The following is a 144,179-nucleotide window of genomic DNA, read 5'->3' as shown; positions in this document are numbered from 1 at the left end:
GAAGGCTAGAATCATATGTTAAGCATCAGGCCCCACAGTGCCTAGCCCAGGACTAGACAAGAATAGGGTACTCAATAAATGCAGAGGTTGCTGAATACAAGAGAACAAAGATGTTCATTCCATCCAAAAGACATTTATTAAGTCCATCTTCTCCAAAAAAAAAATGATAAGTACTATTTTTTTTTTACTGTTTCAGTGTTCCCTATGATATTCCTTTATAACACCCTTGTGAGGAAGGTAATTCACCCAAAGTCACATGGAGGCTTTCAACTAGGGTAGGCAATGAGCTTTGCCCAAACCTATCCATCACTGACAGAATTTACATTTTTTCAGGAATATAGAAAAAGGAAAAGAAACCAAACCAAACAAAAAGCAAGCCTTTAGTTACTGAGAATAATTACTTAAAATAGGAAGCTTATATAGGAACTCTTTCCTGATCACCCAAGCAACAGATAGCCCCAGGGTCTTCCCCCAGGGGGTTTTCTCACTCCTCTCAAACAAGCTTTTTCTGAGGTTTCTACTCAATTTAGCTGAATTTGTCTTAAGTAGTGAACTTGAAGACTCGGAGAGTGTTTTAGAGAGCTAATTGAAAATATCAACATGGCTAGTTACATTATTAAGTAGAAGCGAGACATCATTTTCAGATCACCAAGTTCTAAAATGATTATGCTCCACTTGAGCCACAATATTTAGATATTAGTCCTGGAACTATAGCTTAATTGTTACATGGCCTTGCACAAATAACTTCAGGTCTCTGCAGTTCACTTTCTCTACCTGTAAAACTGGAATAACCATCTCAGGCAGGGAGATTGTTAAGGAGCAAATGAGATCATGAAGGTGAATGAACTCATCAGCTAAAAGGAGTTTAACTATCAGCTCAACACCGATGACTCAAATCTGCACATCCAGCCATCAAGTCCTCTCTGGAGTACTAGACTCACGTTCCCTACTGCCTGCTGGACAGCTCCCTGTCATTGTCCCAAAGGCATGTCCAAATTTGAACTCATTAAAAGTTTCCCTTTTAAAAATGCTCCTCTCTTTTTAATTTCCTTATTTCTCATTTTTTAAAAAAAAGCAATCTCCTTCTAACAAGCTATTAGAACTAAACTAATGGGATTAAGACATTTCCCTCTCACCCTCAGTAACCAAATTGCTTCTAAGCAATAACAGGAGTCGATAAACCAATCCAGGGGAAAGTGTCATATGATCCCTCTCCATCTGAATATCCTCCAACATGTGAGCACCCCCAAAGTACACGTGGCCAAAGGCCCCAGAAGAAGGAGAGAAAATGAATGCTCCTTCTCCAGGAAAAGAGCAAAGTTGGGCAAACCTTCTGTTCATTCCAGTTTCACAACTTAATTATGACTGCTTGAAAGGAATGGTGGGAAAAGCTAAGGTAGAGGGTAGGGAGTTCCATCTAGTTAAGTTCACTGACACCTCATTAGGGACTTTGAAAAACATTCTGCTTTTAGGCAATTTGGCTTCTATCTTGCTTTTTTCCTTTCCTTTCCCAACCTCCATTTATTTCTCTTGACACAAGAAGGAAAACAGGATCTCTGGTAGTTTTTCTCTGTGTCAGCTTCTACTCCTGTCTTCCCACTTCAAGCGTGCCCTTTCACAAGCTGCAATCCCAGGGTCCGAAGATATCTAAAATTGGGCCAGGATTGTCCTTGGCTAAGGGTGCCAGAGACTAATCTGAATCAGGCTGGACTCGACCCCTGAAGTCCTAAGTCTGACAAGACTCATACAGCGGGGGGGACCTCCCCTTCCCATGTGCTTCCCATGCTCCATCCTGAATTAGGATTGGCTGAGAGTGGGGCTTCCCCATCGCCCAGCTTCACCGACAGATGCCATCCTGGCTTAAAGTTAGGACCTCTTTGGCCGAGTCAGACCAAAAAAAAAAAAAAGGCAGAGCCAGGAAAACATCATTCCCATCCGATGCTTCCTTGTGATAATTCTTCATATAAAGTGAATCAATAGTCACGATTTCACTCACCTCCCAACTTGAGTCCGGCCTTCATCATTCATGAAATGAGACCAGGTTTTTCTGCGTCAGTCCCCTCCTAGATTTTAGCTTTGACCTCTAGACTGGCAACTGGCTGCTTGCCTTCAACCCATCACAGGACACTGTGCACAGTCCCTACATTTCTCCGCAGCCTCGGCAAGAGCCCCTTCCTCTCTTCAGCTGCTAATGGCACAGCAGAGGGTGGCTTGGGCTGGGTGGCCTCTGACTTCCCTTCCAGTTCTAAGACCCCAGAACCTTTCACAACCTCACATCCTGTAGCAGTTTATACAAGTCCTTCATAAAAGCCAGATAGACCATGTTTCCTGAGAAGCAGGAGGCTGTGACTTCTAATACCCACTTTATTACTTCCAGCTACAGAAGCTTGTAAAGCTCACTTGGCTGCTTCCAGGGTGGGTTTTCTCATCTGTAAAACAAGGATCAAAGATAAATGATTTATTCAAAATGACATGGCCGGTAAATGGAAGTGTAATCCATCAACAAATACTAAGTATTTATTCTGAGTCAAGCAGAGTGCTAAGTCATGGGGATACAAGAGATGCAAAAGCAGTGCCTGTCCTTGGGATGCTTTCATTCAAATCAAGACAACAATAAAATTATATATACACACACACACACACACACACATATGTGGACATATAGATACACATATGTGTTTACATGTATACATATGTGTATATACAGGTATGTGTATGCATGCATATATACATGTATGCCTATGTGTGTATGTAGGTATGTGTGTATATATGTATGTGTACACATATACATATATTGTATGTACAGATATATATGTGTATACATATATGTGCATATATAGATATGTGTATATGTTCATGTATGCATGTGTGTATGGATATATGTATACATGTATGTATATAGTTATATGTGTATATATGTATGTGTACATACATATATGTATACCTATATTGTATATACTGATATATATGTATGTGCATGTATGCATATGTGCATATATAGATGTGTGTGTGCATATGTACATATATGTATGCATACATGTGTATGGATATACGTGTGTGTATATATCTACACACACACAATAGATAGGAAGTACATGCAAAGAGCAAGGAGGCAGAGCAGTCCTGTAAAAGCTTCCTGAAGAAGATAATCATTTAGCCACTGTGTGCAGGCCCTGGGCTGTGCTCTATAAATGTAAAGCAAAAATAAAATAGCCCCTGCCTACTCAGGATTTACCATCCAGCCCCTGAACACACCGTTACAAGCAGGACAAAACAAAACCTTGCTCAAACTTCCCAGAAGCCCTTTTGTGGGGAGACTAGTGGAGAAGGATGAGGAGAAGGCTCCCTCCTCTCCCAGCTCCTGGGTTTGTATTTGTTCTCCCCCAAGGCAGATGGGGGAAGATAATGTAATTCACCCACAGGCTGCTCCTTCTGTTTTACCAATCAGCTCAGGGACAGAGTTAGCTAATTGGTCTGTAGCAAAGATCTCCAAATAAACAAGTTGGATTCTAAACTCAGAGCATCGTACTTTCAAGAATGTTCTCCCACATGGCCGACTTGGCAAAAGCGGCTCCCGTTTAATGACTAGTTAATGACTAGAAGATGACGGCAGGAGTGTCAAGAGCTGGGCTTTAATGTTGTAAGTATAGACAAGATCAGTGGATTTAGGGTCAGAAGACTAGGGTTAGAATCCTGCTGATGCTACTTCTGGGACCTTCCACTGAGGACGCTCTTCACAAATGCAGATCAACTTGAAGCTTATAGTTTTAGGATAGACTAAGACAGAGACAAGTTAAGTGACTTGCCTAAGGTCACATAGTCAGCATGGGTCACAGCCACGATTTGATCCTGAGAAATCTCTGCACTGAGGCTCTCCTACTTCCTTACTCCAGACAATCATTTTGGGAAGGATTCCAACTATATTTTATTTCACCCCACATCCTTTCACCTCCTTCCTCCCCATTTTATACTATGACCACTACTACTATTATTATTAGCAATTACAGCAATAGTAATGTTTCCTGAGAAATTCTAAGTTCTTACTATATGCCAAACACTGTGTTGAGAGCTCTAGTTACTTTTTACAATTGATCCTCACAATAATCCTGGGAGGGAGATGCTATAATAATTTCCATTTTGCAGATGAGGAAACTAAGGCAAATACAGGTAAAATGACTTGCTCAGGGTCACATAAATATCTAAGGCTGAATTTGAATTCAGGTCTTCATGATTTTAGACTCAGAACTCTATTCCCAGCTCAATCTAAGATAAAATGATTTGCCCAAGATTACCCAGGAAATAGGGAGGAGAGCTGGTATCCAAACCAGGGCTCTATGCCCTTTCCATTACTCCATGTTGGATGAAAGAAATGGCTCCGAGGTCCTTACCAATTCAGCAAATTAACCATTAATCAATTGTTTCTCATGTTTCTAAAGCCTGAGTAACAACTCATAGGCCACCTGTGACACGCTTTGATGTGTGATGCAGGCCAGATGAAGAATTAACTTCCAGTAAAGTTCATCAGCCAGTGGAGAAGTCAGAATCAGAGCTGTGAAAAGTCCTAATGACATCACCAAGTCACCTGGAGGTCCCTCCCACCAGCTGCCTCTCAAGGCCATCAGAACTCCCCAGAATTGGGGGTGTCTCTCATCCAGAACCCAACATAGCCATTTGGACCATCTCACGGAGGCATGGAATGGCGGAAGGAGGCAGCCAATCCGCCATTTTCAAAGGGGAAGCCTGGGAAATGGATTCCCCCATTTCAGGAAGCTGAAGATCATTATTCAGAGAGCCATGAGCCCACTGAAAAGTGCTTTTGGTAGGTTAATCCATTACACAGCTTGACAGATTGACGGAGAGGGTGTAGGAAAATGGTCCGTGAGGGATGTGGAGGGATTAGAAGCAAAGCAAAGTGAAATCAAAGCAGCCATGGGAAAGGGATTCACCTGATCAGTTCTTCATGGGCAGCACATGGAGGGAGGCAGATAGGGATTCCCAGCGGTGATTGGCTCCTCTTTTTATACTGTTCCATTCCACCTCTCCCCACCTCTCCTCTTCAATAACCCTTTAGGAGACAGAGGGAAGGGTCTCTGGTTTCTCATAGGATGTCCTCAAAAAGACACAAGAAGATCAGTTTGCCCCTATGGAACTTGAGGCTGTTAGATGGTACCAGCCCTGAAGTCAGGAGATATCTGCCCTGAGACACTTAACACTTGCTAGTTGTGTGACTCTGGGCAAGTCACTTAATTCCAATTACCTCACCAGAAAAATAAAGATTAAAAAAAAAGAAAGAACCCCAAACTGTTGGCCTTTGGGAATTACTTTTAAACTATGTCTATTCTCTGGCAATCTGCTGTTAGCCATTGTGATAACTTCCCAGATTTCTAACAGTGACCCCAGTCCTCCAGGACCCCCAAAATCCTCGTTCTGACTTTCAACTATGTGATTACTTCTATAACCATGTTTGGTTTGCTAGAGCAAACCATGTTAGTTAGCACTGTGGGTAAATTAAAAGTGAATAGGTTCTGAGCAAGAACTTAAGAAATCTTTTTTGGAGGAAGGTACACATATTTAACTTTGGGATCTTGTAGATGCTTAGAGACTTATGATGCTCTTTGTTCTGGGTTTTGGCTTCTGGAAATGGTAAGATTATCCAAATCCTATTAACATTTATTAAATGGTGACTTTTGTAGGGATACTGTGCTACATGCAGCCAATGGCAAGGTGAAAAACAGCCCAGACTCTGTTCTCCAGAAGTTTATAGTCTAGTACATGTCCCTCAGATAGAAAGTGGAGCACAGCAAAGAGGGGTCCCAAGAAGACTGGGTATATAAAGAGGAAGGGAAGATTCTCTTCTGGGAGGACTTTAAGAAAAGGGAGCTCCTGAGGGGGTCTGGGTTCCAATTAACAGCAAAGAGCAAAGTGAATCCCTGTGAAAGGCCAGCTTGGACCGGGAAGGGGAGAACTGGCCCCTGATGGGAGAGGGGATGTCCGGCCCAGGAGAATCTAACACAGAACCAAAGCAAAGCAGCCCTACCTTGGGGCTCCTGACTGCCAAGGGGGAGGGAAGGGGGAATCAGACAAGATGAATATTTGATTTTGCAAAAAAAGAACCCGCTGCTACTCAACGCTTGGGGTAATTGATTCAGAAGCAGGTCATCCGGAACTAAAGATTGCCTGGTAAGAGTGCCTAGAACAGTAGGACTCAGGTAATCTTCCCGATCACTGCCATCCATGCGTGAGAAAGCTGCCCCAGGGAAGGCTGGGGTCACTCCTCAGCCACCTTCCCTGTTGACCTGAAACACTTTTTTTTTTAAGTGAGTCCCAGGATTTTTCTAGCACGTGTTTCTAGGGTCCCGGAGCTTCCATCCAGACCTGTCTTAATAGTACCCAGGTCGGCTGCACTCTAGGGTACCAGGGAAAGGGGGATGCTGGAGAGGATTTGGCTGTCAGGGCTCCATTAGTCACAGCCAGGGCAGGAGGCCTGAGGTGGGCCGGCCATATTTGACAACTCCTACCATCAGATGGTAATGAAGGAAACACCAGACCGAGCTTTCCCATCCAGGGTCCCTCACTTCCTATCCATGTGCCAGTGTAAAAATCACTCTAAGTACCCCCCCAGCTCCGAGAGTCTCTGCTCCGAGGCTCCTCCCATCTCAGAAGGACTTTCCCAGTTCTCTGTCAATAATTCCATGATCAAGGCACTCTCCAAACATTAATGATGATGATTTTAAAGATGATTATTTTTTAAAGACTTCAAGAATCAATATATAAGACAGGATCCTCCATTTACAAAGCAGGAAGAAAAAGAAAAACAGCCACCTGAGAATACCTCTGGCGTGACCCAGCACAGCACTAGGATGAGAAGCAGAGGCCGGAGGCGGGAGGCCAGTCCTGCCCGTGTGACCCGGGACAAGGCCCCACCTTCCCTGGGCCCCGTTGCTTTACCTGTGAAATGAGATGTGTGGAACAGACACCCTCCAAGTCCCAGCTAGGAACCCAATAATGAGTCCTCCTGGGCATCCCTGATTCCGTTTGGTGATGACAGGTCACAGGGACCTCATTACGTCCCAAAGGAGTCTGCAACCTAGCAGCCTTTCAAATTGTTCAATTCTTCTAAAATTACATGGAAATCCACCTGCTTGACACTTGTACCCTCTGATTTACTGAATCTGAATATCAGATTTTTTAGATACCGTCCCTTTATGCAGGATGATGGACGGCAAAATATAATAGAAAAAGACTGGACAAGAAGGCCGGAAGGCCTACACTCAAGCCTTCTCTCTCCAATGTTCTATCCATGACCACGAGCAAGTCCCAGAGCTCCCAGGTTATGTCTTCAAAAGTGCGAGTTGCAATTTGCCAATCAGCATCACTGGAGGGACTTTACACACCAAGACTTCCCTACCACCATGGGATTACAAGTGCAGACCTCCCCCCCAAACAGTCACATACTTCCTCTCTTTCTTTCTCTCTCTCTCTCTTTCTCTCTCTCTCTCTCTCTCTCTCTCTCTCTCTCTCTCTCTCTCTCTCACACACACACACACACACATACATTATATATATATATATATATATATATATATATATATATAACTGTACACACACACACACACACACACACACACCTAAGGAATAAGGTAAAGAGCTCTGATTTCCTCCAGAAGAGTTTGTTTTGATTCTTCACCTGTGTGAGCTTCCTAACTTCTCTGGGCCTTTGATTCCTCATCTAAGACTGAGATTTAATTACTCTAAAATTCCTTCCATCTCCAAATATGATGTTCTTCTTTTAATGTTTTTTTTTAAACAGAATAGAGAGAGTACTTAGCCCAGAGAAGGCACCTTATAAGTACTTAGTGATTTGAGCTGAAAGAAAAACCATGTAAATCAGAATCCTTTTGTCTTCTTCATTGGAATAGTTTGGGAAGCGAGGAATCCAAATGGACAACAAGTGTACTGAGGTCCACCTCCCAGGACAAATAAAACTTTAAAACCAGTGCAGCAGTACGATCGGACCACAAGATCCAAGTGGTTCCAAAACCATGTAGGAGGTGTTGCCATTTCTAATTTGGGCAAACTAATCTGCATAAATTTATAAATATATTGTTTGTTGCTACAATCAGGCAAGAAGAGGAGTTGATCTGTGGGGCAAGAATGAAGCAGCAGCTGCCAACACTTTGAGATTGCCGGGTTGCCATGAATAGAATTCAGTTCAATTTAACTGTCAAGGGCCCTCTCTTTTTCTAAGCCCGCCATTGCTTAAGCACGTACTGTAGACAGGCTGCCAGCAAGAAATGAGGATGAGACTCCATTATCAAGAATAGCAAGGCTACAAGAAGTCTCCTTTCTGGGATGTTTCTCTTTGTGCATTTATGTTTCTATACATCACCCTTGTATGTATTCTTTTTCTCATCTCTTCTTTTTTATTCTTTTATTTTCTTTTTTCTTCTTTTTTTCTTTTTCTTCATTTCTATTCTCTTTTTTCTCTTTATTTTTTATTTTATTCTTTTTATTCTTTATTTTTATTTTCAAAACAATGTATAGTTTTCAACATTCACCCTTGTCTTGTATGATAAAGTCTGGCCCTTTGGGCTATACTGGGCACATAATACCCACAAACACCTGTACAATAATCACTCTCTCTTACAAGACCAATGTTTGGCAGCTAGGTGGATCAATGGATGTAGCACCTAGCATGGAGTCTCTTCTTCATGAGTTCAAATCCAGCCTCAGACATTTCCTACCAGTGTGACCCTGGCCAAGTCACTTAACCCTGTTTGCCCCAGTTTCCTCATCTGTAAAATGAACTGGAAAAGGAAATAGTGAACCACCCTAGTATCTCTGTCAAGGAAACCCCAACTGGAATCACAGAAAGTTGGACACCACTGAAAAACGACTGAGCACACGAACAAGATCACTGTATCCCACAGAAAACGTTCTGCTCATTTCCTCCTTCTCTCAGACGACAGGTTTCAGGGCCTTTGAAGTCCATGAAAATCAGGCTTTGACATTGTTACTGTAAATAAATGACTTTATAGATGAGGCTGGTTTTTAGGCACATGTGTTAGTTCCTGCAGCCTCTCAGGGATGGATTGTTAGCACAAAAATTACTGTAGCCCCATCAGATCTAAGGGCTGATAAATAGCCTCTGCTGATTGGAGAAGAAGTAAAGAAACTGTGACACAGGAAAGTAACTGGATATCACTTGAACTAAAGTTACCGCATATCCCTCGAACTATACAATCACTGTGCCCTAAGAAATTAGGCAAGAGATGGATTCAGAAGAGCCTGGGAGGACAAGCATGGTGGGAGGTGGAACCAGAATGACTATGGCAAGCAATATGGAGTAGAAACCTGGTTTCATTTGCTGACCTTTTTTCTTCTTATTCTTTGCTCCGAAAAATGTTTACGTTTATCAATATCTAAGGTCATATAATAAACAGGGAATTTTCAAGAATGCATTGTACCATAAAAATGGTAACATGTAAATGTAAATAGTAAATATAAAAGATTAAGGGAAGCACAGGAAGACTTATGTGAAGAGATGCAAAATAAAGTAAGGAGAACCAGGAAAGTGATCTATACAATGTACCTTCTTCATGAAGCCTTTCCAGATCCATCCCAACTGCTGGAATCTCCCCCGGCAAACTGCCATGTATTAATTGGGTCTAGCTGTGGATATTTATGTAGAAACATGGATTTAGAGCTGGAAGGGACCTTTGAGACCATCAAGTACAAGAGTCTTAGTTTAGACATAAGGAAACTAAAACTCAGATTAGAAAAACCATTTAGCTAGAGTCACTCAAATAGTGTCAGTGTCTGCCTGTCTCTCTCTTCTCTTCTCTTGTTCTCTCTTTCTCTCTTCTCTTCTTTCTGTCTCTGTGTACGTGTCTCTCTCTGTCTCTGTCTCTGTCTCTCTCTCTGTCTCTCTCTCTCTCTGTTTCTCTCTCTTTCTCTCATATACACACACACCAAATTTATTAAAATAGTCAATTTCTGAGATAAGATTTAAACCCACAAACAAATGTAAATGGACTGAGAACAGGAATCGATTCAGGTCTATGTCTATCTCCAGAACTTATCAGGGTGCCTGGTATATGGAAGGCATTAAATTAATGCTTGTTGATTTTAACAATGTAAATAAAAATATACAAATAAACAAAAGGAAATGGATTCTGTGTAAGAATAAAAAACATAACTGGGTTTGAAGAAAGGTGCCTCCTTGAACCATTGAAGAGATCATTGCATAAGATTAGAAAGAAAACAATAAATTGGGGAAATATTTTTACATTTAAGGGTTCTGATAAAGGCTCATTTCTAAAATATAGAGAAAATTGACTCAAATTTACAAGGATTCAAGCCATTTTCTAATTGATCAAGGGTCAAAGGATGTGAACAGACAGTTTTTAGATAAAGAAATTGAAATCATTTCTAGTCATATGAAAAGATGCTCCAAATCACTATTGATCAGAGAAATGCAAAGTAAGACAACTCTGAGATACCACTACGCATCTCTTAGATTGGCTAAGGTGACAAGAAATGATAATGACCAATGTTGGAGGGGATGTGGGAAAACTGGGACACTGATACATTGTTGGTGAAACTGTGAACTGATCCAACCATTATGGAGAACAGTTTGGAACTATGCCCAAAGGGTTATCACACTGTGCAGACCCTTTAATCCAGCAGTGTTTCTATTGGGTCTATATCCCAAAGAGATCTTAAAGGAGGGAAAGGGACCCACATGTGCAAAAATGTTTGTGCAGCCCTTTTTGTAGTGGCAAAAAACTGGAAACTGAGTGTTTGCCCATCAGCTGGGGAATGGCTGAATAAATTATGAATGTTGTGGAATATTATTGTTCTGTAAAAAACGACCAGCAGGATGATTTCAGAGAGGCGTGGAAAGATTTACAGGAACTGATGCTGAGGGAAGTGAGCAGGACCAGAAGATCATTGTACACAGCAACAACAAGATTATACAATGATCAATTCTGATGGACGTGGCTCTTTTCAACAATGAGGTGATTCAGGCCAGTTTCAATATCATGATGAAGAGAGCCATCTGGGGACTGAGGAAACTGAGTGTGGATCATAACACGGCAGTCTCACTCTTTTTGTTTTTGTTTGTTTGCATTTTATTTTTTCCCATTTATTTTTCCTTTTAGATCTGATTTTTTTGTGTGCAGCAAGATAATGGTATAAATATGTATACATATATTGAATTTAACATATTTTAACATGTTTAACATAAAAAATAAAAAATCTTCTGTTTTCAAAAAAAAGAAAAAAGAAAAACTTATTGCAGATGCGGGAAGTCTATGGCTTTGTGATATTGAATAGTGACAAAGACATTGCATTAGGTTTATCAAACTGGGTTATTGTTTTTTTTAATTATTATTATTATTATTGTTTGTCCCTTCCTCTTTTTAATTCCTTGTTACCAGTTGGGTAGCTTTAATGCAAATAAAGCAAGTTATTATCCCATATAAAAACACAAAGTATAATTTTAAAATAGAAAAATAAATTTATTAATAATTATAAAATAATATAAATTAAGAAATAGATAAATTAACTATCTTAAAGCTAGAAGGACCCAGAAAGATCATCAATTTCATGTCTTCATTTTTTTTTCTTAGATAAGAAAAGTGATGTGCTCAAGATCATTCAAAGAGTTAGTGATTAAACTGGGTTTCAGACATGAGCCTCGCCAAATCCAAGGTTCCTTCTCCTATAGCACCCTAAGAGATTATGTGACTTATCCAAGGACTCACACAACTGTTTCAAGATTCAAGGACAAGAGAGGCTGGTACCCTGGTCTCCTGAAGTCCAACACCCTTCAGTGATAGCTGCCTCCGTCTTGGGCTTGTGAGCATGTGAGCCTCGCAGTAGTTTCCCAACACCAGTTGCCAGACAACTCTTCATGGAGAGACATTTGGGCATGCACTCCACACACACACACTCACATCCCCATCATCACCCACTCCTCTTTCCCTACACTGGTGGGTTTCTAATCCAAGGTGTCACTAAAAAAAGAGTTACAGCTTCAGGCAAGAGAAGTCTCCATGCTGAGTGCCGGGCCCTCCCTGGTTTCAGGCCCAATGTGCCACAAAAGGCCTTTTGGAGGCTGAGCTTATGACAGATGCATAAATCAATACCAGGGCATTTCACAGGAGTGAGGAATTATGGGATGGAGGAGGGCAAGCCTCTCAGGGAAGACTGCACACAGCTGACTGAGCTAGGGCAGAGGGAAATTACAGGAGAGATTCCTGACCAAATTTGGACTCATTGAAAAATAAAGAGAGAGAGAGAGAGAGAGAGAGAGAGAGAGAGAGAGAGAGAGAGAGAACGAGAGACAGAGAGAAAGAGAAAGCGAGACAGAAAGAGAAAGAAAAAGAGAGACAGGGACACAGAGAGAAAAACAGAGAGACAGAGAAAGAGAGACAGAGACAGAGAGATAAAGAGAAAAACAGAGAGAAAGAAAAAGGGAGACAGAGAGAGAGAAAGGAAAAAGTGAGAGAGCGAGAGAGAGAGAGAGAGAGAGAGAGAGAGAGAGACAGAGAGAGAGATAAAGACACAGAGAGAGAGCATACAATAAGTATGCAGAGCACAGATCCAGATCAGCTTCATTCATCCACTCCCATATTCATTCATAAAATGAGAGACTGTCAGAATTGGAAAGCACATCAGAGGCTCCTTGTGGCTCAGGGGGAAATGTGACCAGGTCCCATCATCACTAGATCGCCATTTCTGGGACAGGAATTCTAAAGCTCTCATTCTGAGCCTTCCTCATCCCCCTAGTTGCTCATGTCCATTTTATCCCACTTACAGCTTTTTTCTCCATAATTGGTTAACTAGTTCTTCCTCATTAGATTGTAAGCTCTTTGAGAGCAGGAACTATCTTTCACCCTTTGTGTATCCCCAGAATTTAGCATCCTACCTGACACATAAAAGCACTTATTAAATGCTTTCCTTGTCTTTCCTCAATTTCCTCAGGTGTTACTTCCTTGCTTCCACTCCACACACACAAAAGCCTTGTATTTATTTTGCATACATTTGCATATAAAAATCTACATGTCTGCTACATGAGAACTTACAATTCTAGAAATGACTCCACTTTTGTATTTTTATTTCTACCTCCAAATACAGAGCTTGGTACATAGCAAGTGATTAATAAATGCTCACACCAATCGATTTTAACTTTGACCCTTGTTTCTCTTTTTCTGAGTCCTTATCATTCCTCCAGCACATATTATGGGTACACTCCAAAGCATTTCTTAAATGCCTAACACGTGTGTGCATATGTGTACGTTGTGTGTAGTGTGCATGTATGTGTGTGAATTACATACATACATATAGACATGTATGTACACCTACAAAGTTTAACACAGTGACTGGCACATAGTAGGTTTTAAATTCAGATTTCCCTTATTCCAAGTCAGGATTTATTAGAATAATAGTCTCCACTTCAATCCCCTCCTTCCTCTGCAAAGTTCATCATTTATATCACTGTTAATGCTACTCTCCTCTGCCTTTAACTTTTCCATGGCTCCCTAATACCTATAAGTTCAAGCTTCTATGTCTAGTATTCAAGGCCATCTTCAATCTTGAGTGACCTTACATTTTCAGTCTTAATTCTAAATGTGTCCCCAGAGAAATTCTTTTGGCAAATATCCCCCCAGATTTTCTCCAAGCTTTTGCTCCCATCATTCCCTATGCCTGGAATTTAATTTAACCCTATTTTTCAGGTGGAATTCTACCTATCCTTTGGAAGGAACTGAATGGCCACTTCCTCCCAGAAGCCTTCACAGATTGCCCCCATCCAGACTCCCACGAGGAATGACATTCCCCCTTTGGACTTCATATAGTGCTTTTATATTACAAATATCTTATTTATCTTGTAACAATTATTATAAGCCATGCAGAAATGGAAATGAATCTCATTTAGAATTCAATAGAGAGGCAAGTACATAGTGAGCTACATATAAATTTTAATGAAAAGAAATAAAGATTGTCATCAGGGAATGAACAAGACCTTTTTGTCACATGATAAAGGCAAAGGATGATGGGGAAAAATAAATACTTATTAAGTGTCCACTATGCATCGCACTATGCTAAGGATGTGACAAATATTATTTCATTTGAACTTAATAACAACCAATTTCCAGAGTTGTTGTGATTATCCTCATTTTAGAATCAAGGAAACTGAGGCAAATAGAGATTAAATGTCTTACCCAGAGTCACAAAGCCACTAAGTACTTAGCTTTGGATTTGAACTCAGGTCTTCCTTACTTTAGGCTCAGAAATCTGTCCACTGCACAACTAGTGAACAAGTGGAAAGAGCTAATGCTCTACTGGAAGTTATAAGATATCAAGAGAAATTGAGGAAAGTCTCCAGCCTGTAGGGTAGCAGAGCTCTAATTATGTCACTCCCTTGTTTAAAAAGCTTTACTAGCTCCCTATTACCTCTAGGGCAAGATTCTCAACATTTTTTGTGTCCATTATATGTTTGACACTCTGGTGAAGGCTATGGACATTTTCCCAAAATTATATTTTAAATTAAATTTAATAAATTAATTTAATATTATGTAACAATATTATAAAATAATAATAAATACATTTAAATTAAATACAGAAAATTATCAAGAAAACCAGTTATGTTGAAATACAGTTATCAACTTTTTAAAAATTACAAGTTTATAAGCCCCAAGTTAAGAATCTATATTTTTAGGAGTAAATAGAAAACAAACTCCTGTTTAGTATTGACGGCCCTTTATAATCTGCCTTTAGTCTAATTTTTTTTTTTCAGACAGATCCTACTTTATTCCCCTTCATTTACTTGGCTTTCCAAACTGAGTTGCTATTTTCCATACATGCTAATTCATTTTCTACCTCCAATTCTTTCACAGTATTGGGGACTATAAGAATTAATTAACAGGGGCAGCTAGTTGATGCAGTAGATGGAACACCAGCCCTGCAGTCAGGAGGACCTGAGTTCAAATTTGACCTCAGACACTTAACACTTCCTAGCTATTTGACCCTGTTTAACCCCAATTGCCTCAGGGGGAATAAAAGTTGATTAACAGCCAAAATGATGAGATAGAATCCCAAGTCCCAGCCAGGACTTAAAGAAATGACCCAAAAACTATCATAATCATCAATAGGCAACAGATGAAAGGAAAAAAAAAGTCTAACAGGAGAAAGTAAAAAGTGTGAATGAGAAGATATTGGCTCTATCTACCTTTTTAAGGACCAAAAGAAGTTCCAAAAGAAGGAATGCTCTTTCTATAATATTATTATATTATATTACATTATTATTATTATACTATAATATTATTAGAATAGTATTATATGTTATTATAATATTATTATAAATTATTATTATATTATATAATAATATATTAGAGTATCATAATAATAATAATTATTATTATTATTATAACTAATTTTAAAGTTTACAAAGTATTTCTTCTACATTTGGTCTTCACAGCAACTCTTAAATAAACGCTTCCCTTCTCTGAATCTGTCCAGTAACAGATGCGATGATACATTGTCTTGACTTCTTTTATCTAAATGTTTCCCGTTTTCTGATTTTTGCTTCAAAAACAAAGACCACCGGTCACGTCTATGTTTCAGTTGGGTCAGAGAGTCAAGCGTCTAAATGAATGGTGTAATTTTTTTCTAACTGGGGGCTCTAAGCTATTGTGACTATAATAACTTCTCTTCTGATGGAAACTCTGTAAAATAGAAAATGAAACTGTGGGACTGGAGGCTATTTCATTGCCGCAAGGCTAAAAAAAGTGATCTAATTATTGGAACAGGATGTTATTGACTAAAGCCACAGAAAATGAGAGGGTAGTGACAGAAGAAAAGATAATACCATAAATGATCCCCCAAGGATAAGATCAGAAAGACTTCGAAGTAATTCCATTTTCCATAAGGGAAGAGAGAAGAGAAAGAATTGAGTCCCAGCCCCAGACTCCCCACTAGTGATGGCCGTCAGTGTGAGAAGAAATGGTAAGACAAGGGCCAAGAGGACAGAAAAAATTTAGACAAGAGTTCCATAGGAAGGACTGGCTTGGGTGGGTTATGATCTGTCTACGTTTACTCATGCTTGGCTCTCGGTGACCCCATTTGGGGGACTTTCTTGGCAGAGGTACTGGAAGAGTTTGCTCTTTCCTTCTCCAGGTCCATTTAACAGATGAGAAACTGAGGTAAATAGTTAAGTGACTTGCCCAGGATCACACAGCCAATGTCTGAGGCTGGATCTCTGACTCCAGGCTCGATCTGATGCAGGCACCCAAACCACTGACAGAACAAACCCTTGTTAGTGCTTGAGCTTGGATAAAGCTGATCCCTCCCACCCCCTCCACCCAAACACAACTTCCTTTCAGGAAGGAACCATGACTTGGCCCAATCGTCTCCCTCCTCTGCTCCCTCACATGGGGTTCTGCCTGCAGCAGACACTTGATAAATACCATTTTGATGAATGATTCTTACCAAACTCCCATCCCCCCTCGCCTGTCCCTCCCTGCCCTCTTCTGTCCCTTTGTCCCTGATTCCGACAGGAAAACTTATAAGCAAAAAAACATCATTCAGAGGCAGAGACATTAAACTACTGCTCTGGAGACAGTTTTCATGGAACAGTGAGCTAAGCATATGATTTTTAAAAGAGGGTTTTCCAGATGAACTGCTAATTCCATTTTTAATTTCTCCGTGGTTCCCAGGGGACTGAATGATAGTAGGCTTTTTTGTTTCTACAGGATACCGAATTCCTCCATCTCCAGTCTAGGAGAAGGGAGATCTGCCATTAACACTCCAGTCCCATTCCCTGTTCAGCCTGTGGAAGGAAAATCGGACAGAGGGAGGAGACCGGATGGACTTGGACTGGGACCTCAGCTCTTTCTTTACTCTTCTCACTAAGGAAGCGAGTATCCTATGTCCCTAAGACACAGTGAATATAGAATCAAAGAATATTGCTAGATTAAAATAAAACCTTGACACCCCCAACACCATTAAGTCAAGAAGACAATTGATTCCCAGAATGCAGTGCTGAATTCCCCAAGATCACCCCGGTTAGCAGGAAAACTGAGGCTGGCAGCCACTCCCCTGATTCCTAACTCAGGTCTCTTTGCACTAATCACCCTCCACCCCCCACTCACCTCCTTACTGGTTCTTAAGACTTCCCCTTTTAGAATCAAGCTGACACAAATTTCATTCAATTCTTTTCCTACTCCAGTTCCCCTTCCCTATATGATCGAATTTCCCACCATCTAGGTCTTCATTCACACTAAAGACTGACATCTTGCCAAAATGCCCTCCTCCCCCAATGTTCTCCTTTCAAAATAAAACCTTCCATTGATTTTCATTCTGTGTTCATGGAGACAGTGTATTTTTGAAAGGCAAACATGGTTTCATGGAGGAGAGCTTTGGAGTTGGAGCCAGAAGTCCTGGGTTTTAATCTGAGCTCCATTTCTCATGAGTTCTGAACACTGGTCAGGTCCATTAGGTTCTCTGTCCCTCAGCTGTTGTCTCTGTAAAACAGTCAGATCAGCCTGGTGAGCTAGGCAATTTAAATAAAGCATGGCGCCCAAAATCAGGAAGGCCCTGGAACCCAATCCTGCCTCATGAGACACAATGAGCTGTGAGATCCTGGCTTATTCCCTTAACCTCTCTGTGTCTCAGTTTCCCATGAGTCCAATCATGACCTTTCCTTTTCTAAATCCATGATCCCACGATTTCTAAGGTCCTCTCCCTACTTCTAAATTTCTATCAATCTCAGCACAGAGATATCTGGTAACGCTACTGACCCAAAGAGTCAGCAGGCAAGGAGAGAGGGAGAGACAGAGAAAAACCCCTTTGTCTGAGGCTAGGTTAATGGACACCATGAAAGAGCATCCCAGCTCCTTTTTCGCCTCTTTCAAGACCAAAAAAAATTTTCTTTGATGACCCATTTCAAAGCAGTTTCCAGTAATGTCAGGGAATCCTAGTGTCCTGGGGCCCTTTTTCACACACACACACACACAGAGAAAAAGAGAGAGAGAGAGAGAGAGAGAGAGAGAGAGAGAGAGAGAGAGAGAGAGAGAAAGAGAGAAAGAGAGAGAGAGAGAGATATCCTGCCTCTGTCCCCTGGAGCACAGGAGGCTTCTGACCGTGTGTGACTAAATGGCTTTTGAACCCAAAGGCTGATGACAAAAGGCGTCAGTCCCGACAGGAAAGAAGCGGGCTTCGAGCCGCCCCCTCCATGAGGAAGGCCATCGGGGACGACACAATCTCCCTCGGGAGTTGGGGCTAAGCCTCCAAAAGAAGCCGACTTGTCCAAGCCTGTGACTGCCCTGATGCTAAATAACCCATGAAGCAGGAAGCATTCACTCTGTGCCGGAGCTGGGCTGACCACTGATGCCGGCCAAAGGCCGCTTCTTGTGCAGGAAGCTGCATCTCTCCTCTTAGGGCCTTTGCACTAGCTGTTTCCCCTGACAAGGATGCCCTCCCCTGCTCCCTCCACCTCAGGGAGCCTCTGGCTTCTGGTGCGATTCAGCTCAAACCCCACCTTTTCCAGGAGCTGTTTGCAGGTCTCCCCGAGCACTTACCTTTGCTGCTAAGGTGACCTCCCATCTACTCTGTATCTCCCATGAGCCACACACACACGTGTACATGTAATAGTCACACGTGTGTGCATGTGGAATCTGTGTACACACATGTGTCACATCTGCTCGGGGGATATGTGTGTGCATGTACATATTTAATCTTCCTCATGAGTGTTCAAGGACAGCAGCAGTTATTATTGTGATCGTGCCTTTCTTTGCAGCTAGCGCATGGAGTACAATGCAATAAACACGATATCGATAAATGATAAACACGTATCGACGCTCCTTGATTGAGAGATCTGCCCGAGAGCCAAGACCAAAAAGACAAGTCCCCTGCCTCCAGGCAGAGCCTTGCTCCCAGCAACTATAAACACCCTCAGGTTTCTCCTCTCCTGGCCTGTGGCTGGAATGGCCTCCCTCACCCCACTCTGCTTAATGAAAACCTTGCTTATAGTTACCAATCAAAAGCCCAATTCCTCCAACAGGTCCACATTGTTGACCAGAATAATCCCTAACACGTCAACAGTGCCTTTTGTGAAACATTTTACATACATTCTCCCCTGGCTCCCAACAACCATCCTGGTTGGGAATTACTAACATCCATGACAATATGACAACACTAACAACCGTCCCACCAGTTATTAATTACCAGTTTGATGACTTTTAAGAAGCAGCAGCTGAGATTCAGAGAGATTAAGTCACTCTCCCAGAATCACAGAGCTAGCTCTGAAGTTTCCTAAGCAGGATCTGAACTCAGATCTTGCAGCCTCTCTTTCTCTTTTAGCCTTTCTGTGCCTCAGTTTCCCCATGAGTACATTCATGACCTCTAAACTCCCTTCTTCTTCTAAATCTATACTTCTACAAGGTCCCCGCTCCACTTCTAAATTTCTATCAATCCCAAAACGGAGAGATCCCATAACACCCAGACCTTGCAAGCTCCAGCTCTAATACCCAAGCTGCCTCTGCCCTTTGTGGATGATGGCTCATCCCTTTGGGACTTCACTTCTTGTTTTTAACCTCTTACCATTAATTTTGTCTATCGGAGTTACCTGGCTCTGATCCATATCCCCACATTAACTCATAAGCTCAATGAGGACAGGAATACGCCTTAGCTCCTCTCCAGAACTCCACCAGGATTTGGTACAGGACTCCGTGGGTCCTTGAGAAAGATTTCCCGAATTATTGGCAACATCAGCCCATTCTCACTGAGCACAAGAGTTCTCACCCTCTTCCAGAGAAGCCCCAGAGGCTTTCTGCCATCCCAGCATGCCTCCTCTGCAGATATGACTCCCGGTATCTAGTTTAATTTTCTTTCTATAATTAGCACCAGAAAAAAAAGGAAAAAAAAAAGAAAAACTGTGAAGAGCAAGAGAAATGCTGCTATCCTGACATCCCATAAACAGAAGAAAAACAATAATGAAGGAGAAGGGGGAAAGCCGCGTGGCAGGCAAGAATTATGATGGGAGACTGGGACCTTTTGCACTCAGTAAATTCAGGAAGAATAAGCTGGGCTGCAGCAGGAGCCCCGCTCTGATTGGCTGCACGGCCCAGCCACCCCTCTCCGTGTTTATTGCTGGAACAGACAGCTTTTATGTCTAAGGCCATGGAAGTCAGCTCAGATGGGGCAGCTTCTGGGAGGTGAAGGAGGAGGAGGAGGGTCCCTGCCCGCTGCTGCCACCGAGAAAAGGCCCAGTTCTTCCTCCCACCAGACTATTTTCTACTGTGATTTCGGAAGCTCTGGACCATGTGTGGGTGGCAGAATTCCAGAATCTTTGATCTCTCCCTATTTCTCTAGACTTTTTCTTTTGTTACAGTCAATTTTTAGTCATGTTCAACTTTTCATGACCCTATTGGGGATTTTCTTGGCAAAGATACTATTTCCTTTCCTAGCTCATTTTACAGATGAGGAAACTGAGGCAAACAGGGTCTTACCCAGGGTCTCACAGTTCATAAGTGTCTGAGATGGGATTTGAACTGAGGAAGAGGAGTCTTCCTGAGCTCGGGGCTGCAAGTACAATGGCTTCCTGAAGGGAGCAGGTGCTCTCTTGATCTCTCCCTTCCTTTTCCTTCCTTCTCCTTTCACCCTTTCCTTCCTTCTCCCTTCCCCCTTTCCTTCTTTCTCCTTTCACCTTTTCCTTCCTTCTCCCTTCACCTTTTCTTTCCTTCTCCCTTCACCCCTTCCTTCCTTCTCCCTTCACCTTTTCTTTCCTTCTCCCTTCACCCCTTCCTTCCTTCTCCCTTCACCTTTTCTTTCCTTCTCCCTTCACCCCTTCCTTCCTTCTCCCTTCACCCTTTCCTTCCTTCTTCCTTCCCCCTTTCCTTCTTTCTCCCTTCACCTCTTCCTTCCTTCTCCTTTCACCTCTTCCTTCCTTTTCCCATTCCTCCTCTCTCTCTCTATCCAATCTCTGTGAGATTTTCTCTTGGGTTCCAATCCTGGCTCTGCCATCTACTTTGGGTATGTCATTGAGTTGGTCACTTGAACTTCCTGGGCCTCAGTTTCCTTTGCAATAGAATAAGGAATTCGATTTTGCCAAGCTCTAAGGTTCCTTCTGCTTCCTCTAGGCTCTCTCAGTGCCCTTCAAGTCAATTCAAATGGACACTTTTGCTTCAAGATTTCTCCTGAGAGGGGGCCCCCCATTCCACTTTAGGACAGCTCTCATTATGAGGGAGTGTATTCCCGACACGGAGCCCAAATCAGTTTCTTTGTAATTCTTCTCCCTTATTCTTGAAGTTTTCTTCTTTCCTCCAGGTGACATCTTAAAATACTTGACGACAGATCAAATTCTCCCCCAGCATTCCTCAGTCTTTTACTTCTCCAAGTTAAACAACACAATTCCTTTAACTAAACCTTATGTGACAGGGTCACCAGCCCCTTTCACCACTCTGGCTGTTCTATGGAGTCATTCCACTTTTTTTTTTTTTTTTTTACTGAAGCAATTGGGGTTAAGTGACTTGCCCAGGGTCACATAGCTAGGAAGTGTTAGGTGTCTGAGGTCAGATCTGAACTCATGTCCTCCTGACTTCAGCCACCTAGCTCCCCTTGTCATTCCATTTTTTAAATTTTTTTCTGAAAATTTTTTTTGTGTATATGTCCCTTATTGTACTGGATTGTCAGCTTCATGAGGATAGGAGCTACATAGAAAATCCAGAAGTCCCTCCCTCATCATACACATGAGAGAACTGCAGCAATTAAGTTACTTTCGAAACTAAGGCCACATGATGTCAAACTGAAACAGGAATTAAATCTAAGTCTTCCATGATCATCACAGATCTAGAAGAACCTCAGAGGTCATCGTCTAACCTGTTCATTTTCTAGACAATATAACAGACACTCAAATATAAAATTCCTTGTCCAGAGTCACAAAACTAATTCTGACAGAATTTGAACCTTGGATTTTGGATTTCAAGTCCCATAATCAATCCATCAGGCAATTTTCATCATCCTAGACCTAAAAAGGACCTCAGAGACATTCTGTTCAAATTTCTTCATTTAATAAAGTAGTGAGATTTAGATCCAGTGACTTTCCAAAATCATACAGATGGTATCAAGAGACAAGATTTGAATGCAGGAACACTGACTCTGGAAATGGTCTTATCTTCTCTTTGCACAGATTCCAGGACCCAGCACTCTGCTTATTAATAAAGGCTGGATTTTCCATTTAGGAGGAGGGCTGGAGAAGCACATTTTCTGATCTGCTTATAGAACAGTTAGCTGAGACGTGGAAGTTGGGAAGAGATGCTGGCAGAAGGAGGTCATTGAATGTCTACCCTTGGATTTTGCTGCTGTGGCTAACACTCCCTGAATACTAAACTGGATCCATTCAGGTCCTCGTCTCCCGTAGTCAATGGGATTCATATTCAGCCCCTCGTCCTTCTGCTTTATGGAACACAGACAATTCCCTGAGGGCTTCCAGCCTAGGTAGAGCATCAAGGCAGGAACATATGGTGCTGAAACCATGGGACACACACTCCCACGTGTGGGCTCTTTCACACACGCAAACGCACACAACCATATGGGAATTGGGGATCTGGACCAGGAGGTGGAAAAAATGGAAAGAATAGTGGATCTAGGTGTGACATTTAGTAATTGAGTGACCTTAGCCATCATTTCCCAGCATCCTCAAGTGTTAACCAGGAACACTAATACTGAACTACCTACCCCAAAGGGTAGTTGTTTCTCAATACTTTCTCAACTATAAAGTAGTCTAGAAACGTGAGCTGTGACAACTCCTCTTATGGAGATCACTAAGAACCAGACTGGAAAGAGGGTTGGATCTGGAATCAAGCAGACCAGAGGCTCAACTTCTGCCTTAGACAATTATCAGCTCTGTGACCTTGACCTCTCTAGTCTTCAGTTTCCTCATTAGTAAAAAGGCAACTAACAATAGCATTGCCCTCATAGTATGAGGATGAAATGAGGCAAAATATGTTCTTTGCAAACCTAAAAGTGCTAGGGAGATGTTGACTATCGGTGTTATCATCATTATTATTATTACTATCCCCAAAGTCTTATACTCTGAAGACCACAACTTGGAGATTAACATACACAATGTTCCTCCCTCATGACCCTTCCCCTTGTGGAATGCATAACTTCCATAAGGTCCCCTATTTCTTATGTAAAGTCCTTTACACTGTTTTCAGGCTACTGTGCCAGACTTAGGATATATCCCAGCTTTTTCAACTAGTAAATCACTACCCAATGTGGAGCCTTGTAATTGAATTGGAGGTTTGATTATCAGTAAATGTTTAATTTTATATCTATTCTATATGCCTATATACCTAGGGTCCTGTTAAAAATTTCTCAGGCCAAAAGGGGTCCCAAGTAGAAAAAGTTCTCAGAATATCTGGTATATATCATTGTCCCTCATACCCCTGACATTACATCTAAAATGATGCATTTGCTTTTCCTTCTCCATAACATTCTATGGCCCATCTCTGAATATGTGGACCAGTGTGTCCCTTACCCAGAATGCCCTCCCACCTCCATGTCAGAGAATCCCTAACTTTCTTCAAAGAACAACTCCACTGATGTCTCCTACCAAAGGCCTTTCCTCACCACTCCCACCAGTAACTCTACAAAATTACATTGAAATGTTTGGTAGATGCTTAGGGTTTTCTTTCCCATGCACATGTGGTTACTTTTAATTGAATGTGAGGGAGGAAGGAAGGAAGGAAGGAAGGAAGGAAGGAAGGAAGGAAGGAAGGAAGGAAGGAAGGAAGGAAGGAAGGAAGAAAGAAAGAGAAAGAAAGAGAAAGAAAGAAAGAGAGAAAGAAAGAAAGAAAGAAAGAAAGAAAGAAAGAAAGAAAGAAAGAAAGAAAGAAAGAAAAGAAAAGAAAGAAAGAAAAAAGAAAGAAGAAAAAGAAAGATTGCTTCCTTTTGCCTTCATATACCTTTGCAGACAGCATAGTTCCTGGCACACAATAAGCTGCTTAATCAATATTTCTTGACTCAAGTTGAATTCAGTTCTTGAGTTAATCCCAGAATAAGGAAGAGTAAGAGAACATCTAGCTGCCCTTGATGAATTCAACTCATCTAGCCAAGATGCACAATAACTGAATCTGGAAAGACCTAGCAGATCTCATGGCTGAACCACTGTCAATGATACTTAAAAGATCTTAGAAAACAGGAAAGGTCCAAAAAGATTGAAAATGAGTGAATCCTGTTTCAGTTTTCAAAAAAGGAAAGAACACCATCTGCAGACTGTGGGACAGTGAGCTTGATTCAATTCTTGGGTGAATTCGAGAACCAATCATTAAAGAGATGGTGAGACACATTTAGAAAGAGATTACAAAGAGCCAGATGGCTTCATTGGGAAGAGGCCATGCCAGACCAATCACTTCAATGCTTTTCTGACCAAACTAGTAGACAAGAGAGATGCTGTGGATATAGTTAATCTAGATAGTAAAGCTTTTGATAAAGTATCTCAACTTATTCTTGCAGAGCAGATGAAAGGATATGGCTTGGACAATAATACACTCAGATTTGGAATCGATTGAATGGCTGGACTCAGGGTGGAGGTTGGCAAACTATTGAACTTAGAAAATATTCTTAGATCACGGAACATGCAAAACTAAGTGAGGAATCAGATTGACCCACAGATTGTAGTTTGCCAAAATCTGGGGTGAATTTAACCAAATGCATTTCAATAAAAATAAAGGTCAAGGCTTCTACTTGGGACCAAAAGTTCAGCTCTGCAAGTAAAAGATGGGAAAAAAAGAGACAAATAACTGGTGTTCTGAAAAATTGGGGGTTCGGGTGACTTTAAGGGCAATGTGAGTCAGTGATTTGTAGTAGGCAAAAATAAAAAAAATTAATATAAGTTTGGGCTACATTAAGAGAGATTTTGTTAGGGCAGCTAGGTGGCACAGTGGATAGAGCACCAGCCCTGAAGTCAGGAGGAGTTCAAATCCGGCCTCAGACACTTAACACTTTATAGCTGTGTGACCCTGGGCAAGTCACTTAACCCCAATTGCCTCAGGAAAAAAAAGAGAGAGATTGCTTCTGATAATAGGGAGGTAAGGTTCGCAACTTGCATCCTGTCCTCATGTGACTTGATCAGAGGTGTGGTGTTCAGTTCCATATGCCATGAATTAAGGACATTGGCAATCTAGAGAGTGCCCAAAGGAAAGCAACTAAGATAGTGAAGAGCCTGGAGTTTATCACATATGAGGATGGAATAAAAGAACTGGGCATGTTTAACCAAGATGAGAGAAAGTAAGAGGATTTGATTTTTAAAAAATCATGTGATTGAATGATTGATATGGAAGAGAGACAAGATTTGTCTGGTTTGATCCCCAAAAGGCAGAAATACAAGCAAAAGAGAAAATTGTAAACAAGCAAATTTAGATTTGATATCACAAAAATTCCTAATCATTAGAGTTGTTCAAAAGTAGAATGAGCTGCCTTAAGAACTGATTTGCCCCTTTTTGGAAGTCTTTAAGCAGGCTAGATAATCACTTGTTGGATATAATTGTGTGTGTGTGTGTGTGTGTGTGTGTGTGTGTGTATTTAAAAAGTGATCTTCTATGCTAATTCTGTAAATCTGGATTCTCATAATGTTTTTCAATCCAAATTTCTTCCTCTATTATTCTTTTCTCAAGCTTTTATTCATAACTATACTTCCATTCTTAAAAAAAAAAAGATGAATTTATTTTAGGAGGTGAAAAACCAACTAAAGCAACCCAAGTAAAAGAAGTGATTTCCCAATAGTAGACACAAAATGATCACGGATATCATTTGTAATTAGATTGTAAGCTCCTCCAGAACAAGGATTGTCTTTTATCTTTCTTTATATTCTCAATGCTAACAGTGCATGGCACACAGTAGGTGCTTAACAAATGCTGATTGACTAACCCAGGAAAAAGGCCAAATTCTCAATGGGAGGATCATTCCATGACTAGTCATGTGGGCAGAGAGACAGGAAAGTCAGTTCAGCTCACATACTTGGCTCATCTACCTATGGGCTGAGGATTCAGAGGGAAGAAATTCCAGAGCATACTCAAGCAGCCGGCTCCCAATCACACGTCCAAAAGCTACATCCAAATGAGAAGAACATAACCATTAAGTAAGTGTTCCCTACATCCACACTGGGAATCTGGGGAGCGCTTTCCCATTCCCTAATTCACAATCAACTTTCTCCCTGAGGTTCAGTACTTTACCAAAAACAATGTAGTGATGAGCTTCCATCAGAGAGAGAGAGCTGAGATAAATGGCAATGGAGATCCAAAAGGGGTTTTCCCATGAGCCTCTTTCTCTAGAGCAAGGAATTTAGATTCTTACAAAATACAGGGATGTCAATGCAAAAGAAATCCAAAAAAAGCGTGGGTGGGGAACCAGTGATAAAATATGGATCATCATGGGGTAGAACTAAATATTTTGCAAGGGACTATCCCATTGGATTTGTGAAATATCTCTTCCCAACAAATCCCAGGGTCTCTAATGTTCCCAATAAAGTTTATGGGACAAAGCAAGATTCTCCCCAAAGGCATCAGTTACAAACACTTCAGCTCCAAAACACAAGACTTCCTAGAAGACTTGAATAACAGAATTTCAGAATGTATGAATAGCATAGTGCCTGGCTCGTTTTAGGTACTCAATAAATGTACTCAATAAAAGATAGGATTTGAACCCAGATCTTTTGCTTTCAAAGGCAATGTTTACATTATATCATACTGCAAAAAAACAATGCCTGTGTTTCCCCAAATTTTAACAGTATGTGGATAAAACTGCAAAGGAACAAGTCATTCCATGTCCATTTGACCTTTTTTTTAATCTGCTCAGGATAAACCCAGCGTCTAGACTGTGAATGTTAGCACAGCAAGGAATGGAGGATAACTGAGCTGGGGAGATAGAACAGCAGCCATCCTAAGATAGGGCAACAGTATCCTCCACTCCTAGGGCTGCCACTACATAATGACAGGGAGAAGACAGGCTTTCTCCAATGGTTGATAAGATCAACACTCATAAGGATCAAAAATCCTCAGGGGCAAAACCTTAAAGCAATGGGGAAAAAAAGAGAAGAGATGGCTAAGATCTCCATATAACAGACAAGCCTAGCTGGAGCACGTGAATGTCAAATATTGTAACAATGGCCTTTCACTTGCTTAAAGTACAGAGATTGTTGTCACCATTGGGTTATTAGCCATCATATCCCATGAAAGATTAAAATCTCAAATTCTCTGGGCTAATTAGAAGGAAAAAAATACAATCCATTCAACCTGGAGCAGTAATGTGGGCAAATGATTACACTCTCATTCATTTGCCTTTTCTTGTCGACTTTAACTCCATTGTCTATAGTCTAGGGTATTCATGTTCCTACATTAAAAAAAGATTCCCCTTTTCAAATAGAATAGAGCTGTCATCATTGTGAGTGCCTTGCACTTGGCATTAACCCTCCTTTTCAGGAACATTGCTACATCCTTTCCTTTTTCCTAAATGGCCCAGGATGCTTTTGTAAAACTGAGAAACTCCCCGTCTCTGAAGTCCTCGAAAGAGCACAGATCTGGGATTCAAAGCTCCATGAGTTTGCTTTTAAAAAATGCCTCAAAAAGGTTTCTAGACTTGTGTAGCTGGAAGCAAGCTTGCAATGTAGGATGTTAGAACAAAGAATATCAGATACAAGGAGAAAAAAGAACAAAGTAATATCATGATAAACAATGGATTCCATGTTAATATAATATGTAAAATATTTTAAATAATGTCACCTGTTTATCTATAGAAATGTATAAATGCAATTGGACCAGCCAGATCGTTCAAATGCCAAATATATGTTTGCCAAAAAGATTATTTTATGGAGAACTCACACAGAGCAAGCCCTCACATGGTGGTGAGAAGAAGCAATACAAAGACACTCTCAAAATCTCTCTCTTAAGAACTGGAATCGATTGTATGACATGGGAGATGCTGGCACAGGACCACCCAGCTTGGCGTGCCCTCATCAGACAAGGTGCTGTGCTCTATGAGCAAAGCAGAATTGAATTAGCTCAGAAGAAACATGGGATGCCCAAAGTTAGAGAATCTATCCCAAATGTTCATAGGGTCCATTTGTGCCTCACCTGTAGCAGAGCATTCTGAGGTCATCTAGGTCTAATCAGCCACACTTGGACACACTAACTTGACTCTAACATAGGGATGTCCTTTTGGTCCTCTTTGGGAATGAAGAACAACAAACTAAGAATCCATATGTAATACATACTGATATATAGAGATATAATATTATTGTAATAATTTTTTATTAAGCTCTTACTGTGCTACCTACTAGACATACAAGCATAAACAAGCAAGACAATGCCATTTTTCTAGGAACTTATACTCTAAATAAATTTGGGTTATTATAAATTACCTCATAATTAGAGTTATCTAAAGGCAAGATAGACTGCCTTGGCAGATGACAATAATTAATAATAATAATAATAATAATACAAAGTTGAATTTATATTATTCACTAAGGCTAACAGAGTCCCTTCCCCACTACAAGCTGAGGAGGGAGACTTCTCACTGAAGATGAACCCTTGTTAGGATGTTGTAGATGATTTCTTTTTCAGTGTAACAAATCTCATGACACAAAGGAAGATGATTTAAAAAACTGAGAATTCAGTTTTTTAGATAGTCCTTCCCCTGAAAAGCTCTGGAAAGTAATCTCTGGAAAATAGAAACCTGTCTCATGTTCTTCTCTAGCCCTGTTACTTCTCTTCTGCCTTTCCTGGGCTCTCTCACATACACAGGCACAGAAAAAAGGTCCCATTGATCAGAAAAAAAAAAACTTTTCCAGGTCCCCCAACAAAGGCTTCTCTGGAAATCCATCCCTTTATTTTCTTGCTTCTGTCTTGCCTACATCCCATCATGTAAACACGTATAAACACTTAGGACTTCTGCTTGGGAATGGCCTTGGCTGGCTTCCCCGACTCTGTGCCTTCCTAAGTGGCTGTCGGCACTGTGAGAGCAGGCTCGATGGATAAGATTATCATGTTGTGTACCCTGAGCCTTCAAAGTCCATGCAAAGTTCAGCACCAGGGGAATGACAGCGCCCTAAACAGTCATCCACGGCCCTGTGGGTCTCCACCCTGCTCCTGGAGCTTCCTTTAGGGGTTACAAAGGCCCCAGGGGCTAAGAGATTTTTTTTCGGTCAGACATACTGCAGTAGCCCTAGTAGCAGCCCTTGGTTATCCCAAGGATGGAGCCAGAAACAGAAAATGAGGATGATTATCTGCCCTCACACTAGTGTCATCTATAAACATGATTTGATCCTAGAACTTTGAAGTCATTTCTAGCACTAAATCATCCTATGTATGCACATAAATATATGTGTTAAGACATTCATTTTAATTCTATTTCATTCTGTTACTATGGAATTAATATTGAATTTGGAATAAGATTTAGCTTCAAAACCCAGCTTAGGAAATTAGATAGCACAGAAGAGAGAATATTGAAGACAATTAAAGGTTTTGAGTTTTAATCCTGCTTCAGACATTTCCTAGCTGTATGACCTTGAGCAAGTTATTTCCCTCTCTGATTCTCAGTTTCTTCACCTGTTAAATGAAGATATTCTACCTACTTTTCAGGTTTGTTGTGAGAAAAAAGTAAGATAAATATATCTAAAGTGTACTGCAAATCTCAAAGTGCTTTATCAAGGCTAGCTATTGTTATTGCTGTTTTTATAAACAGCTGACATTTATATAACCAGATACAATATTATTATTATTATTTGTTATATATAATATATTGTTTAATTATTCATTATAATTATTAATAAATTAATAATAGCTAATTTTTGCATTTATATAACCAGATACATATACAAATAGACATTTATATAACTGGAAACAATATTATTAGTAATTGTTTATTAATTATAAATAATAATTATTAATTATTAATAAAATAATAATTATAAATAATAATATTTAGCTAGATCTGGCTACCTCCAATTATGATGGCTAATGGGGAGAAATTCTTAGCATCTAGAAAACTACTCTCTCAAAGAAGATAGCTTTTACTACATAAGTCAGTAGACAGGAACTCAAAAAGGTTACATATGGAATGAATTTAGAAGACAGAATGATGGAATTAAAGAGATTTTAGAACATATATTAAAATGTGAGTTCTGTATAATCTAGGAAGTGACCTAGAACATAGACTGGCAGAACCTAAACATATATGTTTGTGCTGGAAGTTTTTTTTTTGGGTGTAGAATGTTAGAATCAAAAATACACAATATTAGCACTCAAAGAGACCTGGGAGATCACCTAGCTTAATCCCTTCACTTTACAGAGAGGGAAAGTCAGTCAGAAAGACCCAAAAGGAAAATGACTCAGAGATAACAGACCTATAGCCATACCCTTCCGGTAGAGAGAGAGAGAGAGAGCATCCTGCTATCTCCAGGATTTTTAATGGCTTTCACCCACAACAGAATGGAGTGTTTTGCACCAGCTGCCTCTACTTCTTTCTACCTACTGCTTGCAGGCTGCCTTCAACAAGGAGAGCATCCTTGATGCTCTCAGCAGCAGGGGCTGTTTTGCTGCCCCTAAAGCTCAGTGACTCGGTTACTTAGTGCAACACCCCTCGCCTCCTTAACTTTCTCCCCCAAGTTTCACCACAATTCCCTGACGAGTTCCAAGCCAGGCGACTTCTAGTCCAGTGACAGTCATTGCCATGCACGTGTTTTGAACGTGTGACTAGAGGCTAAAATATTGGGACCCGTGCCAGGCAAGGAGACTATTTGAAATGCTCAAGGCGCAACACATCTATCCTTTGCCTGGTTCCGGGGGATGCAGGCAAATCGAAGTGAGAACACATTACTGCTGATGACAGGGGCCTTGTTGCTTGCTGAAACACCATAAGAAGTGTCAGAGCAGCCTGGAGGAGGTACATCAGAATCTATTTGTTCATTATTAGTTGCTGAAAGCGACAGGCAGCCCTGACTTAGGGATTCATTAATGTCATTTGTTTTATGGAATGAAAATGGGACTCTCTAAAGATGTTGTTATAGAATTTCAAAGAGCTGTTTAGAAATATTTTTCTTCCTGTTGCCATTGAAAGGAAAGTCAGATAAACTCTGTATCTATTCTTTCAATACAATAGAAGAGTGAGGAGGGGAATACATCATCAAATCCTTCAAATGTTAAATCATTCAATGGAGCCACAAAGGTAATAGGAGACTGAGGCAAAACAACAGCTGGGGATGGGGGGATGGAGCCTCAGATGGGGTAGCCAGATTCTTGTCCTGGGTTGACCATTGCCTGGCTACGTGACCTTGAAGAGATCCCTTTTAAAACCCTTGTTCAAGTTTCTTCCTTGGCAAAATAAAGGGAAGTGTTGTGGTATAGTTGATAGAGCAATGAATTGAAAGACACAAGACCAGTTCAAAACCTAGCTCTGTCACTATGTCATATTGGGTCAGTCATTTCACTTCTCTCAAACTCAGTTTCCTCAACTCTAAAATGAGGGCTTTGGAAGAGTTGACCTAGAAAGGCTCCTTTAGATTCTGAACCTAGATATGATAAATCTTCAGAAATAGAAGTAAGCCTAGAACACCGAACAGAGAGGTGGAACCAAGATGGTAGATCAACAGAAATGAAAACTGAGCTTTTCTCTGCATAAAGAGGAAGACTGAATCCTGAGCAAGAAATTCAAGAACAAACATAATAGTGAACTATATTTCCAGCTCAGGTAGACCAAAAGAGACAGGTCTGTGGACACTGGACTCAAAGGCTGGTGGGAGGTATGCTACATGGAGACTTAGAAAACACAGAGACTGGAAGAGGACCAAACTGTGTGCAAGAATAAAACAGGGTCCAGGAGACTTCGGCCTTGTGCAGCATTAGAAAATTGATACAGACTGGCAGCTCTGTCATTACTCAGGCCCAGGTCTCAGATCCAGAGAGGACTTAAGAGAGTCACTTCGAATCTAAGAAATCTTTGACTCTACTTTCAAAATGCATGATAGTGACGTCCAAAATCACCAGACAGTAGTTGTCTTATATAGTCTCAAACCTAGGTCAGGAACTTGCAGAGCTCCCACATAGGAGGGAAGTCATCTTTCATTTAGATCACAACACTTTGGAAACATTAAATGTTTGAAGATCTTTAGCCTGAGATGCTTATAATGTAACATTCAATGCCCCCAAGACAGCAGCAGAAGGGCCCAAGAGCAGAAAAAAAAGTTCAAATGAGACAAGCCCAACCAGAAGAACATCAAGTCCATCCCTAACATAAAATCCAAAGTCAGGAATAAGGCTAGAAGAATTAGAAAATAAAAAGAATAACACCATAAAAAGAATTAGCACCTTGGAAAATGAGGTACAAATCTTTATTCTATGGATGGAAGGGAAAGGAAATCTCTGAAAATTGTTCAGTCATGTTTAACTCTTTGTGTCTGACCCTTCACTTCTCCATTTGGGGTATTATTGACAAAGATACTAGAGTGGTTTGACATTTCCCTCTCTGGTTCATTTCATAGAAGAGAAAATTGAGGTAAACAGGATTAAATGATTTGCCCAGGGTCATAAAACTAGTCCAGATTTGAATTCAGGAAAAATGAGTCTTCCTGACTCCAGGCTTGTAGAGAGCCAGGATTCTAGGTCTTGAATCTTACTGTAACTTGGCTCACCAAAACTCCCTTTTCTGATTAAAATAACAGAGACATACTTGTTAATGTGTGATTAGAAATCTAGTTACTGAAGCAAAATGTAAAACTACTATGCAATGGATCAAAGGCTCACCTTTGATCTTAGGACAGGAAAAACAGTCCACAATGGAGACTAAAGACATTTGGGAGAAAAGTACTTGAGGACACTGATATGATAAGTTTACTCTGATGTGTATCTCAACTATTTATATCTCTGTCTAAGTAACCAACACTTAGGTGCTTAACCATTTATATCTCACTAGATCCTGCTTTTTAGAAAAGGTATTGGGACATCAAAGAGTGTATTTTGTATCAAGCCTATAAACATTGGAAGTATATATGTCCCTTTGATCAATAAAATTTGAAGAGTTCTTTTCAAATTCTCTCCACCTGCCTCCTGCATTCTATACCCTTGATTCACTACTGGAGCTGGATTCCAACACAGGCCCAGCATTTGTATCATCTAGTTATTCCCTGAAAATTGGAATTAACTAATAGAAGCCAATGACGCCATGAGGCAACAAGAACCCTGAAAAAAGAAGTGCATGATATCGCATTATAAAAACCTATATGGAAAACAAATTGAGGAGAGATAATATATGAATCACTGGATTACTTAAAGGAAATGACCAAAACAAAAAGAACTCTACAACCTTATTTCAAGGAGCGGAAATGAAAATAGCTCAAATATCTTAGAACCAGAGAACAAAGTAGAACTAGAAAGAATCACCATCTAAAAGCAAAACCAAATGCAAACTTCCAAGAATATCATTGTCAAAATCCAAAACTTCCAAGTGAGGAAAAAAATACTACATGTAGCCAGAAAGATAAAGGGAATAAATATTTATTAAACAACTCCTATGTGTCAGGTATTTTGATAAGTGATTTACAAATATTAATTCATTTGAATTCAAATACGAAGCAGCTACACTCGGAATTGCATATTATTTAGCAGCACCTACTAAAAAGAAGTAAAGAGATTAAAATAAGATATTCTGGAAAAGAAAAGATCTAGGCTTATATCCCATAAAAACTTGAGAACAATTCTTTAGGAGGAATATAGTTCTTTGATGAAATGGAGAACTTTTAACTATTCCTGTTGAAAGACCAGTTATATAAAAACTATAAAGTGCACATATAGCAGTCAAAAGAAATATTTTAAATGTAAAAATAATTATAAACTAAAAAAAGTTAATTTTTTTACATTCACACACATTTCATTCAACACAGAAACAAAAGGAGAAAACTAAACGAAAGGGAAGTTAGAATAAAGGAGGAATTAGTCTTAAGCAAAATAATTCCTAAATAAAATAAAAAACAAGGAGATAAAGTCTTAGAGAAGAGGAAACAAATGTTCAATTACCATGATGACTGTGAATGCATACAGGATGAATTCCCCCACAAAATGGAAGAGAAGAGCAGAATACAATAGAAATAACAATATGTTGTTTACAAGAAACATACTTGAAGCAGAAAGAGGGTGAAAATAAGAGACTGAAGTAAATTCTATTATCTTTCTGTTGAAGGGAAAAAGAAAGTGATGTAATGATAATCTCAGACAATTCAATAGAAAAAAAATGACAATTAAAAAAGATAAACAGGGAAGCTACATTTGACCAAAAGATATAATATACAATAAATATCCATATTAAATGTATGTGCACTATACTTTTTGATCCAGTAATGTTATTAGTGGGCTTATATCCCAAAGAGATACTAAAGAAGGGAAAGGGACCTGCATGTGCCAAAATGTTTGTGGCAGCCCTGTTTGTGGTGGCTAGAAACTGGAAAATGAATGGATGTCCATCACTTGGAGAATGGTTGGGTAAATTGTGTTATATGAATGTTATGGAATATTATTGTTCTGTAAGAAATGACCAGCAGGATGAATACAGAGAGGCCCGGAGAGACTTACATGAACTGATGCTGAGTGAAATGAGCAGAACCAGATCATTATATAAAAACAACAATACTCTATGAGGATGTATTCTGATGGAAGTGGATATCTTCAACAAAGAGAATATCTAACTCAGTTCCAATTGATCAATGATGGATAGAAGCAGCTACATCCAGAAAAGGAACACTGGGAAATGAGTATGAACTGTTTGCATTTTTGTTTTTCTTCCTGGGTTATTTTTACCTTCTGAATCCAATTCTTCCTGTGCAACAAGAGAACTGTTTGGTTCTGTACACATATATTGTATCTAGAATATACTATAATATATTTAACATGTATAAGATTGCCTGCCATCTAGGGAAGGGGGTGGAGGGAGGGAAGGGAAAAGTTGGAACAGAAGTGAGTATAAGGGACAATGTAAAAAATTACCCATGCATATGTACTGTCAATAAAAAGTTATAATAAAAAATAAATAAAATTTATATACATTAGATGATATGCCCTCAAAATACTTAAAGGAAAAATTGAATGAGTTAAATAAAATTACAATCCTGGGGATCTCAGTTCGCTCTCTCAAATTGTGACATATCTAACACAACAAAAATAAGCAAAAGTTTAGGACCTGAATAGAATTTTAGAAAATCCAGATATAATATACCCCTGGAAATTTTCAAATGGGAATAGAAAGAAACATGCATATTCTCAGATGTACATGGCATCTTCACAAAAATTGACCATGAACATTGGTAAAAACAAACAAACAAACAAAAAACCTTGCAAGTAAATGCAAAAAAATAGAAATATTTAGGAATATTTAATGCCACAAAATTATATTCAATATACTCACTGAATTATTTAAATTAATCCCAATATCACATAAGATGTTTGAAAAAATAAAAAGTGGTCCTATTAGATTTCTTTTATGCTACAAAAATGATCTTGATGCCTAAACCAATCAGAATAAAAAGCAGAAAAACTATAAATTAACATTCCTAATGAATATTGATGAAAAAAATTAAACAAAGACTTATTAAGAAGATGATAGTAACATATAAGATTTATATGAGAAATGTTAGAACTAGTTAAATATTAGGGAAATGATCTTAATTAACCACATTTGTAAAAACAATAAAAACTATATGATTATATGAATAGACTCAGGAAAAGCTTTCAACAAGATACAACATCCATTCCTGATTTAAAAAACAACAATTAGAAAATCTAGAAATAGACTGATAATGATAAATGGTCAAAGGATATGAATAGGCAGTTTTCAGAAGAAAGCCAAGCTATCAATAGTCATATTCAAAAAATTCTCTAAATCACTAATAATTAGGGAAGTACAAATTAATATAAAGCTGACATTATAAATCATTCTCATCAGATTGACTGAGCTGACCAAAAAAGGAAAATGACAAATGCTAGGAGGTGTATGGCAAAACAAGCACATTAAGGCATTGTGGATCTGTGAGTTGGTCCAATCATTCTGAAAAGTACTTTAGCATTATGTCCAAAAAGTTATTAAATTGCTCATACCCTATGAACCAGTGATATCATTACAAGGTCTATAACTCAAAAACATTAAAGAATAAAAAGAAGAGCCATATGTACAAAAAATATTTAACAGTTCTATAGAATATGACAAAGAACTGGAAACTGAAAGGATAGTCATTAATTAGGGAATGGCTGAAAAAGTTATCATATATGAATGTGAAGGAATATCATGGTGCCATAAGGAATCATAAAGTGATGGTTTTAGAAAAAATCTAGGAAGATTTTCTGAATTGATATAAAGTAAGGTGCCAAAACTAAGAGAACAATTTATACAGCAAAACAATATAGTGAAGACAAACAACTTTTAAGATTTGGGAACTCTGCTACAATAACTATCATTTCAGGGAACTCATAATGATGTATCATGAGTCCTCATAGAGCAATGATGGTTTCAGAGTGCAGATTGGGACATATTTTGGACAGAGCCAATGAAAGTGTATGTTTTACTTCACTCTATATATTTGTTTTTGTTTTTCTTGTTTTTTTAGTGTAGGAGGATAAGTGGGAACGAGAAAAGATGGATCTTCATTTGAAAATAAATTGATTGTTTTCAAAATGAACATCAAACATCTAGGGACTTTACAACATGGAATGCCATTTCCAGCATAAACCTTAAAATGAAAAATGTTAGGATGGAAAATGTCAGAGATGGAAAGAACATTAGAACATATGATCTTAGACTTGTCTCCAAGGTCCATTTCTACTTCTGCAATTCAATGGCTTCATAAAATAAATGCATATTCTAAAAGCAGAACCGCAGATACAATTTAAAAGTTAAACACATATTTCTGTGTAGCCAGAAGTGAAAAGTCCTTTAATTATTTCCAGTTAAATTCTTGCCCTTTCTGCAAAGTGGACTTGGATGAAATTGAAAGCTTCAAAGAAACTGTGTCAGCAAGAATAATAATAATAATAATAATAAAAACAGAACAGAGAATGAAGCTGCAATATTTCCAAAAGAAACAGACCTGGAGGAATAAAATTACCATGAGTGAGCCCTTTGACACAAATATGGACAATAATGGAATGTGATTTTTTATCTTGGTCCGTTTTCAAAACCTACTTTAAATTTGAAGCCCTTTTCATAGATTTTTTTCATCACTCCAAGACTGTATTCCTTTCTCAAATACCCATCAGGACATGGGAATGGTAGATGCTAGAAAACGATACTAGCAGGTCACTAGCTCTGGAAAGGTTCAAGAGTCAGTCCAAAACAGACTTTGTGGTTGCCTTCCAAAGCAATTAGTGTAGATAAGAATATATAGAGAGATTGATCACCACTGTGGTCCCAAGGGAATGAATTCTAAAGATCTATCAGTTCACAAATACTGCATACTGACTCATAGCCAGTTTGTGATTTCTTGGTAGGATCAGGATCTAAAATGTAAATCACCAATGCCTTAATTAGTGACATAATGATGAAATGCTGACATGATGATGAAAATGATCAATTCAGTAATGTATTGTCCTTTTATGGTATTTCCCTTTCTTATGGAGTAGTTTGATGATGAAATCCTTTAGTATCAAGGGGGAAAAAATTAAACCAACTGGTAAAGAATATAAGATAATTGCCTCTTCCACAAATAAATGGTTTGATGCCTAAAAGGAATAAAAAAAGAAACTTGGCTTAATAAAAAAAATTGATTTTTTTTAAAAAATCCATGTGTAAAAAAACACAGTTGGATGGAATTTGAGTAGTTTAGTATAAAAAATGAACTGTACTATTACTATCAAGTCTCCAATGACCTTGTAAAGGAGATAAAGGTTTATATTTATGTATGAATATTTTGATAGTTTTAAAGGGCTAAGAAAGAACATTTGTTTATTAAAAAGTAATAAAATTCTAGTGTGAATAAACATTTGCAAAGACACCAAATTATGTAGAAGAATATTTTAAGAACTGATTAATGGTTGGAACTTTAGGATATTATGATAACCCAGCTCATTTGCACATAGTATTTTAAGAGTTAGAAGGGTAAAACTTTTTCACGTCGAAATCATATAGCAGTCTATAGACAAAAGAATGACTAAATAAGGGCTGTTATTTCATGGGGAAAATGTGATGAATTTGTTATCTCATGAGTGAAAGGTGAAACAATAAATATGTGGAGGCCCTGAATCAAGTCAGACTGAAGCAACTGCAGCAAAGAAATCAAGGGACAGACAGGACAGTAGGGACTCATCAGTGGATTGAAATGAAGCTTTTTTGGAGTAGTTTGAAGAAAGAAGCAGCAAAACCAGTCAGCTGACAAGAAGATTTTGGCTGCTAGTTTCTGGCTCCCAGAAAAAAATAATTCTGATTATCACTAGAAAATAGCTCCATCTCCAGTTAATGACCTTCAGTGCCACCTAGAGCTTAAGAGGTGAAGTGTTTCAGTATTTCATTTTATTTTTGTTGACCTTTTTGGTTTGAAAAAGATAAAAAGGAGAAAGACAGGTTTTGCAGATGCTTTGCTGCTGCAAAAGAAGAGATGCTGAGATCTCATTAGATAACGTGAAGTTCTGATTAGTAATGTGCTGACTTGTATGGTTTGTTTTGTCCAGAGAGTTATACTAATCTGTGCTACTGTAAACTGGTTATTCCAATTTGATTATATGGTGACTGGACTAGTAGCTAAATCCTAGAGAGAAATCGTTTGATAATTTTTTTTGCAATTCCATAGATTAAAGGGAATTTCTAGACAATTCAATAGTGCCAGATTTCTCCAATGCTTTCTAAGTTTGAATTGAAAGTTTCTGTGAATATTTTGGTGGTTCAAGAAAAGAAAAGGATTTGTATAGCTAGAAAACAACAAGGATGTAGAATAGCACTCAGCAGAGAAGTGATTTTGTTCAGCTAAAATGTTCACGAATGGACCAAGGACATCAAAACTGGCAATTCAAAGTTGTGAAGAGCCCCAAGATTATGGGTTTCTTCCTCACATGCTTTCCTGATGGTTTCTTCTAAGTGTCTGCCCACTCTCTTAAACAAAAACTGAATGCATTTATTGGAAAGTATTGGGTTTGTATGTATTGATTATTCCTGCATTTACTTTAATATGTGAGTCTCTACAATGTTATTTTGCCTGAGTGCTAAGTAAATTATTATTTTTAAGTTCTGAATGACTTCATTGTGTCTGGTTTATATTCAAGGAAGTTAGAGTTTGAATTAAAGTGAGTAAGAAATGTTATTCCCACACCAAGGAGTTATCCCCTAAGGAATAAAGAGTGTGAATGTATCCATGTGATAACGGTCCTACTCTGGGAATCTGGACAAGGTGATGTAAAAGAGGGCTGGATTGAGAACGCAAACCCAAGGAATGAGTAGGTGAGAGCGATGATGTGTAGGGTCCATCAAAAGGGACATCCTACCCAAATGTGTAACAAAGTGATCATTGTTCTCCCCACAAGGGAAAACCATGTCAGAGCCATCAGTAGAATATAATCTCCTTGATGTCCAGAACTATTTATGTGATTTTTGTATCTTTGATATGTCAAAAATAGAATTGTTAAATCACAGCATCAGAACTTGAGTCTTTGGATGTCATCTATTCCAACTCCTTCATTCTACAAATGAAAAACACTGACTCTAAGGAATATGGAATAATTTGTCCAAGACCACAAAGTTATTATAACTATAAAATCTTGAGTTTAGACTTTGACAGGATCTCAGGGTTCATCTACTACAACCTCCTTATTTTTACAGATGAAGAAACTAAAGACTAGAAAAATATGTGACTGGTACTGGATAATACAAGTAGTGAGATCCTGACATCTTAAATTTAGAACTGAAAGGAAAATTAAAGGCTACTTAATTCAACTTCATTTTATAAATGCGGAAACTAAGCCTCAAAGATTCCCCAGGAAGAAATGTTTCCATTATTACACAGATGGGAAGTTGTAGTGATGGAATTTGGATCAAGGTCCTTTCATTAATAATTCATTTCACTTTTCAAAATTTTGAACATTTCCCCCTTCTGTTTGTTCCTGAGAAATATTTGTCTGTCAGACCATGTTGTAGCCAACCAGAGGTCTTGTTTAAAAAGCAGCAAAAGGTCTGTTATTAACAACTCCATGGAAAGGGAATTACACCTCCACCTTTGACAACATCATTTTAGTCCTTCCTTATTCTTTTAGCTGTCCCTGCAACAGAAGTTGTGAACCATGACAGAAGGGCAGACTTGACCTGGTTCTTGAAGGATAAGTAGGATTGGGATCATTTGGGAGGAAAGAAGACACATATCATTCAGGAAAAGGAAATAAAGGCATAGATGTTACATAATATAAATTATATCCAGAGAACAACAATTAGACCACTTTGGCTGGAGCAGAATTTCTGTTTAAAATGAATAAGAAATGAGCTTGGAGAAATAGGTGGAGTTTATGAATTTGTCCAAAGGTTAGATCAAATACTTCATGCTGCCCCTCATTAAAAATTAAATGGAGTTATAGAAGCCATGAATCTGAAGAACTAAAATGACCTGGGGAAGAGGTTGATGGGAGAGAACAGGCTGCCATATGAAAACTGACTATAAAAATTGAGATTCTTCAATGTACAAAGACAATAATGGAGAGACTGTCGTGTTTCAGACTATTATGCATGGGTTCTTAACCTTGGGTTTTAACTATTTTGATAACTGCATTTCTATATAATTAACCTTCATTATATTATGTATTTTAAAACATTCCTTTGAGAAGGGACCAAAAAGCTTCACAAACCTGCCAAAGGGGTCCACTACACAAAAAAAAGGTTAAGAATTCCTGCTATTGAGTCATGGAGAGAAGATTTTAAATATTTATTCATCCATTGATTTGACAAGCATTTTAGTCTTTTATTGATATCTTTGTTTTTATATCACTTGGAACTCTCCCTGCTACACAGGAATTAAGCATACAAATACAAAAAAGGCAGCTTAGTGGCTTTGTGGATAGTGAACTGATCTTGAAATCAGGAAAAACTGGTTAGAATCCTATCTGTTTGATCCTGGGAAAGTCCTATAAAAGTCCTTGAGACACTACCCCCCCACACCCCATGTTTAGAAGTGCTTACACTAATATTTCTAATAATAAAATGAACCAGCAAAGAAGAAAGAACCCAAGTCATATTATAGGACTCAACTTTGGTTTCATAGTATATAAAATGGGAATAATAATACCTACCTTGCAGGGGTATTATGAGGTTCAAATAAATGAGCAAATTAAAGCATTTTGTAAATCTTAAAATGCTATATGAATGTTAGCTATATTATTAAAAATGAAACATTCTCCCCTGTCAAAGAGATTATATATTATAAGGAAGGAAGAAGAGATACATAAATAAGTCACAAAAAATATGCACAAAATATGTAAAAAAAAATTCTGGGAGGAGGGCAATAGCAAGCTGGTTGGAATATAAGAAAATCAGAATAAGAACAAGCTAATAAGCACTTACAATACATTAAGTATTAATAATTACTATGTGCTAGGCACTAGGTTAAGTGCTAGAGTCCAAAGACCAAAAAACAATCAATTCCTTCAAATATCCCTCAAATGAGAAAGATGATCTTCAAACTGTACAAAGTTTGCACAAACTGGAGATGCTCATTGAGAGGAAGGACTGCTATTAAAGGGCAAAGGCTTTTAGAGGAAGGTGGGATTTGGCTCACATAGGAGATAGAATGTGAGCTGAGACTTCAAGGAGTCTATGTAGTAGAAATGAGAGGTGAGTTTCAGACACGACTGACATTGTGTACAAAGGCATGAAGATGGGAAATGCAGTGTCTTATGTGGGGAACAGCAAGCTGGCCAGCTTAGCTAAAAAATAAAATGCAAATAAGCCTACTAATATGCCCCTTTTCCGAAAAAGGATAACAAACAGCTTCAGAAAATCTGAGAAGGCAATCCTCCATCCTGCTAGCCTATTCAATATTCTCTCTAAGTGGTTAGAGAATGAATCCCAAGAAACCAGTAGTTTTCACAGCAGGTAATCAGGTGAACTGAATGTTCAGGAGCTTTTAGAAAAGGCCATGTTTTCTCAGGCTGGTCAGGCTTTGTTCACTGACATTTGGAAATAAGTCAAAGTTGTCCTTTGTTATTATGGGTAACTTGTCTCATAAAACAAGTGCATGCCTTTCCATCTGACTGAGTGCATCTTCAGAAGTAAGTATCCTCTCTGGTAATTGATTCTGAAATCTCACATATGGTAGCTGTGGTTTGAGAATGATGAGGCAGAAGGAATGTCCATCAGAGATGATGGGCAAAGAGTAACCTCAAAGAACTGAATCTTGGGTAGAATTTCAGGAAGATGGTGGAGTAGGTCATTAAATTTCAAGCTCTACAGATTCCCCCTCCCATAAACAGAACAAATTTGTACCTCAGGATGAACATTCACTGGTAAAAAAAAAAATCTAGATGACTTGGAGAAGAACAGGAGTCCTCCTCGTATAACCCAAGAAGTTCCCAAGAAAGACCCCCCCAGACTGGTAATTAACTGGTGTAAAGTGCACATATCTCCAGACTACACCAGAAACACTAAGTAGGGAGTCCTGGGGCCAACTGGGTTTGGCTGGAGTCCTGGACAGAGAAAGCCCTAGATGAAAATTTACTGGCATACCCAGTGAGAGCAGGACTCCATGTCAGAGGGGAGAGCTGAAGTGAAGCTTGAGGCATTACCCCCCACCCCATGTTTAGAAGTGCTTATACTAATATTTCTAATAATAAAATGAACCAGCAAAGAAGAAAGAACCCAAACATAGAAACTTACTATGGGAAAAGAGAAGACTGGGGCTCCTCTTCAAAGGAGGACAATGAAGTAAAATAGCTTCTTCTTCCCCAAAGAGTAATGTTAAATGACTCCCTGTCCAGAGAGAATTTATAGAACAACTAAAAAAAGACTTTAAAAATCAAATGAGAAATACTGAGGAAAAACATTTTTAAAAACCCAAAAAGATCATGGGAAAAAATTTAAACAACTAGAAAGATATAGAATCTTAAAGAAAAAAATAGTTTTTTTAAAAAATAGAAAATATTTATTTGAAAATTAGAATTGGATAAGGGGAAGACAGTGAAGCTAAAAGAGACCAAGAAATAAAAAAAAAATACATAAAGAATGAAAAAAATTGAACAGAATGTGAAACATCTTATAAGAAAAACAATAGACCTTATACCAATCAGACTCCCAAAAAACTATTTTAATGACCTAGAAAAAATAACAACAAAGTTCATATGGAAAAACAAAAGGTCAAGAATTTCAAGGGAATTAATGAAAAAAAAAATCAAATGATGGTGGCTTAGCTGTACCAGATCTAAAATTATATTATAGAGCAGCAGTTATCAAAACTATTTGGTATTGGCTAAGGAATAGATTAGTTGATCAGTGGAATAGATTAGGTTCAAGGGATAAAACAGTCAACAAATATAGCAACTTACTCTTTGACAAACCCAAAGATCCCAGCTTTTGGGATAAGAACTTACTGTTTGATAAAAATTGCTGGGAAAATTGGAAACTAATATGGCAGAAACTAGGCATTGATCCATACTTAACGCCGTACACCAAGATAAGGTCAAAATGGGTTCATGACCTAGGCATAAAGAATGAAATTATTAATAAATTAGAGGAACATAGGATAGTTTACCTCTCAGACCTGTGGAAGGGGAAGGTCTTTATGACCAAAGCAGAACTAGAGATCATTACTGATCACAAAATAGAAAATTTCGATTATACCAAACTGAAAAGTTTTTGTACAAACAAAACTAATGCAGACAAGATTAGAAGGGAAGCAATAAACTGGGAAAATATTTTTACAGTCAAAGGTTCTGATAAAGGCCTCATTTCCAAAATATATAGAGAATTAACTCTAATTTATAAAAAATCAAGCCATTCTCCAATTGAAAATGGTCAAAGGATATGAACAGACAATTCTCAGATGAAGAAATTGAAACTATTTCTAGTCATATGAAAAGATGCTCCAAGTCATTATTAATCAGAGAAATGCAAATTAAGACAATTCTAAGATACCACTACACACCTGTCAGATTGGCTAAGACGACAGGAAAAATAATGATGATTGTTGAGGGATGCGGGAAAACTGGGACATTGATGCATTGTTGGTGGAGCTGTGAACGAATCCAACCATTTTGGAGAATAGTTTGGAACTATGCTCAAAAAGTTATCAAACTGTGCATACCCTTTGATCCAGTAGTGTTACTACTGGGATTATATCCCAAAGAGATTATAAAGAAGGGAAAGGGACCTGTATGTGCACGAATGTTTGTGGCAGCCCTTTTTGTAGTGGCTAAAAACTGGAAACTGAATGGATGTCCATCAGTTGGAGAATGGTTGAATAAATTGTGGTATATGAAAATTATGGAATATTACTGTTCTGTAAGAAATGACCAACAGGATGATTTCAGAAAGGCCTGGAGAGACTTACACGAACTGATGCTGAGTGAAATGAGCAGGACCAGGAGATCATTATATACTTCAACAACAATACTAGATGATGACCAGTTCTGATGGATCAGGCCATCCTCAGCAACGAGATCAACCAAATCATTTCTAATGGAGCATTAATGAACTGAACTAGCTATGCCCATAAAAAGAATTCTGGGAGATGACTAAAAACCATTACATTGAATTCCCAATCCCTATATTTATGCACACCTGCATTTTTGATTTCCTTCACAAGCTAATTGTACAATATTTCAGAGTCTGATTCTTTTTGTACAGCAAAATAACGTTTTGGTCAGGTATACTTATTGTGTATCTAATTTATATTTTAATATATTTAACATCTACTGGTCATCCTGCCATCTAGGGGAGGGGTTGGGGGGGGGGGTAAGAGGTGAAAAATTGGAACAAGAGGTTTGGCAATTGTTAATGCTGTAAAGTTACCCATGTATATATCCTGTAAATAAAAGGCTATTAAATAAAAAAAAAAAGAAAAACAATAGACCTGAGAATAGACCAAAAAAAGAGAATATAAAAATAATTGGTCTACCTGAAAGCTATAATCAAAAAAAAGAACCATGACACAATAATCCAAGAAAATTGTCCTGAAGTAATAGAGCATGAGGGGAAATTAGAAATAGAAAAAAATCCACCATTCACCATGTCAAAGAGATCCTTTGTAGAAAACACATGGGAATATTATTGCCAAATTTGAAAAATCCCAGATCAAAGAGAAAATTTTGTGAAAAACAAGAAAAAACAATTCAAGTATGCTTGAGCTATAATTAGAATTGTACAGGACTTAGTAGCAGTCACAATAAAAGACCACAGATGCTAAAATCATATATACTGGCAATCAAAACTAGGCCAATTATCCATAATATTTAACATATAAGAAAGAAATTTAACACATAGGAGCCAATATCAAAGATCAATTTCAAGGAACTTAATGTGGACAAATTGTTTTTTACATGGAAATGTACATTATATGTTTAAGATTGACATCAGCAATTGAGTAGCTCAAATGAAAGATTGGGGTAGAATTGAGTATGATATGACTCTAAAAAGCAAAACTGTCTAGGAGAAGGAAAAATACTAATTGTGATATACAAATGAAGTGCAGTGGAAGAATATATACAGAGGTATTAAAGAGGGTAAGGGGGCTCATAGTTTTGAAAATCTACTCACATCAGAAATGAGGTAAATATGCAATACTACATATATACCATGAAAGGTATGGCCTTCTCCAAAATTTATTTAAAAAAAATAAGGGGGAAGAGAGAAGCAAAGAGTAAGGGAAGAAAACAAGGGAGGGATCCATGGGGGGCAGGTGGGAATTAAATTAAGTAATATCAAGGCAAGTTAAGGAATAGAATTAAAGCAGAAGAATTATCAGGGATGGGAAAGAATAAGATATACACAAACACTACAAGAATCAGGAGCAGAATTTATTAGGGGAAAAAAGCATGACTGGTAATTATTGATATTAAACAAAGTCAAACTTAAAGATTCAATCAAGAGATTAGATGTCAGCCATATTAATATTGTTTTAGATGCATGTTTACATATGGGTAAATGCATGTGCATATAAATGTCTGAGTATATGTAGATATGATACATGTTCTATGCTCATATAGAGGTATATGTATGTGTATGTGGGTTTGTGATCAGTGTGAATGTGTATATGTGTGTATGTGAGTTGAGGATGTGTGGGGGTGTATGTATATATCTATATATGTATTTATAAATCTATCTGTGCTTAACTCTAGCCTGCTTGGGGAAGGTGAAAAGGGAAGAAAAGAATAAAGTAAAAAAAAATTGCACAGCAGAGAACAAAAGAACAGCCTACATGGAAGCAAAGAAAAAATGAACACTCATTAATATAGTTTATTCTACTATTATATATCCTCTCTTGAACTGGTAACTTATTGTTATATATTTTGAATTCTCCCTGATGTTCTGCCAGGAACATGACAATGTTCTATTTTGCTTTACTTTCCTTTTCTGCTTTTCTTTTTTCTATTCTGTTCTTTTTAAATTAAAAAAATAAATTTAAAAGAAGAACTGAATCTATCCATTTAATTGCATGGCCAAGTTAAGCCAAGCACTGGTCTTTCTACTAGCGTAAATCATTCCAGGTCTCCATGGGTTGTTTTATTTGCATTCTAGACCTAGAGACATATATTTCCTTTACCAAACAATATTTCTCCCCAACATGTCTATGCCCATTCTTCTCCCAACTACCAGTTAATAGCTTCTTAATGGTTAGAAGATGTGCCCAAAAGGTAGACCAGTATTACACATATGCCTGAAGCCCCTACAGAACTGGGCAGATTGACTCATCTAGGAGGAATCATAGAGCTGGACCTTTGAAGTCACCTAGTCCAACCCCCTCTTTGCATAGATAAGGAAACTGAGTCTCATAAAGGCAAAGTGATTTGTTCACATTTCCAAAGTACATGGATTTGAATCCAGTTTTTCTGATTCAAAATCCAGAACTCTTTCCACTGTTTCTTAGATAGGTAGAACATTGGTTTTAATTGATGTTTCTTTCTTCATCCATTCATTCATTCACTCAATGAGCATTTTTAAATTATCTAATGGATATCAAGCATTATATTAGGTGCTACACTTGCCAGTTTTCTTGAATCTTAACAAAGTGCGCAGGGGAAAAACAAAGAAACTTCCCCTTGTCCATTTCTATTGTTCCAAGAGACCATAATGACCAGTATACTGGTGGACCCAATCAAACTCATGGTTCCCCATTGAAATCACAAGAGAACACGAAGATCTTTGTTTCTGGCCTCCTGTGCTGCAGCCCGTTGGCCTTGGGTTTGCAGTGAGAAACACAGAGAAGCTGGAGCTGGGGCCATCTTCCCTCCTTATTATTGCCCAAACTATAGGGATGCAGTAATCATTGCAGAGCTTCCTGGAGAGCTCCCGGCCTTCAAAAAGCCTTCCGGTCGTCGGCCTGGGCTCCTGCATCAGAGAACCTTCAATATGTTCACAATTGTCTGCAGTGCTCCTGCCAGGAGGTCTTCTCTCAGGACAGTTCTTGGGGCCAAGACCAAGCCCCCTATTAGAAGTTGAGGTCTGCGGTGAATTGTTTCTCTCTGCCAAGGCCTTGGGCAACGTGGCTAAATGCTGTTGACACCACAGGTGTCTGGAAACTGAGATCAAATCAGCTGTTTTACTTCCCAGGCCAGCAGCTTTGACGAGACGCTACCTTGCAAGGCTAATGAGCCTGGCACAGATGAGAGACAGGAACTGAAGGGGAGTTCACGTGGGGGAAGCAGGAAGCCCAGACATCTACAACTAATAATGATAACTCACATTTTTAGAGCATTTAAAGGTTGGCAAAGGGCTTTTCTCTCAGTTCTATGAGGAATGGAAGTCCACTACTTCTAAGTTATTATCCCCTGGCTCTTTTATATATATTATATTATATTATATTATATTATATTATATTATATTATATTATATTATATTACATTATATTACATTATATTACATTATATTACATTATATTATATTATATTATATTCTGAGTGTCTAAAGGACTTGAGATCACCAGAAGAGCCTGTGTGTAGACAAGCCAGAGCAAGCATGAAGAAAGCAGGGGAAAATACATTCCCGTGGGAAAGACTGCAGGACAATAGAAATCCTATTTAAATCAGCCATTGTTCTAAGAGGATTCAAATCACAACTGGGTCACTGGGTCTCCATCTCCAAACCTTCATCTGTCTAATGGCCTTGTACTTACATCTCCAGCATTGCCCTCCTGCTCAACTCTAAACCATGTCCACTTTTTCCTTTGTCTTCTCCATCTCCCCTTGGGGATGAGACCCATTTAAAAGTGCATGGTCCTGATCTCCCCTTGAATAAACAAGGACTGTGCAATAGGCTTTATCTGAGCCAGACTAGTAGAGAAGAATGATTAGATTCTCCAGCACTATCTTCTATTGTTAATCAAATTAAAGCCCTGCTCACTGTTAATCAGGTGCCATCTAATGGAATACAGTAGTTCTTTGCAAACCTCCAAGTGCTGTATCAGTGTTAACTATTATTACTAACATAGCAGGATCATAGATTTCCAGCTGGAAGGGACTTTGAAGCATCAAGTCTGATCTCCTTGACTCAAAATTGAAAAAAGTGGGGTCCACAAAGTTTCGTGAATTGCCCAGGCTCACCCAGCAAATAAATATGAAGCAGGATTTAAAGTCGGGTCCTCCTGAACCCAAGTCCAGTGTTCTATTCATGATGCCATCTGGCTGTCTGGTAAATGATTTCCAAGAGAAGAACAGTTAAGGTGATGGAGGCAGTTTATCCTGGGAGAGAGAGGAGTCACATAAGGGAGGAACAGAGCTAATTTAAAGTGTTAAATGATTTTTGCTTGAAAGAAAAGTTGGACTTGTTTTGTGGGATGAGTAGGGATGAAATAGAATCAATGCGTGACAGTCACACATCAGCTTACCATAGGGAAGAAATTCAAAAATTTTAGATCTACTTCCTTGACATCTCTCAAGTATCTGATATTCTGCTCTCATATTATATGTATCCCACCTCAACTTGAAATCAGTTTGTACCTGGGTCACTACAATAGGCTCCTAAATAATGTATAGCAAATAGCTCCTAAAGTCTGGATCTGACACTGTTACCCCATTTTCCTGAAGCTCCAGTGGCTGCCTTTTGCCTACAAAATAAAATACAAACTCCTTGGATTGGAATCTAAGGCCTTCCAACCTAACTCTAGCCTGTCTTCCCATAAGCTTCCAACATACATGCTATATTATAGCTAAAATGATCACTTTGCCACTAACTGAACAAAAGCTTCCATCTCTGCTGTGACTTGGTACAGGTTCTCTCCCATCCCTACAGTATCCAACCCCCTGGCCTTTACTTTTTGCCCCCTTCCTGTTTCAGCTGAAGTATTCCCCTCCTTCAAGAAATCTTTCCTGCTTCCCTGACTGGTTAGCTCCCTCAACCAAAGCCATCTAATGTTTTGTTTTGTTTTAGAAATTGTGCATTTATTTCCTATAAACATGTATCCTAACCAAACCCAAGCTCTCTGAAGGCAAGGCCGGTTTCATTCTTTCTTTATATGCCTAGTGTCTAGCACACAGTAAGTGCTTAATAAATTTTTGCTGATTGATTTATTGTAAAGTGCTTCATCATAAATTAAGTAGTTCTTCATCAATGAATGACTGCCCAGGGATCTAGAGAGGAAATTTCTACTTTGAGAAAGAGGTACATAGAATTATACATTTAGGAATAGGAGAATCTTAGGAATTATCTAGTTTATATCCTCATTTTACAGAGGAGAAAACTGAGTCTAGAGAAAAGATCTTTGATTCCATATCCAGTATTCTTTCTACTATATCATACTACCTTTGGATGAATAACCAGTAAGGATCCTGGTATCTCTAAGCTTTGATGCCTCTAGATGCTCTTGTAGACACCTAATCAGGAAAGGATGCACACTAAGAAGGAGGGAGAAAGGGAGAGGAAGAGAGAAATAGAGGGGGGAAGAAGAGGAGAGGAGAAGAAGATGACAAGGGACAGGAAAAAAGAGGAGAGAAAGAGGAAGAGGAAAGAGAGGAGTTATTCAAGAGAAAGACTCCTCCCCTCCCAAAAGAAAAATTGTAATTACTGAAAAATGCAGTTACATTTTTTAAAATGAGTTGTATTCAAGCACATTTATTAGCAAAGATTTAAAATCTTGAACCAGTCTCCAATCACACATACGTGTTATTGAGACTAAGCAATCAAAGAATTCATTCTCTGCCTTTGATTGCTTACACTCTTGTTCCCAAAGCTAATATTGTGTCAAAGTATGTTTTCATTCCACGTTTTAGTCTGGATAGCAGGGGCCATGTGTTTCACATCAGGCAACCAGGCTCAGCAAACTTGCTTCTGGCTGAGCACTTCCAATCAAAGCCAAAGCCTTTCTTATGGGACTATTTGCCATGTAATTAAAAGTGTAAACAGTATTCCCCATTCGCTAATTATTCTTTCTCATTATAGACCTGAGCCATAATACACATACTAAAGATCACCATCCCAAACTCCTAAATAACTCCACTGGTTTTCCTGACAGAAGCAATAGGCCTTCTTTATTATCAACTACCCCAGAGTTGATCCAGTGAGATATTAGCTGGCAAATATTGGGAAAATGTAAAGCAATTTTTTAGAGAAGAAACAAGACAGGGAGAGAGACAAAAAGGAAAAAAGTTGACAGAGGAAAAAAAAAGAGGAAAGGACAGGAAGGAGAAGAAACCATTAACATGCAAATGTCCACTCTTTCTACTATACCAGGTGCTAATTTCTCTAGCTTTGGAAACACTGCCACAAACTCCCATCCTTGGGCATTCTCCCCATCAAGACCTCATCTCTCTAGTCCGGGTACTTCAGGTGTCTTTGGCTTGACACAGATATGGGTTAGTAGTCAAAAGCATTGAATTTGGAGTCCAATGTCCCAAGTTCTAATTCTAGTCCTGGATTTTATCAGCCAATAATTTGGGGTCACATGCCTCTGGACCTCATTTTCCTCATAATCCAATGTGAGAGACTCTGGACAATCTTTGAGTTCCCCTCTAGCTCTACATTTCATTACCTTTAATCCACATGATTCCCCTTTGAAAACTGTCCCCTTCAGCCAAGCTGGTGAGCCTTACTGTTCCCTGAAGAATAGAGTTCATCTTCCACCTGCGTGATTTTGCCCAGGTGGTGCTCATTTCTGGAGTCCGCTCTCTCCTTGGCTCTGCTTCTTAGAATCCCCAATTTATTTGATTCCCAGCACAGCTTAGTACTCTTCTTCCCTATAAGGAGGCTCTTTTTTGACCCTACCAATCATTACTCCTCTCCTCAAAATAATTTTGAATCAGTTTATATTATATTATACTTTGTATTTACTCATCTCTGTATCTATTACTTTCACCCAGTAAAACTAACTTCACTATTGTTATCCCCACTTTACAATTAAGGAAAACTGAGGCAAGCAGAGAGGGGTTAAGTGATTTGTTCAGAGTCACTCAACTGGTAAGTATCTAAGACTGGATGCAGAGTCAGGTAATCTTGATCCCATTCACATTGTACCACCCAGCTGCCACTGGTGTTTGACAAACATTCCTTGACCTGAGCTGAAATGATCTCCCTATGATCCACCAGATCTTGGTGCACTCTCTGGGATTATATTCTCTTTTTCCTCCATCTTCTTTTTTCCCCTCTTTTTCCCCAGGCAGGTTCTTGTCTCAGATCTTTTAGACCATCCTTAATTACCATCTGTTTTATGCAGCAGTGAGCACAGGCCAACTAGGAGAGAGGTAGCCAGCCCAACTTGTCACCATCACATTGATCTGTGCTGCCCAAAAGGCTGTGCAAAGTGTTCTCGTCTGGTACCCCTGGTCACAGTTGGTCAGACATGCTTACTGGATCTCATCTACAGCCATAATTTTTTCTAACAACCATCAACAGCTCTAAGGAGCCTGATTACAATGTATTATAGCCTTGTTGGAAAAATACCATGGTAAAAAATAAATAATGCATCATATTCACTGCCCAGAAAGTGACGAGCATGCACAGGCCCCCAGTGTTTCATTATAACTGCTTTTGCCCTCCATGTCAGAGCTTTACAGTGAGATTAAAAAGGACACAGAGAGCAAACATCTTTGGAGATGCTATAAATAGCAAATAGCAAGATCGGAGAACAAAAGCACTGCACAGTTCATGTAATTAGTTCACTGATGGAGAGAATTTACTATTCTGGAACTAGAGTCCATGTTGCAGCTGAAAAAGTCCAGATTTGAAGGATAGAGTAGATGGTAAAATTGGCCTGCTGGAGGTACTTAGAAAAGAAGGCACTGGGGAAGCCTCCAGGGCAGCTCAAGTCTCACCCTGGTCACAGCAAATTATAGAGGGAGAAATAGAGGAGAAATGGAGTAAAAGCACAAGCCTGAGAGGTAAGTGGATTAGGTTCAAGGCCTGGTCCTGCCAAATACCATATTCATGGCTTTGGAAGTCACTTGGGCATCTCAGATACAGAGAAGCAAGATCAGATGGTGAGGCGCCCCGAAAGCATTTCTTACAATAATTAATTGAAGGAACTAGGGATAGACTTGAGAAGCAAAGTCTCAAGGAGATTCACAGTTGTCTTCAATTATGTGAAGGACATGATGGGAAAGATAATAAATAACATGGAAACACATACACATAATTAATTTCCCAGTCAAAATAAATGAGGTGGCTAGATAGGCACTAGTCACTCTCAATGACTTCAAAATAAGTCTGATGGACTGTATCCCAATTGGTAGGTGGTATTCTTGATTCTGTAACAAATTGTGGAGTAGAGAAGATGGCATAGGAGGGTAACCAGGTTTAAAAGTGTCCTTATTTTCAATAAAGGGAAAAAGGTAGTTTCAAAAGTCTAGGTGAGTGGACTTGATGTCAATTACTCACAAAATTCTAGAGCATATTATCAAAGAGATTGTTATTAAACACCTAGAAAAGGAAACCATGATCACAAAGAGACAGCCAGACTTCAAAAAAACAAACAAACAAGTCTTAGCATCCTAACTTCATTTCTTTTTGGATGGGGTAGAGCAGACTGACTGATAAAGGAAATAATGCAGACATTGTTTACAGAGTATTTAAATCAAGGGTTCTCCAAAGTCTCTAACACTATCCTTGAAAACTGTATAGTTATGTGAGTTAGGTGATAGATCAATGAGGTGAAAATAAAACTAGTTAAATGGCCAGACTCAGAGACAGTTAATTAATGGTCCAATGTCAACTTAAAGGAAAGTCTCTAATGGAATTTCTCAAGGATGGATGTTCAGCCTAATGCATCACTATACTATATGTCAATTATTTTTATGAAGACACAGACAACATCCTTATCAAGTTTCCAGATAATATAAAGCAGGTATGGAAAGCTCACAATTTTAGAATTTAAAATGATTCAAACCATCCTGGGGTAAGTTTCTGGAGATGAACCCTAAGAAGATGGAAAGTCTTGAGACTTGAGAATAAAAATAAATCAATTTCATGAGTAAATGGGAAGATATTCCTAGAGACAATTGCTTGTGTTTAAAACATGTAAGAACTGTAATAGACAATAAATATGATATGGTTCAAATGGGGTTATACAAAACTAACAAAAAATGCAATCTTACATTTATAACTTCAAATAAGGCTACAGTGTTCGAACAAAAGATGGTAGCCTTACTGTAGGAAAGCCATTTACCCATGTTGGCCTTAGTTTCCTCACTTGTAAAATGAGCTGCAGTATGATATTGGAAACCACTCCAGTACCCTTGCCAAGAAAACTCAAGAGTCAGATATGATTGAAACAACCGTCTTGCCAATCCTTGTTAAAATCCAGGTTAATTAATGGTCCAATGTCAATCCTTGATGTGGAGTATCAATCCTTGATTTCACATTTTAGGTAGTACATTGACAAGCCAAACCTCAACCAGAAAAGGGAAAATGAAATGGTGATGAAACTAGAAGCCATATCATCTGTAACTCAGTAGATGGAATTAATCTGGAGATATATAGTTTTTTTTTTAAATATTAGACGTACCCATGAAAAGGAAATAAATAGATTGAGCCTTCTTGGTCCCTTTTCATAGACAGAAGTGGTAGCAAGAAAGACCTGAACTCGTCATAAAGGGAAAAAAAATCCTCTAAGAGTTATCCAAAATGGAGGTGAATGCCTTGAGAGAATGAGTTGTAAAAGGAAAGAAAAGGCAAAAAAGAGGAAGAATAGGATGGAGGAAAATACAGAGATAGTAATCATAAGTGTAAATGTGAATGGGATGAACTATCCCATAAAATAAAAATTAATAACAGAGTGGATCAAAAAATCAGAATCCTACAATATTTTGTTTACAAGAAATACACTTGAAGCAGAAAGAGATACACATAGTACAGTCAATTTTATGTTTCAGCTGACATGTAGATAGACAGAAGATAGGTAGATAGATAAATAAAAAAAGGAATAGCAAGCCTGATCTCAGAGAAATTAAAAGCAAAAATAAATCTTATTAAAAGAGATAAACAAGGAAACCAAATCTTGCTAAAAATTATCATAGACAATTATAACTAAAGATATATGTACAGATTGGTATAGCATCCAGATTCTTTTTCCCCAATCATAAAGGAAATCCCATAAGTTTTATTAATCTTAAACTTTTGGAGGAAGGGTGACCTAGAGGGACCAACTCGGTTACCTCTTTTTCTGGTTACTTGAGCAAATCACTAAGTTCATGAAAGGGTCTAGGGTACTTGGGAGGTTGGGGACAGATATATAGCATTCAAATTTTTACAGAAACTAAGTGAGTTACAGTGAAAAAATAAATAGCAAAACTACTGGAAAACCTCAACTCTCCCCTCTCAGAACTCAATAAATCCAGCCAAAAAATAAATAAGAAACTAAGGAGGTAAATAGACTATTAGCAAGTTTAATCATGACAGATATTTGGAGAAAACTGAATGGAAACATAAATGAATATGCACTTTTTTTAACAGTGCATGGAATCTACACAAAAATAGATGATATAATAGAGCATAAAAACTCAATACCAAATGTAAAAAGACAGAAATAGTAAATGTATTCTTTTAGGATCACAATTAATAAAATTACATTAAACAAAGGACAATGGAGGTAGAAAGATAGATTAAAATAAAGTGGAAACTAAATAACTTAACCCTAAAGAACAAGTGAGTCAAAGAACAAATCATAGAAATGATCAATAATAGAAATAATCAAACCAAATCAATAAATAATCAAAATATGAATTACTTACTTCAATAGATCAAGAAATGGAAACCCTCAGTAATCCTTTCTTAGAAAAAGAAATTAAACAAATCATTAATAAAGATAATAGGAAAAAATCTTGAGGGGCAGATGGGTTCACAAGTGAATCCTACCAAACACTTAAAGAACAATTAATTTCAATACTATATAAACTTTTTGAGAAAATAGGCCAAAAAAGGAGTCCTACTGAACTTTTATGACATAAATATGATGCTGATATCTAAACCAGGAAGATCTAAAATAAAAAAAAGAAATTATAGACCACTTTCCCTAATGAATATTGATGCAAAAATTTTGAACTAAATATTAGCAAATAGATTACAGCAATATATCACAAGAATTATATATTATGACCAGGTGGGATTTATACAAGGAATTCAGAACTGCTTCAATACTAGGAAAACTATCATATAATTGACTATATCAATAATAAAACCAACAGAAATTATATGATGATCCCCAGAGATGCTGAAAAAGCTTTTGACAAATTATATCACCCATTCCTATGAAAAAGACTAGCAAGCATAAGAATAAAGGAAGTGTTCCTTAAAATGACAAGTAGTATCTATCTAAACCCATCAGCAAATATTATATGCAATAGGAATTAGCTAGAAGACTTTCCAATAAGATCAGGAATGAAGCAAGGATATCTAATATCACCACTATTATTCAATACAGTACTGAATAATTTCTATACAGTACTAGAAATGTTAGCTATGGTAACAAGAAAAGAAAAAGAAAGCAAAGTAATTAGAATAGGCAATGAAAAAATAAAACTATTATTCCTTGTAGATAATATGATGCTATACTTAGAAAACTCTAATCATCACTAAAAAAAATTACTTGAACAACTCTGAGATACCACTCCATACCTGTCAGATTGGCTAGAATGACAGGGAAAGATAATGTGTGATGTTGGAGGGGATTTGGAAAAACAGGGACACTAATACATTGTTGGTGGAATTGTGAATACATACAACCATTTTGGAGAGCAATTTGAAACTATGCTCAAAAAGTTATCAAACTGTGCATACCCTTTGATCCAGCAGTGTTATTACTGTGTTTATATCCCAAAGAGATCTTAAAGAAGGGAAAGGGACCTATATGTGCAATAATGTTTGAGGCAGCCCTCTTTGTAGTGGCCAGAAACTGGAAACTGAGTAGATGCCCATCAATTGGAGAATGGCTGAATAAATTGTGATATATAAATATTATGGAATATTATTGTTCAGTGAGAAATGACCAACAGGATGATTTCAGAGAGGCCTGGAGAGACTTACGTGAACTAATGCTGAGTGAAACGAGCAGGACCAGGAGATCATTATATACTTCAACAACAATACTGTATGATGATCAATTCTGATGGACCTGGCCATCTTCAGCAATGAGATGAACCAAATCAGTTCCAATAGAGCAGGAATGAACTGAACCAGTTACACCCAGCGAAAGAACTCTGGGAGATGACTAAGAACCATTACATAGAATTCCCAATCCCTATATTTTTGTCTGCCTGCATTTTTGATTTCCTTCACAAGCTAATTGTAAACTATTTCAGAGTCTGATTCTTTTTGTACAACAAAATAATGGTTTGGACATGTATACTTATTTTGTATTTAATTTATACTTTAACATATTTAACATGTATTGATCATCCTGCCATCTAGGGGAGGGGAGAGGGGGAAGGAGGGGAAAAATTGGAACAAAAGGTTTGGCAATTGTCAATACTGTAAAATTACCCATGCATATAACTTGTAAATAAAAAGCTATTAAAATAAAAAATAAATTTAAAAATTATTTGAAATAATTAACAACTTTAGCAAATTTGCAGGATATAAAATAAACCCATATAAATCATCAATATTTCTTTATATAACCAACAAAGCTCAGTAGCAAGAGATCGAGAGAAATTCCATTTAAAATAACTATAATCAGTATAATATTCTTGGTAGTTTACCTGTCAAGACAACCCAGAAACCATATGAACACAATTATGAAACACTTTTCATGAAAATAAAGATATGCAAACAATTGGAAAAAATATCAATTTTCTCAAGGGTAGGCTGAGCCAATATAATAAAAATGACAATTCTTCCTAAACTTATTTACTTATTCAGTGTCACAACAATCAAATTACCAAAAATTATCTGATAGAACTAGAAAAATATAACAATAAAATTCATCTAGAAGACAAAAAAGTAAAGAATATTATCAAGAGAATTAATGGAAAAATACAAAAGAAGGTGACTTAACAATACCAGAACTCAGACTGTATTATAAAGCTGTGATCATCAAAACCGGCTAATACTGGCTAAGAAAGGGAATGATGGATTAGTGATACTGATTAAGTACATAAGACACAGTAATCAATGACCATAGCCTTAATACTTGATAAATCCAAAGACCACAACTTTTGTGATAAGAACTCATTATTTGAGAAAAACTACTCTGGAAGCTGGGGGGAAAATAGAATGCAAAGTAGGTATAGACCAATGTCACACACGTCATACCAAATAAGGTCAAAATGAATGCAATATTTAGACATAAAAGGTGATAACAAAATCCAAATTAGAAGAGCAAGGTATAGTCTACCTGTCAGATCCATGGAGAGGGAAAAAATTCATGATCAAACAAGAGATAGAGACCATTACAAAATTCAAAATAGATAATTTTGATTATATTAAGTTAAAAACCTTTTGTACAAACAAAATCAATCCAACTAAGATTAAAAAGAAAGTAGAAAGGTGAAAAACACTCTTTACAACTAGTGTTTCTGACAAAAAAAAATTCATCACTCAAATACATAGAGAACTGAGTGAAATTTATAAGAATACAAACCATTCCTCAATTGATAAATGGTCAAAACATATGAACAGGCAGTTTTCAGATGAGGAAATCAAAGTTATCTCTAGGCATATAAAGAAGTGCTCTAAATCACTTTTGATTAGAGAAATGCAAATCAAACAACTCAGATACTACCTCACACCTATCAGACTGGCTAATATGACAAAAAAGAAGGAAAGTAATATATGTGAAGAGGATCTGAGAAAACTGGGACATGAATGCACTGTTCAGTGACAGAGACAGAGACAGAGAGACAGAAAAGAGGGAGGGAAGCAGGGGAAGGAGAGAAAAGGAAAGAGGAAGTGTGAGAGAATATCCTCATCACTGAAGATGTACAAGTAAATGTCAAGAGTTGTATAGAAAGGATTCTTATCTGTGGATGAGTTCATTTGTGCTAAACCCACCCCAGCTCAAAAATTCTGCAAGTTCCCATTTTTGAGTTGGAGTTTCCATATCTCCAAAATGAAGGTATGGGCTGGAAAAATCTCAAAGGTGCCTTCAGACTCAATATTATGAATAAAATATCAAAGGAAAGCTAGGATCAAGAAAATATAGCTTTTCTGACATGTGAGGTCAGGGCCAGAGTGGGGGTGGGTAGTGAGGAGGAGAATCAAGGGGAGAGAACATGGCTCCCAGGGGCAGAGTCAGGTGGAATTTCTAAAGTCTCACAAACAGTAATGGAAGTGTGGGTGGGAGGAGGAGAGGGATTAAATCCAGTGAAAAGGAATTTGGGGTTTAGTACTGATATTTATGGTCTGCAATTCACAATTCACCTCGGTGTATGACATTTTACAAGTTCATTTATGAGAATGTGATAGTATCACTTGACACAACCTATCTCTCAAGGCAATTGTGATAAGTAAGACAGTGAAGGAAAAGCATTTAGCAAATCACACAGCATTATATGAATAACGTCATGAATAGACAGAGAGCTGCCCTCTGATTCAGGGGGAAAAGAGATGATATGGGTTGTGAGACCATAGACAAAATAGGAGACATAGCAGGTATAGACCTTCAGTGATAAAGGGCTTTTTCTCACAGGGAGTTCCTCAACTCCATTAAATCATGAATCTGAACAAAAACAGAAGAATGTATATAAAGGTGAATTATTACAATAATCACAACTGCTATTTGATGGCTAATTAGTATCTGTTGGTGGAGTTTGAAGCATGTTCTTAATGGGCCATGAAAACATCTTTTTCAATACTTTACGAGGGCCCATCAGGGATGATGTTATTTTTGCTTCTTTTACTTCCCAGAGGAACAGTGGCCTGCTTTGATGATAAAAAAAAAAAAATGGGATCTGAAGAGGGGGAAAAAGTCCTTGTTCTAATTCATAAGTTCTTTCTCATCCATCCTCCTCCTCTGGGCATAGCTACGTCCAAATCATGTAGGCAATTTGGCATTTGTACTATTTTTAAAGTCTTGCAGAAAAAAGCGACCATCCAGGTCCCAAAGGAAGTTGGCAGGAGGCAACTTTTTCTATCAAGAAATCCTTCCTCAGACCTAACCCAAATCTAGCTCGCAGAGTTTAACTCACATACATGTAGTCCCAGAACCAGACCTGGGATCCTGTCCCTTTAATCTACCACCTGGGGAGCTCTGGATATAAATTTTACCTTCCAAAATGTCATTTTCCTCATCCACAAAATCAGACGTAGAGAAGTCGGTTGGCTACATTGATGTCAGTGAACATTTATAAAGCACTTCCTAGGAGCAGGGTACCAGGATGGGGGCTATCCTTCAAAAAACAAAAGAACAAACAATCCCAGACCTTCCAGCTCTGCCATTCCCAATTCTAAGGTTCCTCCCGGTTCTGACATTCCTTGTTCTAAGGCCTTTCCCAACTCTGTCATTTCATGTTCTGAGGTTCCTCCCAGCTCTGACATTCTCTATTCTAAGACCCTTTCAGACCTGACCTTCCCAAACTCTTGGGCGTTAAGCCATTCCCCACAGGAGAGGAAAAGCTATGAGTGAACCTGTTTGCTAGCCCTTCCTTTGGTGAAAGACCACTATGTAACTCTCTATGTAACTATCGATGTCTGCACGTCTTACAGCTGGTAAACATTCCCTTCAGGCACTGGGTACAACCCAGAACAGGTAGGGGAAGAAGCTGAGCAAATTCTGCTTATTGAGAAAATCCAAAGGGGAAGCAAGGGTCGAGGAGGAGAAGAAACAAATATTGATCACTGCCAGCCTCTCTGTGGCTCAAAGCATTTGGTACCCATTACCTCCATTGCTCCTCATAACCACTTTGCCTGCTAAGTTCATCAGGCTTAATTTTAACTCCATTTTGTCAATAAGAAAACTAGTATTCAGAGAAATGAAGCAACTAAGTCAACATCACACAGCAGGCATTAGGTTAAGGATTACACCCTAAAATTCAGGAAGCTTCCTTCCAACTGGCTGCTTTTCGAAAGACAAAACTAACAGGTGGGGGAGTGGGTACATGGAGGGGGGGAGGGTTCATGTACATGTGTGTGTCTTTCATCCTCAAAAACATAAAAGTGAACAAATTTCTTGTTCTGTGACAGTGACTTCTGCAGTTTTCAAAGAGTCATTACCCCACCTTTAGGGAAACTCCTGTAAAGAATCTTTAGCCATTCCCAATGGCCAATGAAACGTTTTGGCAGAAGAGACCAGGAGAAGAACAAGAAATACACTTGAAGTTCCCCAAAATTGCAAACTCAGCCCGAACACCTATTTAACAGCATCTGAAGAAATAATTGTCCCCAAATCTCACTTGGAAATTAAACCTCAGGCATTATATCAGTTCGACATGAAAGCATAAACTCTGTTTTGTACTTGAAAGCAATAAATGTAAATTTATTTTAAACATCACAAGTCAGAGGGAGACTTACAAGTAAAGACAGTTCACACAATTTCCCATCACAGCTGCAGAATTCTGGGACCAGGAGGGACCAGCCAAAGAGCCAGGAAGATGAGGCAAAGTACATTCTGGCCCCTGTTAAGTCAAATAGGGGACAACTAAGAGTGGTATGGGACCAAGAAACAGGGAGCAAGGGCAGCTATTTTTATTCTTCAAAAGGCAAGAACTAACAGGCTGGCTCCAAAGCCTGAAATGTTCTCCTTCCTTGTCTCTGATTTTGGGAAATCCTATTTCCCTTCAAGAATCAGCACAGGATCCAATTCCTATGACAGGGCTTCCCTGGCTACCCCAGTTGTAACTCTTCCCTGGCCTGAAGTTAAAATCAGACAATTATAGTTTGGGAGCTGGAAGGGACTTCTAAAGCCCATCTCTTATTTTCAGGTGAGGAAATCCATCTTAGGCAATGAAGTGACATCCCAGTGATCACACTTTCCCTTTTATATTTCCACAAATGTGTGTATACAGTTATTCCTTTTATACTGCAACTTTTCCTATCACAGTTTCGATATATCATGGGTCGGCTTAAGAAATTCAATGAAAAATTTGGGGAAGCTCTGCCAAAACCACAGATGACATGTAAATCCCAGCAGACAACACAGGAAAAGTTTAGAAACCCAGAAATGCATAAAAAATATGTGTATAATAGCAACATAATTTATATTTTAATACCATAATAATTCAAACTTCTTCTCTGGTACCAAAGGAAGGCCACACAATTTTATATGCATTTTCCAGATCACAAGGGGCACTGTATCCCCAACACCCCATAATGTGTTAGGAAAAATTTTCTTTATACATTATGTAATATAGTGTATAGTATAATAACTGTACTATATCTCTGAAATACAATGAAAACTTCATAAGAGAAGATCCTCTTTGTGTTTTGTTCTTGTATCACTACTACCTAGCAAAGCTCCTAGGACAAAGTAGGAAATTATTTGGTTTTTTTTTAGTTATTTGCTTTTTTTAATTATTTGCTTTTTTCACATTAAACTGAAACTAAGTGCTGAGAAAGAGAAAAGCCAATACAATATCACTTTCTACCTATGTAATGTCTCTAACTCAAGGACTTCAAAGTATTTTAGAAGCAATGTTCACTTTGAATGCCCTGGGACACTATGGGGAAAAGGGACTAGGGAGATCCAAGGATCTGGGATGGGTTCCTGTGTCAGGCTGTGTGCCCCTGACCAATGCCTTCAGCAGTCTACACCTCAATTTGCTCATTTCCAGAATGGGAATGATTCTTGACCTACTTCCCTTTGTAGTAAATGATTTTGTAAATCATAAAAAATATCAAGTATCGAGTATTATCATTCCCTATAACTGACATATCCATTGAAAATCCACCTTTGTGACTCACTGGGACTTGGAGATGACCTTAAGGCAATTCAAGTGGAGTGAAAGTTCTGACAGGGCCAACAAAGCCAGAAAGGCTTGAATGCAGGAATGGACATGGTGCGTCCATGCATCAAGGATCACCTTAGTTCAGTTTAAAAAATACTCATCCCCAGACTCTTGGCCACCTGGTGCCAACATTTTGTTGGTCAACTGAGGAGTATCTATTAAAAGGGAGTCGATTTATTTGCATGGTTGGGACAGAAGAAAGGCTGTTCAGAAGCTCAAAGCAGATGAGGGTATTTTGAACCATGTTCACTAACCTTGAAGATACCATGAACAAGACATCAAGCACAACCCAGATCCTTGGTATTCTTAGCAAGGACAAAGAAGTCATAGGGTCTGAAAACTAAAGCCCTCTAAGATCAACTGAGACTCATTTACATATGAAGAAACTGATATTTAGAGATTTGCAGTTCAAGGTCAAGTAACCTTTAAATGGTAAAGCCTAGTTTTTTCCTCTAAACCCAGACCCATTCTCCCCTATTCTGACCCACTTCAAGCTCAAGGGGACTTGGAACTTTGTTTTTAAATTCACTGATTTAGAGATGGAAGTAATCTCAAGGCCATAGAGACTGAACCCTTCATTTTGCAAATGAATAAACAGTCCCAGTTAGATTAGGTAACTTGTCACAGTGGCAACAAATACCAAAGCTAATCCAACCTCAACTAAAAATTAGTAATGATTCTTATTCATAATAATATTAGTAAAGCATTTATTAGAGATAATATTAATCAGTAGTTAGTGATAGTGATTAGTAATAACAATGTGTCACTCAATAATATTATTGATAATAATAATTAATAATAAGATTTTCTTGTAATAACTTCCACCAAGTCAGTAAGATCTAGGTTTGAGATCAGTCTTTGATACATACTAGTTGGGAACCTTGGGTAACTCACTTAAACTCTGTGTAACCCAGAGTAACCCTAATACTAAAAGTGGTTTCCTTTGATGGAGTGAGTTTCTTCAATAGGACTTTACTACATGAATATAATCCCATATCTGATGCAAATCATAATAATAATAATTATGATTAGCATGTATTTCTGTAAAACTTTAAGATTTGTAAAGCACAAAGTTATCTCAGTTGATCTTTATAATTTATTTCCATTTTTATAGAATGGGAAACTGAGGCTTAGAAAACATACACTGAAGATGAGATGTGAACCAATGAGTCTCTCTTCAGTATTCTTTCCACTTCTCCATGCTGGCCCTTCTTGGTGGTGAAAATAAAAGAAAGCTTAAATGTTAACTGTTGTATCTGGAGAACAGAGCAGAGGGCCATCATATTTTGGTAAACCCATAAATGACTCATGGGAGGACATGAACAAGAATTTGGGGTAGGAAGCAGTAGATGGGTCTTAATTTGCACTGGTGGAGGGGCTTCCCACCTTCATCATAAATCCATGGAAATAACACAAAAATTCTGTGTTGAGGGGCAAAAATAAGGGCGAGGAGAAGTGAGTATTGACCATCATCCCCATTTCCTTTCAAAAATATTATATCTTATTCATTATCATTCTTAAATATTGCTGGTCCTAATTCCAAGGCTTTACCTGACTTTGCATTCATTCCTCAATAGCTGTTCTTGCTTCATATTTATCTTCCTAAAGTTACATTTTACACAGGTCACTCCCTTCCTTAAAACTTTCATTGACTCCCTATTGCCTACAGATAAAAATGACAGATGAAGACAGAAAACAATTATTTTCCCCTCTGAAACTGTCTTCCATTTACACTGTAAAGCTTATATGAACACTTATTTATATGCTGTTTCCCCAAGTAGAATGTGATATTCTTGAGCAGGAGGACTCTTTTTTGTGTATCTATTCAATGGTAATTAGTAAATGCATATGGATAGCATGGTTTGTATCCTTGCATGGTGTCTAATACCTAGGGGCAACTGGGTGACACAGTAGGATTGACTCTGAAACCAAATTATTCTTCAAAAGTTTACTAGCTGTGTGACTCTGAACAAGTGACAACTTCTGTCTGCCTCATTTTCCCAATCTATAAAGTGGGGTTGTCACAAGGTCAGGAAGATTAAAAAGAATAACATATACAAAACTTTATGTAAATCTTAAAGTGCTATTTAAATGCTAATTCTTAGTAGTGGTAAGAGCACATACAAATTCAGCACTTATTTGTAGAATGAATCAACCAATGAATGTTGCTCTTCCTGTGTTCTTTACAAGCTCAAATTATAAAAGTCCACACAGTGAACAAATCAGCCAACTGTCCCTTCTTCCCTGTCTCCCCAAAATAGGCAGAACTGAGGGTCATAGAGATGGGACGTTTGAGGTCATCTAAAGAAAACTATTCAAATAATTGAAATTTAGTTACTTGCTTCCGGTCAGAGAGTCAGCAAATAGCAGAGTTGAAATTTAAAGCCAGACCCTTAGACTCCAAATTCCAATTCTTTCCATTTTATCACAGCTTGCTTGCTGTGATTCACAACTATGACTTCAGAATTAAATAGATTGTTCAAAGGCCAAAAGTTTCACATGAGCAGACTATTGAAAATTATGTAGGTCCAGAGGTAGCAATGGTTAGACAGGGAAGTCTCCTGGAAACAAAAATCACGTTCTTGCTCAATGGAGCTTGATACAACATTTGGTTCTTGTTGTAGGTAGATTTCTGGACAACTCTTCCTTGGTTTCCTAACTCAATGTTCTTCCCAGGAATTCGCTGGTTTGTCCTGAGAGATAACAGGAGAAAGATTCTCCTGGTCAATAAGGATAAATCTCATCATTTCCTTAGATTCAGGTGAAGTTCCAAGAGGGGAAAAACATGGATATTTCTCAAAATCTGAAAACTCTGACTGCCAAATGAGGCATCAGAGTAAATCCATGACTCAAAAGCCATCATAACCCATCTATATGAACGCCCAAATCTCATGCATTTGCCTTTGGTTTTTACCTGTGGCAGTCATATGATAGACTTTCAAGTCTAATAATCCATATGTTGGAACCAGGAGGGACCTTAACACACACAAAAAAACAAGTTGGAATAGAGAATACCAAAACTTAGAGACCTTAGAATTGGAAGCAATTATAGAACAGAGGATCATCTGGAACATCAGGCTAGAGGAGGATTAAAGATGTGGGACAATAGAAGAAGCAGTTCCCAGAACCAGAGTTGGAGGACTTCCTTTCCTCTCTACTATTTGCATGACTTTAAATAAATCATTTCACAACTTGAAGCCACAGTGTCCTCATCTATAAATCAGGGGCCTTGGACCAGATGACATTTACTTTCCTTCCAACTGGAAATCTCCAATCTCCAATCACATGAGCCTATTAACAATGAATGTGGTAACCAAGAATTTAGAGTGTCCTCCATAGAGCAGAAAGAGATCATGGAATATGTGAAAGCTGGAGGCTCCAGGAGGCCATGTTGGAAGGCAGAACAAATCATATTGGTATGGGGAAGGTACTTCAAAAATAAGATGGTAGGCCAGAGAACATTGCAGCTGGAAGGAAGATCGGTTATCTCCCCCTCCCACTATCAAATTTGAGGAGAGTTGTTTTCAAAACATCAAAATGACTTCTCTAAATTCATGCAGCTGCTAAGTCAGAGACCCAGAGCTTGAATCTAAACTTCCTGTTTCCAGACTCAGGGTTCTTTCCATCACAGTGCACCAAAGAGTTTTACTAGCTACAGACCAGATCTTAAATGGATCGAGCCTCTCATGTTTGTTCAAGTTAAGTGTATAGAGAGGCCCTAAAGTAGGTTTTAATTAATACAGCTGTTTGGCTCATTGAACTAAAACATATCTACTTAAAGGGCAATTCGCTTTATTTCTGGCATGTAGCTTTTGCCATTTTCCACCTCGCTAAAGCTCTGTGCCAAATGGCAAGATTTCCCTAAGTTGCCATTAAAATTCTGTAATTAAGTGATGTTAGTGCCATGGTACCTGAATACTGTATTGAGTAGAGGGGATGAAGAGATTTAAGTTGGCACTTGATGGGAATGAAGTGGAACTTCCATTCTCAGCCATCTAGACTGACCTCTTTGTGAAAGAAAAGTGGAAGGATGAGTCGAATAGGCCATTTAATGATCCAACCATGCTCAAAAACCACTGTTTTTCTCCAGGCTAAAAATCCCCAGTTCATTCAGCCAATCCTTGTGCAATATGAATATAAGGTCCTTTACTATCCTGGTTTCTTTCCTCATGTACTCCCTAGATCAGGGATTTTTAAACCCTGAGTTTGTGAACTTGTTTTTTTTTATTTTTATAGCTATAGTTAAATCGATTTTCTACAAAATTTTGCACATTTAAAAAAGTATTATTGTTCAGAGAAGGGGCTCTTAGTTATCAACAAATTTTACTCTAAACTCAGAACTCAACTTAATGCTCCCAAAGGGGATCTACTAATGGTACAATATGGTATAACTATTCTCATTCCCAGATAGATGTGCTGGACAGAGTTAATTGAAGAAGCTATGACTCAGAGAGAGACTCAATAGCTTTCTCCAAGAATTTGATGGCTTGTCATGTGGAGTTGGGATTTGGCTGGTGCTGCTTGTTACCAGAGGACAGAAGTAGTAACAATGTGTAGGTATTGCTGAGAGACCAATTTTGGCTGTAAGTCAAGAGAAAAACAATAAACAAACTTCTTAGCAGTGAGAGTTTTTTCAAGGTGCCTTGAGAGGTGATGGGTTCCCACTCAATGGAGGCCTTCAAATGGAGACTGGCAGACTAGTATATTGTATTCTTTTGTGCAGGAGTGAGACTAGGTCAGCCAATGAGCTCTCTTTTACTTCCCAAATTTGGGGATCTCATCTCTCTCCCTCCCTGACCCATACTGTCATTTCATCTCATAAAATCCTCCCGCTAATCCTGGGCATCCCTATGGATGCCCTACTAGGCTTTCAATTATGATATTAAGCAGGTTGGTATCCCCTCCCTTCAAAACATTTAAGACAAGTAAGACAATTAATATCATTTGTTGTGGAACATTCTTCATGTGCTAGGCTCACTTGAGAAGTCCCAAACAGCACTTGTGAATTTGTAGCAACAACATTGGCGTATCATATGCTGAGAACCTGAGGGCTAAGAAGAAAGAGGGGAAAACAGTACCTTATGAAAAGTCATCAGCAAATGTGCTAAGTAGCTGTTTTCCAATGCAAATAGTCAAGGACTCAAACACGCTCAAACCCCTTCTCCCAAGCTGCAAGCTGACTTCAGGATCCCAGGGGCCACCCAAAGGGGAGACCTTTAATCTGGACTAGGGCATAAACTCAGGAAGACCAGAGCAAGGAAAAGAACAAACCTTATAACCAGACCAAAAGAGAGATCTTCAAAATCAGCAGAGTGGGGAAGAGATTTGATTTCCATCCAGGTTTGTGGATTATGATTCTAGTGTTTTTCATCTGTGGCATTAGCAGAAGCACTTAGGGGGCAAAGTCAATAAGAGAACTGGGCTTGGAGTCAAGAAAATCTGAATATTTGCCTATATTTGTATTCCCAGTGCCTGGTACTTAGAAAGTACTTAATAAATGCTTTATCAAGCTAGCTAGACCTAGAGTCAGGAAGCCCTGGATTTACCCATCTCATATACTTAATAGCTGTGTAACTTTGAAAATATTCATCCATTTCACTGAGATTGTCAGTTTTATTGGCACATAATTAGGCAAAATAACTCCTAATAATTGCTTTAATTTCATCTTCATTGGTGATGCATTCAGCCTTTTCCTTTTTTCCTGCTGGTAATTTGGTTTCCTTCTCTTTTTTAATCAAATTAACTAACGGTTTATCTGTTTTATTGGGTTTTTCATAAAGCTGTATAACTTTGGACAAATTATTTAATACCTCTGGTCTTTAGCCTACTAATATTAAAAATGGGATGGTAAGGCACCTGAGGAGAAAGAGATCAAAGAATTTGTCCAAGATTGGTCAGGGAGTGAGAAGCAAAGCTGAGATATGAATCCAAGTCTTTTATCATGGATGTTCTATCCTTGATACTGTGAGGCCTCTTGGTAATTCTGAACTTACCCAGGATTCTTTTTTTGGGGGGGAAAGGGAAGGAAGTGGGGATTGTCAAACAATCCATTGACCCTCTTACATAGGAATAGGAAATATTTCCAGAACAATGGCAATACAGTCTCCTCAATGCTTAGAAATCCTCCAAATCAAGATAAATATCTCTGCCTGTCAGCCACTGGAAACTCATCTCACTTTATATAAACTTAATATAAAAATCAACACCTTAATGCTTTTCATTCCCTCCCATCATTCCCTGACAATTCAACAGAAAACTGCTTCCTTTAGAGAGATGGTATTTTGTATTGAAAGATTTCTCATTTCTTCAGATTCAAATTCCACCCAGATCCACATCAATTGGTTGACAAAAATTTTTAATTAAATCAGAAGAACAAAAAGTCCTGGTGTCTGCACTGGGTTGGAGGGTTATCAGTGTTCAATCCCACACAGTTACAAAAACTCCAACCTCAATTGACTCTTTGTTGCTCCCTCAAATGGCAGTTTCTCAGAAGCAATTATTGAAAAGACAGAAAACCTTTTAAAGATGAAAATTAAAAGCTGTTCTTGGAGTCTATCCTCTGGCAGGGGCTGAGTACATGGTTTCCTACTCTTTGAAAGAAAGAGGGGGTTCTGAAACAGGGCCCTAGGCCAGCATTTGGTATAAATGGTTCCCCAGAAATTGTTAGGGAGTTCAAACAATTTAGAGGAAGGGAAACTTAGCATTTTTCACATCAATGGGACTGACTGACTAAAATGTCAATCATCTCTTTTCTTTGGTCTTAATACCATCATTGGCTGGGATAACACTGATGGACAACTTTCTTAACCAATGGGAAAGATCAAGGGAATTTTGGGAAGCTGTTGGGCACACTCTCCCACAGTCCCTCTTCCTATTAATCCAACCCAAGGGTCCCAGGCTATAGTGTGAATATTGAGAGTACAGGTTGTTGTCCTAAGAACAATGGAAAATGAATTTCTCAAATGATTCAGGTCACTCTCACCTGTTCATAATTACCTTGGGGTAAAACAAAAGACTAGAGCAACTAGAGCTCAGGGCTCCCCAAATGGGGCAATGGCCCAAAATGCTGCCAGTCCCATGAGAAACGTTATTTCTTTTTTTTTTAAATCATCATGTTTTTTCTCATAGTTTAATGTTCTTGGTAATATAGAAACTAGATCTGAAAGAGACCATAAAAAGCAGCTAATCCACTAGTCTCCATTTTAAAAAAATCTTTCCCTGTCAATGAAAAAGTATCTCTGTTAATACATCCTATTATTATTATATTAATATAAAATGAACAATATATAAAATATACTTGTACTAATGTATTAATATAAGATGAACAATGTAAAAAAAAGACAATATTGCATAATGAATAGAAAGCTAGCCTAGGAGTCAGGAAGACCAGACTGATCCACCATTGCTGTGTGATCCTGTACAGGTCCCTCAGCCTCTCAATGCTCCAGGTAACTCTCCTCCACTGGAAGTTGCAGAGTGGGTGCAGATCCGAATGGGTGGAGTGAGTTTCCTCATCTGCAGGTACACTATGCCATTAAAATCACAGCTCTCTAAGCCCAAATTATAAAAATCATATCCAAAAATAGACATTTTTAAAGGAAGAAGATAAAAAATTAAATTTAAAATGTTTAATTTTGTCTTTACTTGAAAGCAATATGAATATTCTTTCTTATTTTTGAAAATCCCTATTTATGTCCTGGAGGATAAATCAGCCTGCTATTTCATTATTTGATTCCTCTGATCAATGAAGATGGCCAAGAAAGGTCATTTTCTAATCCCTTTTTTTAATGAAAAAATACAAAAAACACCCAACAGAGAGGTCAGAATCATCAGTTACCATAATGTGGCTTTTCCACAGAAATCATGTTTTTCTCTATCTTGATATTCACTTCACACAAAGTAAAACAATAAGCAGAAGGAAATCGTTTCTTATTTTAACGTGGCAGAAAGCGGTCGATCCATTCCTCTTGCTTTTTATGTTTTGCCTCAACAGATAATATCAAGCCTTAATTTCCTAATCATTTTAGAGCTCTCCTTGCATGGGTTTGAGGATCTGCTTGAAAAAGATGTGTCTGGACCATCGAGTTTCTAATAAGTCTGGAAAGGGAGGTTGCAAAGGCAGGGTCTGTTTGGATTTTTTGTATGTCCAGAGTTTAGTACAGTTTCTGGCACATAGCGAGTGCTTAATGAATGCTTGTTGACCGAATTAAATGCTAAACAAAGCAGTCAATATTTGATCTTCAGGACAAAGGAAGCTCCTGGAGTTTATTGAGGAGGGGAGTGACCTGGTCAGGTTTGAGGAAAATCTCTTTAGTGACAAGGTGGAGGATGGAATACAAAGGCTTCCTCTTCCTTCAACTCCCAAGGAGACTGGAGACAAGGAGACTGATGAGGAGGCCATTGCAATCATCCAGACGAAAAGTGATAAGGGTCTAAAGTGGGGGCTGGTACAATGGCGAGAGCTCTGCACACTAGGTTCTCCTCCTGATTGTCATATAATCTTAGACATTTCTTTCTGGCCTCAGTTCCCTCCTCTGTAAAAATAAAGAGTGATTGCATTTGATGTCCAAAGTCCTTCTCAAATCCTACAATCTATATTTTAATTTAATGTTCTATGTTCCAGAGACTCTCCAGGTCTGATATTTGTGCTGAAGTTCAAATATGATAATATTTGTAAAGTGCCCCAAAGACTGCCTGAATATTGTAGGTACTTAATAAATGCTTATTCCCTTCCCTTTTAATATTATTTCTAGCTCTGATATTTCATGTTACATAGTCTAACATTCTTTGTTCTAGAGATCCTCCCAGTCCTGACATTCTCTGTCCTAAGAAACCTCCAGATCTGATATTCTGTATCATATATTCTATCAATCTACATTCTGAGGTTACTCCCAACCCTATCTGGATTCCGAGGTCCCTTCTAGCTTTTATATTTATTGATTTCGAGTCCTTTGTTTAGATTGGAATGATCATTCTGTGGCTACTCCACACACTTACTTACATTTCTAAATTGTCAGCCTCTTTACTAAATAACTGAACCAGGCCTGAGAGATTAAAGGGTATTTACAATGCAGCTGCGGGGGTGGCTTTAAGTCTATGACATAGCAGAATTGATTTCTCTACACCCAAGATTTATCTACCAAAAATATAGATCTTACGATCTGGATGTCCGCCAAACCATCCCAAAGGAAAGGCAACAGATCATCATTTTTCCCCTGGCAAAGCTAATATGATGTGCCAAGAATAGAAAGGGTGTTAAAATGGGGAAAGGAGAGGTGGGGCTCCTAGAGGAGACAGAACAAGTACTTCTGTGTTTTTCCCTTCAAGGAAGTAGGAAGTGGATCATCAGGCCCTCTCACGTAGCCTCCTGTGAAGGGTTCTTTAAATCATGGCTGCTTATAACCAAAGGCTACCAAACGTATCCCTTCTGAGGGGACAGAGGTAACTGAGTCCTTTCTTCTATTCTGTGCTAATATGATTCTCCATATCCTGCTTTGGGATTCTGATGCCAGTTCTGGGCTTTCCTGATGTCTGTCTTTGATACTCCCCAGCACCATGGTCTTTCCTCATTTGCCTCAGACTTCCTTCCTTTTTTCATGAATGCTCCTAATCAATCTCCTTTCCTTCCCCTTTATCTATTTTGGTTTTTCCATAATCTCTTCTATAAGGTTGACTTTACAATTTGTGAGCCTTGTTAACCATTTCAGGATTTTTTTCTTCTTCTAAAAAACAATTTGGGGCTTCCATTTCCCTCAGTCTAGTGGAAGTTTAAGATCTCCCTCCTTTTCTCTTCTAAATTTTCCCAATTTCTAAGCCTCAATATGACATTCTTGGCCAAAGAGGCTTTTTGTCCTCCAAAATTCAGAGGCCTAATATAATATACTATAAATGTGCTTTCTTCCTGATACCATATCTTGGAGATCAATTTGAATACAACTCTCCATTTGCTTTCTTTCCCCTGATACCATTTATTCCATATCATGAATGCCCTTTTCTAGGGTTCATTCACCAAGAAAAAGAAAATAGTGCTGAAAAGCTTTCTTCCCCTCACTCAATTCCTCATTGTTTTCCCTTCTGTCTGTAGCATTTATTGCTAGAGAACACATTCTACTAAATACTTTCTTTTCTATGAGTTTTTGCTTTCTCTTTATTATCATCCTCCTCATCCGACCTCAGTTTCCTTCATGATCTAGATAGCATGCTTCCTTCTTAGGGATCTTAGATCCCTGTTCTGATCTCTGTTCTCCTAGTTTCTAGGCTCCCTCACTTGGGTAGTTCATTAACTCCCATAAGTAGCTATGATGATTATATCATCCCCATAAAGAGAACTTCCAAACCTCACTACTGAGCTCCAGTCCCACATGATTGTCCATTGGATGTCCTAGAGGCATCTCAAATGTGGTGTGTCCAAAAACTAATTCTGTCTCCCTCCACCCCATTCTGAATTTGGAGTCAGCCATCCCTTCACTCTTTCAGATTTGAAACCTTAGAGTCACACTGTACTCCTCCCTCCTGCTCACCCCACATAGCCAATCAGATGCTAAATCTTGTTATTTTTATCAATACATCTCCAATATCCTTTTTCCTCTTGTATGGCTACCATCCTCCTTAAGGCTTACCTCTCCTGGATCACCATAGTAGTTTCTGATTCGTCATGTCTTCCACTTTCTTCCTTTTCTAAAGTGAAGACAGAGGACTAAATGAATTCTGAATATTCTCTTCCATTTCTCACGTTTCATGATTCTGTCTCAGAACCCAACCTTTTTAGGAAGAACTAAATGAAAATGTTTTTAACTAAATTCTTTGAAGTACCTAGAGATCTATTACTTTCCAGAAGCATTCTCTCGAGTATTACTTCTGGGAAGAGCAGTTGAGGATACTGATATCAAACTCAGATAGAAATGAGAGGTCACTAAACTCTACATCAAAATCCCTATAACTACATATTTATTTAGAAAACTACATATTAATATTATGTATTATTGTATTTTCATTTGTTTTATTAACTAGCTCCCAATTAAGTTTTAATTTGATTTGGACAACACTCATAAGTTCTATGGGTTGTGTGCTGTGTTTTGGTATATCTGGTTGCCACAAATGCCAAAATAATTTTCCTACTCTCCATTTGTGGTAGTGTAACTCTCTACTCAATAAAGTCCTAAGACTCCCTATCACCAGACCTAATGTAAACTATTTGGTATTGAAAGTCATCCATAATCCAAATCCAAATTTTCTTATCTATCTTGATATACATGATTTATTTTCTTTCCTGCACTCCAGAATCCAGTCAAACTGGCCTTTTTTTTTATTATTATTCTTACATGACTCTACATGTTCCTTCCTAAATCACAAATGTCCTCCCCCTTCACGTTTCTTAGAATCTTTTGTTTTCTTCAAAACTTAACTCGGGCTCCACCTTCTACATAAAACCATTTTCTGTTCTCCAACAGCTACTAATATCTTTCCTCAAAAAGCATCTGATATTTATTTTGCTAACAATAATGGCTAATTTACATGTACCCACTATGTACCAGATGTTGTGCTAAGAACTAGAGAATCAAAGAAAGAGAAACTAACAAGACTCTAATAATCAGGGTAGTTAGGTAGCACGGTGCATAGAGCACCAGCCCTGAAGTCAGGAGGACCTGAGTTCAAATCTGTTCTCAGACACTTACCACTTCCTAGCTAGATGATCTTGGGCAAATCACTTAACCCCAATTGATTCAGAAAAAAAAAGAATCTAATAATCTACTGGGGAGAAAACATAGGAATAATTAATAACTAAAAGGTTTATATATATGTGTGTATATATACATATATTCATGTGACTACTGTACTTAGATACATAAATACCTGTGTATATGATAAATTGGAATTAATCAGAGGAAAGGCACTAGAATTAGGTGGGATCAGGAAAAGTTTCTTCAAAAAGTAAAATTTTACCTGGGACTTGAAGGAGGCTGGAGAGCTATAAAATTCCAATAAGATGATTTAAGTAAAGTGCTTTGCAAACTCTAAAATGTGCTATAAATGTCAGTTATTATAATAACTCTCTGTTGATATCTTTCATACACTTCTGACCTATTGGCTTTTGTATTCTATTCTTGTCCTAGTGAGTAACTTAGGTGAACCCTAACTAGAGTCAATCCCCCTTTGGTCCTGCCATCCTCTGATCTGACAGCTCCCTTGTTATCCCAAGAAATCTGAAAAACTACCTCCTACCTCTCTCTGACCCTGAGCTGTCCTCTTGTGACTTTACTGAGGGGAAAGTGAGCACCGGTTAACCCTTGCTGTATCAGCAGGATGTAACCAAAAGCTGCCTATACCTTTGAACCAGTATCCTCTGGAAAGTCTTCATTTAAATACCTGCGTATTTGCATTTCCATTGGAATGAGTATTCCCTCCACTAATGCAACTTGAAATTCTTTTGAATTAATGCTAGCTCTTTGAGAGTTGTTGTGGTTGAAAATCTGATACCTTGAAATCAGTGTGGTGTGAACCCTCTCCTAGGTTGCTCCTCAAATGAGAGGTCTATGATTTATCATTGGATCCAAATTCGAAAGCCTTTTCCAGTTGGGTACCATTACCAAAGAGTTTACACTCTTGGAAAGATCTTGAGGACAGTCACCTCCAAACTAGAATGAGGCACTTCACTGAATCCTCAAGTGCTCTTCCCAGAAGTAATACTCTAGAGAATGCTTCTGGAAAGTAACAGATGCCTAGGTACTTCAAAAAATTTAATTAAAAATATTTTCATTTAGTTCTTCCTATAAAGGTTGGGTTCTGAGACAGAATCACAAAACGTGAGAAATGGAAGACAATATTCGGAGTTCATTTAGTCCTCTGTCTTCAGTTTAGAAAGCAAAGGATCATAGATATGGAGCTACAGGGGCTCTTAGAATCTAAATAGGAACAAACTGAGACCCAGGCCAGAAAAAATGCCTTACCCAAGATTTCACAGCTAGTAAGTGGCAGAATCAGGGCTTGAACTCAAGGCTTTGATTCCAAAAACATTGTTCTATCTACTCCACCATGAAGCCTCACTGATAACTCCAGTCAGATGGAAGGAAAGTATTTGTGTATGTGTGTAGTTGGTGGAGTGTGGGGTGAGGTAGAAAGGGAGAGGGAGGGTGACAACAGAGCCAAATATTTAAATCAAATGTTCCGACAATCTGTGCATTTTTTTATGCAAGGGTTTCTGTGCATCCATCTATAGATACACAGCCGGGAGAGTAAATTTTATAGATGTGCATCTTCACACATATAAAAGCATCTTCCCACAACACAAGGGTGTTCGTTTTCCCCTTTTAGATTGTGAGTGATTTTTAGAAGAAAGATTTAAGGCTGGGCTTTGTGCAATCTCCAAGCATTTTCCTTAAAGATTGTAATGCTCCACGTGCCCCTACTCCTTTCAATTCCAATTAAATGTGATATCTATACTGTGAATGGTCCTTCCCCCCTCCTTTTAATCATAATTCTATTTTGGTTCCCAGGGACTGAAATGCTGAACTAATAAGCAAAAGTGGCTTTCTCTGAGCTCATACTTGGGAAAAGAGCCCATGGCCAGAATTTAGGTCCTGCCTCTTCTTCTATACACTAAACTAGACAATGCTTCCATTAAAATCAAATCCATTGAACATTTGGAAATATGGTGGGGACACAATATAGCACACCTTGGGGGCTTAGTAACTTAGTGATTCACATCCTTGAGTTCCTTCAAAAGTCCACAATCACATTTATTCAATATATTTGTTAGTATGGTATCATTCCCTTTGACAAGAATCATGTAGTTACCTGCCCTATCACAACCTCTTTCCCTCTCAAATAACTTATTTCCATGGGAGAAATTAGGTTATCTCTGAATTTCTTTCAATAAGCATTTATTTGGCACCTACTATTTGCCAAGCATAGTATCTAGCACAGAATAGGTGTTTAGTAACATATAATAAATAAATAATTGTAATAAATTGTTTATTCATAAATAATTTGTAATCAATATAATTTATAAATAAATGAACAAATAAATAAATGGATGAGTAGATAAATAAATGAATGAATGAATAGATAAATAAGTAAAAAAAATAAACAAACAAATGAAGAAATAAAGAAAGAAAGAAAGAAATGAATAAAGAAATAAAGAAATATGATTTCACTGGAAACAATTTCAGGGAATTTCACCGAACTCATACATGGGCATAAATTTCACTTCCCTTGTTTCCACACTGCAACATTCCTAACATAGTAGTTCATACTCTGCTCGAAGATGCGATGAAGAAGGTTCAGTCTGACAAGGCACGTCCCTTTGTCTTTGGGTACCACTGATTCTTAGGGAATCTTTCATTAAACTGAGTGAAAACCTGCCTCCCTGAAGTTGTTATTCAATAATACTGGTTCTACCCTCTGAGGCCAAATAGAATAAATCAAATTCTTCTTCACATGACAACAGTTTAGATGGAAGAAGACAGGTATTATGTCTCCACCACTGCCACCCCCAACTCCTCTCTTTTCTTGGCTTAACAACTCTACTTATTTTAATAAATCTTTCCCTGCCACATTCTGCCACATTCACACAGAATTCACACAGAATTATTCCTGGTTACTTTCCTCTAGATGCTCTCCGGCTTCTTAATTATCCATCTAAAATTCAGTATCAATCACTAGATACAATACTCTACAAATAATACAACTGGTGATATCACCCTTATTCTAAGTGTTATGTTTTCATTCCTACAATAAAAGATTAAATCAACTTGGAGGCTGCGTATATCACACTGCTGACTCATATGAAGTTTATAGTCCTGGATCTTCATATGGTCTATTTTCTAGTTACATGAATGTGTCATGTGGATGCTAAATGACTTGAAGGCTGCAGATGCTTTGTTGGATAGTCTAGCTCAACGTCTGAATTCCATAAGCTTTTTGTCAGAGGAAGTTGCGGTTTAGCAAATGGTCCCAAGATATTTCATTCATCTCCTTTATGCCAGTATATTCCTTTAGGTCATTCTATTAATAAGTAAAGTAGATTTTTATGGAACCTACCATTTTCATGGAAGATAGTTCAAATCTTTTGGATCAGCAATTAAGCTACTTAAAGTGAAACTACAGCAACATGAAATATATCGATCTTCTCAGAGCCATCCCTATGATTCCACTTTCAGGAAAGAATATAAGATGCCAAGAAATAATTATTTGTGTCATATGATTGATTGATTCCAATAGTACACGGAGACTAGCAAGGGGATAGAGGCAGTTTTAGCAGAGGCACTAGGATTCCAGATGTGGTTCTGGAAGGAGTCTCAAAAACCATTTACATATGTATTCCATTTCCTCCCTTAGAATGTATGCTTTCTATGGGCAAGGATCATGTTTTTACTTATCCTTATGTTTCCACATTTAGTACCTGGCACATAATAAGTACCTAATAAGTTGACTAATCATCTAAGTTAACTCCTTTATTTTAAAAGGAAGAAACCCAAAGCAGGTTATCTCTCCCTAATCATGAAGATAGTAGGATAAGGAAATAAGAAGTGGAATAATAGAAAGCATATTAAATATAGTGGCTGAAAATCTGTGTTTCAATTCCAACTCATTCTGTTCTACTTCTTATGTGAGCTTCCAAAGTCCCCACTTTTGCCATCTGAAAAATCAAAAAAGTTGGGTTAAATGATCCCTAAATGAAAAGAATGAAGAGGATGAGAAGACAAGAAGTCTGTGAAAAAGCAGAGAGGTAGAAATGTCCTATGTGAAAAAAATAGCAAACAGACTAGAAATGAACTAAAAAGCTCTGGAAAGGGAATGATGTATGTTAAGTCTATAAAGATAAGTTATAAAAGAGAAGAGAAGCTTCTTGAAGAGCAAGGAATCTATTCCACTTATCTTTGTAACCCTAATGCCTACGTCTTTAATAAATGATTTAATTATATTTGCTGAATTGAATTGCTTAATTCAATTCTTAAGGCATAAGCTTAAGGCTGGAAACGTGCTATAGATTTGCTTTTCTTACTGGACTGAGAGCAGCAGACACATACATTTGACACATAGTAGGGCTCTTTTTCATTCCCTATGGCAAAACTGTCCATTCAAATCTTTTATAAGCACTTGATTTGGAGTCTGATGACTGAATATTCCTTTTACCACTGCATGATCTTGGATACGTCACTTAAAACATTTTGGGTGTCAATTTTCTCATATGTAAAATGAAATGATTGGATGCTATGATCTCTGAATTGCCTCCCAGATCGAAATTAATGATCCTGATAAAACAGAAGCTCTTTGAGAACAACAGTTATCTGTCTTTCGTTTTTATATCCCCATTCCCTAGCAGAGTGGCTAGCACAGAGTAGAAACTTGACTAATTCTTGGAAGAGATGATGTCTTAATCTAACAAATAAAGGAAATGTGTATTATTCAGCACTTTGGACAGAACCTTACACATGGCTAGTATACAAGGAATATGGATTTGAATTGAATAGTTGTTCCACATCACCAACTCTGGAGACAGTGACATACATACACAAATCCTTCTTGTTACTGCACTCTCACATTCTACAGGCCCACGTTAGAGAATGCAAATGGATTACTAGAGTTGGAAACATGTTTGGATTAAGGGGGATGGGGGGGAAGAACTTCCATTCATTATCTAGGTACCAGGATTTTTGCCTTTACGCATCTCGGAAACTGTCATCATCTTTCAAATTGTTCAAGGTTCTTTAGAGGTGATCCTGTCTTCTGATCCCTTCATCTTTTGAAATAAGGAAACCTCTTGGAGGGGGGGGGAAGGTGCTTACCCAAATTAAACAATAAAATAATATCAGAATGGCAATTCAACATTTGGGTCATCTAGTTACCAAAGTCAAGCATCCTACGATACAACCTTTCTCAGTGTAAACAAATCTTGATCTTGCCAAGAGAACCAAGAGACCCAAACATTAAACTACTGCCCTTCCCCCACCCCAGACCCAACAAATTACAAAAGAAGCCTGGTTGCTACATCGGCATTTCACAGGACAGAATTTCATTTTCACACATATGTGTCAGAAATTAAGGGAGGGGATATTCACACACAAGAGTGTGTCTGCACAACTGCTGGCAGTGCCAACTAACCCAGCTCACAGTTCTTTGGAGCTTTAGGATTTACAAAGCATTTTCCTCAGAGTGAGGTTAGTAATACAAGTGAAATTGTCACTACTGTTTGTTCCCCTCACCTGTCATTTTATTAGTTTGGAGGGAGATCCTCAAAGCGAGGTTCGAGGTTTCTCTGAGGTGTACAAAACCTCTTCAGAGTGTTTGTGGGGTCAAAACAATTTTCATAATAATACCAAGATGCTTAATATGGTAATTATTACTAGATATAAGCCATATGAATAAAAATTTGGTGGGGGAGGGGATCCTAAATTATGTTTAAGAGCACAAAGAGATCCCAGCTAAAATTAACCCTTTCCATGAAGTCTTTCCCAGCTCTTCTTAATTCTGCTCTCTTCCCCCTTTTAATGATTTCCTATTTATCCTCTGTTTAGCTTGTTTGTACATCTCTGTGTTTGTTTTCTCCCCCATTAGATTGTGGGCTTCCTGAGGGCAGAAACTATCTGTTGCCTCTTTTCCATTTCCAGTACCTGAAACCTATTAGGTTTCAGGCCCTTAACAAATGTTGATTGATTGATTGATTGATTGAAATAGATTGTGTTAGTTAGATGTCTTTCCCTTGCCACGTTCGCCAAGAAAACAGCTTTAGTCCGTTGCAACCAGTCTGGGGGCTGTGCTGCTGATTTACAAACCCACTGAGCTAGATACTCCCTCAGGTGGCTGGCTTATTCCCTCCACGCAATCAAGCACCAAAGAAAGCTTTCTGACAAATGAAGCCAGAGCAACTCTCTTTGTCTGTGTAAGGAGGGAGAGGGGGCCCAATCTGATAAAGGAGATTAAATAGCCTTACGAGTCTGACAGCAAAGAACAGTCCCTATGGGAATCCCAAATCCTGCTGGTGCTAATACACTCTTCGATATTACTCCAGTAATAGACCCACATGATATCAAACAAGCAGATGCTGGAACAATGTCATGACCCACATTTTCTGCAAACCAATTTTTTGCTAGGTTGGATGTATAAAATGAATACAAGTGTGGATACATATACATGTGGATAAAGACTGAGAGGGGTAAATGCATATGTAAGCCTCTATGTATATGTATGTATATATACACATATATGTGAATATATATATATGCCTCCATGTATGTATGTGTGTGTGCTTGTTAATATAAGATTCCTTTTTCTAGGATTATCACATTCCCCTATTTGATCTTCCTGCTTTAAGCAGGTAAGTTTCATTTATTAAATCCTCTGGATTCCATTTGACAACCACTTATTAAGTGCTCCTTAAGTACCAGGCTGTGTTCTTGGTGTTTAGTGTTACAAAGGATACAAATAACATCGTCCCTACCCTCCAGTTATTTTTTATCTCAATAAGGCCGACTCACTTTGGGGAAGCACTTGGACATCAATGTACCAGTTGAGAATCATAAAATGATATTATCTCCAATCAGCTTTGCGGGTTCATTTTTCAAATTGCTAAGAAGAAATTCCATCGTTTAATGATGGATTTGAGAAGGAAGAAGAAAAGAAGGGGAAGGGGGGAAGAGAAGAAGGAACAGAGGAAGAAGTGATTAAAAAAGGGAGGAAAGGAATAAGAATTTAAGTATCTACTATGTGCCAGGGAACTGCAGGAAGCATTTTTATATATTATCTCACTTGATCCCCACAACAATCTTAGGATATTGATACCAATGTTGTTCCCATTTTATAGTTTAGGAAACTGAGTCAGAGGTGAAGTAATTTGTCCAGGGTCACACAGCTAATGTGTCTGAAGCTAGAAGAATGGAAATGACTCATTATATTTGTATAATATTCTGTAACTGACAAAGTACATCTATATACATCATATTAGGATCAGCTGAAGGAACTGGGGGTTTTTTCCTGTAGCAGAAAAGATTTGGGGACAAGCCGATGATCGTCAGATAGTCAAAAGGTTGCCATGTGGAAGATAATTTAGTCCTGTTTGATCCAAGAGGAAGTAACGATAATATATGGGAAGGGTAGAGGGGCTTTTTAATGTTGAATCAGATTGGACTACTTTCCACTTGGGGGAGAGCGTGGGGGAAAGAAGGGAAAATTGGAAAACAAGATTTTGTGAGAGCTAAAGTTAAAGAATTGTCCATGCATATGTACTGAAAAAAAAAGCTTAAAAAAATAAAAAAGAAAAGAAACTATCTCATCCTGGATCAGTCATCTCAAATGTATTAGCTTCAGTTTTCTCATCTGGAGTTTAATGTAAATGCACCTATCTTCACTATGATCCATTGAAAAATGTCTTTTAAAATGCTAGAAAAGTATGACCAGTAATAAATGTTGAATAACCTCTAAAAAAATGTTGAATCAGAAATATTGCTGCCCTCTACCTTGACTCAGACTTTTCCCTTCTATTTCTCTTTCCTTTTTGTGTTTTTCCCTTTGTGTATTTTGTCTGTTGCCAATTCTTCCTCTCTGTCAATCCTGTTCCATAAGTGGAAAATCCATCGAGTGCTAGAGCAGGAAAGGACTTTTGAATAAATCCAATCAAACCCAATGAAACCATGGCAGTGTACAAAGAATGCCGGTCAAACAAGCCTGCTGAAGAGAAATGGGTGTGTTCCTTTACTGTAGAACTTTTTCCTTATTTGCAAAATGGGCACAAATAAGATGTACATTACCTGCTTCTACGGGTTGTTTTGATGAAAGCTATGGAAAGTAAAGCTATTGTTATTGATCTCTTCTAGAGCTTTCCTCAAAGATGGAATATATCCTCTGATTAAACGTCCCTCCTCGGAGATGGGGGATGAAGAGCAGAGGCCCCTCAACTTAAGGTGGGAAGATTTTGTAAATGTCTACTCTGTGTGAGGCACTGGGCTAGGAACTGGGAAAACTTTAGTGACAAAACCAAAACAATTCTTGCCCTCAGGGAGCTTGTTTTTTTATCAAAAAGACAATAAATGAATACATGACACAAGAGATTGTTAATTTTATGCACAGGCCCCTTCTTCTATCCAATGTATATGGAAATACTTCTCTTACTTGAAGTTTAAGTTTAGTATTTTTAAAATATCCCCAAAAAGAATATGCCCAATAAAGATAATTTGGGAGAGGAAGCAGTAGAATGGAAGGAAGAAGAGGGAGAGTGAAATGAGGAAAGGCTGTATGTTGTAGCTTCCACCTTAGTAACATTTTGAAGAAAAATAAATATTCTAAGAGGCAGAGGTCAGGTGGGAGTGCTTTCAGGCATGGGAATGGAAAGTGTAGCCAATCCAAACCTTTCCTATTGAACCTAAAACTCCACAATTCCTTCAGAGAATCATATGGTCCTTCCTCATCCTGGTTGTTTCCTCCATGGTTCTGCCTTCTAGGGGAACCCCAGTTACCTCCCTTTTTATATTTCTTGTTCAAAATAAAAGGTAGAATAAGATTCCAAAGGACACAAGAGCCCTGATTTTGGGAGAGGGAACCAGGAGATATCAGTGGAAGAAGTCCACCCAGAAATCCCTGAGTATGAACCTTATACATCAATTTCTTAGACCTTCTGGTAACCTACTACGGGGCTCATTAAGCAGCCAGGGAATCAAGGCTTAAGTTAGATTAAGAAATGGCATGAGATAAGAAACATACAAAAAGACAGTGATTCCAAGCCTGTCCACTAGGGTCCCCACATAAGACAAGGAAGGAAACAAAAATTATAATAATAATAATAATAATAATAACAAGCAGCCTTCAGACTCCCCAAGTCCTTTCCCTCATTTCCCTCCATCGAGGAATGTATTGGAGCTCACAACAGCCTTCTCTCCAATAAGCACAACTCAGAGCAAAACAAAGAGCACCAGTAGTCAAGTGTTGTCATTACTGGGAGGAGTTGTTTGATTGGAGAAGACTTAGAGATGCTGGAAGCTGACTGGAGAGATATATAACCCTTCAATGGGAAGGGTTAAGATGGACTTAACCCCATCTGTCGCCCAAGAGAAAGAAGCCTTCAGGTGCTCACCTGCCTTGCCCTTTGTTAGTGTTATTGTTGTCTGATCATTTCAGACTCTTGGTGACCCTATCTGAGGTGTTCTTGGCAAAGATAGCGAGGTAGTTTACTCTTTCTTCTCCAGCTCATTTTACAGATGAGGAAATTAAGGCAAACAGGGGGAACGATCCGTCTAAGGTCACGTAACTTGTGTCTGAGGCCAGATTTGTCTTCCTGACTCCAGGCCTGGCACCCACTTCACCACTTGGCTGCCTCACCCATTAGTGCCTTCTACAGACTAAGAGACTTGAAATGATTTGCCCAGAATCCCATAGTTAATGACTGCTAGAAGTTGGGTTGAAGCTCCTATTTTCCTTATTCTAAGGCCAGAATTCTTATGTGTCATCCAGCTGCCTCTAACATACCTAAGAAAAGATCTCCAGCCTTTCTGAAGATTTCCATGATGGGGGAACCTACCACTTCTCCCAAATATTCATTGTTATTTATGAATAGTTCTAATTATTAGAGTTAGAAAACAAAGGCTCTGAGATTAAAGCCTGAGCTTTCCTCAACTCATACAGATTTTGAAGAGTTCTTGTGGGATTCAAAACCAGGTCTTCTGACCCTCAGTGTTCTTCCCACACCCACCATCTCTTAGCAAAAACACTGAATTGTAAAGAACTGCTCTGGTGTGCAGGGTAGTGGACGTAACAGTCTAAACTCTCTTCCTAGCATGTTGTATGAACCTGGAGAAGCCACTTCCCCTCTGGATTTCAGTTTCTTTCTCTCTAAAATAAAGGACAAGGGCAGGTGATCCTTCCCAATTTGACAATCTTGTCGTTGTTTTTAATTAAATGAGAAATCCTCTGACTCAGTACCCCTCAGTCCTAAGGATTCATTTTGTTCTTTAGAAAACACTAGGAAGACCAGAAAGCTATTCACAGAGTTCATTTGCTAGCAAGAATCTTATGGTTAAAAAAAGGAATTGGGCTTTGTTGGAAAGGTCAGTACTTTTCTGCTCCTCTCCAAGACTAGCAGTTGGGTGGGAGGCAGGGTCAGCTTTGCAATCTTGCTGAGCACCAGGAACAAACACCCAATTTGCTCCCGGAGCCCTAGTGTCTGCAGAGCAGCCTGTATTGAGGATGACCTCCTCCCCAGCTGGTGATTTCTATTAGGAGATTATAACGAAAGCCAACAGCAATTTTTAAGGTCTTTCTCTCTCTCTTACTATGTGTATCTCTTTTTAAAAATTAAATGCTTGACATGAAGGAATTTTATTCTCCTATCAACTGGCCATTATGGGAGTAAAAGAGTGGGCTAAAAATGAGACTGCCTCCCTGGTAGGCTCATTTTTATTCTCAGGGAGTCCCTGAATCCCAGAGCTTCAGCAGCCATCTATCCAACCCATCCCCCACAATCCTTTTCTACGAAATCTGACATATGCTCTCCCAACCTTTGCTTGAAGGCCCTAAATAAGGAGATGTGTATTCCCTCCCAAGGCAGCCCAGGCTACTTTGGGACACCTCTGATTGTTAGGGAGTATTTCTATTATTACTTTATTATTTGTTTGGAAAATTTTGATTGAAAGGAAACCGACATCTCCTTCTTTGCAACTTCCCCCCTTGCTCCTGGTTCTACCTTCAGGAGTCCTTCCTCCACATGACAACCCTTCAGATACTTGACCACATATATAACCACACCCTTTCCTAGTCCTGCCCTCTTCAGCCTGCAATGGGAGATGAGGAATATGAGTAGGGGGGAGGTTGATGCTGCAGCAGGATGGAAGGCATGATGTCCTGACTGCACAAGCTTCATGAGAGATGAGGGTGACAGGGGAACAGTAGGGAAGGAAAGAGGGAGCGTGAGACAAACTACAATCAAACAACAGAAGAAAAAGAAGAACAGAGCACAGCTGAGGGCAGTGACTGGAGAAGCATCGTCTGAGTCGAGAAGCCACGTTCCCCAAATCCTGGGGTATCCTCGGCTGTGGTTTGATAGCCTTTAATTGTGAAAGTGAAGCCCACAAAACCCACTCTTTTACTCCCATAATGGCCAGTTGATAGGAAAATAAAATTCCTTGATGTCAAACATTAAATTTTTAAAAAGAAATACACACAGGAAGAGAGAGAGAAAGATTTTAAAAATTGCTGTTGGCTTTCATTATAATCTCCTAATAGAAATCACCAGCTAGGGAGGAGGTCATCCCAAAAAAACCCACTTGTGGAATTCTCTCTTGTTCCAAAATATCTTTCTGCCTATTCTACCAATTAGTCATGGGTTACCAAGTGGTTCTTCTAAAATGTAAATATTTCATAGAAATGGTAAACCTCATTTCCACTTAATTTTCAAAGACCTTCATCTTCTAAGTGATCTAGTAGTTGTTTGGAATGATGGTGAGTCTAGAGGTCACAGACACGAATTCGGTTCTTTTCCAAGACTTTCCAGTAACAGGAAGGATATCCTGTTCCAAGGTAATCCAGGCATCCTGAACCCTAAAAGCAGAATTTTGAAACTGCTGTTAGACATATAATGGCAAATGAGATCTACTGAGGAAGGATGCTCCCTGGATCATCTAACACCACCAGTAGAAAGTGGGGGCTCTGATTTGGATTGGGGGAATGACATATTCTGAAGCATGAGAACATTTAAAGGATAAAGTACCTCTCTGTGGTACTGACATAAAGGAACATTTCATAACCACAGATCATACTAATGGCTCAGTTTATGGATGATGAGGATTCACCAAGATAAAAGAAAGGGAGACAGAAAGGGAATCAGGACTTTGCTTTGACCAGTAGGATAATTCTTGCCCAGGATGGTGATAGTAGCCCATGGCTTCTGGGAATTCTTGCCCTGTGCAATTATTCTACTGAGGTCTAAGCCAATGAGCATCAAAAGTCAAACATAAGCTGGTAGATCTTGCAGAAACAAGGAAAAAATGCATGACACTAGTATAAATTCTGGATTTGGAGTCAGCAGATTGGGATTCTAATCCCATAGCTTCCACTTACTACCTAGATTCCCCTTAGGCAATGAATGAATGCATGAAAGAATGGATGAATAAATGAATTTTTAAACTATTTTAGGCACCAGTTATTTGCCAGGTCCTGTGACAGGTGCCAGGAGATAGTAGTTTCAGACTTCAAGAAGCTTTCATTATGAAAAGGGAATGTGATACATAAAAAGAAAGAAGTGAATCCTTTCCTGATTCCTCTCTAAAACTGAAATGAGGATCATCTAAAGGCCCCATCTGCCATTCCAAGATGTTGTCAGACTCTTGAATGAATCCTCCCTATTATTTCCAGTATCAAATAGAAAATGCTTTATTTGGCATTTAAAATTCTTCATCATTTGAACTTTTCCTGTCTTCTCAGACCTTACTCCCATTTACATACTCCCTGATCCAAGTGACCCTGACTTCCCAACTATTCCTCACACAAGACACTCTGTTTCTCAACTCTAGGAATTTTCACTGGCTTTCCCCATGTCTGAAGGGCTCTGCCTCTTCAATTTCATCACTTAGCTTCCTTGACTTTCTTCAAGTCCCAACTAAAGTCCCATCTTCTCTCTGAAGTCTTTCCTAGTGACCCTTAATTTGCCGTTATACCATCCCTCAGTGGTATCTCCAAGAAATCATACAATGTACATATGAGCATGATATATGGATATATGTGTGTGTATTTGTTTGTGTTTGCCATCCTGTCTTCCCCATTAGATGGCAAGTTTCTTGAGAGCAAACACTGTTTCTGCTGGAGATTAGCATAAAGACTGGCATATAGTAGCCACTTATAAGAGCATTTATTAAGCACTTACTTTATACAAAACACTGTGCTAAGTATTGAGAGAGTCCTTGCTCTTAGAGAGTTCCCATTCTAATTGAGAGTTGTCGCGCCCAATGGCAGTTCCGACAGAACTATCTCACAAAAAAAAAAGTCAGATGCAGATCAGAGAGAATGACAGGGGAATCCTTAAGAAATTCAACAGGAAAGCTGATGACAAGATCCAGAGGTTATTTGAGGGCATCGATTCTCGAGACCTTCGTGGGGACTGTCTATCATAAATGTCTACCTGAGCTGTAGTATGAGGCAGCCATGGTTTCACATTCACAACAACTGCAGGGAAATTGTTTTCTTGCTTAGTGAATGTCCAGAGATTAACCTGATGAGGAAACACCCTGGAGAAGAGGTGGAGGGCCAACTGATTGAGAGAAGGAATAACTTGTTCCTTTTCTCCCTGAGTTCATATCCAACTGCTAATGGCCTAACAGCATGAAGGAAATTGTGGGGAAGCTCTCACCAATTTAGCATTTCTGTCTCATGCTTGGATGTGGTCAACACAAAGAGAATGTTAGAGATGACACACAAAAGGCAAATTGTGAAGCTGAGGGCGAGGAATGTTTCGGCTGGGTTTCTCTCAAGTGAAAAGGGACCAATGGGGAGGGGAGCTGGCAATAGTGGGACAATAATGGGGACGCTCCCTTATCTAAAGACCATACTTTGGGAAAAAGCTGGATCATCTTGGGCAAAGGATGGGACCTTGGAAATGAGATAGAAATAAATAGGAATAGGGAGAGCTTAATGTAAGAGGTAGCCGTGAGTTGGGCCCAGAAGGAAACTAAGGATTCTACAAACTCGAGATGAAAGGGGACAGAATATTCCAGGCATGAGGAATAGTGTGTCCAAAGAGATGTTTGTGGGACATATAGGATGTCTTGGCTAGAACAAAAAATATGATGTGAAGGAATAACATGTAATCATCTTGAAAAGATAGTTCAGGCTTGGAAAAAAATTCAAATGTCAAAGAGGGTGGGAGTTGTATTTTATCCTAACTGGGAGCCATTGAGACTTCTTGTAAAGGGGAGTCAATGATGAGATCAGTTTGTCAGCTCAATGGAAGAGACTTTCCTGTTTTCTAACATTTTTCTTGCTTCCATAAACACTACATCTCTTGATTCAGAATTTTCACTGCCTGCTCTTCATATCCAGAATGCTTTTTTCTTTCATCTTTATCTCCTGATTTCCCTTGATTCCTTTAGCCCTCAACCAAACTCTTTCCCAAGATTTTCCCCATCCCCTTAATACCAGTGTTTGTCCTTTAGTTATTATTATCGATTTATCTTCTAGATGGTGTTTTGACCTAATTGTTTGAACGTTAATTCGTCCATTGAAATGTGAGGGGCTATTTTTATTTCTCTTTATATCTCCAGCACTTAAAGTTTCTGGCACATAGTAGGTGCTTTGTAAATGTTTGTTGACTTGACTTGAAGGAAAAGTACTAGAGACAAGGAGGCTAATTAGGAGGCCATTACAAGAGCCACAGGTGATCTGAGTCTGAGTGAAGGGCATGGTTCCTAGGAGTAGAAAGAAGGAGAAAGGTGCAAGGAATATAAATAAAATCATATGAGATATGATAATATGTCACAAGATATAAATAGAATAATATATCTTGCAGCCAATCTACATCCTTCATTTTACATGTGAGTAAACTGCTCCTAGTAACCCTATGGTAGCTAGGTGGTACAGCAAATAGAACTGAAGGTCTGGAGTGAAAGATTCATTTTCCTGAGTTCAAATCTGGCTTCAGATCCTGGGTATGATCCTAGATGGGGAACTTAACCCTGCTTGCCCCAGTTTCCTTATCTGTAAAATTAACTGGAGAAAGAAGTGGCAAACTATTCCAGTATCTTTGCCAAGAAAATCCCAAATGGGGTCATGAAGAGACAGACATGATTGAAAAGATTGAACAAAAAGAAACTGAGCCCCAGAGAGATAAATGTAACAGAGCTTCACTTCTGGGATTTTACTTGGAATATAAAATTTAAGAAGCCATCATTGGATATAGTCATTAATCAGCTGAAAGAAAACCAATTAGTGTTTTACACTTAAGTGGGTAGAGCACTGGGACTGGCGTTGAGAGGACCTGAGTTCACATGTGTTTCAGACATTTACTGACCGTGTGACTCTGGGCAAGTCCCGGTTTCTATCTGAAAATCTCTCTGAAAAATGGGGGTAACATTACTCTACCCCCCAAGGTGGCTGGGAGAATCAAATGACAAAATAATCGTAAAGTACTTAGCACAGTATCTGGCGCATAGTAAATGCTATAAAAAAAGTTAGATATTATTATTCACTAGATGTTGAAAAACCAGGGCTACAGGTCAAGATGTGACTGAGTTCTTTATCATTCAGGTCAACAAAGGTCTGAGCCTTAGTACACATCTCTGGTAATGGGAACATTGCTTACTCCCTTTGAGATTTTACAGAGGTGCAGTAAGAATGAGGAAATCTTAGGGTACCGGACTCCCAAGGAAAGGGCTTGAGAGACATTAATAGTATTATGCACACAATACTGAATTTGGAGAAAACCTGAGTTAATTAATAGCTGAGTGACTCTGAGCAAGTCAATTCTATTCTCTCAAACTCAGTTTACTTATCTATAAAATGGGGCTAATAGTAGTACCCATCCAACTCCCAGATTTGCTGTTCAGATCAAATCAGAGAATGTATCTAAAGCTTTTTGCAAAACTCAAGATGCTATTAAAAAAAAGATTTGTAATTATTATGAGAATTGGCAAAGGACATGAATCTCCTCCATCCATCAAAGGAAAAAGTAAGAATTTAGGATTTAGTTTCCAATCTTGCTAGTCCATGTAATAGCTGGGCAACCTTGATTAACCTAGGGCTTCCCTCAGTTAATTATCTCATATTTATCCTACATGTATCTTGCTTCTCCTTCATTACATTGTAAGCTCTTTGAGGGCAGGAACTATATTTTAGCTCAGCACTTAGCACAGTAGGCATTTAATAAAAACCTATTAAATTGGATTAATATTATATATTGTAATTATCTGCTTGATTTCCCCCCAGAGGCAATAGCATGATATTCTGAACACAATAAGATTTATCAATAAAAATTTATTGAATTAAAATTTTATTACATTCATAACACTCATCGAGCCCATAAGTTCTATGAGGTCAAGGATTATGTCATCCCCACTTTTCCTAGAACAGAACTTGCACACCAGTGCTTGATAACCTCTGCAAACTGAAGTTCTATTTGAGCTCTATCACTCCATCCTAGACCAAACTCAATGGGGACTAAGTTTTACCTAAACTTCGCCTGTTGTCGTGTTCTGCATTCAGGAAAAACTTAATAAATGTGTATTAAATTAATCTAGAGGCACGACAGTGAAAGCACAGCAAAATGCCAGTTATTTCTCTGCCATAAACACTGTAAATGCAATATTGATTCTAATATTTCTCTTGCTTTAAAGATTACAGAATCATTGATTTGCAGCATTAACCTCAATGCCCTCTGTAGCCTTGTATTCAATGGGAATTAAGAAATGGACTTTGGGTTAGAGGCTCCCTGCACCACAACCCTTGGTTGGGCCCAAGGAGGGACTTCCTTGCCAACCCCTCCTATTTCCAATGGTAGTGACTGGGGAGTCAACATGAAGGTAGTAATTGGGGGATTGGGGGAAAGGGAATGAGGAGGGAGTGGATGCTTCATTTGCTCTGGATGGTCTCCCTCTCTGTCCTGCCCACAGCTGTTGTCCAATATTTCTTCACAGATTCCTAGTTCTAGAGCCAGAAAGGTAATGTAATCCAGTCTTCAAGCTTAACAGTCGAGGAACAACCTCAGAGAGACATGATGAGTTGTCCAAAGCCATTCAGCGGTAGGAAGGGCTAAGGTGTCTGCTGATCAAGTTCAGTGTCCTTTCCTCTGCCTCACGAACATGAGTCCATTTAGCTCATCATCTTACATAATGATAATGTTGGTGTTAATAACAACAAAAGAATTTATTAACCACTTTAAGGCTTGCAAAAGATTTCCTCGCATTATCTCATTTGATCTTCATAACAGCCCTGTGAGAAAGCAGCTAGTAAGCTCATTTTACAGAGGAGGAAATTGAGACTGAAAAGTTAAGTGACTTTTCCAAACTCACACAGATGGTAAATATCTGAGGAAGGAGTGAGTCAGGTGTCTCTGACCTAGCCAACGTTCTCTCCACAAGCTGCCCTTCCTACCTTTCCTATTTCTGATGGCTGTGCCATCGTTTCCTGAAGGACCCTAGTTGGAATCATCCTTAGCTCTCTCTTTCCAGCATCGCTAGCCCAGACATCTCTCTTCCTTCACAGATTGAGAGCAGGGACCCTGATTCATGTAAGTGCTGTCTTTCCCTAGTGTTCCCCACATTTGATATGGATTCAAATATCACTTTTCTCATTCCTTACCATATAGTCCTAGGCATGTCATTTCCTCCTGCTTTCCGTCACTCCTTTTGGTTTTATCTTTATTAGAACGTGAACTCTCTGAAATCAAGGATCATTTTGTTGTTTATACTATATCCTCAATGTTGAACATGGTACTAAGTGCTTTATTCAAATGCTATATCCACCAATGCATATATCTCAATAACTTTGCTGAGGGGGAAATGTTGCTAAATTTATAATTTCAGTTATGACAACAAAAGAGATATTGAATACAATGAAACTATATCGACCAAGGTTGGTTCCCAAGAAGAGAAGGGACATGTACCTCTTCCCATTTTGACAGAGGTGGGGGACTATGGGTTTGGAACACTGCATGTCAATGGGTTGCCTAATTTGGCTGAATAGCATCTTTTTAAAAAAAAAACATACATGTTCTTTGAGTAGGAGAGAAGAGAGGGATATACTTGGAAACTCAAGTGACAAAATAACAAAAGGAACAATTAAATTGTTTTTATATACTCCCTAATAAAATTTCACAAGAAAAAAAATATTGTGTTATACTGGTACCAGTACTATAATTACTAAAAATAGATATTATGTCACAAGATTCCAAGCAAATGCAAGAGATACAAGAGTATCTAAATTATACCATGTATTTTAAGTGTTTTTAACTTTAAACTTGAAAATCCTATATAAGTGTCGTCTATGATTATCAGATTATAAACTCCCTGAGGGCAAGAGGCAAGTAATATCCTTAAAAGAAAGTGTTATCAGGTAATAATTGGTGGTGAGGATGCTCTCTCATGGAACTGGGATATGGGGAGCATTTGGAATGAAAGGAAGGAAAAAAATGGAGGATTTCTGCAAAACCAATGCATCCCCCTCCTCTAGACCACCCAAGGAAAAAAATATACCAAAGGCCAAGTCAGACACTGAGATGGATGTTCCCAAGCTTGGTCTCCCATAAAGAAAGGGGATCAGGACAGCAAGAACCCTGTAGAGCATCCCAGAGTAGAAATAGTTGAAGGAACTGGGGGTGATTCATTTTGAGAAGACATGGGAAGAAGCAGGAAACATGGCCATGTTTTTCCAATCTCTATGAAAATGTACCCAGGAAGGTGCTGAAGTGTTCCGATGGCTTCCTATGGAGGGAGACTTGGTCCTGGTGAAACCCTATTCAGACTTTGTGGCAAGAAAGAACACCAGTATAGTTTCCCAAATGGGGTTTCCAGCCTTCAAAAGTATCTGGCTTCTAAGCGGACCATGGAGCCAGTACAGACAAAGCAAGCGTTGTGTAGTGCTCTGGATTCAGAGCCAGACTGTTGCTTAGCCATGTCCTGGACGCAGAATTTAACTCCATTGAGTCTCAGTTTTTTTCATCTGTAAAATGGGGATAATTATATCAGTAATCACTGCCACATATATGCTATGCCATGGCAAGATTCACATGGGCTTTTAAGATCCTAGAGAGAGTTAAAGGGGCTTCCAGTTAGGTGATTTAGCAGATAGAATAAGGGAAGCCAAGAAAAGATGAGTTCTAATTCTGCCTCAGGTTCAGAGCAACAGATATTGGCTCTTGGCCTTTAATTTCCTCATCTATAAAGTAAAAGGGTTGGGACCAACGACGGCTTAGGTCCATTCTATTCTAAACCTCTGAGAAATCTTGCATAAATCATACTCCTTCCCTAGACCTTGATTTCCTCTTCAGGAAGATGTGGGAAGGAGAAGAGCTGGCCTCTGAAATCCCTGATAGCCCTGAATCTCTGATCCTACATCCGTACACATATGTCAGCTCCTATTCATTTAGGTTAATGCAACATAAAATCATTTGATTGGAACCCTCAGAATTCAGAATCTCAAAACAGCCTCAGAGATCTATCTCCCAACACTGAAATTTCTAGCGACTCCACCCCACAAATCACTCTGTGCTCAGTATGAAAACATGGAGGAGGGTATGAATGCCAGAATGAAAGAGCCGTGTAAACTTAAATTATTCCAGTACAGTCAGCTATTGTGGGTGATTGACAGCTTGTCTAGACTTTTAGCAGTGACTGAAGCAGCAGAAAAAGGAAAGGGGAAAAAAATCCTTCAAAATGAGCTTGGATCAGTTCAATTAGCTGAGCTGAAATGGAGCCACTTAGAAAATTACAATATTGGACCACTGGAGGGTTTTAAACATAATGAGAAAAATAAACCCTAGGCTGGGTGTCTACAATTAGCCAAAACACAAAATATCCAGCTCACCATGGCCTGGGTTGACAGCACAATCACAGAGTGTTTGTCTCTCTAATTTTCGGTCCAGTTGTCGTCCCATGTGTCACCCACCGTGGCCAAGGGAAGCATGTAGACTAGGAACAGGAAACGGTTTTGCTCTCTCGGGAAAAACGGGAAGGCACGAGCTGCATTCTCAACAGAACCAGATGCATATTCTCCATTCCAGAGGGGCTGCCAAGAAGCCCCATTCTAAAAGAGAGTCCCCATAGCTGGACCCTACAATGGGACAGGTAAGAACCTTCCAAGAAGGCATCTTCCCTTCCTTATTCCCCCATATCATCATTCCCACCACCGCCCATCAAAGTGACCAAAGTGTCCATCAAGTAATTGATTGGAAAGTGGAAACTCCTCTCACACCAACCCAAGGATCATATATCCCATAGACTCCCCAAGTCCCACTCAGAGAGGTCGCGCTCATGGACCCAAGGGGCAGGGAGTTGGAGGCAAAGTCTTCAACTTTCCAGGTTACGAGTTCAAATGCAGGATGCTGCAAAGATAGGGACGTTGATCAAGCGCCAGCTGTCGGGTGATTTAGACCAGCTGTACTGGTCATGTCATCCCTGGCCCTAGTGGAATAAGATACATTCCAATTAGATCTAATTAGCAACCTGTTCGGCAGGCTGAGCAGAAAGGCAAGAGGTGGGCTGCTAGAGAAAGCAGGGTCCTCTCTCGCTCTTCCCTGGAGGGTGTACCTCTGGCCCTTCCATCACATATGATAAACTACGTGTGTTCTACCTAATGGGCCATAGAGGAACGAGGCTGACTACCTGGCACTTGGGGCCACAACTCAGAAAGCATCTATATATATTTGTAAATAAATATATATTTGCTAAAATCTACTAAGATGCACCACTCCATTCTCTCACCGATACAGCCCCAGGTATCAAGAGGAGACAGAAAGAAAGAGTAACAGCTCATTTACCAGGGAACAAATGGTTTTCTTTTGTTCCAGCCCACGAGACAAACAGCTTGTTCTCCGAGACACACCAGAAACTGAACCGACGGTCAGGAAGGATGGGAAGAGGAATGCCCACTCTGGATGGCTCATTCTGTCCTTTGGACAGAAATCGCCATGTTTGTTCCAAGACAAGGTGGAAGATGATACAAACCTTGATGTGTTGATATCACTTAAATAATGCTCGGTTCTTTACCAAGCATTTAAGTTCAACCCTTTCATTTTATAGGCAGTGGAGACTCAAGACGGTTAATGACTTACCCAATGTCACGGTTAATAAATGTCAGAGGTAAGTTGATATCTGGAGTACCAATGCCATAGGGTGGTTGGGAGGTTCCAATGGGCTCACATAAATAAAGCACTTTGCCAACTTTTAAAAGTCTCTAAGAGCATCATTATTAAACAATCTTAAGTATATTTATATGATTCTAGACCATCAAGAACCTTCCTCCCCAACATCTAGAATCTGTCATAAAATATATCAACTAGAAGAAATCTTATAAAAAAAATGAATCTCTCCATCTGACTCCTTGAGTTTATACAAGGAAGAAACTGGAGGACCCCAGAGGATTTTCAGCTTTAAAAAGACCACATGACTACTTAGTGGAAGAAATGATACAATGAACTCCAGGAAGAAAGAGGTGAGGCTTCCGTTAAAAGAGGTGCTCTGTCCCGAATACCCAAAGGGATCATTCTATGATCTTCTGGAGAGACCATAGCTGGATGATGTGCTTAGGTCAAGGCAACACAATTCAGGATGGACACTGAGAAACGAGAGCATCCCACAGAGTACGTGGCCCAGGATGGCAGGAGAACTGGAAAACTCTATGAAGATTAGGTGAAGATATAATGGAGACATGGTCACCATCGCCAAGCATTTGAGAGGCTGTGGGATGGAAGAAGGCTCAAGCTTGATGTGTCTTGACCCAGACGCAAGAACTAAAGCAACAAAATGAAGTAAGGGGAATTACTGAGGCTAAAACCTTCTTAACACTTTGAACTGAATCAAAAATAGCAGGATTTTTGTCTCCTCCTCAACACTGCCCCCTCACCACTGCTGGAAGTTTTCAAATGAAGGCTGGAAAATGACTTAAGAAGACTGATACACTAGGGCAGCTAGGGGATATAGTGTAGAGCCAGGAGGATTTGAGTTTAAATCCAGCCTCAAACACTTGACACTTACCAGTTGTGTGACCCTGAGCAAGTCACTTAACCCTGACTGCCTTGTCCCTCCCTCCAAAAAAAAAATGTACTTATTCTAATCTGAATTAGTCAAAAGAAGGAAGAATACATATATAGAGAGAGAGGGGTGCAGAAACAATTTTCACTTAACAGAGAAATAGGAGGGGGGGAAAGGAAGGGATTGGGAAGGAAGAGTAGTTCTAAGGATGTACAAAAACGTGTGTAGCTCTCTATCTGAGGTGGCCCAGAACAGAAATCTAAGAGGGTGGAACTTTTATAATGAGGAATAGATGAATAAGTTTGGTTGCATTAATGTGTTTGAATCCAATTGGGCTGAACTCTTCTGAGCATCATGACCAACCAGGATTCCAGAGGAAACACACTCACCACCTCCTGAGGGAGAGGTGAAAGGTCAGAATCCAGAATGAGGCAAAACTCCTTTTGGACATGGACAATGTAGAATTTTGCTTGGTTTGACTAAACAGATTTGGGGGGGGGGTTGTTTTTCTCGTGTTCTCAATTTGGGGACCGGGGTGAGAGAAATGGCAAAAAGAGAAGGTAGATCTTTGTTTGAAAATAAAAGTTTTGAAGAATGATATAGATAAGGAGCAGATAGGAGACACAGTGGATAGAGAACCAGCCCTGGAATCAGGAGGACCTTAGTTCAAATCTGACCTCAGACATTTATTAGCTATGTGACCCCAGGCGGGTCATTTGACCCCAATTTCCAGGAGGAAGAAGAATACATAGAAAGGCTTTCAAAACCGAACTAAATGGAACAGAACTTTATGTTCTCATTTATAATCCTCTTTTTTCTTTCTTTTTTCCCCCAGAGCACCTTTTAGGAAACAACTATCCCTGGGGCAGGGAGAACCATTGTGATATTCTAGAAAGTATTGAATTGAAAATTAAGGTTCCTGGTTCTGAGGCTTATTGGTGTGAACATAGATAAGACACTCAAACTCCCCCACCCTCATTTTCTTTCTCAATAAAATAACTTTGAATGTCGCTCTAGCAACGACCTTAACCATCATCTAATCACTGATTTCCGAATCAGAGGGAACTTAGACCCAAGGACCAAGTATAGATCCCCACAGTCCATTACTGAAGACCTCCTTCCCAGCTATAGGAATCATTCATGAATCATTCTTCTTCAGCCTCAGTCAAAATGTGTTTGATCCTTCTTCTGGAGCTGTGTGAGTGTGGATAAGTCACTTTTCCCTTTGATCCACCAAGGAATCTCTAACACTGAGTGCCGTTAACTCTGCCATTAACAACTCCTGTGGTTTTAACCTGGACCTCGTTTTTTCCCATCTATAAAATGGTACCACAGAGCAGCTAATCAAGCAGATCCCTTTTATCCTACTTCCTTTGCAGCTTCCCATCTATAGAATAAAAGCTTTAGCTTGGGAGCCTTTCAATTTATTATTCTATAGCCAGAACTGACCTTTGGGACCCTTTCTTTCATCTTTCAGCCTTAACGCCCTAAATATGTATTATTTGCCTGCCATGCTCATGATGGCAGCTAGCACAATCACAGAGCTAAAAGGTCTACCCAGAGTGCTTTGGGCCTGACGCTCCCCTCCTTGCACCTCAGTCCAAGGGATGCATATGCAATTTGCAGCCAAGGGAAGACAGGCAGCAGGTTAGGAAAGCATCATATACCCCCCCCCCACCTTTGACCTTCAGCACCTCATCCACAGAGTCTGCAGTGAGCTCCCTTCCTGAGCACTGAGGGGAAAATAAAGGCGTTGGGAGAGGGAGGAGAGGAGGGAGGAAGCGAGTTATGAATAAAGAAACAGGTACCTTGGCGAGATGGAATGTTGATAAACTCCTGTGACAATGCAAATGGAACAATTACCGAACGGTGATGTTAGCAGGCAGCCTCCCAGACCCTGGCTGCGCTGCACTGTAAATTAGTTTGCAGAACGCCAGGGGTTCTGTCAGCTCCCGACTCCTCAAGGCCAGCTCTCTGGAGCTGATGGCAATGCCAAGTGGGACGAAGCCCCTTCCCCGGGACCTGGGAGCTGTCGGAGACCAAGGCCTTACACTTTAGTCCAGAACAAAACAGGCCTCGGGTTCACCCTGGCTAAAAGGCCAGGAAACCTGCCCGTCAGCAGGGAGAGCAAGCCCATGGGCTCAAATTTAGACAGTGATTCTGATTTTTAAAGAAGGGTTCTCACCTCTGAAAGCCTATTTTGTTTCCCTTTTATCAACACTCGTCAGCAATAGAAGTAACAAAGTCTTAGAGATGCTTTTGGCCTTGAGGAGCAAGGCGACCTGAACTCAGCCCCAAAGCTCCAGAAAAAGGATTCAAACACACTTTTGACAGGGGTTGAAAAATAAGCCATAAGTGTTTCCCATCAGCTAGGAAGGAGGTCACCAGTAGAGGACCACAGAGATCTCTACTTCGCTCTTGGCTCCAAGGCAACTTCCAGCCACTAGGCTAACATGAGGAATGGCTCCATTTAAAATTGGAGGACAATTAAGTCACTTATTTTGAGACTGGGTGCCAGTGCTCTATGAATGATGTTTAAGCAGGTAGAGAGCCTTTAAGGATAAGAGGGAAACTGAGGTGAGCAACAGATGAAAAACAGGAAAAGGAGCAGGAATATTTAGTAAGAGTTCAGGAGGCATCCAAGGGGACATGAAAACTGTCTCCAAGTGAAGGATTATCATGAGGAAGGAAGAGAGAGGTCCTAACTGGAACATGTTAGATGCGTAGAAGCTTTAGGGGGCTTTGTGGAGGATTTTTCTGTGTCCCCAAATCTGAGATAGAATGAGCCTTGGCTAGGCCATCCTATACCTGAACAAGAATTCCCTCAAGAGGATTTCCAATCAATCTTTGGTCTGAAGAGCACCAATGATGGGAACAACCTAGTAACCCAAGGCAATTTTTTCTCTAAGACCTAAAGAAAACCTGTTTTCTGAAAACTTACCCCCATTATTCCTGGTTCTTACAACTGGAGCAAAGCTGAGGCCTCCACCATATTCCAACCCTTCAAATGCTTGACTGCTCCATCACACCCCAGAGGAATTTTTCTTTCTCCATGATAACCAAGGCAATCCTTCAAATGATCCTTAAATGACAAATTGAAGATCCTTCCTCATTACAGTTGCCCTCCTCTGGACACTCCCCAACTTACCTTCATCCTTCCTAAAGTACAGCATCCAGAACTAAGTAATATTCTAGATATAGTCCACTCATGGTTGAGCACTTCTCTTTTTCTGAAAAGTTTGTCATATATACTGCCACACAAATCTGCATTAGCTCATTTGGCTGATCTTTGATACTAAAACCAAGATCCTTTTTTATTTTTTAAAGGCAATTGGGGTTAAGTAACTTGCCCAAAGTCACACAAATTATAAATGTCTGATGCCAGATTTGGACTCATATCACAATTTATCCCCTACACCACCTAGCTGTCCCTACCAAGATCCTTTTCAGATAAATTATCTACAAATTATCTATTATCTAAGCATTGCTCCTCCATCTTGTACTTAGGAAAACAATTACAAATTTCATCTTATATTTCCCCAGACTTCTCCTTTGCCAATATCTTCTAGCATTGCTAGCTACTCTCCTACCTTTTGCCAACTGCAAGGAAACTGTCTTTGAAGATTTTAAAGAACACAAGAATAAGCATGGATCACTGGGGCACTCCACCAGAGACCTCCTTACTCTTTGAACCCAACCATTCAATCAGACCCGAATGCATTTAATTGAACTATCGCCTAGCCCATATCTTTTCTTCAATAAAGGCATGAGACTCTTTAGGAAATATTGTTGAATTTGAGGTAATTTAGCTATCACATTCTGCTAATGCATTTGTTTGTAACCCTGTCAAAAATAAGGTTAGTCTGGCTTGACCTGATGAAGCTTTGCTGGTTCTTTATGATAGCGGCTTCTTTTTCTAGAGGTTCACTAATCATCCCTTTAATTATAGAGGCTAAATTTTCCCAGGAATCAAAGGCAAGTCACTGGCTGATAATTGGCTGATTCTATTTCTTATCTTTTTTTTTTAAATTGATATGTGTGTCTTCATTCCCATCTCTTCTTCTCATAAATATAGGTCTGCCCAGCAATGGAAGTCGCTGCCAGGGAATGAAAGGCCAGGGGTGTGCAAGTTGTGCTGCTCCACCTAAAAAAGTGATTTCTTTACCTTGTGAATGGCTGAACTCTATGTCCTCTAAAGTTTCCTCCTCCTATGAGGTTCTATGATTTTTACATTACTCACAATTTGTTCTCTTTCATTGGGAAGGACAAATACAGTAGAGAGAGTGCTGCATTAAAAAAACAAATAAAAGCCCTGAATTTAAATCCTGCCTTTGCTCCTTACTCTTTGTATGACTAAATTAACCATTCGTGGTCTCAGTTTTCTTATTTGTAAGATAAGAGAGTTGGACAAATGGCTTCAAAAGAACTCTTCAATGTTAAGCTTATGATATTATAGTCCACATCACTTCACTGGAAAATATCACTGAATAATGGAATTCAAGACTTGAAGGGTAACTGAGAGGCTATCTAGTCTAAAGACACTGCCTCTCCATCACCCCCAACAAATGCTGATCCAAGTGGAAGAACCTCAGCAGAAGCGAACCAACTATCTCCCTTCTACTTTATAATTGCTCAGTCATTCTGTCATGTCCAACTCTTCATGACCTCATGGACCATCCCTTTCGATCTTCCACTATCTCCCAAAGTCTATCCGACCAGCAAACATGGTTGTCATCTATCCATCTCATCTCCTGCCAATTTCTTTTCCTTTTGTCTTCAATCTTTCCTAAGATGAGGATTTTTTCCCAAAGATTCTTCTCATTATGTGGCCAAAGTATTTTAGCTTCAGCTTCAGTAGTTGATCTTCCAGTGAACAGCCTGAATTAATTTCTTTGATTATTGACTGATTTGATCTCCTTGCCATCCAAGGGACTCTCAAAAGTCTTCTCCAGCACCAATTCAAAAGTATTGATTCTATGCCTCTAGGTTTTCCTTACAATGCATCTCTCACAGCCATATATTACTACTGAAAAAAAAAACATAGTCTTGATTATTCAGACTTTTGTTGATGAGGTCTTTTGCCAAGAAAACTCCATGGACAGTGCTAAAATGATCAAAGAAATTACAAAATAAGATGAGTCTCTCAGGTCAGAAGGTGTCCAATACACTGTTGGGAAAAGGTGGAGGAAAACTACAAGTAGCTTTAGTACTAATGAAGCCACTGGACCAGAGCCAAATGAAAGCACTGCTGCAAATGTGTCTGGTGTCAAAAGGAAAATCTGAGACTGTAAAGCACAGGAATCTGTATTGCATAGGGACCTGGAATATAAGATCTATGACCCAATACAGATTAGATTTGGTTGAAGAGGGGACAGAGAGGTTAAACGTCAACATCATGGATGTCAGTGAACTTAAATGGACAGGAATGGGTAAATTTAACTCAGGAGATCAATACGTGTACTATTATGAGCAAGAATCTATTAGAAGAAATGGTGTGGTCCTCACAGTCAATAAAAGAGTGAGAAATGCATTAATAAGGCATAATATAAAAATGACTGAACGATATCTGTTTGAATACAAAGCAAACCATTTAATAACACAATAATATAAGTCAAAGCTCCAAGCGCTGGATGCCCAGGTCATAGCTGATCAGTTCTATGAACCCCTACAACATCTAGAAATAACAACAAAGAGGTCACGTTCTTGATAGAAGATTGGAATGGTAAAGTAGGAAATCAAAAGATAAATGGAATAACAGAAATATTTGGCCAAAGAATACGAAATTTAGCGGGGCAGAAACTATTAGAGTTTTGTAAAGATAACTTACTAGTATAAGTGGTTTTCATTCCAAACTCTGATTCTATCCATGGACATCACCAGATGGTCAATATTAAAATCAGATTGATTATATACTTTGCAGCCAAAGGTAGAGAAGCATAATACAGGCAGCTAAAATAATACTTGAATCTGATTGTGGCTCAGATTATAGGCTTCTTATTGCAAAATTCAAACCTAAATCAAAGAAAGTAGGGAAAACTATATAGGTGTGACCTAATAATATTCTTTATGAAGATGAAGAGAAAGTGATAAATAGATTTAAGGGATTAGATCTGGTAGATGGACTGTTATAAGAATATAAATAGAGGTTTGCAAAATTATATAGGAGATAGCCACCAAAAAAAAATCCCAAAGAGAATAAAAACAAAGAAAGCAAAATGGCCCTCTGATGAGAGTTTACAAATTGCTGAGAAAAGGAGGAAAGCAAAAGGGAGAGGAGAAAGATAAAGAGAAATCCTTCCTTTTTGGAATGGCATGAATTATTGGGTTTTACCTCATACTGAGGAAATCTGCCTCTCTGCAACATTTACCTGTTGCACCCATTGGAAGGCATCAAAATGCTGTGGGAAGTGTTGAGCACAGGATCAGAAGAGGCCAAGATTCAAATTCTGCCCGAACATTTACTAGCTGTAGGTTCACAGAAAAGTCCCGTCTCTAGACCTCACTTTTACTACTGATGAAATACTTCTGGCATCTACCCAGCAGATTATTATGGGAATCAAATAATGTATTTAAAGCCAATTGCAAACCTTAGAGTATTGCAGAAAGGTAAATTATTATGTCCCAAAGTCTGCCTTCTAGAGCCAAGCTGACCAAGTTTCCTTGCCGACAGCCTTCCCACTCTGGAGACGTTGCTACCCTAAAGTCCACCTTTAGGATACTTGGGTCCTTATCCCAGAATGCCATTTCATGAGGAGGTCCCACTAGGTTCATTTCATTCTCCAGCTCCTCAGAATTAGTTTTGCTACTCCTTCTTCCCCACCTCCTCCTCCTAGTTACCCCTTTACAAGGTTTCCCTTTGTGTTGCCTTCTCCCACTAGAATTTAAGCTCCTCAAAGCTAGGTGACAGGAGAGTATTGGAACTTGTCAAATCACCTCGGGAGAGATGGTGTGAAATTTTCAGTATGAGTATATACACACAAGAAATTATAAAATAAAAATAAATGTTTGATTTATTGAATTCTAGACTTAGGAAAGTTATAAGAAAAAAAAAGCTAAAATGGCAGATTTAACTTAAAGTTTGTCTTATATATACTTTTTTTCCCTGAAAGAAGGTTATTAAACATTGAGCAGGACAGTCTGGTAGGCACTGTCTTATTAACATGTATTTGCATCCTCAGCACTTAGCAAAGTAACTGAAACATAATAAGCATTCACTAAATGCTTTCTCTATCAATGTAATCTCTCTTTCACTTGACAATCCTTAAAATGCTTGCTGATAGCAATTGAGATACTCCTAAATCTTTCTCTTCTCCAAAAGGTACCTCCAGTTCATTCATCTGGAGATGGGTGGGATATTTAGTCCAATGTCTACATTGAAAAGTTGAGGAAACTGAGAAAGGTGAAGTTACTCGTCTAAATTCAGTTTACAAAGGAGCAGAATTGGGATTAGAACTCAGACCTTTTGCTCTACATGCAGTTCTTTAAACTTGGCCTTATCTGTCTGGATCTCCAGCCTCTTTATCATCCTAATCATTCTAGTCTATCCACATCCTTCCTAAAACAGAGGCAGCCAGGCCTGAACACAAATCCCAATCACAAATGCTCGGTGAAGTATCCCCCGGTTTCCTTTCCCATTCTCCCCCTGTTGCTTTCCACCTGTGTTTTGACTCTTCTTAAGGCACAAGTGTTTGTTCTCTTCAAACTCTTCAGCACAAATTTGAAGGCAATTAGGCTGGAGTGGACCCAGTTCCTGAGCTGAGCTCTGGGGGATCTTCCATTGAGTCCATCCGAAGAGAAACGATGCTTGAGGGAATCCCGCTGTGCCCGGGATCCACATTAGGGGCAGCACGTGTGATTGGTTGATTACAGGAGAATGATTATTCCCAAGGAAGTCTTCAACTTGAACCTTGGAAATTAAGCTTATTGTTTGGCAGGGGGTTGATTTCACTGAATTTAAAAGGCTTGAGTCTCCAAGAGTTTCCCCACACACCTGTGAGCCGAGCATGTGGCCCCACACCTGCTCATCCAGGAGATGAGACCGTTGGATCAGGAGAGAGATCCCCCTCCTCTTATCCATCCCCTCCCTAGTTGGGCTTGAAATCAAAGGAAGAAATAATCGAACCAGAGAAATTTTTCTTTAAAACACCAGGAAAAGAAATGTTTAATTCTGGCTTCTGATGCCATCTCCATTTATCATTGTGAGAGGAAGGGTAATATAGGAGACAGAAAATGAGACTGGAAGTGGAAAGCTATGGATTCAAATTCTGCTTCTAATGTAGTAGTTTAACTTTGGAGGAAGGAGAATTTTTTCTATTTTCAAGATAGGTGAGCACTGACCATCTGACCTCCAGTACCCCTTCGAGATAAAAATCTGTGATCCTATAATCCCCTGCTTCATATCACTTGACTCTTGACTAGATGACTGGAAAACGAACGGCAATAACTAAATAGTGACATAATAGATAGAAAACTAGCCCTGGACTTGAAGTCTAGATTCAAATCCTACTTGGCCACCTACTGACTGTGGAAACCTGGGTCCTCTTCCCTTCTCAACCTTTAATAGCTATTTAAAATGTCTTGATCTCCACTGGGAGATGGTATTTCCCCAGATTGAATGATGCCATTTTCATCATGGGAATAGCTGAGGGGAAAATGTTATCCACTTCATTAATGTGAGGATCAGCTGAGAGCATCTTGAAATATATACTTTAATATGGTAATAATCATTATTGTATTACAACAGTCTTGTGCATCTGGAAACAACAACAGCATTTATATAGCACCTACTATGTGCCAGGTACTCTGAAAAGCACTTTATGATTAATCATTTCATTTGATTCTCATCATAATTCTGAAATAAGTATTGTGAACTTTAATATAAATATAATCTATAAAGTGTCCAGTATATATCACCTATTATGTGCCAGGTACTCTGAGAAGCACTTTATAGTTATTATATCATTTGATACTCATAATAATTCTGGGATAATTATTATGAACTTTAATATAACAATAATCTATATAGTGCCCAATATGTAGCACTTACTATGTGCCAGGTACTCTGAGAAGCACTTTACAATTATTATATCATTTGATACCCAGAATAATCCTGGAATAATTATTGTGAACTTTAATAAAACAATAATCTATATAGTGCCCAATATGTAGCACCTACTATGTACCAGGTACTCTGAGAAGCACTTTACAAGTATTATATCATTTGATACCCAGAATAATCCTGGAATAATTATTGTAAACTTTAATATAACAATAATCTATATAATGCCCAATATGTAGCACCTACTATGTTCCAGGTATTCTGAGAAGCACTTTACAATTATTATCTCACTTCATCTTCAGAAACAGCTCTGGAAGGTAAGTGCTGTTATTATTTCCATTTTTACATATAAGGAAACTGAGGAAATCAGCTAAGTGACTTGCCCAGGATCACACAACTAGAAAAGTATCTCAAGTCCATTTTGAATTCAGGTCTTTCTGACTCTAGGACTCTGTACCCATTACACCATCCAGCTTCCTAATACAAATCATCCAGCTAATGAACATCAGGACACCTAGTCCTCTTCTTTCTCCAACTCTCCATCAACTTGAGAGAGATCCCCGGCTCCAAAGGCTTCTTCCAAGGGCTCCAGATGGTGCGTAGGAGAGTTACAATATTATAAGTTCTTCAGATTACTACCAAACCAAAAAGGTGTTCAGCATTGGGCAGACATCTGAAAAACCATTCTAATTAAATGTATCCCCAGCTTGGCCGCAAATGAGGAAGCTTTTCAGTCATTTGATGTTGGTTCTTATAAGTTCAGAAGCATAGGTTACATCTACAGTGGAAAGGAGCTTCACGTGCCATGCTGGTGTAGACTCCCCATTTTATAGCAGATATGAAGAAATAGAACCAGAGAGATCAGTGATCACCCAGGCAATGGCAGACAGGATTTGAATCTGGATTTTCTGACCCCAGAGCATTTCCCAGCCATTGCTTTACTAAGCCTGCTGTTCTTTGGCCAGCATGTCATCTCTCTCCCACTAAACCCTTCGACTTTGTATTTCCTGAGCCATTTCCTCATCCTCTGGGTATGTTTCCTCCTGTCCCTTCTCTCCAGCCCTCTTCTAAATCCCATCATCTCCTATTAGAACAAAAGCTTCTCGGAGGCTCACCAGTGGCGATTGTATTTGCAGCCCCAAGGGTTAGTGTCTGGCATAAATAAAATGATCCGAAAATACATAAAGTGTTTCTAATTAAAGCCAAGATTCCTTCTACTGCCCTATAAAGATGGAACTGATATTAGGGGAAGGGACCGTCCTTCTGCTAATAGAATGAATAATCTTTAAAATAATGAAATAAAGAAAGAGTAAAAGATTGAAAAACTGAAATGAATTCAGTTACTTTGTGGACAGATCTTTGGGGTTTTTTTAATTTTTAATTTTGTGTCTCAAGGCAATCAGGGTTAAATGATTTATATAGGGTCACACAGCTACTAAGTATCAAGGGTCTGAGATAAAACATACTTACTTTGTGGCCAGGTCCTTATCTCTGATGATGTCAATCTAATTGGGGAAACAAGACCTGTCCACGTGAAACAATTAGACTAGCAGATCATAGTACAAAGGCTTTATTTATAAGCAAGTTATTTATCCTACAGCCTCATCGCTGGAGCACAGCCAAGATCCTAAAAGAAAACTGAAAGTCCTCTGAGCTATTAAAATAGCTGCCAAGTCTCAGTGTCCATGAATTCCAATTTTCATCTTAGGAATGAGTCATCCTCACTCCAAGCCTACTGACTCGTACTTTATACAAAATCGTATCAAGCATGATTATTTGGTTGCATAGCAAATTCAGGTTGGGACAGGAAGTTGCCAGAAAGGCACACTGGCAACATCAGGATAGGGCAGAGAATAGCCAAACACTGAGGAAAGGGGCAGAAGCAGGGGAAAGAGTAAGCATTTATATAATATTTACCATGCTCTAAGCACTGTGCTAAATCCTCTCCCAATATGATCTCATTTCATCCTAACAAGAATCCTGAGAGGCAAGTTATCACCCCCATTTTACAGATGAGGAAACTGAGGCAGAGTGAAGTAACTTGCCCAGCACCATATAACTAATATGTGTCTGAAACCAGATTTGAACTCAGATCTATTTACTCTATCACCTATTTGCCCCTAAACTAGACATGAAAACTCAAAACACAGCAGTTTGGAGTCCTTTGGTGGAGGGGCAAATAGCCTCAAGGCTTCCACAGGTATCCAGAGTATTCCAGTGTACTGATTAATACTAATAATGAGGACAAGTCATCAAGAAAAGATTAAATTATGTTCTTGTGTCCTCCGACTAAGGAGGTAAAGAGGGATGTGGGTAATCCTTTAAAAAAAAACTTTCAGCCCCAATAGTTGATTGTTTTTAAAGGTCTGGCACTGAAAAGCAAGCTAGAAACATCATTCATGTATTTCTCATTCATCAATGTTTCCGGACCGTTCATTGATTCATTCAACAAACATTTAATAAGACCCTGCCAGGGAACTGAAGAGAAGCATCATGGGTTAGTGTAATAAAGGGCAATCATGGGGAAGAGTTATCTATCTCTGCTGTCTCCAAGACATGCCCACTGTGTAACCCTAGGCAAATCTTCCCCTCCCGGTGCCTTTAGGCAATGCCGTAAGGCTCTAAGTTATAAATAAGATGCCATTTTGCATTGGGGGAGGAAATTTCCACATCAACAATTGTAGGTTTGGACTAGGAAAATAAATATACCCGACATGAGGCTGGGACTGGGAGAGAACCCTGTTTATGTAAGACAATGTGGTCCATGTCCTGTTAGACCTAAATCTTAATAGGACACAAGACAAACATCAACATGATATAGACTATTCTATGGCCAGTGGAGGAGACAGGTTTAGATTTAAGTGTAGCATCATTACTAACTCAGTCCTTAAAGGACGAGTTAGGGATTCACAAACAAAGAAAAGATTGGACAGTTTCTTTCATTGTAAAATAAGGAGATTGAGCTAAGTGGTTTTTAAGTTTCCTTTCACCTTGGATAGAACATAGAATAAGCAGAAAAGAGTCATGTAAAAGAGAAAAGTTTTCTATTCCAGCAAAAAAAAAATGGAATTTTTCTAAGGGATTGTGGGAGAAAGGCAGTGTAAACACTGAATATGATCTAGAGTTGGCAGTACTGATAGATATCCTGCAGGAACACATGGCAAAGATGGGCACGTGCAAACTCACTTGGTCCCAGATGGTAATTCATGAACAATTTTGTGAAGTTCAATCTCCTGGATGAAGGAAGGGTAATAATCTGGAAGTAAGCCTCAGTTTCCTCAGCAAGGAAAATGAGACAATTGGATTAAATGCATCTGAGTCCTCTCTAGCTCATGAGCTATATCATGTGTGGGTCTGGCTGTGTACATGGTATATGTGTGTGTACATAATACCCCGATATGACGTGTTCTACTTTCTGGGCAGTACCAGCTTGGAAACCTGTCTCATGGTTCATTCCATGTTCAACAGTTCCCATCCTCTTTTTGTTTTCCTTCTCAGGTTATTTTTACCTTCTTTATAGATCCGATCTTTCTTGTGCAGCAAGATAACTATATAAATATGCATATATATTCAACATATATTTTAACATAGTTAACATATATTGGTCAGCCTGCCATCTAGGGGAGGAGGTGGAGGGAAGGAGGAGAAAAGTTGGAACAGAAGGTTTTGCAAGGGTCAATGTTGAAAAATTACCCATGCATCTGTTTTGTAAATAAAAAGCTATAATTAAAAAAAAAAGTTCCCATGCTCGAAGGTCCAGAGACTGGACCTTGTGGAGAGATGAAGAAGTTGACTCTTTGTTGAAGATCGCCTCTTAGGAAAACAGGAATAATTCCCACAAGGTTCCTGAAAAGCATCTTACTTGGAGAGCAAAACCAGTGATCTCTTTGGATGGTGCTGATTCAATGGGAAGAGAATTGCTCATTCAGCATCCTCAGATTGTCTTTGCCTTTTGGGGAGGAAGCCAATTGTTCAAAAAGCATTTACGAAATGTGTTCTATGTACCAAGCACTGGACTAAGTGCCCAGTCAAACCACAGAGCAGAACTTAGAACCTGGGGTGGGGAGGGAGAGGAGGGCAGGCAAGGAGACCTGTATAGGGCATAGGAAAGGTTAAGTTTTCACCAAGCTGCCAAAGGGTTGCTCTTATGGAAACCCCAATTTCCTTGTTGTTTAAGGACTATTTAAGGCCTTTATACATTTGTTTCTGTGCTACTATTAATCATTTCAATCTTCTGTATTTTTTTGTGGGAAGAAATAAGAGCTGATCCGCCATAGGTACTGCTCCATGGAATGGGTATACTCCAACATCCCTGTAACCTACCAAAGCAATAAATGTAAACTCCATTTGGAGATTTTCCTCAAGTTACTCTAGATAGAAGGAGCAAACCAAAGAGAGAAAATGACCCTATTGAGTCAGTTCCCAAGTTCTACTCTGATTTGTGTAAACTCATTGTCTTGAGGGAGGTAGAGATTTCAGTTTATTCACTAGGTCGTGTGGAACCACTGAGGACTGAGTAAGAAATTGACATAAGAAAGAATATTGTAAGCTGTAAGACTGAAGGAGAAGGAAGAGAATAGAATGCAAAAGACTATTATAAGACTTCGTTTTGTCTAGAAAAGTAGTCATGAGGAAGAATAAGGAAGAAAGAGTAAGTGAGAACAGTTCTAGGGAGGTAAGGTAAGGAGTACAGTAATTGAATCCATTTGAGAGATGAGGGATAAAGGAGTTTAAACAAATGTCCAAACATAGGTAAAAGGTATAAGTGGTCCAGAAAGGGCAACATTTGTGGTGGGAATAGTGAGAAGAAGCATGGGGAGGGACCCATCAATCTGGAACCAAGCAAAAGGTGAGTGCCAAGAAAACACAACTCAGATGGTCATGACCCCAAAAACCAACAAATTTGAAGTTCAACCATTTCTCAATAATTTATTCTTTATATTGATATTTTATAAATAAAGCCCGGTCAATGTCTCCAAGCCTCATAAATTGACAAAGAGTTTACCTCCCTTAGGTCCAGAGTGACACTGTGTCTCACTCGGGATTAATCCACAACGTACTAACATTTTCATTATCAATCCTCCCTTCACTGGGGTTTGCTTTTCCCCCCCATTATTATTCTTCAGCTATAAATATTTGCTAGGAGACAAAACTCATTACAAAGGCTCTCATTCAGATAATGGCTTCCACATGCAACCACATTTTTAAAGGAATTGATTTGGCTATTTTTAAATAAGAAAAAAAAGGTATTTTTGCATTTTAACTAAATAAAACATACAGAGACCGAATGGTTCAATGCTCATTTCAAGGGAAGCTGAGGGACACTTTTTATTTATTAAAAGACACTGGAAACAGATGAATTATTTGCTCAATATTCATTACAGTTTAATTCACCACTATCAAGAAGTAAGAGCTCTTTGGATAAAGATGAATTGCGAAATGGTCCGATAGCAGAACATCTTCTGTCTGGGTTCTTGTCCTCAGCCACCATAGAATCCTGTTTCATGAATCCTTATTGAAATGCTCCCTCCCTGAGCTCAAATGGACTGAGGTTATAAATGAGACAGGATTTTCTCTTTACCTCCAACAGGGAAGGGACCACTTGTCTCCAGACAGTAGCCTTTTCTTCTCATTGTAACTCCCTCCCTCCCAAAAAATCAGCTTTCTACAGAGCCTCTGAGTGGTTGGTATTAGCCAGAGGGAAACAACTAGCTCACTCTTACAAAATGATTTTGGTTTTGTCTTTTTCTGAGGGAGGGGGGAGTGGTACTAGCTTCCCATTACAGCATCTTAAAGTGCATTGAAGAGGTCCTTTATGGTTCCAGTGAGGGGAAGTGGTTGAGATCAAGAGAACTGAAAAGTGTCTTATTTTATCAAAGCAACTGTTCCAACCTTTATCAAAACCTTCTGTTCCAACTTTTCCCCTCCTTCCCTCCACCTCCTCCCCTAGATGGCAGGCTGACCAATATATGTTAACTATGTTAAAATATATGTTGAATATATATGCATATTTATATAGTTATCTTGCTGCACAAGAAAGATCGGATCTATAAAGAAGGTAAAAATAACCTGAGAAGGAAAACAAAAAGAGGATGGGAACTGTTGAACATGGAGAGATGTCTCATGTCTCTCTCCTTCTCTCCAAAGAGAAGGATGCTTCTGCTAGAGAGAAGAGCGTAATCTTGAGTTATCCAAGTTCAAGCCCAAAGATTTCTATTGTGACAGCTTTCTAATTGGGATCCCTGCAACTGGTCCCTTCCCTCTCTAATCCATTCTCCATGAAGGACTAGAGGGATTTTCCTAAAGCATGGGCATATCCCTCCCTTGCTAAACAAAGTGTCTATGGCTCCCTACTTACTTTAAGATGAAATACAAACAATTCTTTCTGGCATGAAGCCATCAGCAGTTGGGTTCCAACTCAATTTTCTAGGCCAAATACATATTATTTCCCTTCACGCACAGTAATATTCCCCTCCAGAAAGAGAGGGATTCAGTGAAGAGGTCCGTCAATAATCTTATATCACAATAAACCATTAAAACTTAACCTGGTTCTTGGTCGCCCATAGGTAATATTCCATCTTGCCTTGCTATCCCTGTTTCATAGTCTAAATGTATAGGATATACTTTCATAGACTACAATGTTTGGGATATACTTCTCCCTGTGTCCACCATTTAAATTTCACTCAAGGTATAATTCTAGTTCCTCCTTCCACAAGAAGCCCTTCCTGAGATGTCCTCCCCATCCAGAAAATCAAATCATATCATAATTGATATGATATACTTGCAGGGGACCTCTCTGGACCTCAGTTTTCACATCTCTGAAATGAAAGATTAGACTAGATCAAAGGTATCAAATATGGGTCATAATTTATAATACTCTATAGTGTGACCCAAACCAGACTAAAATATAATTGAGAAATATTTGACAAAATAAATTAAAACACAATAAAACATAATACATACATGCAAGAATATATATAGACATAGAATTTTAAAACTAAGTCAACATGTAGCTCACATGTTGTACCCTGATGTAGACATTAATGGTTCCTGTTTCTATTTGGATTTCACATTCACCAAACCAGATGGTCTTTCTTGAGCTTCTCAGATAAATTACACTTGAAACTTTTTTTTTTTTTTTTTTGCTGAGGCAGTTGGAGTTAAGTGACTTGCCCAAGATCTCACAGCTAGGAACTGTTAAGTGTCTGAGACAGATTTGAACTTGGGTCCTCCTGTCTTCAGGGCTGGTGCTCTATCTACTGCACCATCTAGCCACCCCTCACTTGAAACTCTTAAGAATCATTGACTACATCCAACCCAGTCACATCACAGATAAGTACTTTGAGGACTAGAGAGGTGAAGGGACAGGGGAGCTTATTACCTATGATTCCTCCCTAGAAAAATGTTTTAATGAACCAAAACCTGCTTAACAGATCCATTGTGACAGTGGATTGTATGACTTTCGTTGTTTAGGTGAGAGGCCAGCTTTGAGAACCCAAGGATCTAAGGTTTCCTCTCAGCTATGTTCAGTTTTCCCTTTGTTTAATTTGTTTTTTTTTCTTTTTACTGAATCCTTTTGTTTTTTTATACCATTAACTTTTGAAGAAAAGTTACCTATAGAGTTACTACAAATTTCAACTGAGCATTTATTAAGCACCTGTTACTTGTCAGGTTTTGTGCTATATACTAGGAATATAAGACAAAGAATGGACCAATCCTTGTCCTTAGAGAGCTTATATTCTAATGTGAATAAACACATATGCATGTGTATATAATTGATGTTCACATGTAATTGTAAGAGGGTTATCATATATGGGAAATATATTCATAATTGTTAGAATTACATGTATTGCGATATATGTATAGATACATATATAGGTATATATGTATGTGTGTATATACATATACACACATACATAAGAAAAGAACAAAGGAGAGGGAATGAGAAGAATACAGAGAAAGGAAAAAGAGAGAAAGGCAGAAACAGAAAGACAAAGATAGACAGAGAAAAAGAGAAAGAAACAGATAGAGAGAGTCAGAGAAAAAGAGACAGACAGAGAACCAGAAAGCAAGAGAGAGCAAAAGACAGAGACTCTGAGGGAGGAGGGGAGAGAGAAAGAGAGACACTGAAGGAGGAGGAGGGGGGAGAGAAAAAGAAATAGAGAGAGGGAAGGAGAGACAGAGGGAGGGAGAAATAAAGAGAGAAACCAAACACAAAATAATCTGAGAGAGAAAGAACACTAGCAGTTGGGGGATCGGGAAAGGCTTCCTGTAAAAGCAACGTTTTATCGATGTCTTGAAGAAAGAGAGGGATTCAGTGAAGAGGTCCGCCAATAATCTTATATCACAATAAACCATTAAAACTTAACCTCTTTTGGGATGAAGTACAGTTACCTAGTGAATGTCTACAAGTCTAAATTCAGTTTGTAAAAACAAAGGCAGTCTGATTTTTAAAAGAAAATTTGTAATTTTTTTTTTATTTTGGGTGGGTTTTTTGCAACATGATTAATATGGAAATATGCTTTGCATGGCTTCCCATGTATAATCGATATATTGCTTGCCTTCTCAAGAAATGGAGGAGGGATGGGAAGGAGGGAATTAAAATTCAAAATTTTTAAACATGGATGAGTAAGAATGCATGTAATTAGAATAAATAAAAATAGTTTTCAGTTTTTAAAACTTTAATTTTTAAAAAAGACGTGTAATTTCACTGTCATAGAGAGCTTCTAGTGAGGAAATTTGCTCCATCCATCCAGATCTAGTCTTAGTAAGTGACCAGAGGCACTGATTGGTTAAAACATTTGACCAGCATCATAAAGCCAGTATTAGTTTGTTTGTTTGTTTGTTTTGGGGGAGGGGGGTGTTGACCCAAATCTTCTCACCTTCCAGACATACTCTCCATCTGCTATGTCATACTGGCTTTGAAAAGAGATCACTTTGTTCTGCTAGTTTCTCTTAAAGACCACGTTCCCAACCAATATGTATTTATTAATTAAGTATTCATATTTATTGCTCCCAGCCAATGGTGAATCCTTCTGAGCTCCTATGGGTCTGATCAGCCAGTCAGACACACTGTACCTTGATCCAACTGCCATTTGGGTCTTCTTCAAGACCCCAGAACAATAGCCATGTATTAAGTGTCTACTATGTGCTAGGGTAAGCACTGAGGATACAAAAAGAGGCAAGACACTCTCTGCCCTCAAGTAGATCACAGTCTGATGGGGGAAGCAACCCAGTAACAGAGAAGCTACAACAGGTGTCGGCAGAAAGACAAAATCATGACTCCTTAAATTACTGGAATAGCGATTAGCATTTCTATAATACATTGATATCTACAAAAAAATGTCTTGACCATAATTTCATAAGAGAGGGTTACAACTTTTTGTTGGACCAGACCTGTTATCTTATTGGTAAAAAGCAACTCCTTATAGAAAATCTTCCTCCTAAAATGGAAGTCATCCCCTTTTCTGCCAGGTAAGAGTCCCAGCAGCTAGAGCATTCAAAAGTTAAGGGTTATATGGCTAGAAGGTGTCTGATGTGGAACTTTGGCTCAGGTCTTCCGGCTCCAAGTTCAGTACACAGTAAGTTATGCTAGGTTGTTGATCTGGAAAAAGGAGAAAAGTTTTGCAAACCCATGTCGCATGCTGAGTTACTTTGATAATAGTTCCTGATTTTTTTTCTTCCTTCCATTATTTTTCAATTTTATTTTTAATTTATGGAATAAAACAAACATTTCCATAATGTAGTAAAATTTACAAAAAAAGATGATTGTACATGAAATTACAAATCTATTATATATATAACTTGCTGTTGGTTTCAAATATATGACAAAATTATCATGTAAATTCCTTTTTTCTTCTTCTTCTAGTCCTAGAGATGTCTACCATTGGACACAAATTGGTAGGTATATGAGTATATGTGAAATTATTTTATATATACTTCTATTTATCAGTTCTTTCTCCAAATGTAGATTGTATCTTTCTTTGCATGGCCTTGATAGTTAATTTGGGTAGGTGTTTATGATAGACATTCTGAATTTTCACAATAGCCTCTAGATTACTAATCTACTCCTCCCGCCTCCTCTCATCCATCTCTTTCATTTATCCTCTGCACATGAGGACAACCTTTCTAACACACAGCAATAATTAGGTCACTCCCCTCTTCAAAAACCTTCAATGGCTCTCATTTCCTACCAATAAAGTCCAAAATCTTTACTCATTTGTAGGGTATGGGGGAAAGCATTTGATGATGGTGATGCTGATGAGTAATTCACTCCACATAAAAATGGGTCCCTACCCACGATCAGCCTCATTAGTCTAGCATTCAAGCCCTCTCCAGAACCTGTCCCTAAACTTCTCCCCATCCCATCCCCCTCATCTCTTCCTGCCCTTACATGTTGTACATCTAGTCACATGCTATTCCACATTCTGTCCTTTGCTTCCCTCATTCTCTTCGTAAGGTTACCATGAGGATCATATGAGATAATGTACACAAAATGCTTTAACGACATTAATCCACAATATAAATATTGTCGATACGGTAGTGAGACTTTCTGGACTTTTTCTTGGTCAGGTTTGCCAGGCATGGGTTGGATCAGGTGGCCTCTGGAGTGTCTTTCCATTTTGAAACAACATGATGCTAGAAATGAGGAAGCTATAAAATGTTAGAATAAAGGAATTAGAATCCTTCAGCACAGACAGACTGCAGAAAGCCCACAGGCTCTTTCTTATTCCATCCTAGGCGTTCTAGAGATCATCAAATCCAGGACTTCTTAATCTCAGAGCCACAGGTCTCTTGGGAGTCCACAGATAGATTTTAGAAGATCTGTAAACTTGGACGGGAAATAAATTACATCTCAATTTTCACTAGCCTTGGGCTTCTCCTGAAATCCTATATATTTTATTTAGGACACTTAAAATCACAATTCTAAGAAAGGGTCCCTGGCTTTCTGCAAGTTGCCAAAGGGGGTCTCTGATACAAGAATTGATTGGCCTGCTCTCACCCTTTAATTTTACAGATGAGGAACCTCAAGGGATAAGGCTACTTGACCTTGGGCAGGAGACAGCAAAACTGGGCTCCAAACTCTCATATTCTCTCCAGGATTCTTTCCAAGTCCATTCCAAAAGTAGGGGTTTCCTTTCTAACATCCCCAGTCAGAAATTCCAATTCTTGTGTTGGACAGAGTCATCTGCATCCAGAAACAGGACTGTATGGACAGAATGTAGATCACGATATAATACTTTCACCTTTGTTATTATTGTTTGTTGCTCTTTGTTTTTTTTCTCATTATTGATTTTGATCTGATTTTTCTTGTGCAGCATGACACTTGTAGAAATATGTATAGTAGCACTGTACATGTTTAACATATAGTGAATTACCTGCTATCTAGGGGATGAAGTAGGGGGAAAGAAAGGGGGAATTTGGAACACAAGGTTTTACAAAAGTGATTGCTGAAAACTAGATTTTCATGTATTTTTAAAATAAAAAAAACTGTGATTTAAAAAATCATCCCCAGCCAGGAGTACTGACAGTTCAGAATCCTTGACTCCCACCACCTTAACTTACTAATTTGTAGGGTATGGGGGAAAGCATTTGATGATGGGTGATGCTGATGAGTAATTCAGTCCACATAAAAATGGGTTCTTACTTATGATCAGCATCAACATACCAAGTTTACAAAGACAATTTCCATTCTCCCGCCCAACTCTTGTACCTAAAATGATCTGGACACCTGCTCTCTGAGGTCAAACATAAATAGCTAAGGCTTTGCACCTAGATTGAGTTGTTGGATGGAATGATCTTGGGAAGACCTTCAAATGTTTTAAGGGAAAGAAAAGGATGACTGGTGTGTTTCTTAATTCAGAGGTTCCCCAACCCCTGGGCTAGAGCCCTGAAGCAGCACCATGGGGCTTGAACCTTTCTGTCTGTGGGCTACAATCTTCTGCCCAGCCTCATCTCATGAGAAAGAGTTATGATCCCACCCATCCTTAGCTGTTTCCACCAAGCATGACTATTAAAACTGAGACCTAGAACACATATCTGCTTTCCAATCCCAGCACCGATTTGGTGCAGGTTGATTTGCCTGGACCAGATCCTAGATCACCACATTTGTAGGAGGGATAATTCTGGATTTGTTATTAGGAGATCAGGATTAAAATTCCATCTCTAAAACTTAGGGATTGTGTGATTGCGATTGGGTCCCTTCCTCTCTATGGTTTTCATTTAGAAAAGGAAGGCATTGAACTAGATTACCCAATTAATATCGTCTCCATCTCTAACCATATTAGTGTTATCAATAGTACTTTGTATATCACTTAAATGTTTACAAAGCATTTCATATGTTAATTGGATCCTCCCAACAACCAGCCATTATTATCCCCATTTTACAGGTAATATAATTGAGGTAAAATTAAGTGACCTTCTCAGAGCCACACAGCTAGTAAGTATCTGAAGCATAAATTGAATTCAAGTCTTCCTGTCTCCAATTGTCATGGTCTATCCACTGCACCACCTAGCTACCACCTCTATTCTGGGATGCTGATTTAGACCTTTGTCCATTGGTCTCCCTTATAACAATTTTGAGTCTTCCTCCGATCTTTCTAATGGATGAACTGTAGATCTGCCCAGCCGACCTTCACGGTTCCAGACTCGCACTTAAGTTGAAATTTACCTATTGTCTCCAGTTTAGTTTCATGTCTGAGGCTTGGGTCCCGGATGATACTGTCTCTCTCTACCTGTTCCATCTCATCACAAAACCATAGATTTTTTGAATGGGAAAACCTCAGAGACCAAGCAAGCCAACCCATGTCTGAGGAGGAATAGCCTCTACAGAAGCGATCAAAAATCATTCAGCAAACACCTACTATGTGCCATGCACTGTTCTAGGTGATGGAGAATCCAATGGAAAAATGAAAGACCCGACAAGCACCAACAAAGGGATACTAGAAGAGGGGAAGCCATTTCTCCCCTACATACCCCAATCTACTTTGAGCTAATTGTTCAAAAGTGTTTTCTTATACCAAGTCAAAAATCTTCCTTTCTAAAATTCACTCCCCTTGCTTGGAGTGAAGCAGTAGAAGTCCAATCACTCTCCTGCTTGACAAACTTTCAGATCCTTGAAGATTTGTCTGCCCTCTTAAGTTGTCAAGTAAGTTAAGTGCCATATCTGGCACTTAAGGTCCCCATCTCTTGGGAGCTCACATTCATGCTACTCTTGTCATGTTGTTCTTGATCCCTCCTGAGCTGCCCTTTCCCATGCTCCTTTGTGACGGTGACCTACTTACTTATGAGTTCCCATGTCTTGGAAGAGCTAGGAGGGAGCCATACACATAGAACAGAACCATAGGCTGCTCCAAATGAAAGGGCATGGATGAATGATTCAGATGCTCGGTTGGAGTTACTGACTAGGGCTATATCCTCATCCTCCTGAGAATTCCCATAAGACAATGTGAGATGGGGAGGACAATGCAAATGTCTTAAAGAGCAAGCAGGTGAACAAGTCTGATGTGGGTATGGTAGTGGGTGCATAATAGATGTTTAATAAATGTATCATTGCAATCAAGTACGATGATATACATACACGTGGTCACTCCCAATAGACTGATAATGCCAGTCTAATGAGAAACAGCTAAAGAACCCGAGGATAACTGAGATAGGAAAATAGGAAAGAATGCTGTATTCTGCATCAGAGACTTGGGTTCTAGTTCTGCTTCATCTGTTTACTGCCTTGTAGCTTTGAGCAAATCTCAAGCCTCTTTATCTCTGTTTCCTCATCTGTAAAATGAGATTGTTCTATTATAAGATGCCTTCATTAAAGAACTTTGGTTCCTCCCAACTCTAAATAGATGATACCAAGGATTTGTAAGGTGATTGTCTCTCCATCTGTCTTGTCTCTCTTCATCTGTCTGTCTTGTCTCTCTCTCCCTGTCTGTCTGATTGTCTCTCTTTCTCCCCATCTGTCTGTCTGATTGCCTCTCTCCCTCGAGCTGTCTCTCTATTTGATTGTCTCTCTCGCCCTCAGTCTGTCTGTCTGCCTGATTATCTCTCTTTCCCTCGGTCTGTCTGTCTGTCTGTCTCTCCCTTGGTCTGTCTGTCTTTCTGATTATCTCTCTTTCCCTCAGGCTGTCTGATTGTCTCTCTCTCACCCAGTCTGTCTGTCTGTCTCTCCCTCAGTCTATCTGTCTGTGTCTCTCTCCCTCAGTCTGTCTGTCTGTCTCTCTCTACCTCAGTCTGTCTGCCTCTACCTCAGTCAATCTGTCTGTCTGTCTGTCTCTCCCTCAGTCTGTCTGTCTGATTGTCTCTCTCTCTCTCCCTCAGTCTGTCTGTCTCTCCATCAGTCAGTCTGTCTCTGTCTGTCTCTCTGTCTCTGTCTCTGCCTCCATCTCTGTGTGTGTCTCTCTGTCTCTGTGTCTCCCTCTCTGTGTGTTTCTGTCTCTCTCTGTGTGTTTCTGTCTCTCTGTGTGTTCTGTCTCTCTCTCTGTCTCTGTCTCTCTCTCTGTCTGTCTCTGTCTCTCTCTGTCTGTCTCTGTCTCTCTTTCTGTCTGTCTCTGTCTCTCTTTCTGTCTGTCTCTGTCTCTGTCTGTCTCTGTCTGTTTGTCTCTGTCTGTCTGTCTCTCTGCCTCTGTCTCTGTGTGTCTCCCTCTGTCTCTGTGTGTCTCCCTCTGTCTCTGTATCTCCCTCTCTGTGTGTCTCTTTCTCTGTGTGTCTGTCTCTCTCTCTTTCTGTCTCTATCTCTGTCTCTCTGTGTTTCTGTCTCTCTCTCTGTCTCTGTCTCTCTCTTTGTCTCTGTCTCTCTCTTTCTGTCTCTGTTTCTCTGTTTGTCTCTGTCTGTCTCTCTGTTTCTCTGTCTCTCTGTCTCTCTCTGCCTGCCTCCGTCTCTGTGTGTCTTCCTCTGTTCCTGTTTCTCCCTCTCTGTGTGTCTTTCTCTGTGTCTCTATCTCTATCTCTGTGTGTGTCTCTGCCTCTCTCTGTGTCTCTGTCTCTGTTTGTCTCTGTCTCTCTGTTTGTCTCTGTCTCTCTGTCTGTCTCTGTCTCTCTGTCTGTCTGTCTGTCTCTCTGTCTGTCTCTCTGTCTCTGTCTCTGCCTCCATCTCTGTGTGTGTCTCTCTGTCTCTGTGTCTCCCTCTCTGTGTGTCTCTTTCTCTGTGTCTCTGTCTCTCTCTGTCTCTGTGTGTCTCTCTCATTCTGATTCTCTCTCTTTCTGACTCTCTCTGTCTCTGTCTCTGTCTCTCTCTGTCTGTCTCTGTCTCTCTCTGTCTCTCTCTCTGTCTCTGTCTCTCTCTGTCTCTCTGTCTCTCTCTGTCTCTGTCTCTCTCTGTCTCTGTCTCTCTGTCTGTCTCTGTCTCTGTCTGTCTCTGTCTCTGTCTCTCTCTGACTGCCTCCATCTTTGTGTGCCTCTCTCTGTCTCTGTGTCTCCCTCTCTGTGTGGCTCTCTCTCTGTCTGTCTCTCTCTGTGTTTGTGTCTGTCTCTCTCTGTGTTTCTGTCTCTCTCTGTCTCTTTCTGTCTCTCTCTCTCTTTCTGACTCTGTCTTTCTGTCTCTGTCCCTTCTCTCTGTCTCTCTCTCTCTCTGTCTGTCTCTCTTTTTCTGTCTCTGTCTCTCTGTTTCTCTCTTTCTGACTCTCTCTGTCTCTCTCTTTCTGACTCTCTCTCTCTGTTTTGCTCTCTTTCTGTCTCTCTCTCTCTCTGCATGTCTCTCTCTGCGTGTCTCTCTGTCTCTCTCTCCCTGTTTCTCTCTCTCTCCCCTTCTCTCTGTTTCTGTCTCTTTCTGTCTCTGTCTATGTGTCTCTCTCTGTGTCTCTGTGTGTCTCTCTCTGTGTGTGTCTCTGTGTGTGTCTGTGTGTCTCTCTGTGTGTCTCTCTCTGTGTCTATGTGTGTGTGTCTCTCTCCCCCTGTCTCTCCTCCTTTCCCTCCCTCTGTCTTTCCCCTTCTCTCTCCCCCTGTGTCACCCCCTCCTCCTTTTTCTCCCTCTCACACACACACACACACACACACACACACACACCCCTTTACTCTCTTCTCCTGGCTCCTCCTCTACTTCCTCCAAATACACTCAGGTTTTCTCCATCCCTTTAAAAATCCCCGCTGGCTCCCCCAGTACCACTAGCTATAGCCCTGCGCCTCGCAGTCGTTCTCTGCTAAATTCTTTTTCAAAAGCCCTCTCTGATGCCATCGTCCCTCCTCTTACTCTCTTCTGAGCCCTCTGCAATAGAGATTCTGCCCGATCACTCAGCAGAAAACCACTTTCCCTGAAGTTCCCTGAGATCTCTTAATTGCTCAGCCCAGTGGCCTTTTCTCAAGTGTCATCCCCCCTGACAACTGACACTATTGACTACCTTTTTGATACTTTCTACTGCTCCTCCCCATCCCTTCCCTTTCCTTCTCATCTCCTTCCTCCCCCTTTCCTTCTCATCCCCCCTTTTTCCTTTCCTTTCCTCCTCCTTCTCCCCCTTTCTCTCCTTCTGTCTTCTTCTCCTTCTCCTCCCCCTCCCTCCCTTTCCCTTTCTCCCTCCTCTTCTTTCTCTCCCTCACCTGTTTTTCTGTATCTTCATCCACAACTTGCTCCCTCTGCAAATATAAATTTTCACCAAGACTCAGTCCCGAGCCTCTTCCTTGTCCTCCTCCACACTCTCTCACTTTGTGATCTCATCAGTTTCTGTGACTTTAACGATCACCTCTCTGCGAGTTTAACAATGACCTCTCTGCAGATGATTCTCATATTTCCATATCCAGCCCTAGTTTTTCTCCTGAGCTACAGTCCTGGATCACCAATTGCCTTTTAGACTTTAGACAACGACAGCCTCTTATTCAACCAACAAGAGTTGCAATCTGCACTTCTGGAGGGCACTTCCCACTAACAGAGTCCTCGATATATTAGTGTCATAACACTGTAACAACCCTTGGAAGTACCCCAAGTCACACTCCAGGAAAACTCCACCCAGGGTTTTGAATAACAGCAGAAGAAAGAAAGAAAGAAGTGTCTGAAAAGCTAGAGAAGCCTTCTCCATCTCTGGGAAAGTCAGTTATGATAAAGGAAGCTCCTCAACCCAGGGGAAGCTACAGCTCTGGAAAGGAGCACCTGGATTCTAGTTATCGCCCAAATAGGTTTCATGTAAGATACAGCAACCGAAGGCTTGAGTTTGCCAAGAGGGCCCTAACATAGCACCCCCCCCCTCCCCAGGGGAGTTAAGGTACCACAGGTCAGGCACCGAGACATTTCGTTCCTGATCATGTGACGTCACTTGCAGGCTCTTGGAAATGACTTGTTTCCTAGGGCGAAGAGTGGAGCTAACAGAGTTAAGCAAAAACTTTATTTTATTAGTAATCCACTGATAGGGTCAAAACTATCTTCCAAGCAACACCCTACAGGGATTTGCTCCTGGCTACTGGGATGAGCCTTCTAAATTTACTGAAGAAATAGAAGCATTTTTAAAATCTTTTTTTTCCAAACCATGTAACCAGAGTGTTCACTAGACTCATCACGTTCTCCTGTTTTCTCCTATTCTCCTCGTCCTCCCACCCTCTCTTTCTCCTCCTTTCCTTCTCTCTGTCACACACTCCACACCAAATAAAGAGGCACAAGAATTGCCTCTTGGTCCTTGGATCAAGAATTGCCTCCTGATCCAAGGACCAAGAGTCTGGACAGAGGAGAAGGCTGGGGAGCTGCCCCCCAAAAAGGGCTGGTAGAGGGGAAAGCAGTGTGCCCGCCTGTTCTGGAGCTGAGGGTTGGGGAGGCAGCCTGCTGTCTTGTCTGACTCCAGCTCGGAGCCCATACTCGGCAGGGCCAAGCTCTCAATCATGGAACCCGGTAATTTCTATTTGCTAACAAGTCCAAGCCACCCCCAAGCCATTGAAGCCAGACTCCTTGCATCACAGATGCTGTCATCCAGAGCCATTCATTCCCAGGCACTTTCTGCTCAACAGAAATAAAGACAACCTCAGGAAACAGAACCTGTGGAACCTTCAGCCAGGAAGGGGGGGCGCTAGGAATATTCCACCCCCCCTCACCTTTTATTTTAAAAATGAGGAAACTGAGACCAGCAAAGGACTTGGAACTACCGCAAGAATAGCTCTATGGAGGACCTGTTGCCAAAAAAGGCATTTCAACAGGGAGCTGTGGGCATTTTGCCATCTGAGTGCAAATCTGCCTTTCCCCAGTGATCAGAAAGAACCGAGAAAAAGAGAGAAAGCCAGAGAGAGAGAAAGCCATTTGCGCTGGCCTCCAGAAAGGGGCCTGGGTGTCTGGAAGCCTCTGCTGGGTTTCCAGGCTGGCTGGCTTCCCCGGCAGAGTCTGGCGGAGCCCGAGCTGGAGCTGCAGTGTTCCACGGGATCTTCTGCTGGGAAGACCTCTTTAATATGGCTGGATTGTAATACTGCAGTGCTCAGGCTCTCCGGCAATGGGGGGGAAAGCAGCTCAGCCATCCAACTTCGGGGGGCTGGGAAAATCTGGCCGCCTTCGCGCCCTTCCCTAAGTCAGGTTTCTGTTGAGATTGGCTCCTGCCCCGTCCCACCCCTGCCCCCCACCCCTAAGGCTTCTGGGGCAGTAAAGCGTGTGCACCCCCTATTCCCCCGCCAGCCTGGCCAGGAAGGGGGCCCGCTGCAAGGGATCAGAGCTTCGGCTGGGGAGGGAACTGGGGGACTGGCTGGGACACACCTCTCTGCTGAGCTTCCCCTCGATTTTCAGCCCAGTCCTGGCAACCCGCGGTGATATTGGAGCCGGAGGAATCATTTCATCAGAGATGATTAAGCGCTGCCTTGCCCCTGCACCCCAAACTTCCCCCTCCCCTCCAAAGCTCCCGGAAAGCCCCGACCGGGTCCCCTCGGCCACGGCTCCCAAAATTCGGGCGCCCACCCCGCCAAGCTTCGGGTCCAACCCCCACAGGCAGCGGCCAGCGTTTTCCCCGCAAGGTTCCGCCTAATTGGCCACTAAGCTAATTGATTAATCATCTAATTTCCTAGGAGGCATCAGGATATAGACCGAGGGGTGGGTGGGGATCTGCCTGCAGACCGCATTTCCGAGGGGGGCACGCCAAAGTGCTCCCCGCACCCGAGCAGGCTGCTCTGGCTGCACTCTCTGCCCGCATGCTCGGCTCTGGGAAGGGGCTGGGGCCGCTGGAGCCGAGGGTGGGAGCGCTGGCAGAATGTGCCTCGATTTCCCCCCCCTCCCCCGGGAGAAGTTGCTCCCCTCCGGCCCCGGAAGGGTTACTCGGCTTGGCGTGGTCATACTGCCCGGGCTTCTCGGATAGATCCGGGAGCTTTCTCCCGCTTCCCCTGCCGTGGGACTCGGGGTCTGTCTCCCTAGGGCTCCCTCGGTTCCCCCCCCCCAAACCTCCGCGGAAACACCAGAGCGGGTCCAAGCCGATGCTGGGCTTCGCCCAGCCGGAACAGCCAGCTCCGGGCCAGCGGGGCCGCGGGGCCACGGGCACGTCTGTGGCAGCCCTCGGAGTGGGCAACAAAACTTTGCCTCCAAGTGCCGCAGCCAAGCACCCCCCCCCACCGCCCCCCCCTGCCCCCGAGTGAGCCGCCTTGGGTCCGGCCGCCGGGCTCTGCGGACGCCAGGCTGGGAAGGGGGGCTGCCCCGACCGCCCCCTCGCCGCCCCCTCGCTCCCCGGCTCGCTTTCCTCGGCCACCTCCGCCCACCATCTCCCTTCTTCGCCCAAGACTCCGGGGGCTCCCCCGCGCCGCGGGTGCCCGGAGCCCAGATGGGGCAAGGTGAACGGCACGCTTGGCCATCGCGGAGCGGGGAGGGGGAGGGAGGGCTGAGGAAGGGGGGTCCGGGGAAGGGGCACGTTCCCCCCCCCCGGCCAAGCCGCCCCACGCTCCCAGCCCTCAGCCCCCGAATCCAGCCGCTTCCCACCTCCGCCCTCCTACCTTCAGCCGGCACTGCGCTCGCTGCTCCAGCCTCTCACCACTCATCCTCTTGTTGCAGGGGCAGGAGGGAGGGAGGGACTGTCCAGCTCTCCGCGCCCCCCGACGCTCAGTTCATGCCGGGCTGGGTTTTCGGAGGGGTCTGGGGGTGTCCCTGGCGCCCCTGTCCCCGGGCCGGGCGTCCGCGGCGCGGCACGCCGCTCCCTCCGGAAGGCGGACTTGGCCACGGAGTCTGAGCCCTGGATCTCGCGCACAGTTTCTGCTCTTCCCTCCCCGAGAGCGGCGGCTCGAGCTACAGCTCCTCCGAGGCAGCGGCAGCAGCGGCAGCACCACAGACAGCGCTCCCGAGCTCCGCAGGCCACATCTTTCCGACGCGCTACATCACTACCGCATTCCCCCGAATAGGGGAGCCCCTCAGCATTTCGTCAGCCTCCTGGCGCAAGCCCTCCCGGAGGGGCGCTCCCCGCGCGGGCCAGGCCGGCGGCAGAAGCGGGGGCGAGGGCCGGGGGGTTGCGGGGAAACCCCCGCCGCCGCCGAGTGCCGGGACCGCACCCCCTGAGGCTGCCCCCAGCCTGCGGGGCCTTGGCCCCGGGACGCCCAGACCCTGTGGGACAAGGGAGGGGAGCTTCTCTGAGGGGGGGCCAGCGAGGAGCTGCTCCCAGCAGCCCCCTCCTCCAAGGAAAAGCAGCAGAAGCCGCGGCCTCGAATGCTTCCCACCTGTGGGAGTCATTTAATTGACTTCGACCTCAGTTTCCTCATCTGTAAAATGAGTCCAGGTGGGCTCAGATCTCTTCCAGATCGAAAGCATGAGCCCGCGCAGGATTACGCCAGAAGGTCCACAGCAAGAGACTCAGTCAGAAATACCGGGGTTCAGCTCTGCCGCAGAGACTTGGTGACTGCGTGACCCTGGGCAAGTCAAGAGCAGTTAATGAGCGCGTCTTAAATGATTGCCTATTTCCCAGCTCTGTGCTAAGCCTGGGAATACAAATATAAAAACAAAACAAACAAAATAAAGGCACTTTCTGGACTGAGAGGTTTACAGGAGTCACAACCTCTCTGGGCCTCAGTTTCCTTATCTGTAATATGAGAAGCAATCTCCAAGATCCCTTCCAAACTTAAATTGATGATCTTATGTCTTCTAACCAAGCTAACCAAAAAAATTATGTCACAACATAAGCCTGATAATTCAGTTCAGAGAGCAATTCCAACTGACGGCTGGTGTTCAGCTGTGTCCCACTTTTGTGACCCCACTTGGGGTTTACTTGGCAAAGATACAAAGGTACTTTGTCATTTCCTTCTCCAGCTCATTTTATAGATAAGGAAACTGAGGCAAACAGTGGCTTACCCAGGAACACACAGCTTTTAGGTGGGATTTCAAGATGGGATTTCAACTCAGGGCTTCCCGATTCCAGTCCAGAGCTCTAGCCACTGAGCCACCAGGTTACTTAATGACTTTGAATAGGAAAGCTTAATAAAGACTTTGTATTTTTAACTCTTTGCATTCTACCTCAGACCTGATAATGTCTTTAAACATGGTAGATGCTTAAGCATCTCTTGACTGATTAAATTCACAGGAACTTTAGACTGATCTAATTTAAAGAGAGAAAGTAAAAACATCAAATGCAAAATGTCAGAGCTGGAAGCCACCTTGCAATAAATAAATCATTTGTATTGAATTTTAAGCTTTGCAAAGAATGGTAAAGTGGATAGAGAGAGGGTCTGCAGGTGAGAAGTCTTAGATTCAAGTTCTGTCTCTGAAAGGAAATGCTGTGTGACCCCAGGCAACTGACTTAACCTCTCTAATAGCTCATTTCTCTTCAAGATGAATTCTATACTTTCCCTACTGTAAGTTAACCTTATTTATCAGTAAGAGTCCTTGCTTAATAAAGATCCACTCTTGACTTTTATAAAAACCCTTGACTCTCTTGATCTTGGTAGCTTCTTTAATCCCAAGAATACACACATTAATGGTACCCTCTGTTAAACTGATGCTCTTTCTCAATGGATATCTCTTACCAGAATCTCCATTTTATGAGGGATCCTAGACCAGATCCCAGGTCTTCATTCCTCTCCAGATGGCAACCCCATGGGACTAGGAGCATTCATCCTCCATTCCTCTTCAGCTTCCTTTTATATGTTGTCTTCCCTCATTAGAATGTAAGCTACTTGAGGACAGGGGCTATTTTTGTTTCTGCTTGTGTTCGTATTTCTCTACAAATGCTCCTTGATTTCTTGCCTGCCTGACTTAACAGTTCCATGACTCTAAGACTATAAATTTCAGAGAACAAGCCAGTCTGCATTCAGAGAGGAGTTCCCTCATTCAGAGAATAAGCCAATCTGCATTCAGAGAGAGGGAGTTCCCTCATTCAGGGAGTTCCTCAAACCAATGAATCATACCCTACATGATTCTATCTTAATATGAATCTAGCCTACATATCTTTTCATTTCATCCTCACAATAATTTCTGGCCCTGTTATTATCCTCGTTTTATATATGGGGAAACTGAGGACGATCGAGGTCATTACTTGCCTGGGGTCACACACATAGTTAAATTTCAGAAACCAAGCCTCCCTGATGCTAAATTTAACACTCTAGCTACTCTGCTATGGTGTCTCTTAAAACATAAAATGATAGATCATGGAATATAAAATGGCTAAATCTTAGCATAGGGGATGGTAGAGGTGGGAGGAACCTCAGCCAAGATGTTGAAACTGAAATCTATTGAGCAAACTTGTGTGATTGATGGAAAGTTGGCTTTGCATCTAGTCAATATTTCCAGGGAAATGGAGGAGTCTGGGAAAGAAAAGCGTTGCTAGGGTGAGTGTGTGCTTATGTCATCACTGAGGACAAAGCAGAAAAAACTCCATGTTCACTTATAGATTTCTCATTTTACTAGCAACAATGGTTACCCAAGAAACAGCCCTGAAATCAACATCAGAAGGGCAACTGTCTGTCTGTCTTGATTTCCCCCCCCCATACTTTACTTTCTGGGAAACCAGACACTATCGATGGGATGTTCCAAGAGGAACACACTGAATCTGGGGTCAAATATAAGTCCCATGGGGGCAGAAGTAAGATAGATAGATAGAGCGATTGTGATAGTGATAGCTATAGATAGATAGATAGATAGATAGAGATAGAGATATATACATATATGCATATATATATATTTAATCCTTGTATCCTTAGTGCCTAACATAATGTCTGAAGCATAAGAGGCACATAAAACATGGTTGTTGAAATGTCGTTAAACTGAATTTAACCTGAGACGTTGTTAACAAGATGTCATGGAATAGCAGAAATCGAGAAAGTAGAAACCCTTGAAATCAGAAAAGACCTGCTTTGGAATCCCAGCTCAGATACTTATGCTGCCATAGGCAAATCTCCATCTTTGTTGTCTAATCTAGAAAATAAGTATAATTAACATAATGTTAGACTTTGATGGCACCCGGAAGGGTAAGGAGGCACACAGCATACTCCACAAGGGGGATGTCCACATCTGCTGGAAGACCTCCAAGGAAAGGAAACTAAGTCCCTTTTAGTGATCCCTTTTGTCTTTGGGACAACTCTCATTGGAAGGGAACTCTTGCTGCCTTCCAACATCCACTAGCCTCTTGACCACTTCCATCTTTTCCTCCCCAACTCCAGCCTCCAGAGACAAATGGAACAAGCCCACCTTTCTTCCATGTGGCATTCTTGCAAACAGGGATAACTAACATTCACATTGCAGCTAAAGGTTTAAAAACTGCTTTATGAATTTTTTTTATTTAAAACTGAGAGTTAATTGCTGTTACTATCCACATTTTGCAGGCAAAAGTGAGGCTAAAAGAGAGGATTCCCATAGCTTGTGAATGATTAAGACAGAATTGAAATTTGGGGCTTTCTGACTCCAAGTGCAGCATGCTAGCCTCCTGTGCCTCTTTAACCTCAATGCCTCTTTAACAAACCAGTCGTGTCTCTCCTGAAGATTTTCTTGCTCAGGCTAAACATTCCCATTCCTCCAAATGATCTCCATATAATTTGGGGGTCTCCATGTAGACCAGTGATTTCATCAGTGTCTAGAGTTACTAAGGAAGTTGATCCACCAGTGCTAATAGTCTGATCTCTTCTTTAACTTAGAGTCTTTGAAAGTTGCATGAGTGACATAGCTAGTAAACATTCATGCTGAAATTTGAACAGAGATCTTTCTTCCCCAAAACTGGACTTCCTTCCTCTATACCACTTTTTCATCTTCTCTGGATCATTCAGTTTTTATCCATCCCCATTGGGATCTATTAAGAGATCAATCAATAAACAATCATTTATTGAGTACCTAATATATGCTAAGTGCTGGGGATGAATAAAAAGCAAAAGACAGTTCTTGCCCTTAACTTCACATTAAAAAATTGAAGGCAGAGAGGGGAATCACTACTCCCCCAAATGGAAGAGAGTACAAGAAAACTGGAATCAGAGCACCTCTAGTTTTTCCCTTTCATATCACTGTCATTGAGGTCCTATCCACTTTGCTCTAGAAGCTAGACCAATCACAACATCAAATATCTGTAGCTGGAAGGAACTTCGGAAGCCATTTAGCCCAAGGTGAGGAAACCGAGGCTTAGAGATGTCTTGACATGGCCAAGGTCACAGAGATAATAAGGGGTAGGGTTGGGTCTTGACCTCAGATCCTTCAGTGCTACAATCCCAGCTACTGATGCCATTTATGTAAACGTATTAGGTAATAGAGTTACAAAGACAATCCACAGCATTTTATTTAGTGCCTACTGTATACCTGACATTGTGCTAGGGATATAAGGACAGAAATGAATGGTCTCTTTATTTGAGTTTATCTCTCATGGGAAATAAAATGACAAATCTCTAGATAAGTAGAGACATAATATACACAAAGTGATTGAGAAAATGGAGATGGAACTGTAGGGATAATGAAGAAAAGTGTTAAGAGGATGGGATTATCCAAGCTAAGTCTTGATGAAACACGGTTGAAGGTCATTGCAGACCATCCCTCCCTCCCCATCAGAAAGAAGAGCATTCCAGAGCATCAGTGCCGGGGGCTTGGTGGTCACCAGGCCAGTAGAACAGATGGAGATTTTTCTCCCCAAGGCAATTCCAAAGCTTGCACATATGGGAGAGGACTTGGCACATCAGATTTGTTAAATCCATCTAATAGTGCCCCCGGCAGCCCCTGGAAGGGGCTTGTGTTCCCAATGCCAGATCCTTGAATGTATATTTCTCCATTTTCCTGATGAAGCTTGTGTGCTTATGTTTTCACTATTTCTATATTTTGGGGAGTTTGTGGCTTGGTTTGGTTTTTACAGCAAGAAGACCTGGTCACTGTCTCACCCTCTCTGGTGGTTTTGTCAGAGGGGCCACAGCACCATCCCCTGGATGGCTATGGAGATGTGAGGGTGTGTGGAGAAAGGAAAAATCAAAGGGAGATGGGAGAGGAGAGAGGGAGAAGAGAAGGAAAGGTAGGGAGTCCGGGAAGAAGGGAGAGAGGGATAAGAGGAAAAAGAGAAAGGGAGAGAAGAGGAAAGGAAGGAGGGAAAGAAAAAAGGATAGAGGGAGGAAAAGAGAGAGAGACATATATGGAGATGGCAGAGGGAGAAGGAGAGGGAGGGTGCATTAAGTAAGGAAAGTGAAAGACCTTTCTACCTTATCAACAGAACTAAAGCTGTTCCTCCACTAAGAGACATATAAAAGCCTGTGGTCGGCATCACCAGCAACCATCCTGATGGAATAGAAATAATGCCCTTCCCATGTTGCAAGGTGCTTCCCTACCTGAATGGGCTGCCTTTGGAGCCAGTGGATCCTTTCTCCTTGGAGATTTTCAATCACAGTTGGATTGATTTTTTCTGAGGCAATTGGGGTTAAGTGACTTGCCCAGGATCACACAGCTAGGAGTTGTAAGTGTCTGAGATCACATTTGAACTCAGATCCTCCTGACTTCAGGACTAGTGCTCTATCCACTGTGCCACCTAGCTATCTCCAAGGTGATCTTTTGTTGGGTTTGTGACAGAGGGGGATCTTTCTCAGACATCTCAGGCAGAATCAGATAGCCAAGGGAGGTCCTTCTAACTCTGTGATTTCCACCAGAAGTGCTCACTAAACAGCTTAGATAGTCTACTATGTATTGCACAGAAACTTGATGGTGGGACTTAGCTCTCATCCTTAAGTCAGTTTCTTTCCAGCAGCATCTGTAAGTTAATATTGAGCCCTTCACACTCTCTTAGCTGGTTTCCTTTGATCCTTAGTCCTTCTAGTGGTCCTATCCCCACACTACCACCACACTCCCCCATCTCCTTCTCCTCCAATCTTTTTTTTTTCTAGCCTACTCTCACAAGAAAGCCTCCAAGACAAGAGATGGGATGCACATCAGAGAACCTTATGGAAGAGCAACCATCTCAACACTTTCCAAAACTGTATCCTACACATTATCTCAGGGGATCCTCCCCACAAGGAGGTCAGCAAATCAAGAGTTGCTCTACCTATTTTATAGATGAGGAGAAGTAAGGATAGGATAAATTAAATGGTTCCAATAACAATGGACCAGAATATGTCTTTCTATCTTGGAATCAATGTCCATAATGATCCTCTGTGTTAAAGATTCAGTATCGCACAATATCCTGGGATTGCAGTCAAGGACTGGGCTTCAAAATCTCAGCCCACTGGTTATGCCCTTCAAGATTTTGGGAAAGTCCTTGTTTCACTAGGTCTCGATTTCTTTATCTGAAAAATTAAAAGATTAGACTAAAAGATCTCTACATTACTTTTCAATTCTCATAAACATATATATATATATATATATATATACACATATATATATAGAGAGAGAGAGAGATCCATAACCTCAAAGCAAAGCATATTTATGTGTTTATACATATATATGTACATATGTACTTTTGTATATCTGTATATATGTATGCACACACACACACATATATATACACATATATATATATGTATACCAGAAATAGAAAAGTGGTATCATGACCAATTATTGGAATCAGAAGGACCCAGGTTTAAACCATGTCTCTGAAACATACTGGTTGTGTGATTCTGGGAAAGGCACTTTACTTCTCAGTGCCCCCAGGCAACTCTTAAAGGCTCCATATACAAGTCCCGATTTGCTTTGATAGAGGGAATTTTCTCATTGGAAGTTCTTATACTAAAGAAGTAAGAGGTTGAGTCAGAAAAAAAGAAAGAAAAACTCATGAAATAGGTAGATATAAGGATAGAAATTGGGCTTGTGACTTCAGTAGTATGGAGAAATCCCTCCAGTGACACTTTCTCTGCAACATAGTCTGGTTAGAGACAGGATTCTACTGTGTGGGGCAGTTACTATAATTCTTAGCATACCCATTTTATAGATGAGGAAACGAAGAGTTGGAGTTTTGTAGTTTGACTAGGGTTGGGCAATAAAGGTCAGAGGTATCAGAGGATCAAAGATAGATATAAACCCAAGCTATTATTATTTTCATTTAGGCTTAGCTGGCTACACAAATTCTAACAAATAAATGGTCTTGGTAGCCTTTGGCAATTCTAGATCTTGGAGAGAAACCAAAAATGGACCCTTTCTCTTCCAATGCCCAAAAGATAGATCTTGATCTTATGCTGGAAGGCAGGAGGAGCCTGATCATAATTGGAATCTCAGGGGTAAGAGAGCCAAGCCAAAAGGAATACATGGAGGGAATTGCTACCTCTATGAAAGAGGGTAGAGAAGAGAAAGAAAGATTCCCTGAATTGTGACTTTGAGTATGGAGCCCCAAGCTGGAAGCAGAGCCCATGGTCTGAGGATGGAACCCTATTATAATCAATGCTCTTGGACTCGGGATCCTGGATTATCTCAGTCACTGTCTAGAGGAGATGAGGGTCAAAGTGGAGCTGCTGGTTTGCTTAATTGCACATGCTGCCTATGAGGTCCTTTGATGTGTCAACTGGATTAGGGCATCTACCCTATGGGTAGCAGCTGGTAGAGATGTTGGGTTTCTTCACAGAGGTGGATCCATTGGATGATGGTTACAAGGTCTGGGCTGGAAGTGTGGCTGGTGGTTTGAAGGATAGTATTATTTCTAAGGCTCATGGGATTTCCTGCCCATTGATTGTTCAACAGTTGTTGGTTGACCCTTTGAACTGAGCTGATCTAGATAAGCGAAGTGATGGTAGAATAGTTAATAAGCCAGAATCTAAAACTGAACTAATGCCCTTTCTACTGCACCAAACATTGCCAGTGAGTGGCGAAGCCAGGATCTTAAGCCTTTAAGCTTAAGCCTTTGGACTTTATGAAGCAAGGAAAGTTTGATGAATTCAAACAGAATTCAGAATACCTTTGGATGAAGATAAATGGTGGACAATCATAATAGCCAACATTTATGTAGCACTTCAGAGTTTACAGCTAGCTTTTCATGTATATGCTCTGAAATATATCCTGTCTAGACACAGTGAATTCTGCATCTGAATCATGACTAGAACTTGGAATACAGCAGAATAAAAAATGTTTAGGGTATGGGAAAGAGACATCAGAGAACATGAGATTTCATCTTAACCCTGATATTTATTATCTATGTGACTTTGGGCAAGTCATGATAACCATCTGAACCTCAGTTTCCTTTTGTGTAAAATGGGAGAGAGAAGGGAAACCAGATCATTGATTTAGAGGTATGAGAGACTTCAGAAGTCACAGAGTCCAACCCTTTCATTTTGAGGAAACTGAGACCGAAAGTAATTTTTCCCAAATATAGGCAGCATACAACAAAGGCTAGAATTTGACCCCTACACCAATGACTTGAAGATCGGTGGTATTCCTATCATATCATGTATCATGGGCCCACACATTGATGATACTTTATCCACTGTTCCTTCTTTATTTATTCATAATACAAGGTTCTGACTAGATTTACTGTACTATGGAGACTGTGTTGTGTTGCATACCATGTTGTGACCCACTGGTCCATGGAATTTCTCTGTAAGAAATCACCTGTCCTGCACAGGAGAATTCCTATCCCCCAGTAACATAGGCTCATAGGAGCATGGATTAAGAATTGGAGGGATCTTGGAAGGAACCATTTTACATATGAGGAAACCAAGATTCACAAACTTTAAGCAACTTTTCTAAAGTAGTTGGTATCAATAAAGATTTATGAATTTGTTTCTCAGCCTGTCTTGTCACTTGAATGGGGGTCCTATCACCCTATTTCATCACATACAGGAAGAAAGAGATTGAAGAAAACCAAAGCTTTCCAAGATGGCATAGCCTGCGGCAGCAGTGCCTGAACACTTTCTGAATTGGGTGAAGGCTGGGTGGGAAGGAGAGTCCATGTCTGTCAGCCATGCAGGCTGTGATGGGCTGCTCTAGACAACAGAGAAGCAGGGGGCACGAAGGACCACTTGTGTTTATTTTTGCCTTACTATTGCTCAGTTGTTAACACAATCTGTTTCACCAACCCAGTCAGAGGAAATTAATGAGAAAGAAAATTCATTCAAATCAATGGACAAGAGATTTTGAAAGGACAGCTCTATTTACAGAAAGAGAGAGAGAGAGAGAGAGAGAGAGAGAGAGAGAGAGAGAGAAGGGAAAGAAGGAGAGAGGGAAGGAGGGAAGGAGGGAAGGAAGGAAAGAAGGAAGGAAGGAAGGAAAGAAGGAAGGAAGGAAGGAAGGAAGGAAGGAAGGAAGGAAGAAAGAAAGAAAGAAAGAAAAGAAAGAAAGAAAGAAAGAAAGAAAGAAAGAAAGAAAGAAAGAAAGAAAGAAAGAAAGAAAGAAAGAAAGAAAGAAAGAAAGAAAGAAAGAAAGAAAGAAAGAAAGAAAAGAAAAGAAGGAAGGAAGGAAGGAAGGAAGAAGAATGAATTTAGGACAATGTTCTAAACCCATCAGCTCCTTAGTTTGGGAGAGTTCAGCCACCTTGCTCACAATATCATTTGAATAAGAAGCCAGAAAAACCTCACATTCCAGGAAGAAAAAGACAGAGTGAAGATGAAATCTATTCAAGAGGCCGTAGATCTGTTTCCACTGGATAAGTAAGAATATTTTCCCTTCTGCAGCTTCTAACTTACTTGCTTCCTTGATGGTAGATTATGTTCATACAGTCTAATGATGAGCAGAGCCTCCCTTACACCCCACCTCTGCATCCTCATCTTTAAAAGAGATTGTTGACCTGGATGAGCTAAGGCTACTCTCAGCTCTGAAATTTGATGTCTGTAAGTTCTAACCTCTGGTGTTATTTGATTCTCAGTACCCTCTCTGGTGATGCTATAAAGACCTTCCTAGCAGGTCTATTCAATAATAGACTGGTTTGCCTTGCTCAAGAGGCAGTGAGTGCTTCATCACTGGAGATCTTGATTTGAAGGTCACATGATGTCTTCAAAGGGAGGTTGCAGACAGGATTAGGTTTTGGGCAGACAATGGAGTAGAAGATATTCAAGGTCACATCCTAAAATTTTTCTTCTCTTATGTGCTAAGGTCCCTCCCAGCTCTGATATTTTATGTCCTGAAGTCCTTCCATCTTTAAATGCTCTGTTCTAAACAAGCATAGAATAATTGACAAATATAGCAAAATTATAAAAGAACAAACATATCCCCAAAGAAAAGTTATGAGAAGACACATCCCTTAAATCTTTTGCAGTGAGGAGAGGAGGAGGGAATGTTGCATAGCATGGAGCATTGAAGAAAAGGTCATTTTTTGATGTATTTATCCATTTTGCTGCATTTTCTTTTTTTCCCTCTTTTTATTTAAAAAATGCTTTGTTATAAAAAATGACTCTGGGGAATGCAGAAAGAATTGGATTCAGGGGGAAATCTGGGTAATAGATAAAAACAAAACATATCAATAAAACAAACTTTTAAAAATATTTTATTTTCAAACATTTTCTATTCTAAAGTCTCTTCTAGCTCTGACATTCTATGTTTCAAGTTTCTCTCACCTCTAACATTCCCTCTTCTACTGTTCCTTTCAAATCTCTAGGCTTTCAAATTAAAGATGTTTTTCAGTTCCAATATTCTATGATTTGCTATTTGGGAACAGTGAAAAACCCATTCAACCCAGGTGTTGAAATGATTTGGTATGGGACAGATATGTTAATATAGTGGGGAAAATATTACTCTGGGATTCCAGCGTCTCCACAAAATAAGGAAAGAGCTTAAATACATTCATTAACACATAGAAATGTCTCTCTTATCATTATACATGGCAACAACAAGACTATATCATGATCAATTCTGATGGCCGTGGCTCTCTTCAACAATGAGATGACTCAAACCAGTTCCACTTGTTCAGTGATGAAGAGAGCCATCTACACCAGAGAGAGGACTGTGGGAGCTGAGTGTGGACCACAACATAGCATTCTCACTCTTTCTGTTATTGTTTGCTTGCATTTTGTTTTCTTTTGCAATTTTTCTTCTTGATCTGATTTTTCTTGTGCGGCAAGATAACTGAATATATATATATATATATATGTATGTATGTATATACATATATATATATTGGATTTCACATATATCTTAACATTTTTAACATGTATTAGACTACCTGCCATCTAGGGAAGAGGGTGGGAGGAAGGAGGAGAAAATTTGAAACAGAAGATTTTCCAAGGGTCAATGTTGAAAAATTACCCATGCATATGTTTTGTAAATAAAAAGCTTTAATAAAATTAATAATAATAATAATCTTCTTTTCATCTTCACTCTTCTCTTTCTTCTTGTCTCTTCCTCTCTAGCTCTTTCTACTTATTTCAGTCTTTTTTTTCTTTTTTCTGATTTTCACTTATCTTTTTCTCTCTCCTCCTCCCAACCCCTATAAGTACCCAAATGGATTTCTTCTGTGTACCTAGTACTGTGCTGAGGACCATGGTAAAGTTTTTTTTTTTTTTAAATCAGTTTTTGTACTTCCAAAGTTGACCATCCAATTAGACAGACAAAATGAACACAGGCAACATTTAGAGAAATTCTAACTACTAGCCAATACATTGCTTAGTGCAAACAAGAATCATTCAAGGGAGAGATTTGTTTCAGCTGGAGGAGAGAGAGGCTATGTGACCTTGGTTAAGGCTAGAATCAAACCTCTCTAGATTTCCATTTCCTCTTTTGTGAAATAGTAACAGCATCACCTATCATACCTATCAAATGTGTTACAAGAAAAGAGATAATTTATGGGAATGCACTTAGAAATGTATAAAGTGTTATCTAAATGTAAGATATTGTTTTGCATGACTTCAGACATATAATGAGTATCATTATATATAACTTGCCTTCTCAATGGGTGAAAAGGGAGTAGGGGAAAAGAGAATTTGGAACTCATTTTAAAAATGAATGTTAAAATATTTTTAAATGTAAGGTATTAAGTCAATAAAAGAGTCAGAATCAAAATCAGAGAACTAGATTATAAAATTTGAGAGATGGAAAAATTCACAGGACATAGAATATTGTCACTAACTGTAGAATGGTTGAGTTTGAAGGGACTTTAGTACATAAAAGTATTAGAAAATAAAATATAAAATGTTAGAGCCCGAAGAGATCTTAGAATATAAAACATTATAGTTGGAAGAAACCTTAGAGCACATAAGGTTAGAACTTATAATGTGTGTTAGAACTCGAAGGGGCTTTAGAATATAGAACATTGACTATCAAATGTTATAGCTGTAATGTTAGAGTCTAATGTTGGAATATCAAATTTAGACTTTCAGAGATGTAAGGAATTCAAAGACTCAATTAGTCCAACTCCTGCATTTCACATTTGAAATGAGGCAATTGGGATTTATAGAGAGGAAGGAACAGCCAAAATCACTGAACTAATTGTTGCACAATTATCACTATTCCCTATATATCCTGATCCAACATCTATTGTTCTTTCCATGATGCTGAGTGATAATAAGTGCATTTCTATATCATGATTCTTTTCACTTCCATTTTTCACCTTCCACTGACACAGGGGTATCTTCTTGGTGAGCTGACTGACAAACTCTTTGGGTTTTTCCTTTATAGCATAAGAAAAGATGAGCAGCATCAGTAGCCATCACGGCAACTTCTTTCTTGTCCTCTGGAGATCTGCCTAGCCTAGTTAACAGAGCTATTTCCACCCTGCTTTTCCACAGAGCTTTTTGCTTAATATTAAGTGAGAATTTGAGCTATTTTTTCCTCTTCTTTTCAGAGTTTAACACTAAGGAGAAAACTGAACTGCTGGATTAGTGATGAAGGCTTATCATCACCTACCTGAGACACTGTAATAATTTTCTGAGCGGTCTCTCTAAACCACTTTTGTATAGATTGTCTAATACATCTTCCTAACGTATAGCTCTGATCATGTCCCTCCCCCCACCCAAAGTCTTTGGTGTCTATGGGATAAAATCCAAATCCATTGGCCTCGCATTGTACCATTTGATGCAGTAACTGGGGAAAGCAGAGAAGGGAATGGAAGAAAACAAAAGCAATGGTTATGTGTCTGAAGGATGAAGTGGCTGACTATATCAAGGCTGCAAAGCTACTCAGTATGTCATTTGATATGGGAATCTAGGTCTTAGAATTCTTATTTCACTGTGACTTAACATCAGATTTGGATCCAGATGGATCCTGGCTACTTATTAGAAATCATACCATTAGCAAGCTATTCTTGTGCTGTTTAATCATCTTCAAAATGAGGACCTTGAACTAGGTGATCTCTAAAGTTCCTTCTTGTTCTTAAATATATAAATCAAACCCTGGTCTTATTCCTAAGATGATGCCCTTGTCATTATGCCAGACTGCCTCCTTTTTGCTAAAAATGTTTTGAAAATCTTTGCAGGCAGGCACCAACATGGAAACAATAGCCATTGTCTTTCATAATGAGAAAAATGATGGGAAAGATCAGAGAGCCTTTAAGAAAAATATCACTTAACAGCTTCTGTTGTAGTGGGTTTAAAATATGAATAAGGAAGACTGACGAGATGAAGAATGACAATTCATGTCACATGATGTATTTGATCCAGAAAACGAACTTGTGGCAAGGATAAAGACCGCTGGTTGTTTGCTGGCCATGGTCCTGAATTAGAATCCAAGTAAGAGTTCTAAAATTCTAGAACTGTTCATTCGAATGTGACCTTGAATATCACCTACCCTAATGCTTAGAATGCCCAAAGCTTAATCCTAACTATAGCCTTGCTTTGAAAACATCATCCAGCCTCCAATCAAAGACTTTTAAGAGTGGGACACTCACCAGCTTTTGAGCAAGGCAACCGGAATCATTACTGAACTGGTCTGATACTTAGGAAGGTCTTTACAGCATCACCAGGGAAGGAACTGAGAACCAAATTGCCCACCAGTTAAAAATACAAGTCAACTCAAAGGAGGTTTAGATAAATCAGTGGTGACAGATCCATTACAGACTATAAACTGAAGTTACATGGATATTGTGGGTGAAGGAAAGTCCCTAACCTTTTGAGGTGACTATCAGACAACTAGTCCTTCCCATAAAATATCCCCTAATACCTCTGTCATTCAGAATGAGAGAAAAAGTTTGTGTGTGTGTGTGTGAGAGAGAGAGAGAGAGAGAGAGAGAGAGAACTACATTCTTGTATTCAGACAGGTAATATTTAATTTTTGCAAAGACTTATCCATCTTTAGAATAGAGATGAGTGTTATAGATTACTGAGCACCACAGTAACTTTAGAATCCTGACTTAGCTTTCAAAAAGCCAGGAAAAATATCTAGCAAATTTTTTTTATAAAGTGATTTCATGACTATTACTTTATTTATCATGAATCAGTTAGTGAGATACATCACAAACATTAGCTCCACTTTACAGATGTGAACACTGAACTGCCAAAAGGTCAAGTCACTTGCCTAATGTCATATGGTAAGCTGAGACTTACTATACCATAGGTATGGTACCATACCATAGCAAAGCTGAGACTAAGAATCAGGACTCCTCATTAAAAGGCCAGTGCACTTCCCACTAATATCCTGCTAACTTTCTAAGTCAAGAGCAATGTTGGCTATCTCCTGACTTAGTTAATCATGAAGGAGATATACACATCAAGTGTAAGTACGCATGAATCTAATGAAAAAAAGCTGTAGCAATTACAGTTGGGCTCTTGTGAGCAGCTGCTGCCTGCAGGGCCAGGATAGTTTGTTTAGCAGGCTTGGTGAAGGGGGAATCTGTTCTGGATTTCTCACAAGTATATATCTTGACTTCTTCCTTCCAGTAAGATCAAGATAGGGTTGATCAGTGGGCAACTAAATGTTATTAAAGGACAGAGTGTTAATGCATGCTTGCATAAATATAAATTTCAATGGATCCATGATTTCATTAATGTGGGTAATTTTCAGTGTAGATCACAATCCACTTCTCCTCTGGTACAACTCCTTCCATAAAGGCTCTTTTCATTATCACAAATGTGCTGTACACTTTCTTTGGATCACTGTGTACACTAAGTTGTAATGAGTAGTGTTAGTGTTAAAATTTGGCATAGAAGATATGCCAGTTCTGGTCTGAAGACTTCTCTTCAGTATGTCTGAATCCGGCCTCAGACATTTACTACCTGTGTGACCTTATCAAGTCACTTAACCCTATTTGCCTCAGCTCCTCATCTATAAAATGAACTGGAGAAGGAAATGGCAAACCACTGTAGTATCTTATCAAATAAAACCCAAAATGGGTCGTGAAGAGTGGAGCATAACTGAAAATGACTCAACAAAATTAGAATCAGGAAATGGAATTCTGCCTCTGACATTACCGCCTGGGACACTGGACAAATTGTTTTAATATCTTTGGAACTCAATTTCTGCATCTGTAAAATGGTCATAATAATATCTTCTAGCTCACAGGGTTATTCTGAAGATCAAATGGGGTAATATATGCAAAGGGCAGTATATAAAACTCAAAGTGTTATATAAATGCTAGCTATTACTTCCTAGCCAGACCACCCTTTTTCTGTCTAAATATCTCATTTATAATGTCCTTTATGTTCCTTCCTAAATGTAATGCCTCATTGGAAAGAGCCTGTAATTATTTTCATCTATTTACCATCCATTTTTGTATTATTCTATGAGTCACTCACAAGTTTTTATTCTTCAAATTTTTTGTGATCCATGATTCATAGCATGGTCATAAAGTACCATTAAAATTAGAATAGGCAATGAGAAAACAAAACCATTATTCTTTGCAGATAATATGATTTTACATTTACTCTAGAGAATGCTAGAGAACAACTTTTAAAAGACCTCCAAATTATTAATAGCCTTAGCAAAGTTGCAGGATACAAAATAAATCCACATAAATAATCAGCCTTTCTATATATTACTAACAATGTCCAGAAGCAAGAGATAAAAAGAGAAATGTCACTTAAAAATAACTATATACAATATAAAATACTAGGCAGTTTGCCTGCCAAGACGAACCCAGTAGTTATATGAAAACAGCTACAAAACACTTTTCACTCAAATAAAATCAGATCTAAACAAATTGTTCAAGTCAATAAAATGAAAATGACAATTTAGTCTAAATTACTCTGTTTATTTATCACTATACCAATCACACTATCAAAAATTATTTTATAAAACTGGAAAAGATAATAATATAATTCATCTGGAAGAACAAAAGATCCAGGCTAGCAATGAAACAAATGTGTAGGTATGTTAGTTAAGCCATACCAGACCTCAAAGTGCATTAAAAAGCAGTAATTATCAAAATGATCCAGTACTAATTAAGACAGAGTGATTTGTCAGTAGAGATTAGTTATGTAATACTTTATAGTAAAGAAACATAATAATTCAGTTTATGATAAACTTCAAAATCCAAGCTTTTGGAACAAAGACTCATTATTTAACCAAAATTTCTGGGGAATTAGAAAACAATATGGAAAAAAAACTAGATATAGACCAACATCTCACACCATATACTAAGGTACAATCAAAACTCATGCATATTTATCCATGAAGAGTGAAACCATAAGCAAGTTTGGAGAGCAAGGAATAGTGTATCTGTCAGATCTTTGGATGAAGGAAGGATTTGTGACCAAACAAAAAATACAGAGCATTGCAAAAATGTAAAATTGATCATTTTGACTATATAAAATTAAAAAGGTTTTGCAAAGACAAAGTTGTAAAGGGCAGGAGATCAGTGTGATTGTAGAACTATACTAAGTACATGTAAACTAGAGAATCATTATCTTAATTCCACTGAGTTAACACCTTGTTAGAAGATTAAGTCAACCATACTGAGTTCCTGCCCTTTACACAAGGTCAATGCAAATGGAAAGGGAAAGCAGAAAACTAAGGGGGGAATTCGGTAATAAGTATCAGTAATAAAGACCTCATTTCTCAGATATATAGAGAAATGAGTCAAATTTTAGGAATAGAAGTCATTCCCCAATTGATAAATGGTCAAAGCATATGAACAGGCAGTTTTTAGACAAAGAAATCAAAACTATCTCTAGTCGTATGAAAAAAATGTTCTAAATCACTACTGATTAGAAAAGTACAATTTAAAACAACACTGATGTTCCACTGGACACCTATCAGATTGGCTAATGTGACAAAAACAGAAAATGATAAATATTGGAGGGGATGTGGGAAAAACCAGGACAATAGTGTGAATTGATCAAGCCATGTCTCCTAAACTTCTGCTTTTTACAGGTATTTGGCCATGATGAGATTTCTTCACCATAGGAGGAGGATTCTTTCTGTTTAGCTTATATCAACAATTTATTTTTAGCTCTTTGGAGTTGCAGGCTTCAGTCATCTGGCCAAGTCAGTCTTGAATGGCTCTTTCCTCTGCAATAACTAAAATCTTAATCTAAACTCTGTACGTAATAATCTCAAATTCCATTTTAATTCTATCATGCCCTAGGATCATTAGCTTATTCAAATCATCCTGCAGAAATTGTTTTCAAAACCTAAAGGTTCCTGGTTGTCATTTAAATCAACAAAAAAGAAAGCTTAAAAGACCTGGACATAGCTAATGAAGCTGGTGACCTTTTTTTCTACTTCCCTTTATCAAAAAAAAAAAATCATTTAAATCCTAACAAAGGACATCATCTAGTTCTGACATATATCTTCTTTTAGGTTCTCTATGCATATCAACCAAAGAAAAAGTAAAAAAAAATAATCTCTCATAAAATCATAGAATCATAGAATTTTCTATGAAATCTAGAAAATTCTATGATTTTTAGAGATTGAAGAGCTTAGTACTCATTTAGCCCAATGTCTCTTCTATTTTATAAAGGAAAAAAATGAGAAATGGAGAACTAGACAGTAAGTAATAGTGCCAGAGTTAGAAGCTAGGTTTCCCAATTCTTAATACAGTCTCAGGCTCCTTCTTCCAAATAGATAAGGCTTTCTCTCATTTGTACTGACAGCTACCTCACAGTAACAAACAAAATGAAAAATCACACCTGTTCTTTAATTCAAAAGAAAAAAATGCCTTTTTTGGTTGGAAAATTGGTGATGGTTGTCATAACCCAATCTGATGACCATACAGTGCCCCTTCATAGCTGATTTTTTAATGTGGAGTCCATGGGAAATGTTTCTATGCTTTAGAGGGAAGACAAAAGTTCTGGAGTTTTAAAACAAGCATAATCTCAGATTTAGAACATACTATAAATCCTAATTTTGATTTTGTCTTCATCTTACTGTGTTCCCTCATTAAAAAAAAAACTCAACTCCTGATTGCATTTGTAGAGGACTTCAGAGGCCATATTGTCAAATGCATACCTGAAAAAAAATCCTCCCTATATTATCTACAGAAATAATTACCCAGGATTTTCTGGAAGATGTCCAATAAGAGACCCCATTACCACACAAGGCAGACCCTTTAATGTTTGTACAAGTCTCATTCTTAGGAAGTTTTTTTTTCTTTATCTCAACCCTCTATGCTTCTTTGTAACTTCCACTAATTTCTCTTACTTTTGCCTATAAGACGAAGCAAAATATGGGGGCTTCTTATTTTATGTGACAAGTCTTTGAATCTTTATGATACTTCTCATAATCCCACCATTTTTTTCCCGGTTTTAATTGTTTCCATTCCCTGGCACAAATGATGCTCACCTGAACACAGAGCCCTTCATCATGCTTTATCTTGTATTCCTTCTGAGATATGTTGTATTATGTCATTCATAACTGACTGT

The sequence above is a fragment of the Sarcophilus harrisii genome, chromosome 4, assembly GCF_902635505.1.
Source record: "Sarcophilus harrisii chromosome 4, mSarHar1.11, whole genome shotgun sequence".
NCBI classification, from domain to species: Eukaryota; Metazoa; Chordata; class Mammalia; order Dasyuromorphia; family Dasyuridae; genus Sarcophilus; species Sarcophilus harrisii.
This window is presented reverse-complemented; position numbering follows the sequence as displayed.